The sequence below is a fragment of the Microtus oregoni genome, unplaced genomic scaffold (assembly GCF_018167655.1).
Source record: "Microtus oregoni isolate MIOR12 unplaced genomic scaffold, Mior012 000007F_ref0000211, whole genome shotgun sequence".
NCBI classification, from domain to species: Eukaryota; Metazoa; Chordata; class Mammalia; order Rodentia; family Cricetidae; genus Microtus; species Microtus oregoni.
In genome coordinates this window covers 42954093-43084085 of record NW_024543066.1, presented here as the reverse complement: position 1 = coordinate 43084085, position 129993 = coordinate 42954093, and the positions used below count along the sequence as shown (strand labels likewise).

The 129993-nt window shown below is 47.7% G+C and overlaps 4 protein-coding genes across 11 annotated transcripts; 2 read left to right on the top strand and 2 right to left on the bottom strand.

The window, feature by feature from the left end:
• Window positions 1-9940: 9940 nt before the first annotated feature.
• On the top strand, window positions 9941-52717 carry Ttbk1 (tau tubulin kinase 1). 5 transcript variants are annotated; one of them, XM_041656472.1, is made up of 16 exons: window positions 9941-10193; window positions 13491-13652; window positions 17842-17989; window positions 18466-18539; window positions 18746-18886; window positions 19601-19705; window positions 19936-20001; window positions 20414-20506; window positions 20591-20716; window positions 23014-23168; window positions 25610-25841; window positions 26016-26194; window positions 28747-29308; window positions 34473-34751; window positions 46695-48247; window positions 48842-52717. In XM_041656472.1, the coding sequence occupies exons 2-16, from the start codon at window positions 13545-13547 to the stop codon at window positions 49221-49223; spliced, it is 4203 nt and encodes a 1400-aa protein (XP_041512406.1). In that variant the 5' UTR covers window positions 9941-10193; window positions 13491-13544; the 3' UTR covers window positions 49224-52717. The 5 variants fall into 5 exon arrangements, with proteins under 5 accessions (XP_041512406.1, XP_041512405.1, XP_041512403.1 ...); XM_041656471.1 differs by having other exon boundaries at window positions 13495-13652; window positions 48839-52716; XM_041656469.1 differs by having other exon boundaries at window positions 48839-52716.
• A 16678-nt stretch (window positions 52718-69395) lies between these two features.
• On the top strand, window positions 69396-75072 carry Slc22a7 (solute carrier family 22 member 7). The gene is made up of 10 exons (XM_041656429.1): window positions 69396-69788; window positions 70389-70492; window positions 70577-70731; window positions 70854-71022; window positions 72576-72699; window positions 72989-73098; window positions 73427-73641; window positions 73789-73897; window positions 74370-74576; window positions 74907-75072. Exons 1-10 carry the CDS (start codon window positions 69396-69398, stop codon window positions 74938-74940), a joined length of 1620 nt encoding a protein of 539 aa, XP_041512363.1. The 3' UTR covers window positions 74941-75072.
• A 730-nt stretch (window positions 75073-75802) lies between these two features.
• Window positions 75803-78261, bottom strand: Crip3 (cysteine rich protein 3). 2 transcript variants are annotated; one of them, XM_041656416.1, is made up of 8 exons: window positions 78219-78261; window positions 77816-77910; window positions 77376-77433; window positions 77150-77281; window positions 76365-76436; window positions 76151-76245; window positions 76006-76063; window positions 75803-75864 (listed from the first exon to the last, which is right to left on the bottom strand). In XM_041656416.1, exons 1-8 carry the CDS (start codon window positions 78259-78261, stop codon window positions 75803-75805), a joined length of 615 nt encoding a protein of 204 aa, XP_041512350.1. The 2 variants fall into 2 exon arrangements, with proteins under 2 accessions (XP_041512350.1, XP_041512351.1); XM_041656417.1 differs by lacking the exon at window positions 77150-77281.
• Window positions 78262-87151: 8890 nt separating this feature from the next.
• Znf318 (zinc finger protein 318) lies at window positions 87152-127274 on the bottom strand. 3 transcript variants are annotated; one of them, XM_041655570.1, is made up of 10 exons: window positions 126494-127274; window positions 124070-124221; window positions 113980-114619; window positions 110838-112319; window positions 107427-107526; window positions 104756-105060; window positions 98787-98987; window positions 98244-98343; window positions 97646-97764; window positions 93269-97374 (listed from the first exon to the last, which is right to left on the bottom strand). In XM_041655570.1, exons 1-10 carry the CDS (start codon window positions 126980-126982, stop codon window positions 94228-94230), a joined length of 6735 nt encoding a protein of 2244 aa, XP_041511504.1. In that variant the 5' UTR covers window positions 126983-127274; the 3' UTR covers window positions 93269-94227. The 3 variants fall into 3 exon arrangements, with proteins under 3 accessions (XP_041511506.1, XP_041511504.1, XP_041511505.1); XM_041655571.1 differs by lacking the exon at window positions 126494-127274 and adding an exon at window positions 126245-126391; XM_041655572.1 differs by lacking the exons at window positions 93269-97374; window positions 97646-97764; window positions 98244-98343 and adding an exon at window positions 87152-87625.
• Between the last annotated feature and the right edge of the window lie 2719 nt (window positions 127275-129993).

Here is a 129993-nt window from a genome sequence, read left to right as displayed (position 1 = left end):
TAATTTCTTAAAACATTTTATTGTTAGCCAGGCAGTGATGGCACACATCTTTAATCCTAGCACTCTGGAGTGAGGGAAGAGGATCTTTGTGAGTTCGAGGCCAGCCTGGTCTACAGAGTGTGTTCCAAGGCAGCCAAAGCTACACAGAGAAACCCTGTTGAAAAACAAAAACAAAACAAAATTCACCATGTATGTACTGTGATTTAATCAAATCCACCCCCAGTCTCTCCCCTCCAATCCCTTCCTCTATCCCGTATACCAACTTCATGTACTCTTTTATTATTATTGTTATTATTATTATTATATTTTATGTGTGCAAGTGTTTTGTCTCTGTGTGTGTCTGTGCACTGTGGTGCATGCCTGGTGCCCCCAAGAGGCCAAAAGAGCACAATGGCCATCCCGGAACTGGAGTTACAGATGGTGTGAGCCACCACGCAGGTGCTGAGAATCAAACCAGGGTCCTCTGGGAAAGCAGACATGCGTGCTATTGAGCACGGAGCCTCCTCCCCAGACCCCCTTAGTTTACTACTCACTGAATCCATCGGGTGTTGCCTCTGTGTGCAGGGGTACGGAGCTGTCTACTGGAGGAAGGACAGGCCGTCTCTCAGGGCCTGCATCCCTGAAGAAAAAACGTCTCTGTCTGCCCCAGCAGCCCTTCATTGTCAGCAACTCCTAGCTACTGTCATGGCTCCCCTTCTCCACACAAACTGGGACTTGGGCCAGCTTGATCTTGGGCAGGCAGTCACGTGACCCCATGTCGCGTCCAGGAATCCTGTTTCATGACAGTCTGTCCCCTCTGTCCAGTACAATCTTCCCACCCACTCTTCCCGAATGATCCCTGAAGCTTGGAGGGAGGGGCGATGGCCCGTGGAGATGGTGCCCTCACATCATACTCTCTGTATTAATCTGTATTAATCACTCTGTACCGACAGGGTGTATTAAAGCACTCTGCACAGTGCCAGTTGTGGGACTCCCCTGTTAGCGTGGATCTGCTACAAAAGAAGCATCTGATGAGGGACGAGGAATGCGCTAATCTGTGGGTGCCTCTAGGGATGAGAAACTGGACAGACTCCCCACCACTTGCATGGCGACCGCCTTGGCCCTAGCCCTCTCCAGATCTGCTCCCACCTCTTCCTGCCACGGTCGGCTAGTCACTTTGTGGCTGTGCAGAGAACATTGAAGAGATGAGAAACCCTCAGTGACCCCATCTTAGTTGGGATAAAACCAAAAGGGAAAACAAAATACAATCCAGTGGCCCACAGGTTAGAGAAGAGCTGTGGCTACCAGGCTCTGGTAACTCACAGCCATGACCGTCACCAGCCTGGCCTGCAGAGGAATGCCGAGGCTATCAACAGCCTGGATGAACCGATGGACGAATGGAAGGACGGACGGACGGACGGATGGATGGACGGATGGAGGGCCCCACCTTCACTGCCAAACTAACAGCTGAGGGAAAAGAGGAGTCACCGCTGTCAGCCGTGTAGCAACTGGTGGCCCACCAGGCCCCACTTAGGAGTCCTAATTCAATGGCCTTAGCTAAATTAAATGGTCACAAAACCAAACCAAAAGTCATGAGTTTAGAAAAAGCCATTGGTGTGTGGGGGAGAGAGAGGTGGGAAGGAGATTAGAGAGAATAAGGGCTGGGTGATGCAGGAGCATGACCTTAATCCCAGCACTCACAGGCAGAGGCAGGCGGGTCTCTGTGGAGTTTGAGGCCAGCCTGGTCTACAAAACGAGTTTCAGGAGAGCCAGGGCAACACAGAGAAACTCTGTCTGGAGAAACCAAGAGCCAGGGGGAAAAGTAATCCAAATGCATTCTATACAGGTATGAGATTGTCAAAGAACAATTTCAAAGGGAAGTACATGACAGGAAATTCCGAAGGAAAATCCACACGTGTCTCAAAGGTCCTCCAGGGATGACTGACTTCAGTGAGTTAGAATGTTATGGATTGGCAGCCATATTCCTTGGGCTATTTTAAGTTTCCTTAATGGCCTTGCAAGGTCCACTTCTGTGTCTGCTCTATTATCTTGGTGACTGCTAGCAAATCTTTTAGAATGTGCTGGCAGGCGCTAAGGGGAGCATCAAGGCTTCGTGCTTCTAGACAAGCACACTACCAACTTGACTAGAACCCCAGTCCCAGATCCTGGATCCCTTCTCAATTACCTCATAGTACGAACGTGCTCCTTGCCCCTGCGTGGGTCGAGAGGTGCAAAAATTAAAGTCATCTACCACCCAGCTGAAAAGGTATTTTTATTTATTTTAAAAATTTTATGTGTATGGACGATAGGCCTGGATGTAGATCTGTGAATCATGTGGGCACCTGGTACCCAAGAAGACCAGCAGAGAATTCTGGATCCTCTGGTATTCAAATTAAAGGCAGTTGCAAGCCACCATGCGGGTGCTAGGAACAAGCCTGGGTCTTCTGCAACAGCAGTCAATGCTCCTAACTACTGAACCATCTCTAGTCCCATCTCTAGTCCCATCATCTTTCTTCCTCCTTCCCTCCCTCCCTCCCTCCTTCCCTCCCTCCCTTCCTTCCTCTCCCCCGGTTGAAGATTTATTTTCTTGCGAGACATGATGGTCACACACCTTTAACGCCAGCAATTCAGGAGATGCAGGCAGACAGATCTCTATGAGTTTCAGACCAGTCATTGCTATAGAGTGAGACCTGTCTTGTTTTTGTTTTAAGATTCATTTTCTTTTTATGTTTGTGAGCATTGTGCTTGCATGTATGTATGTGTGCCACATATGTACAGTGCCTGAACAGACGGGAAATGGGTAGTTTGTCCCTGGAACTGGAATGACAGGCAGCTCAAAACAGCCTGAGGTGAGTGCTGGAAACCGAGCCTCAGTCCTCTAAAGAACAGCAATGCTCTTTATCACTGAGGCATCTCTCCAGTCCTTACTAGTGTGTGTATGTATGTGTGTGTGTGTGGTATGTGGTGTGTGAGTGGTGTATGCGCAGTGTGTCTATGGTGTGCAGTATGTGTGATGTGTGTGCATTGTGTGGTGTGTATGTGCAGTGTGTGGTGTGTGTGCAGTGTGTGCAGTATGCGTGGTGTGTGTGCAGTATGTATGTGGTGTGCAGTGTGTGTGGTGTATGTGTGTTGTGTGTGCAGTGTGCACAGTGTGTGGTGTGTGCAGTGTGTGTGGTGTCTGTGCAGTGTGTTTGGGTGTGCAGTATGTGTGATGTGTGTGGTGTGTGTGTAGTGTGTGTGGTGTGCAGTGTGTGTTGTGTATGTGGTGTGTGTGGCGTGTGTGCAGCGTGCAGTGTGTGGTGTGTGCAGTGTGTATGTGTGTGCTGTGTGTATGTGGTGTGTGTGCAGTATGCAGTGTCTATGTGGTATGCAGTGTATGTGCAGTGTGTGTGTGGTGTGTGTGCAGTGTGTGTGCTGTGTGTGGTGTGTGTGCAGTGTGTGTACAGTGTGTGTGTGCGTGTGTGTGTGCATGTGTTTGTGTGTGTAGATTAGAGGACAACATGTGGGGATAGGTTTTCTCCTACTTCAGTGTGAGTCTCAGGTTCCAGTTCAGGTTGTTAGGCTCACAGCAGGGATCTCACCTGGGGCCCCATATTATAAGAGTCTTTTAAGTCTCCTTTAATATACAAATCAGGGCACCTTTTTAAAGTGTTTGTTTTGTGTGAGACACCCTTGGACAGTGAAGAAATGTGGAGAAGGAGCACTGAGGACACCATGGGCAGTGAGGGGAGCACTGAGGGGAACTCACATGGGCAGTGAGGAACTGTGGAGGAGAGCACTGAGGGAGGACTCCATGGGCAGTGAGGAACTGTGGAGGAGAGCACTGAGAGAGGACTCCATGGGCAGTGAGGAACTGTGGAGGAGGAGCACTGAGGACTCCATGGGCAGTGAGGAACTGTGGAGGAGAGCACTGAGGGAGGACACCATGGGCAGTGAGGAACTGTGGAGGAGGAGCACTGAGGACTCCATGGGCAGTGAGGAACTATGGAGGAGGAGCACTGAGGGAGGACTCCATGGGCAGTGAGGAACTGTGGAGGAGAGCACTGAGGGAGGACACCATGGGCAGTGAGGAACTGTGGAGGAGAGCACTGAGGGGAACTCACATGGGCAGTGAGGAACTGTGGAGGAGAGCACTGAGGGAGGACTCCATGGGCAGTGAGGGACTGTGGAGGAGAGCACTGAGGGGAACTCACATGGGCAGTGAGGAACTGTGGAGGAGAGCACTGAGGGAGGACTCCATGGGCAGTGAGGAACTGTGGAGGAGGAGCACTGAGGGAGGACTCCATGGGCAGTGAGGAACTGTGGAGGAGGAGCACTGAGGGAGGACTCCATGGGCAGTGAGGAACTGTGGAGGAGGAGCACTGAGGGAGGACTCCATGGGCAGTGAGGAACTGTGGAGGAGGAGCACTGAGGGAGGACTCCATGGGCAGTGAGGAACTGTGGAGGAGGAGCACTGAGGGAGGACTCCATGGGCAGTGAGGAACTGTGGAGGAGAGCACTGAGGACACCATGGGCAGTGAGGAACTGTGGAGGAGAGCACTGAGGGAGGACACCATGGGCAGTGAGGGACTGTGGAGGAGGAGCACTGAGGGAGGACTCCATGGGCAGTGAGGAATGAGCCTTCACGCTCTTCTTGGCTTTGGGAAGACTGAGCCCCAGCTCAAGAACAGGAAGAACTGGAATGATGTACGCAGTGCTCATGGCTGTGCAGTGAAGTGACCACGTGCTCACACAGAAACAACACACGCAGAAGGTTCCTTCCAGTTTCTCTTTACATCTTTGCCATTTGACAGCCATACTAGATGTGGAAGAAGCAGCCAGATATAAAATCCAAAAAGCTAGAATGAATATGGTCAACCAGCTGGTGTCAGGTGTGAGCAGAAGACCAAGCAAGCAGTGGGCTTGACATCGGCCCAGCTTGCCCCTTGTTGGGGTCCAGACCACAGCGGAGCACGTCAGGCTGAGCCTGGCTGTGTCCTGGGGCTGAGAGGGCAGAGTCAGAACTCCAGAATGCTGGTTCAGTGTTTGACACACAATAAAAGGCTGCTCCTGCACAGGACATGAGTCTGGTTCCCTGGGAACCCAACGCCTGCTTTTGGCCTCTGCCAGCACCAGGCAGGCATGTGGTGCTCAGACATCATACATACATAGAGATGAAACAGCCATACACATGCGTATGGTGCTCAGACATCATACATACAGATGAAACAGTCATACACAAATAAATAAACAAGAAAAATAAGTGAAAACCAAAACATCAGCTCGTCTGTTAGAATAGATTTTATTAAAAAAAAAAATTGTGAACCAGGTGTGGTGGCATATGCCTATAATCTCAGACTTCAGAGATGGAGGCAGGAAGATCAGGAGTTCAAGGCCAGACTCAGCTACATAGAAAATCTGAGGTCAGCCTGGACTCAGGAGGCCATGCCTCAAACAATAACGATAACAAAGCAACAACTAAAAATCAACCCAAAATGATAGATAAGTGTTGGCTGGGTCACCAGGGGCCGGATCCTCCGGGCACGTTGAGCGGGAATGTATGATTTAGGAGCTATCTAGAAAGAGTGAGGTTTCTCAGAGGATTAGAAAGAGTTCCACATGGGCCAAGGATCAAGGCTATGGGTGTGAACTAAGGAATTTAAATCAAGAGGCTGGAGAGATGGCTCAGCAGTAAAGCACGCTCACTGCTCTTCCAGAGGACCAGAGTTCATATCCCAGAACCCAGACGGTGGCTCAAAACCACCTGTGACTCCAGTTCCAGGGGTTTAGATCTGGTTTCAACCGCACACCAGGAGTCTGCATAGACTTACATGCAGACAAAATAACCTTCCACATAAAATAAATAAGCAAAATCTTTTTTATGTGAAATCTTTTTACCGTGTGTGTTTTGAAACAGGGGTTCTCTGTGTAATCGTGGCTGTCCTGGAACTCGCTCGGTAGACCGGGCAGGCCTTGAATTCACAGAGATCCACCTGCTTCTGCGTCCCAAGTGCTGGGATTAAAGGAGTGTGCCACCACTGCCTGGCACAAAATAACGGTTAGGCAGCATGTGCATTTCATGCGCTCTGCGGTGCCAGGCGCAGCGGATTAGCACCAGTGAGTGATGTGCGGTTGGGAAAGTGTTCAGAGAAAGACAAATGGTAACAACAACAAAAGAAAAACCAGAAAACTAAGCCCAAAACCCCAAACAGCAATAACACAAACAAGAGCAACGCTTGCGGCCCACCCCTCCAGCCGCAAGACCCTGACATTTGTTTTATTTCTATTTTTTAAACAAATTTAAATGCTAAGTATGGAAATAAATAGAAAAATATATGACTGATTGTCAGAAGATAAGTTAAAATTGAATTACCCAGAATTTACTCAGACAATGAAGTTAGTAGATAAGTACATTAAAACAGTAATGACCACTTCAGTTTTTGGAAGTTACAAGAAAAATTGGATGTATTAAGAAATGTAGATGATCTGGGAGGGAGGATCAGGGATTTCACCCAGAGCCTTGAGCACACAAAGTAGGTATCCTACTACCTGAGCTACATTCCACAGCCCATGAGACGTAGAAGACTTTTTCTAAAGACAGGGTCTTGTTCTGCAGTCCTTGCTGGTCTGGAACTCACTGTGTAGACCAAGCTGTCTCAAATACACAGATATCTGCCCACATCTGCCTCCCCAGTGCTGGGATTAAAAGTGTGTACCACACGTGGGCACAGGAGACCACTTCCTATGTATAACCCCAGCAGCACAGACTTTAAGGGCCTCATTGAATAAATGGGACCTCCTGAGACTGAGAAGCTTCTGTAAAGCAAAGGACACTGTCACTAAGACAGAAAGGCAATCCACTGACTGGGAGAAGATCTTCACCAACCCCACAACTGACAAAGGTCTGATCTCCAAAATACATAAAGAATTCAAGAAACTAGACCGTAAAAGGCTAATCAACCCAATTATAAAATGGGGCACTGAGCTGAACAGAGAATTCTCAACAGAAGAAGTTCAAATGGCCAAAAGACACTTAAGGTCATGCTCAACTTCCTTAGCGATCAGGGAAATGCAAATCAAGACAACTTTAAGATACCATCTTACACCTGTCAGAATGGCTAAAATAAAAAATACCAATGATAGCCTTTGCTGGAGAGGTTGTGGAGAAAGGGGTACACTCATCCATTGCTGGTGGGAATGCAAACTTGTGCAACCACTTTGGAAAGCAGTGTGGCGGTTTCTCAGGAAATTCGGGATCAACCTACCCCTGGACCCAGCAATACCACTCTTGGGAATATACCCAAGAGAGGCCCTATCATACAACAAAAGTATATGCTCAACTATGTTCATAGCAGCATTGTTTGTAATAGCCAGAACCTGGAAACAACCTAGATGCCCTTCAACGGAGGAATGGATGAAGAAAGTATGGAATGTATACATATTAGAGTACTACTCAGCAGTAAAAAACAATGACTTCTTGAATTTTGCATACAAATGGATGGAAATAGAAAACACTATCCTGAGTGAGGTAAGCCAGACCCAAAAAGAGGAACATGGGATGTACTCACTCATATTTGGTTTCTAGCCATAAATAAAGGACATTGAGCCTATAATTCATGATCCTAGAGAAGCTAAATAAGAAGGTGAACCCAAAGAAAAACATATAGGCATCCTCCTGAATATTAACCTTCATCTGGCGATGAAAGGAGACAGAGACAGAGACCCACATTGGAGCACCCGACAGAAATCTCAAGGTCCAAATGAAGAGCAGAAGGAGAGAGAGCACGAGCAAGGAACTCAGGACCGCGAGGGGTGCACCCACACACTGAGAGAATGGGGATGTTCTATCGGGAACTCACCAAGGCCAGCTGGCCTGGGTCTGAAAAAGCCTAGGATAAAACCGGACTTGCTGAACATAGCGGACAATGAGGACTACTGAGAACTCAAGAATTATGGCAATGGGTTTTTGATCCTACTGCACGTACTGGCTTTGTGGGAGCCTAGGCAGTTTGGATGCTCACCTGCTAGACCTGGATGGAGGTGGGCGGTCCTTGGACTTCCCACAGGGCAGGGACCCTGATTGATCTTTGGGCTGATGAGGGAGGGGGACTTGATTGGGGGAGGGGGAGGGAAATGGGAGGCGGTGGCGGGGAAGAGACAGAAATCTTTAATAAAAATAAATAAATAAAATAAAAGTGTGTACCAGCTCACTGGCCCTGACTTTTTCCCTCCGTTCTCATTCTCTTTCTGTCTCTTTGTCTCTCTGTCCTTCGTGTGTGTGTGTGTGTGTGTGTGTATCTGTGAGTGTGTATCTGTGAGTGTGTAGTGTGGATGTATCTATATCTTTGTGTGTGTATCCCTGTTGAGTGTGAGTCTGTGTGTATCTGTGGGTGTATCTCTGTGTGAGTGTGTATCTGTGTGTGTGAGTGTGTATGTGTGTGTAACCATGTGTACCTGCATGCCACGGAACATATACAAGGTCAGAGGACAACCTTTGGTACTTGTTTCTCTTCTTCCACCATGTGGATTCTGGGGAGTGAATTCAAGCCGTCGGGTTTGGTCACAGGCTCCTTTTCACACTGCCAACCAAGGTCCTGCATTTGACAGAAAATATGAAGAATTTGTCTTTTTGAGTCTGCTTGTTCACTAACATGGTAATTTCCAGTGGCATCCACGTTCCTGAAAATGTCATGATTTTATCTTTCTTTTTAAATGTATTGTTATTGTTATATTACTAATTATATACTAATGTGTGTGTATGATGTATACACACGAGTGTGGGAGTGTGTGTGCCAGGTTGCACAATGCTTTGTGCATACGTGGGGGCTGGAAGACAACTTTTGGGAGTTGTTCCTCTCCTTCCACCATGTGCTCTAGGGTTAGAACTTAGGTTTTCAGGCCTTGGAGGCGAACATTTTACCCGTTAAGCCATCTTACCAGCTGTGTGTGTGCCTGTGCACAGGTGTCTGCACAGATGTGGAGGCCAGAGGATCTCCTCTTTAATAGCTCTGTGATAGGCTGTCTTCTTTCACGGAACCTGGAGCCAGATTGGCCAATGAGCTTCGAGGCCTCGCCTGTCTGCTTTCCCTGGGCTATGTCTGAAATGCACAGCTCCTGGCGTTTTACACGGGTGCTAAGATCCAAACTCGGGTCACTACGCTAAGTGCTCTTACTCCAAAGAGTGCTTACAAGAGATTAAATGAGCGAGTGTATCTGGCAGGTGTAGCTGCTGCTATTATTGCTGTTTTTGAAGATGCTCCCTCTGCGTTTGCTGAAGATATAAGCGATGGAAGAAGGAACCGAGAGATGCAGGGCGTAGAGTATATTCAGAGAATACTGAGTAATCCCATCTGTCAGAACAGTAATAGCCTTATGGGTGCATGTTGAGAAGTTTTAATGTCACAATAAAGAGTGTGTATCTTGTTTGGTAAGCAATAAGAAACAATGACAGAATTTGTCAGTAGTTGGAAGAAAGGGCCAAAGAAAGAGAAGGTAAACCAGGAGAGAAGGCACGTGCAAGATGAGGAGAGGGTTACAGGTGGCGTTTCCGAATGTGTGTGTGTGGGGGGGGGGTGTCAGAAGAGACCATGACAGAGACATATGGGAAGGAGGGTACAGGGAGAAGAAGGGCTTAAGAAGGAAGTACCATGGCTATGTAGAGGATGGAATCTGGGGTCAGGTGAGGGTAAAGGAGTAATGGGGATATTCTGGGAATCGGGGGAGATAAAAGGTGATGGAGACAAGTGAGGTTTCTGGGGACAGGTAAGGAGCCTGTGGGCAAGTGAACTGCATAGATGAGTTAAGAAGCCCCTGTAGCTCTTACAGGATCATCTGAGAGTGCTCAGGCAGGACACGGGGGGTGGGGTGGGGGGACAGAGTGGAACGTGATGTCAGAAAAATGGCAGTGATGTAAGGGCTGGGCGGTGGGGCGGTGATGTCAGGGCTGGTGCTGATGCTGGCGGCGCAGTGCATTGTGGGCAGCTCCCCACTCCGCTGCTACTGCTGCTGCTGCTGCTGCTACTGCCGCTGCCGCCCGCCGCCACCGTCGCCCGAGAAGGATCGGGGTCGGGCCGGGCCGGGATGGTTGGGGTCGGGAGGCCGCCGCCGCCGCGGGAGAGAGTGGGCCGCCCAGCGCCGCACTGAGCCGCCCCCGCCCCGCCCCGGCCCCGGGGGATGCGCCGCCCCGTGCCGCTGTCTTCACCGCCGCAGCCGCAGCCGCAGCGGACACCGAGCAGGTGAGGCGGGGCGGGGCCGGGCAGGCGGGCTGGGGTCCCTTCTGGGGTTCAGCGGGCCTCCCGCCGGGCTCACCTCCATGGCTCGGCTACCATCCAGCAGCGGTCTTCGCCACCGCCGCCAGGAGATGGGACGCTGGCCTACACTGCCTGGGCCGCAGCCTGAGGCCTGGAGCCGCTCCCTGCCCCCCCCCCCCCCGCAAAGACCCACCCTCCCCAGCCCATCCTTCTTGCCTCCCCCACAGCCCCTCCCCCAGCCCTCATCCCTATGATTTCCCTCCTCACTCTCCTGTCAGCTCTGACAGGTCACCCAGCTGTCTCTAGACCCTCACTCCCATCCCCAGTTCCTCTCTTCCACCCACCAGCCTCCCTTTTCTTTCTCCAACTGTGCCCAGAAGCCCGTCCCATGGTCCTGTCGCTCCATCACTCCCTGCCACCATGATCTCCTGTCTCTTGTCTACCTACCCCCTCCCCTCATCCTGTCACTCCACTCCGACAGGCCCTGTTCCCTGCACTCTCCTTTTTTCTCCTGTTCCCATCGCTCCTCATGGCTTTGCCTCTCCTGTCCTGGCCCCTAAGATTCCTTAAACCTTGCATAGCCACACATCAACTCTTCTGTTTCCACACCACGATATGCTTCTAAACACTTACCTCTCTCTGTCTCTCTGTCTCTTTCTCTCTCAGTCTCTACTTACCCCACATTCTCATGCATACACACAGGCATGCCTACACACACACACACACACACACACACACACACACACACACGGGCCTCATAGGACAGTAACCAAGCAGCCAAGCTTGTCAACCCAGTCTGGGATAACTTGGGTCCACGGGGGCATCCTCTGGGAAGGGTGGTGGATAGAGTGGCCAGGTCTTTCCCCCTCCACCAATTCCAATTTTCCCAAGTATCAAGTGTGAGCCGCAGACAGATTGTCCTCATCCACCTGCAGAGACTACCAGACAGGACTGAGGTCCCTCCAACTCTTTGACTTTTTAAAATTATTATTATTTTTTTCAGTACTGGGAACTGAATGTAGGACCTTGTGCTGATTGAGCTATATGGAGATATCTCAAATGCTGACTGAGATACAGCAAGATCTCTCAATCCCCCTTTGGAGTCCTTTTATTCACTTTGTGTGTGGAAGGTGTATGCATGCCACTGTGCACACTTGGCGGTCAGAGGACAAGTTGCAGGGGTCTGGTTCCCTCTTTTCAACACACAGCTATCAGGAATCAAGCTCAGGCTATCAGATTAGATAGTGAGGGTCTTTTCCCACAGGACTGCCTTTGCAGGTCCCAGCCCCTTTTTATTGAAAGTACATTTTTGGTGGTGTTGGGAGTTGAAGCTGGTGCCTTGACCATGTTGGACATGTACTCAAACACTGAGTTTCCTCCCCAGCCTGAATTTAACTTTTTCCCTTTCCCCTGTGCTGGGGCTGAGGCTGGGACCCATAGCCTCCTCCACACAAGGATTAAGCTGCAGCCCAGTTCCAGGGGAGGCCCCCTCCACACAAGTTTGATTGCTTCTCCAGTCTTTTTTGCTTAGTTGTGGTTCTGTTTTGTTTTCTTGTTTTCAGCCAGGGTATCTTGTAGTCCAGGTTGGCCTTGAACTTGCTGTGTAGACAAGATTAGTCTTGAATCCCTCATCCTCCTGCCCCCCCCCCAGAGTACTGGGGTCACAGGTACGTGGTACCATGCACAGCTGCCCCAGTCTGGTCTCGACCTATATTCCAGAACCCCATTCTGGTTCCTCTTGCCTTGTCATTGTCCTTCCTGCCTTGCAAACTCTTGGTAGCCCATAGCCCTGGCGTTGTGTGGATTGGGGGAAACAATTCAGCTCAGATGTTTCAAAGAAAGATAAAAGGGAGTGGCAATGTCTTTCCCCATGGAGATTCTTTCTCTTCATGTCCCTGGTGGAGAACTGTGACCTGAAGATGTCTCAGGTCCTTTCCAGCCTACCCTGCTCTTGTCAGGGTGTCTAGACGCAGGACCTGAGAAGGACCATCTCAAGAAGTTTTGGGTCCATGAGATAATTAATTATAATGTCATTTCCCCCCATTTACAAAGAAGTTAGCTACAATTAGTAACTGTGGTGTTCTACCCCATTTACAAAGAACTTATCCCCTTCCAGCCTCTCCCGTGCCCAGTCCCCAGCCTGAATGATTTCCTTCACTCCTGTGTGTGGCTCTCCAGCGTCATGGTTAGAGTGTGGCACAGAACACATAGAGTATCTGTAGATGAAAGATGAGAAGATGCTGGTTCCCAGTCCTGGGCTGGCTTGGCAGAAATACCAGAAAGTCACCTTTGCTGGTCCCTTCTCTACACATGTGCACACAAAGCAAGAATCCATTCATACAGAGGGGTCCACGAACACAGCACACACATCTTTGGATAACTTGTGTCTTAGTCCTCTGTCGCTTGGGATACTAGTCGTCTCCCATGTCAGCTTTTATCCACTTAAGCACAGCAGAAGCTGCCTTCCTCCTGGCTGCCTCCACATAGATGTGGAAATGGACTTGCTCACCCCTGCCTTCCCAGACCTGTGGTTCTTTGTCACTCTGCCTCCCCCCAGACAGCATCCACTACTCTGCTCTCCCCAGTTCAGTCTGCCTTGGCCCCTGTGGAGTGGACACTGGGATACCATTCTCTGAAGTCCACAGCTTGAGTCTATGGTCTTGTGGTCACTGTTGGCACATATCCTGGCATACAGACCGGGAAGTCTTGTGGCTGCCAGCGGGGTCAGCCTCCACTCGCTACAATCCATCTGCCTTCATGCCACCCTCAAGGGGCTGTTGTGCATGTCCTTATTTTTCTTGATGGTCACACCTCTCTGGTTAGCTGGCCGGCCACTCTGATGAGGGTATCTCATGGCTTACCCATAGGTCTTTCCCTTCAGCCAACCAGCAAAGCACAGCTCCCCAGGACTTTTGTGACACTGTCTAGGTGTGGATGCTTGGGACCACAGGTAGAATGACTCAGGCTTGTCATTCTTGGGTCTCAGTCTAGGATGCCCACTGGCTAGCACATCTTCCCCTCATTAGTTTGGAATGTCTCTATGGTAAACCCATGGCTTGGTCACACATCACTGCCCTCTCCTGTTTTCATCGTGTGTGTCCTGTTACTGATTTTCACACCTCCCTTCCCCTGACCTCCATCATATCTCCCCCAGCATCAGCTCTCCCCCACCCCAGTCCGCTTAGGAAGGATGCCTGCCAGCAGGATGGGGGTTCTTTCCATAGCTGTCAGGTGGTCTAGGGGGTCCGCCAGGCTGTTTACTGCCCTTCCTCACTCTCCCAGGTAGATGGACCCCCAAGGGCAGGCCCTGCGGACACCCCTCCCTCCAGCTGGCAGATGCAGTGCCTAGCGGCTGCTCTTAAGGACGAAACCAACATGAGTGGGGGAGGGGAGCAGGCCGACATCCTGCCGGCCAACTACGTGGTCAAAGATCGCTGGAAGGTGGTGAGTGAGTGACCTAGCTGGGCAGAGGGAGGGGTCTGGGAAAGGAGAAGCAGAGATCTGGAGACTTCCCAAGACTGGTGCCCTTGGAGCCCTTACCCTAAATGGGAGGTGTCCTCGATCTCCTTTGCATACTGATCAAATGTTATTTTTTGTCCACACATTCTCCCAGTACCCTCTCTCCAACCCGGCTCCCTTTCACCCCTTCCTCGTGTTGGTCCAGCCTAGCCTGAACAACTCCTGGTTGGATGCCTAGGTGTGAGCTGCAGAGCCCATGGTGCGGAGGAGGGTGGTGGGGGAGGGGGCTCCTTCTCTGCCGCACCTTGGGGAAGGACATTGAGTGAGCATGTGTTCCTCCGCTTCCACAGAGGACGGAAAGGCTTGGGTCTGAGGAAAGAGGCCCTTTAGGCTGCTCCCACCGCATCCGCACTCCCTCTTCTCCATCCACCCTCCTCCCTTGCCGGGTTCCTGCGGCAGGTGCAACACGCCGAGACTCCATCTCCCAGCGTGCCCTGTTCCTCCAACCCAGGACTTCAGGCTCCTGGGCCTGCTGGGAGTTGTAGTCCGAGTTTCTTTGTCGGGGGAGAATGATATCCTGGGTGGGAGGGGGCTATGTAAGGGTTGGAGCAGTGGTTGTGTCTAGGGAACCAGACCTACTGCCAGTCAGCCTCGATCAAATCCTTTTTTCTCCATCTCTGTAAAGCACCCTGGTGTCCTCTTTATTGTAGGGCGGGGTGATGTAGGTTGGTATAGTGTGGGAAAAGTGTGTGCGGGGACGTGGGGTCTGCGCGGGGACGTGGGGTCTGCGCGGAAATGGGGATCCAGAGGGGAAGAAAGAACCATAGAGGTCAGATTTGTTTCACTGTATAGAGTTGTGTTCGTGTGTGCGCTTCCCTGGGCTCTGGTGTGGTGAGGCTCAGCTCGCTCACTAGGGCTGCTGGGTTGGAGAGGAGGGTGGGGTCTGGGTGCCGGTGGATCTCCATGGCAACAATCACCCGGCCGCGCAGGTCCTCAAAGGTCCAAGGAGAGCATTTTCAGGAATTGGGAGTTGGGATGTTAGGGAGGAGATTCTTAGGGCCCCCGAAGGGGGATTCCTGAGAGGGAGAGTAACTGGAGGAGCCAGGGCAGCCATAAAAGGAAGGGGTGTTTGGCAAAGTGAGGAGCACCCCTTCAAGACCCCCGGGTCCCTGGCACATGGACTTGGTGTCTGGCAGATGGCAGACTGAATAACATTGTACTGAAAAGGCGAGAAAAGACTGTTCACACACAGAGTTTAGACTAAAGACCTTGTTGTGCTCCATGAAGGATGGAAGTGTACGGGGAGAGAGGAGACAGAGGGAGGGGGAGGGGCCGTGGAGGGGCAAGTACACCAGACCTGGACTGTCCTTCTGTTCCTTCCCAGGAGAGCTAGAGAGACCGGGGAGGGGTGGGGCTGATGTGGGAATGAGGGAATCGGGAATCATGGATCAGAGATGGACTGCAACCAGGAGAAATGGGGGGGGGGGGGGGGTGTCAGTGATTAGGATCACTGTAAATTGTAAATAAATTTCTTTGCCCTAAAAAAACAAAAGATAAAATGAGCAAATTGTTCTCTAGGGGTGATCCTTGCAAGCCACATAACAAACAGCAGAAATAAAAGTCTTATTTTATGTGCATTGGTGTTTTGCCTGCATGTGTGTCTGTGTGAGGGTGTCAGATCTTGGAGCTACAGACAGTTGTGAGCTGTCATGTGGGTGCTGAGTATTTAACCCAGGTCCTCTGGAAGGACAGCCAGTCCCCTTATCCCTGAGCCATCTCTCCAGCCTCTCTGAACACTTCTCATCCTCAGAGGCTGTGAAGGTGTCCTCTGTAGGTTATCTCGGGCACTGATGGAGTAGATACAGCAATTACCAGCACGCCTGTTTCATAGATGTGATTAGCTAACTTGCCAAGTTCTGCGATCAGAAGGCAGGCTGAGGTCTGTCTGCTGCCGCAACACAGTCAGCAAAACTCAGCCCATGCAAGAATTGGAGTCTAGGGGCTGAAAAGGTCTTTGTGGCTTGTTTCAATTCGACTCTCTCTTATTGAGGAGGAAAAGAGGTCCAAATAGTTTTTGAAACTGAGATGACTTTAGGTTGCCCAGAGTGGAGGCAAGAAAAGGGTGTCCATCCCAAATAAACCGAGGCTCCATTGGACTGGGCTTCTTCTCTGCTTTAGGGGGGTCCTTTGATGGGGGTGGGATCATTAGAACATACAGAAGGGGAGAAATGGCCTGAAAGGGTCTGAAGGGGATTCTCTCAAGGGTCTGCCTCGTGGAGTTCATCAGCCTAAGTGCTTTCGGCTCATGACACCTTCTTACTACCTTAGGGTAGTAAGCATTGCATCTTATGGCTTCATTGTTATAGAAAGTAATACATTCATATTCTAGACTGAGTTTTTCTCTGTGGTCCTAAAGTAAATGTATGTTTTGATTGTGAGCCTAGCCGTTAATGGCTAAGCCATCTCTCCAGCCCCACTGTATCTTTTGATGGATAAGCATGCCGTCATTAGGAGCAGGAGGAAAGGATACTGGATGGATGAGTGCCACAACTAGACCCCTGCCTAGGGATGGGTGGCAAATCGGGAAAGAAATGGGCTCAGTTTGAGGAAAAGGCCAATAAAGAAGCCGGGGCCCTGTGAAACTGGGGAGTAGGTGTTAGGTATGTTCCCACCATCAGGGATTTTGGGGGCTTCAGCATCAGCTCCCACACTTGGCAGTGCCAAGTGGACCATGTTCTGGAACCTTAAAGGTTCTACACTCACAGGTTCTGTCTCCAGTTGATGGAGTTTAGAGAAAATGCAGGCCCGTTATTTACAGCCAAGGCATTACAGGCCCTGGGCCCTGTGGCTTTCCCGTGTGCACCGTGGGGAGTCAGATGGTCCTCACATGTGTTATGGAGCCTGGGAAACTGTGCCTGTGAGCCCTGTCTCACCTACCCTGCCGTCTGTGCTTACACACAGCGTGCTGTGAAAGGGTGTGGACAGGTTACTGACTCCCAAGGTTAGCGCTCCCCTGGGCCATTCCCACTGGGTTGTTAGGCTTCTGTTGTCCGGTAGTGTCCATCAGAGTAGGACAGCGTTTGCTTCTCTCTCCTCCTTTCCCTTCCTCTTTCCTTGTTTCCTACCCTGGCTCAAGAAACTTCTCCCTTCCTCATAGCTTTGGCTCCTCTTCTGTCCTTTACTGTTATTTATATTTTTATGTTTATTTTATATTTATTGATGTGTGGTGTGGCTCTGTGCACCATGATGTGTGTGTAGAAGGCAGAGGACAGCTTGAGGCCATTGGCTCGCTCCTTTTATGTGGGTCTTGGGGATCAAACTCAGGATGTCAGACTTGGCAGGAAGCACCTTTACTTGCTAAGCTCCTACCCATGTGTCTCTCCCTCTCTCTTTTCCTCCCTCCCCTTCTTTGGAGACAGGACCTCAAATATCCCAGGCTAGCCCTACTATGTGCCACAGGCTGGTACTGAGCCTTTACTTCCTTTCTCAGTGTGAACCACCAGGCCTGGTGGATGTGGTACTGGGGATCTAGCCTGGGGCTTCATGCATGCTAAGCAGGCACTGTCCTAACTGAGCTACACCCCTGGCCCTGCTCTCCTTTTAGAGAAGAGATGTGGGATGACCCACAATCTCTAAAACTCTGTATCATCAGGGCTGTTTCATGTCTGCCTGAAGCCACATGCCTCTTCTCTTCTGCTCCTATTCAGATACCTGTCTGGTCCTGTGTGTGTGTGAGTGTGTGTGTGAGAGAGTATGTATATATGAATGAGTGTGTATGAGTGTGTGTATGTGAGTGTGTGTATGTGTGTGAGTGAGTGTGTGTATGTGAGTGTGTGTATGTGAAATGTGAGTTTATGTGTGTGTGTATGTGTGTGTGTGAATGTGTGTGTGTGAGTGTGTGAATGTGTGTATGTGTGTGTGAGTGAGTGTGTGTATGTGAATGTGTGTGAATGTGTGTATGTGTGTGTGAGAGAGTGTGTGTTGGAAGAGATCTATACTCATGGGCTGAGCTGTCTGTCTCAGAGGAGAGGAGGTGTGGGCACTGACTGGGTGGGGCAGGTGGTTCTCCCCTTCAAGAATACATCTGCCCATCAGTGGAGAATATGATCAGCAGAAGTGGGTTAAGGAACTGTCCAGCTTGATCCCTGAGCACAGTTCTTTCCCTCATCCACAGCTGAAAAAGATCGGGGGTGGGGGCTTTGGTGAGATCTACGAGGCCATGGATCTGCTGACAAGGGAGAATGTGGCCCTCAAGGTGGAATCAGCCCAGCAGCCTAAGCAGGTTCTCAAGATGGAGGTGGCTGTGCTCAAAAAGCTTCAAGGTACCACCCTGGGGCTGGGGCATGGGAAGGAAGAGGTGATGGAGCCAGGATCTAAGAAAATGGGGCCAGAGCTTAGGAGAGGGATGGAGAGCAATGAGGGAGTCTGTGGGGCCAACTGAGGCGGGTCATGGCTTACAGACAACAGTGGGGCCAGAGAAGGCAGAACTAGGGTGGGGGTTGTAGGCCCTTAAAGAGGCGTTCCTGGAACCAGGGCTGGGGAAGGATTCGAGAGTGTTCCAGAGGGATGGCTAAGTGGCTCCAAGGTTAAAACGCTTCAGATTCTTGTAACCCTCATAAGAGCTAGGTGGGCACGACATAGTGTGTGTGTGTGTGTGTGTGTGTGTGTGTGTGTGTGTGTGCCAACCTGCAAGGTAGCGTGTGTGTGTGTGTGTGTGTGTGTGTGTGTGTGTGTGTGTGTGGTGGGGCACGAGGAGGAAGGAATGGGACTTGGGAGGCCCTGTTTCTGTGCCCTGCAGGGAAGGACCACGTGTGCAGGTTCATTGGCTGTGGCCGGAACGAGAAGTTTAACTACGTGGTGATGCAGCTGCAGGTATGTCCCTGGGACCTGTCCTCCTACCTCTTTCCCCAGAGCTAGCGTGTGACTTGGGCGGAGCATGGGGAGGGGAGGTTTCTGTTTCTGATGCGATGGGTAGAGGTAGGCATAACCCTTTGGGGGCAAGGCTTGGTGGCCGTCACGGTGGCAGCTGGAAAGTTCCCCACCTATCCCATCTTGTCCATCTCGCCCACCCCACCCAGGGTCGGAACCTGGCTGACCTGCGCCGCAGCCAGCCGAGGGGTACTTTCACGCTAAGCACTACACTGCGGCTGGGCAAGCAGATCCTGGAGTCCATCGAAGCCATTCACTCCGTGGGCTTCCTGCACCGGGACATCAAGCCGGTGAGCGATGAGCCTGAGCCCTCCAGTGCCGGAGTCTGGCTGCTCCACTCTTGTTGCCGGAGCGTAGCTGCTCCGCTCCAGTGCCGGAGCCTCTTGTACTTGAGCATTTCTAGATCCACACTGAACCCCATCTCCTCTTTCTCACCTCTCGGCCATGCCAGGCCAAGTGCCTGGCTCTCATCTCTGCCCTCCATTCTGCATCTCTCGCCCATGACCCCATGTAGTCCCTCAGTCTAGAGGTGAGGAGGTCAGGAGAGGCCACCTGACTTTCTGTGGCATCTTGGATCTTGGTGCTAGAAAAATAAAGTACAGTCCTCTAACCTAAAGGGGTAAAGCTGGGTGAACGGCCTAAGAGCACACGGCAAGAAAAGGCACAGGGCAGCTGATTTTGAGCCAGGCAGCCATACCAATCCCCTCTGCCACTGTAGGGAGCTGAGGGTTTGGAGCAGGGTGGACAGGCACTCAAAGCCTGTTTTCACCAGTTCTGTGATTGAGGGGGCATCTCACCCCCTCAGCCTTTGACCCTCCCTTCCTGTGTCTCTATACTGAGGATAGCCATACCTGCTCTATTGCTGAGATGCGACAGCCGTCCTCCTATGAATGTGGGTGGATGTAAGATCCATGGGTGGGGGCGGCCCGTCAATGCTGGCACAGCAGTGTCTTAGTGGGTCTGGGGGTGCTGGACCCCAGTTCACAGCTGCTGTCTTCCCACAGTCCAACTTTGCCATGGGCCGGCTGCCTTCCACCTACAGAAAGTGCTACATGTTGGACTTTGGGCTGGCCCGGCAGTATACTAACACTACAGGGGACGTCCGGCCCGTGAGTACCACTAGGCATGAGGATGGTGGGGGCTCTAAGGATTCTCTGGTCTGGGAACACTTCACTGTTTTCCTTGTGGCTGCCTAAGCAGGCTTGGGTTCTTTTCAGTTATCAGTACATCCCACCCTGGGATGACAGTCTGGGCTCCTGGGTATCAGGATGAGGTGGGCAGTTAGTCTTGGTGGTGGGAGGGTTGACAGTGTGGCTGAGCTGTTGTCTCTTTTGCACAGCCTCGGAATGTGGCCGGGTTCCGGGGGACTGTTCGCTATGCCTCGGTCAATGCCCACAAGAACCGGGTGAGTGAGCGGCCTAGCCTGAGTTAAGGACTAAGGGCTGCAGGACAAAGTTGGGTATGAAGTGGGCCATGGATGTCGAGGTGGGGAGAAAAGAAAGGGGTGTGGGCTGCAGCCAGTCAGCCCCTGAAACTTGGAGTGGGAGGAAAGTGTCACCGCTGGCTTCCCGTGATGTCCTTCTCTTCTGGGCTCTCGTCATCTCTCTTCCCACTGAAAATCCCTGGTAAAGGGACAAAACATTCACAGAACCATTTACTGTGGTGTCTGCGTGCTGAGGTATAGGACGAGCCACAGTCAGAGAGATCCCAGCTTTGTCTGTCTGGGTCCGGGTGTCAGACGTCCCCAGAAAAGGGTCCACCACCCCTTCTCAGAGGAGGGTGTGAGAACTGCAGGTAACGCTCTTCGTACCTCTCAGGAGATGGGCCGCCACGATGACCTGTGGTCCCTCTTCTACATGTTGGTGGAGTTTGCAGTGGGCCAGCTACCTTGGAGGAAGATCAAGGACAAGGTGAGGCTCCCGCCGCTGGGTGGAAGAGACAGAGGGTAAAACAGCTGGGCCTCACCTGCTGTGTCTGTGTCCGCACCCCTCCAGGAGCAGGTGGGGATGATCAAGGAGAAGTACGAACACCGGATGCTGCTGAAGCACATGCCCTCGGAGTTCCATCTCTTTCTGGACCACATCGCCAGCCTTGACTACTTCACCAAGCCTGATTACCAGGTACCCCCAGCCTGGGGCACAACTGAGAAGCTTCAGGCTCCCAGCAGTGATGCACCCTTGTAGCCTGGCATACTTCAAGATTGCCCCTGTGTCTGTCCCCTTGATCTTCTACCTGTACCAAACTGTTTAAAGCAGTCTCTGCTCAGACTTTTCAAGAGTCGACCCTCCCCAGTATACGCAGTGTTCTTGTGTTATCACAGTCAAGCGTTTGAGGCAGGGGCATGGTCATACACACCTTTAATTCTAGCACTTGGGGCAGGGGGCAGATGTCTTTGTGAGTTTGAGGACAGACCAGCTGGGTGACATAATGAGACCCTGGGAGGGGAGTGACCATCATGTGTTTGAAAGCAGAACTCTGCGGGAAGTTAACTGGGATGTTTGTTCGTAGATGGGAAACTGAGGGTAGATAGACCTCGTGGTTAAGAGAAGGGCTGGGCTCAGAGACAGTGATGCATCCCTTGTTGACAGACCATCCTTAAAATGTCCCTGAATGCCATGTAAGAGTTCACTTCCCAAACCTGGACAGGACCTCCCCTTCATACCCCTGGTCCTACAGCATGGCAAACAAGATGAGATTAAGTAAAACTCAAGAGAAAAATGACCCAAGTAAGAGACCAGTAAACACAAGCCTCCCAAGCTGTAGCAGATTACAATGCTGGTGTTTTTGAGACAAGGTCTCTTGTAGACCAGCTGTCCTCAAACTCACTGTGTAGCTGAAGATGACCTTGAACTTCAGACCCTCCTGCCTCCACCTCCCAAATGCTGGGATTTAGGACACATGCCACCGTGCCCAGGGCCGTGCTGTGCCTGAGACTGAACCCAGGGCTTCCTGCATGGCAGACAAGCAGACATTCTACCAACATAGCCTCATAACCAACCTCAGTCAACTTTTTTTTTTTTTTTTAAGTAGAGGGTGTATGTTCTAAAATAGTGATTTAAAAACTAGTGTTGCCAGGTGTGGTGATACTCAGCTGTAGTCCCAGAGCCCATGAGGCAGAAGCAGTAAAATCATGAATTTGAGGTCAGCCTGGGCTGCACAGGGAGACCCTGTCTCAGTAACAACAACAACAAAGATCAGGGCTAGGAAAATGCTGCACTGGTCAACAGCGCATGCTGATCCTGCAGAGGACCCGAGTTCAGTGCCCAGCACCATGTCAGGAGTTTCACAACTACATACAAGCCCAGCTCCAGGGAACCTGACAGCATCTTCTGGCCCATGGCACCTGCATTCATATGTATACCCTCCACTCACATATACACATAATTAAAGAAAATAAACACACAACCCAAAGTCAAGCACATAGTGTTATGTACTACACATAATTGTGTGTCACATTGTGTATGTGACTGAGGGTGCCAGCATCACCGCACCCTGGAGGATGCTGTACAACAGTCACACCCTCATCAACATCACTGTGGGGAGGAATGCTTGCCTGACTCCAGGTCTAACCCTCCCCACAGCTCCGTCGCTACACTTCACGACACCTGTCGTTCTGTTTGGAGACTGTAGACACACATCATCAGTGTTTACCCAGAAACCGCTGTGCATGAGGCACAGTGGTGGCCACTGCAGGGACTCGGTGTCCGTCACGCAGTAGACACCAAAGCAAGTCTGGCTCTGAAGAGAGCCAGCCCAACCTTGAATGCCCTGGGCTGCTCAGAGGTTTTGTAGCCACTTGCTACCTCTTGAACCCAGCATCCCAGTTGCTGGTGAGCTGACACCCCACTTCTTGCCCTGGCTCAGCCTCATTGAGTCCCTTGGTCCACACAGTTACACACACCTACATACTAAAGCCCCGTGATGACTGCCAGAGGTGAAGAATGGGCAGAGGAGCATGGGGATAATGCAGAAGGAAGGCTCTGTGCCCAGTGATGAGGGGGAGCTGTATGGGAGGGTGAGGCAGGTGTCAGGGAGGACGGTGGGAAAGGCACCCCAACAGAGGCAGCAGCCTGCAGAGAGGCCTAAGACCATGAGGGAACCCAGTGGTTCAGGGCCACTGATGTGCCTGTTAAGATGACAGGAATGGCGGAAGAGTCTGGAGACTGTCCTCAGGGGACAGGTCTCAGGGGACTAGTGTCCATCTGGTGGGCTTAATCCAAGATGATCATTTGCATAGGGCTTTGTGCTATGTTTTCCTTTGAAACCCATGTGCCCTTCTCCTTCCAGTGCCCCCTCGAGGCCCGTCTCTGAGCCGGAAGTCCCCATCTTCCCCCCACTGCTATCCCAGCCATTGCCCCTTTCACTTGGCTAGCCCCGGGGTCACCTCTCTGTCCTCCTGCCACTCCCACCCCTGCAGTTGATCATGTCGGTGTTTGAGAACAGCATGAAGGAACGGGGCATTGCTGAGAATGAGGCCTTTGACTGGGAGAAGGCAGGCACTGATACCCTCCTGTCCACAAGCACCTCCACCCCACCCCAGCAGAACACCCGGCAGACAGCAGCCATGTTCGGGTGAGTCTGACGCCAGGAGACCAGCTCCTCTCATCCTCCTTGGACCCTGGTTGTGTCTTCATGCTGGGTCCTTGAGCTATCCCGTCACGGTCTGTGCTGAATCTGAGCTGGAGTGGGTATCTTCTTGGAGCTTTTTTGTTGTTTAATTTCAAGACAGGGTTTCTCTGCAGCCTTGGCTAGCCTGGGACTCGACCTGTAGACCAGGCTGACCTCAAACTCACAGAGATCCGCTTATGTCTGCCTCCCGAGTGCTGGGATTAAAGGTGTGCGCCACCACCACCCGGCTCATTTAGATCTTTTGACTAAGGAAGCGACTTGAGCTGCAGCCTCCCTTCCTCATTGTAGACAAACTTGTATATCTCACATCCAGATGCCATGGGGCTCAGAGGGACATTGACCCCTGCCTTCACAGGGCGTCGGCCAATGCTGGGAGGTGGCCAGTGATTTCAGAACAGTGTGAGGCACATGGAAGGGTGTCTGGGGGAGAATCCTGACTAAAGGGTCCCACCTCTACCAGTCAGGGTTCCCTAGGGAAACAAGACTTATAGAATGAATATATTTATTAAGATGGCTTATAGGCTGTGATCCAGCTAGTCCAACAACGGCTGTGTATCAATGGAAGGTCCAAGAATTCAGTCCACGAGGCTGGATGTCTCTGCTGGTCTTCAGTATACACTGAAGTAGGCTCTAAGGCTAGTGAAAGAATGAACTTGTCAGTGACAGCAAGAACAAGCAGGCAAAGGAGAGCAAGCTTCTGTCCTCCGTGTCCTTTATAAGGCTAAAGGCAGAAGGCATGGCTCAAATTAAAGGTGGATTTCTGACTTCGAAAGGTCTGGATTCAAGGTGGATCTTCTCACCTTAAAGATAGAGCCAGGTTAGAAGTGGGTCTTCCCACTTCACACGATTTAAGAACACCCCTCACAGGTGTGCCTGGCTGTTTAGGTTTTAGTTAAATGCAGACGTGGTCAAGTCGACAGCCAAGACTGGCCGTTGCACCACCTAATCCAGGGCCGCCTTTGGGAGGAAGATGTCACAGAAATTGCTGGCACACCACAGTGGCCCAGTTCTGTACTAAGGTTACTCGGAGAAGTGGGGCATGAGGGTACATATCTAATTGCAGGATGAGGCAGGAGGATTATAAGTTTGAGACTACCTTGGGCTACACAGGGAGACTTTGTTTTAAAAACAGAAAGAAGAGACTGGGGATGTGGCTCAGTGGATAAATCACCTGCAGGCCAAGTGTGAGGACCTGAGGCAGGGTCCACAGCGCCCACAGAAAGGAGACACAGTAGTGCACCCCTGGAATCTATGTGTCCCTGTGGCGAGACAGAAACCCCTGAACTTGCAGCTCAGCTAACCTGATGCACATGAGAACCTTACCTCAGTGGACCTGAGGGCCAGCTGGCCAGTCAGTCCAGCTGAAATGATGAGTTCCAGGTCCATTAAGAGACCCTGTCTCAAAACACAGGGTGAGGGCTAGGTGGAGTGGCACACACCTTTGATCCCAGTACTCAGGTGGCAGAGTCAGGCAGATCTCCGGGAATTTGAGACCAGCCTGGTTTACATAGCAAGTTCCAGACCAGGCAAGATGACATAGTAAGACACTCTCTCAAAAAAACAAAACAAAGAAATGAACAAAAACAAAAAACAAGGTGAAGAACCTTAGAGGAAGATATTCCCACACCAACCCTTGGCTCCACATGCATGCACACAGGTGAACACACACACACACACACACACACACACACACACACACGCCACAGCTGCGTCTCAAGGTGGAAGGAGAGCCAGCCACTAAGGTTGTCATCCAACCGCCACATGCATATGGTATCATGTACTCTTGTGTACACACAGAGATAAAAATAAACAACAAAAATAGAAAGAAAATGAAATGTCTTAAGGAGCTGACACATGGAACTTAAGAGAGGGCTCGGCAGTTAAGAACACTGGCTGCTCTTGCAGAGGACCTGGGTTAGATTCCCAGCATACACATGGTGGTTCACAGTTGTCTGTAACTCCAGACCAGGGGATCCAGCTCCCTCTTATGACTTTCTCAGGCACTGCACACACATGGTGTACAGACATACATGCAGGCAAAACACTCATACACAAAAAAGTAAATACATCTTTTTAAAAAGGTTTCTGGATAAGGAGTATATAGGGTCTTTTCAGACTTCTCTGGGGTCTGGAAGGAGCGAGGCACTGCCAGTGGACTGCAGCAAGGGCTGGGAAACCCACAAGTCCCCTAAAAAGGAGGGGCTCAGTGGGGATGTGCCAGTCCCTGCCAGTGTGACGATGGTCTGGTCTCAGAGGCCTGTGGGTCAAGGATGGCAATGGAGTGTCCACTCTGGAGATTTCCCCAGGGCCTGTGCTGGCAGGAAGTTAAGGAGACAAGAGGACGTCCCTTCCAGTCTGACCCATGACTCTCCTGCTCTCCCCAGAGTGGTCAATGTGACACCAGTACCAGGGGACCTGCTTCGCGAGAACACTGAGGACGTGCTCCAGGGCGAGCACCTGAGTGACCAGGAGAATGCACCCCCGATCCTGCCTGGGAGGCCTCCAGAGGGCTTGGGCCCTGGTCCCCACCTTGTCCCCCACACTGGGGGTCCTGAGGCTGAAGTGTGGGAGGAGACAGATGTCAACCGCAACAAACTGCGCATCAACATCGGCAAAGTAATTGCATCCAGGCAGAAGGGTGTGGGTAGCCATCCCCATCTGGGTTCCCAGCCCTTGGCCCTGTCCTTCCAACCTGCCACCAACCTGCCTCGTGTCTCTTTTAAACGTGAGAAAGCCTCCGACCCATAACCAGCTTGTGAACCCCAACTCACAGTATCCTCTCTTCTACAGACCCCTTGTGTGGAGGAAGAGCAGAGTCGAGGAGTAGGGGTTCCCAGTTCCCCAGTGCGTGCCCCCCCAGACTCCCCAACAACCCCAGTACGGTCTCTACGCTACCGGAGGGTCAACAGCCCAGAGTCAGAGAGACTATCTACAGCAGCTGATGGGCGGGCAGACCTGCATGAGAGGAGGTGAGTTTGTAGACAGGGCTCGGGTGACAGAGGCCTTCTGGTCCCGTCTGCCCTCATCAGTGTGGCTGGTTTGTGGAAGGTCATCTATGAAGCAGTAGTTGGGTAACTCTAGAAAGCATGGTGAAGGCTGCGCTTGACCTGGGGTCAGTTGGTGGCCTCTGGTAGGACATCCATGGAGGAAAGAATGGGACAGGCCAGTGTCTGGACCCAGGTCGTGGTTCTGCATGACGTTTTCCTAGACAACAATTCACAGGTGCCCGAAGAGCAGTAGAGGCGGGCTTCCTTTGACCTGCAGGCAGAGAGCCTGAGAGAAGTTTAAGGGACTGCTGGTGGTAGGGTGAGACAGATTTGGGGGCCTAAGAGGTATGAATTGAGAGTAGAGGGACCCAGCAGGAACCTGGTTGGTGAGAGGAAGGGTTGCAGGGGGTGCTGAGGGAATTGGCTTTTGGAAGGTGGGAGGAGGTAAATTGGCTGTGGGTGGGTGTAGCTGGCAAGGGTTAGCCAGGCCACCACCTGAGTGGATGGGACACCAGGTGAGGGGCTCCTGGAAGATGGAAGTCACTGATTTTCCTTAGCTTCTGAGGACCTTTGCTCCAAAGTAGACCAGGGCCTTCTCTGCACTGGAAAGAGAAAAGAAGCTCTTGGCCCTGAAGGAAGAGGGCATCCTTTCTGATACCCACTCAGTATCTTTCCTGATGACCCACACCAGCCATGGCCCCTCCCCTGGACCTTGCCCTAAACTGTCCCAATCTTCCAGATCGGACACAGTGCCAGTTTGGGGGCTAGACAAACCCAAGACAGGTCTGGGTCCCTCCGTGTGTGACAGCATACACTCGCTTACCTGGGCAGTCCTGCCAGGCACCACCAGAGACCTCATCTTCACCCGTGGCAGCATGGAGCCCTATGGACACGGAGAAGTAAGGAAAGGACATGAGTGGAGACCAGAGGGCAAGTGTCCTGAGTTTGGAAGAGCTACTGGCTCGGGAGCAGTCGGGGAAACACTGGCAGTTTCCCCCGAGACTGGCAGGAAGGGGTGGGTGAAGAGAGTTTCTGCTACAGAAGGTTCAGGATGCCGCCATAGGGAAGGAGTAGGATGGCTTGGTGGCACTTGGGGCACGAGAGCAGATAAGGCTGGGGTGTCCCAGTTCTCACCCTTGTCTTCTAGACACACAGGAACACACACGTGCAGAGCTCACCTCCTGTTTTGTTACCTCTGTCCTTCCTTTCCCTCAGAACAAACTGTGCTCTCAGGGAATGTGAGCATCCATGTACAGGGAGTCCCAGGGCGGCCTCTGTCAATGATGTTTTATTTTAAGCCTTACTAACAAATCGATACAAATACGGTGTAGAATGGGTTAGGCGGTGGCCATGCAGGCAGGGCGTGGTCTTTTAGAAAGGCTAATGGGAGTTCTGCTCCACGCATCTTCCCTCTGCAGAGGAGTCACTGACCCCACATGAGTTAGGCCTGGTGCTTTTCTTGGTGTTCTGGGGCCAACACTTCCTCCTTATGTATCATCTTCCTTTACCGCACACAACCACACGGTATAAGAGACACCTCCCTTTGGGGCTGCTGCCACACCGAACAGAGACCTTCTGAGTGCTGATGGAGAGTCAGAGGCACAGTTCAGGATGATGACACAAGTCCCAGCAGGATCTGTGCCCTGAGTTTAGACATTAGAGGAACCCAGGCCCTGCCAGGTGAAGGCCACAGTCTATCTGTAAGGAAGACAGATATACCAGCCGGTCTGAGGTCCATGGTGTGGTGGGGGCTCAGGGTGCCTTGTGGGGACAAGTAACTGTCCGTGTAGGGAGGAGGGGCTCACCACAGGAAGTTCTTCAGAGTAAGGTCAGAGAAGAGGATGGAGGCACAGGCCTTTGGGGTGAGGGTGGACTGATAAAGAAAAGTGAGTGAGGCCGGGCGGTGACACACGCCTTTAATCCCAGCACTTGGGAGGCAGAGGCAGGTGGATCTCTGTGAGTTCGAGGCCAGCCTGGTCTACAAGAGTTAGTTCCAGGACAGGCTCCAAAGCTAGAAAAGCGAGTGAATCTGACAGGCCTGGCTAGGGAAAGAGCAAAACGGTTAGGTTGAAAGGCTCTGGGTACAGGCTAAGGAATGCAGACTCAGGCTTGTTGCTAGGGACTTCAAGGCCCAGCCTGCTGGGGTTATAAAGTGCCAGCTGGGCAGGACCGGAGGGTGTCAGAAGTGGAGCTCGGAGCCATCTGTAAACTCAGGTGTCAGGGTACATTTGCCCTGGGTGCAGCAGGAGAGAACCACAGATGGAGCGTAAGTACCTGCTGAGTGTTGGAAAGGCTGGATTCCCCAGAGTAGCCCAGAGGAGATGGATGGGTTCGTTTTCTGCACGCTCATCTTCCTGGAAGATGGTAAGCATTAAGGAATATTTATTTGTTAATGAATGACAGGTGGATAGGTAAGTGAAGTGTTTCTAGAAAGTGATGTTGATGGAGTCACACTCTTGATGTGACTGCCACTGGCTTGATGTCCTCGGGGCTTCAGAGGCCAGCACTGAGCTCCCTTCGGGTGACTCTTGCAGGTCACGGATGGATTTGCCTGGGTCACCCTCACGACAGGCCTGCTCCTCACAGCCAGCTCAGATGTTGTCAGTGGACACAGGCCATGCGGACAGGCAGGCCAGCGGCCGCATGGACGTGTCAGCCTCCGTGGAGCAGGAGGCCCTGAGCAACGCCTTCCGCTCGGTGCCGCTGGCTGAGGAGGAAGACTTTGACAGCAAGGAATGGGTTATTATTGACAAAGAGACAGAGCTCAAGGACTTCCCTCCTGGGGCCGAGCCGAGCACGTCAGGTACCACGGATGAGGAGCCCGAGGAGCTGCGGCCTTTGCCTGAGGAGGGTGAGGAAAGGAGACGCCTAGGGACAGAGCCCACTGTCAGGCCCCGAGGACGTGGCATGCAGACGCTGGCAGAGGAGGACCTGCGGCAGGTGCTGCCTCAGCCTGCACCACCTCAGCTGAGCCAGGCTGATGGCCGTTCAGAGACATCCCAGCCACCCACGCCTGGCAGCCTTTCCCACTCTCCCCTGCACTCGGGACCCCGCCCTCGACGGAGAGAGTCGGACCCCACGGGCCCTCAGAGACAGGTAAGACTTGTGTATGACTCTCCTATCCTGAGACCCCCTAGAGCTGTGCAGGCAGGCCTAGTGTGTTCCACTGTAGCCCCTCTGGCCTAGGAACCCAGCAGTGACAGGGCCATGGTGGAGACAGACAGGTGTATGTGGGGACAGACAGGGCTTAAGTTGTGGGCTAAGTCTTATGAGTCCAGCTAGGTGACAAAGCAGGCGAAAGGCCTCCGGGGCCCCAAGGAGAGCATACACAGATCTTGTGGTGGCAGTCTTCGCACAGTACTGACGAGGGTGGGAAGCAGGGCCTAGGGTAACTCATCGAAGGCTTTTAAATAGGAGTATGACACTGTGGTGGCTTTGAGACTTTTGAGATCCCTTGGGCGACTTTGTAGTAAGTGAATTGAAAGGGTAAAGATTTAGAAGCAGGAAGGCCAATGTCTTTAGTAGCCAGAGTACCCTGGTGGCCTGGGCCAGGAAGTAGACTGTGACATGGGGCAAGGCCGATGGAAGGAAGGGCTATGGTGAAGGGCAGGTTGCGGGGTGGAAATACCTCACCAGATGCCTGGGACTCTGAGGGCATGTGTGTGGGTTCAGACTGGACGCAGTCATCTCTCGCTAGCTGAAGGATGGCCATGTTGTGTAATCCATTGCTCAGGAAAGAGATGTCACCTGGTCTCATAGGAACCATGGGAGTGGGTGCCGGTACCCAAGAGAACCATGCAGGAGAGGGAGGTCCAAGAGTTGGGGCAGAAACTAAGAAATGCTCTTAGATGCACACAGAGGGACGAGAGAGAGAGGAGTCCTTAATCCTGACCAGGAGGGACCAGAGCAGGGAGAAGAAATAGGGAGAGAGTTGAGCAAAACCAGGGTGGGAGAGCACTGACGGCAGCCCATCGTTCCCAGCCAGGGGATGCTCCAGGGAGGGAAGTGTGATCAAAGCCCTGGGTTCAGTTCCCAGGGCCATATAAAACTAGGGTGTCAGTGTATACTTCTGTAATTCCAGGACTTGGGCAGGTAGAGCAGGAAGACTGGAAGGTTAGGGTCATCCTAAGCGAGCTCACAAGAATAGGCATGCTGGGAGCCCTGTCTGGCTGCAGTGGCGCCTCCTCCTCTAGGTGTTTTGAGGCGGGGTCCCACCGTGTAGGCCAGGCTGGTTTCCAGTCCTTTGCACGGTCTTCAGCATGTGTATGAGCTTACGGGCCTGCACAATTGTACCTAGTGTAGATGAACAGATTGAAGAAGTATGGAGAGAGAAAGGATTTGGAAATGCTGATCTGGGGATCGGAAGCATGCCTCACTGTGGTAATGGTGGGGCGTGAGTGTGTGTGTGTGTGTGTCCTCCTAAGGACACCCTGTCAGAACAGGATTGTGAAGCCACTGTCCTGGCCAAGCTCCTCTATGTGGGATGCCCGCTGACCTCTGACTGAGAAGTGACTGTCAGCTCTTGCACTGCCTCAGAGCCTGCAGCTTGTTCCACTTGTGATCTAATGATGGGGCTGTGTGTGGTGCCTGGGTGTAGCCCAGGAGCCGGCTTTGACACTCACTCAGGTTGGGATGGCTGGGCGGACAGGGCAGCTCTGGTCATGCCAGGAGGACTTTTCTATAAGTGATTCTTTGATCCCCAATCCCAGAGAATATCTATCTGGTCTTGCCTTGTACCCGTATATAGTAATGCGAAACTGGGGACCATGAGTCTCCACCCACAGAGGCCCTAGCTCCCTGATGTGGAGGCTTCACCCTGGCAGTACGCGGGCTGCTAGGACTCAGCCACGACCACTGTTCCCACAAATGGCTCTGGGGAAAGTGGGGGCAAACAAGATGTTCTCAGAACGTCTCACGCCCTGTTCTCCCTCATCAGCACCCCAAACCGAAGGGACTGGCACAATGGGTGGGGTCCCCAGGAAATGTCAACTTGGGAAAAGGTCATAGACAGTGGTCCTGGAGTGGAAGGAAACACAGATAAAAGTCGGCTTTCTGTTCTGTTGTTCCTTCCTGGTCACTGTGAGCCAGCCACTGATTCCTTCCGGTCTCAGAACAAGAGGACCAGGAATCCTTGCAGGTTGCTTTCTCCTGCAGATATTGTGCGCATCCTAGGTATCGTGCTAATGCTGGGGACTCTTTCAGAACCAGCGACAGGCCTGCTGTGCAGTCATGGTGTATGACATGGACAGGAAGTGAACTGTTTCTGTGGGGAAGAGAGGTGTTTGCCAGTCTCGGTTTCCCCATACTATGCAGAATTGAGGTGCCTTAACATTCTACGACTACGTGTGTCTTTTTCTGAGCCCCCTGATCTTGAGTGTGCTTTGACGTGTGGATGTGGACATATGTGCACACATCACTGTCTCTGGAACCAGAGCAGGGAAGATGACAGAAACGGTGATGATGGCAGCCAGCACGGCACACTGCAAGATGCACATGCAGATTTATGTGACTGGTCCAGTATACATGGTGACCTTGACTTATCAGGTGGGGAAACAGCCTCAAAGCAGTAACCTACAATAAACAAGCAAGCTTTCTGGCCTTCCAATGGTAGAGCCGGGACACAACACCAGGCAGTTGGGTCAGCGTTTCTGTTGGGAACCTGATCTAAGGCATGTGTGTCGAACATGCAGAGTAGCAATGCAGGTCAGAGAAGCAGACGGTCTGCACAGGGTCAGAATGCCTGGAGCAGTCCAGTGTGTGTGTGTGCGCGTGCACACGGCTGGCACTCCAGCTGGCTAGGCTCATTGGCAGATGTGCCCGCAGGCATGCAGTGTCTTTGGTTGCCTATGGGTGAAACAGATGGGACAGGACATGTTCTGTGTGTATTTCAGGACACCAGGGTGAGGTAAAACCTTTGTTCTCTGAGGCAGAGGGAACAAACCGGACTGGCGTGTGTTCACTTCGTTGTTGTTGGGGGGCATGCTTTGGGCTAGGCTGGGGATGTATGCTTTGTTACACATTGTGGTAAACCTGTGGGAGTCTTCCCTATTCCTGGATTCTCCGAGGAATCCCTCCGAGACCTGGTGTCGCACATTCAGAGTCGGATGTGTGAACTGTCCCTGTAGAAGTCATATTACCGCACACACACAGTAACCTGTCACCAACAGCCGTGGGAGCAGATGGGGAGCTAGGCACTGAGTTGTCCCTTGGTGCGCATAGTGTGGCTATGTGAACACCTGGCTCCCTTCTCAGGGGGTGGTTCAGGTGCAAATTGGCAGGAGCCAAGGAGACAGCTCAGCTTGGGCAAAGTTTGTGTCTTGGCTAGATGTCTGAGGTCAACAGCACAGCACATTAACACTCCTTACACATATAGACATGTGCTGGAAAGCCACCAAACACTACTGTGTTACAAGCTGGACAGCGTACTGGGCCTGGGGGACAAGGATTAGCAAGGCCTCATTCTCAGCCCTCGGGTCAGAGCTTGCAGTCAAGAGGAGTGGGCTGGGAGGACAGGCGGGAAGATAGGCACTTACAATCAGGGCCATCAGGAGGATGAAGAACTTTTGTCTGCTCTAGGGCCTTGTGGGGGGAAGCTAGGATGTGCTCACAAAGGTGACTTCATAGGGGTATTGAGGACAAATGGGTGGTCACAGTGAGCCTACAGCAGAGAGCATGCTGGGATCCAGCTCCAGCTTCTAAGACCTCTTTGATGGAGAACAAACTCTGATATTGTACTCAAGGCCCCTCATGTGCTCTGAGAGCGGCTGTGGGCGCCTTAGCTCTCTCTCACTGCAAACTAGAAAATAAGGAGCCCAAACTTGGCCCCCAGAGAAGCTGACAGAGGGAGCAGACTGGTGTGGGGTGGAGCAGATGATGAAGTTAGAATGTTAACCTTGCCTCCTCGCTGACGGAGGTCTCTTGTGACCGCCTCCCGGCTGACATCAGCAAGGCATACCGGAGCAGGGTAGCTACAGCCCCTTTCCCTGGGGTCTCCTCCATCACTCAGTCCTCAGAGCCACCAAGAGTGCCAGGGGTAAGGAGAGGCAAAGTCTGTGGACACCAGGCCACCATGCCCATTCCTGTGTGCCTGGAACATGTTCCCTGTCCCCCTGGAGACAGGAGGCACAGAGATAGGGTTCCTATGGCCACCACCAACTTTGTAGCTGCCCTATCCCAGCTCAGCAAACTCGGGGGCTGCCATTCTGAGGACTGTCTTCTATGGGCTCCTGAACACGCAGTCTCTCACTGCTGTAAGTGCCCTGCATATCTGGTCCTCAAAGCCTCGGAGGTGGCAGCCACTTTGACTCCATCTTACAGGGGAAGAGCTTGAGGCACAGAGAACTGAGGTCAAGGGTCACCCAGCTGTAAGTGACAGAATTGGGGTTAAGACATCTTTGGGTTGATGCCTCGTGTATGTCATGCTGCTTCCTGGAAGGCAGACCCAGGAGGAGTACTAAGAGTTAGAGGCCAGCCTGGGCTAAATAGTGCGTTTTAGGCTAGTGTGGGCTACAGAATGAGACCCTATCTCAAAAACAAAACAAAAAACCAAAAAGCTTTCCTGGTAGAGATTTTGCCTAGCAAGTACAGGGCCCTGGGTTCGGTCCCCAGAACTGCAAAACAAACTAAACACTCTCTTGACTTCTTGCAAATAAGACGTTGAGTATTTGGACTCCAGAGTCCACCCACACTGTCCCTGAGAACCCGACACCTCCCATAAGGAGGCTGAGAGTAACAAGGAGGGAGTAGCAGCTGTTTTAAATCTCCTGAGGAGGGCTGGGGGTCATAGCTCATTGACAAAGCACTTGCTTAGCAAGCAGGAGACCCCGACTGAAGCTCCAGCACTGCAAATATGTTAAAAATGATCTGGAGGAATGTGGAGTGTGGTTAGGTTAGCGGCCTGGCCCTTTGGTGGGGGCTTGACTAAAAGACGCAACAAAAGGGCCTTCCTGACAGGAAGGTTCGAGCCCAGTGGGAGCCCAGTGCTAGATGGGACTAAGCCCAGAAGGCTTCCGGAAGGAGGTGAGAGACCGAGGTTTCTCACCCAGAGACCGCGCTGTGAGAGGAGGAGGTGGGCAGGGCGCTGGCAGTTCCGAGGCTGGACCTTGGGTGGGCAGCCTGCAGCCCCCTCCTCCAGCGCCATCCGCCCCCTGCCAGGGACGCCGGTGCCGCAGGGGCTGTGAGCGGTGGGTGGCCCCCCGAGAAGAGCTGTCCAGTCTGTGCCTGATGCCTCTTTTTCCTCCACTCTCTTGGTCTCTTTCAGTTGGAGGAGGACAGACTCTCGGGGCACTCCCTCCCGCGGTACAGCCCCCTGCGACGACTGGCGTCCTCCGTGTTCTCCTCCTCCACGCTGGAGACGGAGCACTACCCTCACCCCGGCGGCGGCGGCTCCTCGGGCTCCTCCGGTTCCCTCATTCAGCGCAGCCGCTCGGCCGAGAGCAGCCCCGTGCGTGCTCCCCATCGGCGCCACGCGCCCCTGGCCGCCGGCAACCACAGACTCGTGCCCTCGGTGCTCCGCATCTCGCGGTCCCAGCTGCAGCAGGTGTGGGCACGGTTCACCCACAAGACCTAGGCTGGGCCCCCCCCCTCCTGGAGGGGGCAGGTGGGGGGGGGGCTGGGGAGCAGACAGAGACCATGGTTCCTTCCCAGGACGCAATAATCACAGGCCACACAGCCCATCCCACCCACGTGCAATACGCTCCCTAGAAGGTCGGCCCGAGATACTGTAAAACTCCCGCCCCACCAGAGGCTCTGTCCCCAGAGTCTCGGTCCCGGGTGGGCTCCTTTGCTAGGGGCCAGACAAAATGGTGCAGGGAGGGGTGGTGTGCTGGCGCAGCTGGACAGGACGGGGGCTCTGAGATGGAGCAACCAGCGGCTCCAGAGTCCAGGGGAAACCAAGATGTGGGGGAGCTGAGGGGCAATCTGGCTGTGGGGTCAGGTTCTGTTTACTCTGTGTCTTGGCCGGTCTGGGTCGGATCCACCCCTAAGGGGTTGGCTGGAGTCGAACCTTAGCAGAGGTGCGCCTGCGTCTGTTTAGTTGACCTGGAATAGGAATGTGATGGAGGCTGGTCAAACCCAGCTTGGGGTGTGGTGGGGAAATGTCTGTACTCAGTGATGGAGAGTGGACAGCCCTGCGACCTAGTGAACATTTCCCATGGCAACACCACCAAGTCAGAGTCCCTCCCTTTTCTTCCACATCTTACCCCACAGGCGCAGGCTGGGTTCATGGTCACCACGGCATCCCCAAGACCCCATGTGTCGCTCCCCGAGAGACTTGACTGCCCTGTCCTCACTGGGCATGGATAGAGGGGTTCCCAGCGACCTGCAGGCAATATGGAGAATGGGGTAAAGGAGATTGTAGGCACTGGGACATCTCTCAGAACAGATCCCAGACAGACAGCTCAGGTCTGCCACTCTCAGAGGTGTGGTGCAGACTGGACACAAGGTAGGCAGCCAGAAGGGGACCTAGACACTCCTGGGCAAGTACCCTACTGTCCCCTTTGTATACTCCTCAGTTCCCCAGCCTGTCACTGCAGGGACCCCACCTTTTCCCATCTTCATTCCTGCCCACGGCAGCCAGCGAGGCTTAGGGAATGGCAGTGAGGAGGCTGCCAGAAAGGGTAATGCCTGGCTGGGGAGGAGAGGAGGCTAAGGAGTTTGCAGACCATGTTTGCAGGGATACATGTACCCATGTGAGTGTGCTAATCCATGCGTGTGCACACAGCAGGGCTGTCGGGTGAATGCTCAGGCTGTGTCGTGCACAATTCCAGAGAATGCTATTTACATAGATCCTGGTATGACCAGCACCTACTGAAGTTACACGGTGCTGCAGCTGTGCGTGCGTGCGTGTGTGCGCGCGTGTGTGCCTGTGTGTGTAGTGTGTGCGCATGTGCATGTGTGCCTGCGTGTGTGTGGACGCACGTGTGTGCCTGTGTGTGTAGTGTGTGTGTGCCTGCGTGTGTGTAGGTGTGTGTAGTGTGTATATGTGTGTGTGCGTGTGTGTAGGTGTGTGTAGTGTGTATATGTGTGTGTGCGTGTGTGTGTCCTTGGTAGCTTCCTAGGTCTTGCTTCTGCTCTGCTCTTCTCTTTATGTATTTTCTTTCTGACCGTTTTTTCCCAACTGTGTGGCCCATCAATTTCCTTAAATACCCCTGATTTTAGTAGCGGTCTTAGGGCCCCTGAACCAATATGGGGACACTTCAATCTAGTGGGCGGTGGCCAGGAGTCGAACTCTCCATGTATGCACATGGCCAGCATTGTGCTGTGGCTCAGCAGCCTGAGAGTGGTTCCTACAGTTTTAAACACTAATGCCTGTGCCAAGAGCATCTTTTCCATGTAGCAACCAAACCAGACCCTAGTTCTAATTATATGTCTTCCTCAAGCCAGGCTGCTCACTTTTCAATGTCCGCAATCCCAGGGCTCTCTTGTCCTCTTGGCTCTTCTGGATGGCTTTGCCTTCTGCCCAGGCAGGAGTTGGGGGAGGGAGTCCAGGGAGACTCCTAGAGAAAGAACTGAAACACAAAGCACAAGGGAGGGGGCGGGGCTACACAGCAGCCCCTCTCTGCTTCCAGCACTGCTTCCCCCTCCCCTTAACCTTTGCGCTCCACACCACCCTCCCCCACCCCCGTGATGGCAGGGGTTCTCTTCGTTAGCACTGGGATTTCATGGCACCAAGTACTTTGCTATCTGGCATTCCTTTCCAGAGGGCTCCACCACCAGACCTGAACAGTTTCACCTCAGTGACTGGAATTGTCCCTGAGGTGTTTCAAGATCCCCAAGTGCCTTAAGGCTTATCAAAGATAATGGCTTGACTTGAGTCTCAGTTTTAGCATTATATAACATATAACTGTTTCCCAAGCTTCTAGGGATGGGGATCTGTCCCCGTCTCTCAGTCACAAAGGACAACATTTGTAGGAAGGCAGGTGTCCTTGAAAGCCAGGCCACCATTCAAAATGTCTGGCCCTCCAGAAGGCATCCTTGTGAACTGGCCTCTGTGGTGGAGGACTTTGTAAGCTCGCTAGCGGTGATCTTGATAGAGCTGTGTTTGGGGCGGGGCTGCTCTGACCTGTGTTAGTTAGAACAGGGTCGTGTGGAACGGGGTGGAGGGCTGCACGGTCTGGGGCCAAGTCTCTGGGTCCCATGCATGGAGGGACGAGCTGAGAGCCTATAGCGGTGTCAGACCCTTTCCTTCTGTAGAATTTCCCGGAGTGTTGGAAAAGTGAGTGTCCGCTGGGGGTCGGACACAGCTTCTCCAACGCCAGCTTTGCCAGTGGGCAGCACCCTGGGCACGCTCAGAGCGTCGTGTTTTCGCACTCACACCCTGCACACAGTGTGTCTGCGGGCATTTTGTAGTTGATCTCGTCGTCACACAGCGCTTCCCACGTGCCAGGCCATGATCTGAGCACTTGACAAAATTAACTCACTTGAACCCCATACTTAACCTAGGAGATAGATCCCAGTGTTACCGCCTTTAATGGATTAATCATATATTCCCTTTACAGGAACATAAATTAATAGAAAAGCCACCTGATGCTGAGTAACTGAGCTCTCGTTCCCTGGGAAGCTTTAGCTATTTTAGTCTGGATGTCGTTTTCCTGCTGATCCCCTCGGCATCTTTCCTTCCTTCCCAGTCACACCTGTTATGGAACCGCATTCAGCTCTGAAGCAGCCCAGAGCAGCAGGCTCCATTGGCTAGACTCTGTCTTCATCCCACGACCACCATTGATCTCACATTGCCCAAGAGCTGGATAGCAGCACTGAGGATTAGGTGGGCAGACTAAGATACCGTAAGAACCCCGACTTTAGTCCCGCTGGAGGGGCGCTAGGGGTCAGGCATCACTCGCTGAGTACAGACAGGGGACTCACACAGGAGGCCAAACAGTGGCAGTAAATTTACCATAAATCAAACTCCCACCCTCCGCAGCTCAACCAGCTGTTGTCACTGTCTTCCAATCTTTGTGACCTCTCCAGCTATTGCGCGCGCGCACACACACACACACACACACACACACACACACACACACACGGCAGTTTCTGGGAAGAGAGAGCGGGTGACCTAACTCTGAGAACTCCCCACTGCAACCTCTGTCCAGGATCGCAGCTCTCAAAGCAACTCAAGCCAGGCAGCTGCTTAGAAAGGTAGCTGCTAGTGGGGCGTGGTGGTGGTGGTGGTGGTGTGTGCATGCGTGCTTGCGTGTGTGTGTGTGTGTGTGTGTGTGTGCTAGTGTGCATGTTGCCGTGGTGAACTCTGTGTGTGGAGCCATTGGATTTTTTCATTGTGAGTGAAGTAGATAGGGCCAGTATTTTCTAAATGGGAGAGGGTGTGTCCTGAGGACTGTAGGTCAGTGAAAAATACTATATTAAATTCTTCGTAATTAATATTTACCCCATACACTCAAGGCAGCTTGGGTCACAGCAATAACCACTCAGCATCCAGCCCAACACTAACCCTGAGCCTAATAATCTCTCTCCTCATTTCTAGTTAGAGGGAAAACAGACCCAGTTCTTCTCAGTGGGTTGTAGGGTGGCACCTCTGAGCCAGCCTGGGCCCAGCACCCTCCTTCCTACCTCTGTCCTCTGCCCTGTCTTGGTCTCTTTCTGGGGCAGGGCGGTGCTGTCTGTTCAGGCAGGGGTGGGGGAGCCTGGGCCTTTGAGGATAGAAGAAGCTGTCAGTTGTTAATGGGTGGTTTGGGGAGAAACCATGCTTGGGGAAGATGCGGCTCCCATTGGAGGTTGGGGAGCTCTGTTGAGGCTGGGGACACAGAGGATTGTTCTCTGTTGTCCTTAGTTGATATGGCAATTGGGGTGCAAATGTAGACATCTAAGGGTAATTTCTGCTGTACCTCAAACTCCACTTAGATACGACACAGTCCTAACTGCAGGGCAGGAGCCATGCCCACCCCATACCATCTGACATTTAAGGTATCCTTCTCCCTAAGGGAGAGGCCCCAAGGCTGAGGACCAGCTCCCTCAGATAACCCCACACATACTCAGTGGACTTCCCAACCTGGGAGGCCCCTGAGCCCACCTAAGAAGAGGTGGGGGAAGGAATTGGGGTACCTTCCTTAGCCCTCTCCTTTCCCTGGGTTTTCCTTCACTCCACCACTTGCCCTCGGATCCTGCACAGGCTGTCGGTGGGGAAAATGACCACCCACGCACACGCACACGCACGCTCACACTCCGCAGCCTCGCGTACACTTCACCCACTCTCCGGACAGCAAACTTAGCAGCCCCGACCCGGAGCACACCCGAACCCCTGTTGCGGATTTCTAACTGTAAGGGACGTCTGTTGCCCGCTCCAGCACTGTCCCCGCCCCGGGGCCCGTCTTCCCACCCACCCCACCCCAACCCCTGCAGCCGCGCCGCACCTCGAATGTACGTTCGGTCTTTTTAACCAGCTGCTACTTGGCGTGCCCCAGGTACCTCCGGCCTCGGAGTCCCCACCCCGCCCCGCGCCCCGCCTGGCCGGGACCCCAGCTGGTCTCCGCCCCGCCAAGCTGCCTGCTAAAATTCTTCTCTTGGGTTAGCACCCCCGCCGTCCGCCTTCGCTCACAGTTTTGTTTGCTTTTCAATGAAAATTTCTGCCGGCTCGCGGCCGCTGGATCCCTGGCCTGGACGGCAAGGTGGGGACGAGTGGGGGACTCGCCCCTGAGTGCTTCCAGGGTTAGGGTGCAGACCAGGGGCGGGGGGAGGGGATGTGGGAAAAGCTGGCTCCAAGAGCCACTATCCCCATTATCCCACTATCCCCATTCCGGTCACCTCACCGCCCATAGGGCTGTCCCCACCCTTGGCCTTGCAAATGGATGCCAAAGAGCCCAGAGTTGAGGGGGGAGCCAAACTTTGAGCCTAGGTCTCTCAGAGCCACCCAACCCCACTTCCTTTTGCCCATGTCCAGTCCGTGTCCCTTGTCCCATCCCACCCCATATGCTACTAAGGGCCCTGGGGGGCTCCCCAAACATGCCCCCATTTCCAACTCTCCCCTCCACTCCCATCCCCGAAAATAAAACTCAGGGACCAACATCTGCTTCCTTTGCACTTGCTCCGTCGACCCCCCCTCCCCCAGGTGGAGGGGCTTCCGTGGGGGAAGGGGCGGGTTCCAGGGCCCCTAGAGTTGACAGTATTGACAGAGAGGGGCTGGCCCCTGCCCCGTGAAAGGCGGAACTGGTGGTTTGGGGAAACTCAGCCCCAGGACCTCACTGAGCTCCCTCCCTACAAACACCCCTTATTCCCCTCCCGGGGATGGGGTGAAGCGAGGGATGGGAGGGTGGTTGACAAGAAGACCCTCCCGGAGGTCTCCAGTCCCAGCCGGTTTAATCCTGAGCACCCCTCCCTCTCATCCCGTCTTTCCTCAACTCCCTTTTGTATTGCAATAATACTGTATTATACGCTTGCACTATTCCCTTACCCCGGCCAGCCTAAGCATGCACGAGAAACTCAAAACCACACACACGAAGATGGGACGCTTTTTCTTTTCTTTCTTTTCTTCGTTTTCTTTTTCTTTTCTCTTTTTTTCCCTCTTTCTCTCCGGGGTGCGTCCTCCTTAGTGTATATAGCAGCGTCAGGGGCCCCGGACCCGGGTAGAAAAGCATGCACTGAGCCCCCCACCCCCACCCCAGACTGCGAGTACTGTACAAATCCAACACTTGAAACCGACACGCACACGCGCGACGCCGCCACGGGGGTGGGACACGGACACGCACCCACGCGCACACGGCTGGGCACGGGCGGGGGTGGGGGCGCCCCGCCGTCAGGCGTCGCTGTGCGAGGGATCTTGTGCCTTTTAAAGTCCCTGTGTGTTCATGCAGACAATCCGGAGAGCTTGTGTACTACCAAATCCTAATTAAAGACGCCTTCCAGGAACCTTTGCCTTGGTCTGCTTTCTTTCACCGCCCCACTCAGGTCCATGAGGACCTCAGTTCCGGGGGCAGAGTGGAGGGCAAGGGTTGGGCTGGTTGTCAAAGGACTGGGTATGCCGATCAGCTGGGCTCAGTTGCCCCTCCCCCCTCCCCGCGCCTCCTTTCGGGGGAGAAAGTGATGAATGGCCTCTGGTCTCTGGGACCCACCTCTGTTGCTAATTGGTCAGAAAGGAATGCGATTAGAAGTAGGTTAGGTCCCACTTGCGGGAATGCCTGAGAGCCCCGTGCCGAAGGAGCAGGAGCGTCGCTACAAGTCCTTGCTCCCCTTCTGCCCGAGGGAGGGAGTGGTCGGTGGCGAAGGGGCAGCACCCGTGCAGATTTAGCTCAGGGTGTGGAGGCAGTGAAAGGGCCTGGACCCTAAGAAGGCCAGAACCACAGAAGTAGGCTGACTCTCCTCGCTGTCCTCCCTCTTTTGTCCCTCACCTTGGCTGGGCAGAAGACAGGAGCTAGTATATTGACGCCCCGGGGCTGACTGGGACAGGTTCTGCTAGAGTGTGAGTTCCTCCGGACAACCGAAGTTCCTACTTCCCAGGGGCTTCAGAAGCCCCTCCCCCACATACTTGTTGGCTCTGGATCCTAGAGCAGATGAGGGGAGCATGTGGAGGAAGACATTGAGATCTAGTCATGTGTGTGAGGTCTGAGTAGACCTGGTAGCCTTGTTTCCATCTACCTCCTCCCTGGCCTGAGTAGCCATCTTGGGGGCAGGGTTTCTTTCTTGGGGGGGGGAGGGGTGGAGTGATGGGAGGGCTCTTTGCATTCAGAAACACTCAGGGGGGAGAGCAGGTAGACTGAGGCAGGCCAGTGAGGCAGCAGATGTAGTGGAAGAGCTGCCAGTGACTAGGTGGTCTTCATGGCCTTTCCTCTCAGGCCTGGCATTGCTGCCATGGCTGGGGGCCAGGGTGGAGGAGCATGTTCCACCTTCCGGAACAGAGGCAGCCCTAAAAGGCACACATCCCTCCCCTGGTCAGTGTGTGTGTGTGTGGGGGGGGGGGGGGTGCCAGCTAACCCTTTGGCTTTTGTCTCTCAGTCTGTTTCACACCCCACAACATTGAGACTTTGAGCTGGAGTGTATTTCCAGGTATGGCTTGGCCAGGATCCAGGCAAGAGAGACCAGCTCGATCAGTAGGAAAGGGAGACCAGCTCTAGCCATTTCCCCTTCTTTGCAGGTGGCCCTGAGGGAGTGGACATTGACTTCAAAGGGGAGAGCTTCAGGCCTCAGGGAACAGTGGAGAGAGCAGAAACCTGGGGCTTTTGCTTGCTCTGAGGATCTAGGCTTGAATGGCCTGCTTCCCCACGGGTCATAAAGCAGCCCACACCACCTTCTGATGAACTCTGGATCACCCAGAGCTGGGGTTTTTGTTTTGTTGCCTTTGAAACAGTCTCACTCTCACTATGGGGTCTTGTTTGGTCTGGAACTTACTATGTAGACCAGGCTGACCTTGTACTCACAGAAACCCCTGGCCTCTGCCTCCCCAGTACTGGGATTAAAGCTGTGTGCCACCATGCCTGGCAACCAGGGAGCTTCAAATCAGCAGGATGAGTAGTGCCAGGGCAGGGCCTGGGCGCCTACACAAACGAGGGAGAATCATAAAGGTCACTGCCCTGGTGAAAGATGTGCTCTCCTGAAGCCAGCTGCCACTCGCCGGCACACCTCAGAGCTGGGCTGCAGCCTCCTCACCGTACTGCCTCTCCCACAGTTTCCTCAGGCTCCCATGGCCAAGCACAGTGTCCTGGACACAAGCAGACTGGTAGCTAAGAGGGCAAATAGCTCACTAGCCATCCCGGGAGAGGCAGGAAGAGTGCTCTGGTCTTGTCTGAGGCAGGAACTCCTTCCTAACAGGATAGTAGGCGGGAGAGGGGCCAGGAGGATGTAAACAGAAAACCCAGTGTACCCAGGCTAGTGTGGGTGGCCCTGATCATGTTGACATAGCTCTAAGATCTGCAGCTCCTTCCCTGACCTCCAAATGCAGAAGGTCCTCCATTCTCCTGTGTGTGAGACAGGCACTAGGGAAGGGTCTTGGTAGCCCTTGTCAACACATTTTCCAGTTTGACCCAATGCTTGGTCAGTGCCTCTTGCTGCTTCGCTGGCCTGGTTGGCCCTCAGTTCTCCTCCTTCCCAGACAACTAGGGTAAAGGGGCCCAGATGGAAGGCAAGGACTTTTCCTGCGTTATCCAGCTGCTGGGAGGGGTGGGTGTCACCAGCATGGGACCAGGTGTAGGAGAAAGGTGGTCCTAACAGAATCATTCAAGACCTCAGAAATGGGATAAGAAGTCAGCAGCTCAGTAGGGAGGTGCTGAGGGGTCGGGCGAGTCTGGCACTAGGTGGGAAGGCCTGCGTGAAGCTCCCAAGTATCTTCCTGTCCTTGGCTGTCAGTACATTTGCCTGGCCGTGATCCCCATCGCCCCTGGAGCAGCTCTGCCCACTTGCCCAGCTCCATAGCTCTAACATTGGCAAGGCATGTCATGGGGGCACAGCACAGTCAGTACCTTGGTGTGTTTGCTAGGTGAGTGGATGACATGAAGAATGGAAAGATAGTGTGGACAAAAAGAAAACAGCTACTGGGGACTTCAGCAGGGTGTAAAGAGGACAGTGACCAAGGCACAGGTGTTTACACAACAGTGCACACATGAACGTGGAGGTCAGAGGTCAAAGTCAGGCATTTTCCTCTATCACTTTCCAACTTACTTTAAGAACAAAACCCCGATTTATTTATTCTATGTGCATGAGTGTTTGCCTGCATGTATGTATGTGCACCGTGTGTGCCTGAGGCCCACAGAGGTCAGAAGAGGGCACCAGATTCCCTGGAACTGGAGCTATGGATGGTTGCGAGCCACCACACGAGTGCTGGGAACCAGCCTGGGTTCTCCGCAAGAGCAGCAAGTGCTCCCAACTGCTGAGCCATCTCTCCAGACCCTCCACCTAATTTTTCAAGGCAGGGTTTCTCTCTGAATCTAGAGCTCATCTATTGGTTAGACTGATTGGTCAGCCAGCTAGGGAAGTTTCCCTGTCTCCACCCCTACCCCAGGCTGTCTCCATCCACCCTCGAGGCAGGTGCCACTACATGCTGGGTTTTTGCTTGGGCACTAGTGATCAGTCAGGTCCCCATGTCTATGCAAGCATGTTACCACTGAGCCCTCTCCCCATCCCCTCTTTTGGTGTTCTTAAGACAGTCCCACCATCTAGCCTTGGCTGTCCTTGATTTCACTAAGTAGCCCAGGTTGCCTGCAGACTCCCAGCAATCTTCCAGCCTCGGTGTCCCCAGTGTTAGGGTTACAGGTGTGTGCCAGCACACCCGCCCTAGGCTATCTTCCTACTATTACTCCCACACTGAGTCCTCAAAGGCAGTAGATTATGCAGCAGATGGTGGGAGCTGAGGAGGGGAAGCCACCAGTTGGGCGGATGCTCAGCCTTGAAGACCCCAGTCTCATTCTCCGCCAGCCTCAGAGCCAAATGCACCAATGCTACCTCCTGGGCATTTCCTTTGCCTACACTCCAAAAGTCATGGTGAGGTTGGGAGGGGTCGTGGTCCATAAACCAGGGTGAGCAGAGCAAAGGGGAGTGGGCAGATACTCTGAGCTGTCTGCAAGCCTGACCCCCTTTATGCTCAGAACCTTTGTGGGGGTGTGCATTATGCCCGGTTCTTTTCCTTGTGTGGCGATCCCTTGCTCCACTCAAATAAATGCATTATTCACGACCTGACCCAGAGATTTCTAACGTAAAACCAGGACACTTTGTGTATGTGTGCAAGCTGGAGATCAACCTTAGTCATCATTCCTGAGCAATCCAGTGTGGGTTTGGGGACAGGGTCTCTCACTGGGTCTGGGACTTGCAGGCTAGGCTGGGCAGGCTGGCCAGTGAGATCCAGAAACCCACCTGTCTCTCTCTCCCCAGCACTGGGATTACAAGCGCACACCACGCACCTGGCTCAAGCTTAGGTGTCAAACACTTTACCAACTGAGTCATCTGCCCCCAGTCCCCACTCTTTTTTTTTTTAAATTGAAATATAATGACATCATTTCCCCTTCTCTTTCCTCCCTCCAATTCCTCTTGTATCCCATCTTACTCTTTTAAATTGATGGCCTAGTTTCTTTGACCTTTTTTCTTATACATACATGCGCACACACACATGAATATAGAAATTTCATTTAGCATTGCCTGTCTGTTCAGGGCAATCTGAGCTGATCCCTGGGGAAGAGCAATTCTGCCTCTCAGCTGTCTTTAGTTGTCTACAGTTCTCTGTTTAGGGGTGGATCCCCAGTCGGGGATAGCTCAGGCTGACCTCAAGGTCACTCTGCTGCCAAGTCTAGCCTTGAACTCCTGCTCTGCTTCCTGAGAGCTGGGGTTATGAGTGTGCACCACTACAGGCGGTTAAGGACTAGTGAATGAATGAACAACAAGAAAACCCCCCAGGGACTTCATTTACAAGAGAGGGAGGGAGGGAGAGAGAGAGAGAGAGAGAGAGAGAGAGAGAGAGCGCCAGAGAAACACGTAAAAGGATCTGCAAACAGGGAGAAAGGGAAGCTGATGAACAGGAGGCTTTGGAGAGCTGTTGAAAGACAACGGTGATTTGTCATGAGGACCCAAGCGTGAGACACATGACCCACCCAGGGAGATGCTGATAACATCCAATGGCTAGAGCTTAAATGGGGGCAGGGGCGGGGTAGTAAGGAGAAGGTAGGATGCAAGGTGGGGGTGGGAGGTGGCAGAGATCAATGGGATCTGAGTTTCAGGAAGTTCACTCAGGCAGTTGTAAGGAAGATGGCTGGCCAGGCCAGGACTGAGACAACAGGTTGGTGGCTGTGGAATACTAGACTGGCAGGGAAAAGGTCCATGGGCACTCTGTGGGGGCAGACACTGAGATGGTTATATAGTTCTGTGATGTGGGAGGGGGCACATCCTCATCTGAGGATGCTGTTGAATGGCCTGGGGGCACAGACAGAGGGGACCAAGTGTGTAGGAGAGTCAGTTCTGCCAAGGAGGCCAGGCCTTTCCAGAAGAGAGGAAATAGAGAGGATATGGGGGAAGTCTAACAGCCGGAAGAGGTTCAGCCATGCTGGGGTTGCCAAAGGATCCATCCACAGAGAGGAAAATTTACTGAGTTCCTGGGAGATAGGGCTGAACATAGTTCTTGCTGACAGGCCAGAGGAGGACAGGAGGAAGAGGGTAGTGCTCCCGTGACCCTGCTCACACCGCAGTGTGGGAGGGTGGCGGCTACAGAGGCCCCGCCCTGGACATCTGTGAGCATAGAGAAGTCCCAGAAAATGACACAGCCCCCCCCCCAGTTTCTCAGATGCTCCCTCTTTTTGGCTATTTTCTGCTATTTTCATACCCTAAAGTTGACTTTGTCTGATGAGGGGAGGAGAGGGTAGGGAGAGAGAAGAGTCACTGGGATCTGTCCCTCGGACCGGGATTCCCTGAGCCAGGATCATTCTAGGGCCTGAGGACCCATTGTCTACCTTCTGGCAGGTATCCCTGGTGGGGGAGTCTCCTGATGTAGGGTACAGGTGAGGCTTCCTGGGGCCCAGGAGGGTGGGTGACCTCAGTGGGTCCCTGTGTGTGCCCCTTACAGGTGTTCTCTGTGGCGCCCCCACTTGAGGTGAATGGACTCCCCCGAGCTGCGCCTCTGGGCTTGCCATACCAGGACTTCAAGAGAGACCTCTCTGATTATCGAGAACGGGCCCGGCTGCTGAACAGGGTCCGGAGGGTGGGCTTCTCGCACATGCTGCTTACTGCCCCACAAGTCCCCTTGGCTCCCTTTCAGCCTCAGGCCAATGGAAAGGAGGGAGAAGAGGAGGAGGAGGAAGAAGAAGAGGAGGAGGAAGAAAACGAAGAAGAGGAGGAAGAGGAGGAAGAGGAGGAGGAAGATGAAGAGGAGGAGGAGGAGGCAGGGGCCCTGGGGGAGGTGCTGGGGCCTCGGAGTGGTTCTAGCAGTGAGGCCAGCGAGCGGAGCACTGAACGGAGCCAGGAGGGGGCCCCATCCACACTGCTGGCTGATGATCAGAAAGAGGCCAGGGGCCGGTCTGTGGCTGATGGGGACCTGGAGCCCGAGGAGGGCTCCAAAACGCTGGTGCTCGTCTCCCCTGGCGACATGAAGAAGTCGCCAGTCACTGCCGAACTGGCCCCTGACCCTGATCTGGGCACCTTGGCCGCGCTCACCCCTCAGCAGGAGCAGCCCCAGCCTACTGGAAGTCAGCTGGATGTATCGGAGCCGGGCACCCTGTCCTCTATCCTCAAGTCTGAACCCAAGCCCTCAGGACCTGGAGCAGGGCTTGGGGTTGGGCCAGTGGCCACTGGTGGGGCGGTGGCAGTCACCTCCTCACCCTTCACCAAAGTCGAGAGGACCTTTGTTCACATTGCGGAGAAATCCCACCTCAATGTCATGTCTTCCGGAGGACAGGCCTCCAGGCCAGACGAGTTCAGCACTGGGGGTGAGCTGGGCCTGGAGATACTCTCTGAGGGGGCCACTGCAGAGGAGGGGGCCCCAGTGCCTCTGGAGAATGGCCTGGCTTTGTCAGGGCTGGATGGAACTGAGACAGAGAGTTGTGTCCTGTCTGGCTTTCCGGGGGAAACACCCTCAGAAGTAGTCACAGACTCGTTGCCCAATGGCGCAGCCCTTGCTGAGGGGCCAGCTCCAGCATCCCCACTGGAGCCACTCACCAAGAAAGGGACCACTGTCTCCCCCAGCCGCCATGCTATGCCAGGTTCTCGCCCCAGGAGCCGCATTCCTGTCTTGTTGTCTGAAGAGGACACAGGCTCGGAGCCTTCGGGCTCCCTGTCGGCCAAAGAGCGGTGGAGCAAGAGGGCCAGGCCCCAGCAGGACCTGGCACGGCTGGTGATGGAGAAGAGGCAGGGTCGCCTGTTGCTGAGGCTGGCCTCAGGAGCCTCGTCCTCCTCTAGCGAGGAGCAGCGCCGTGCCTCTGAGACACTCTCTGGCACCGGCTCTGAGGAGGATACACCTGCCTCAGAGCCCACGGCAGCCTTGCCTAGGAAGGCTGGGCGGGCAGTGACCACCCGGAGCCGGATTCCACGCCCCATCGGTGTGCCCACGCCTGTGGAAGGGCAGCAGCTTCCTGGCAGACCCCATGGTGCGGCCTCAGCGGCTGACGTGGCCATTACCAGCAGGTGAGAAACGGTGCCAGGACTGGTTGTGGGTAGAGTGGCCACAGAAGGCTTCCAGGAACTTCTCCGAACCAACGTTAGGGGCTATAACACTCTCAGATACCTCTCCCATCTGGGCACTGTAACTTGTGACTTAAGTGTCAGCTCTGTCACTGGGCTCAAGGGAACAGGAACAGCGTGATTAGTGGGGATACTGTGAGGTGGGACCAGGGAAGGCTGCAGGAGACCAGCGAGCCCACATACAGTTCCTGGTATGCCATGGGACATTGGAAACCAAAGGGTAAAAGTCTTGGGCCTCCAGTAACTGGCATGAAATAGTATTTTGTATTGATATTAACATAAGCACATTCTAGATTAGAATGCAAAACCCATGGGAATTTTAAAGATGACGCATGACTCTTAAGGAAAACCTCCAGTCATAGCCCAAAAGGTCCCGCACTGCAGGGTGGAACACCGGCCAGTTTATTCATCTGTGCCTGGCCTCTTCCATCCCTCCCAGCTTTGACGATGCAGGGCTCAGTGCTCAAAGACATTCTGAAAATGTCCCTCCTTGTCCCTCACCCCGGTCCTTTTCTCTTGCCTTCTGCCCCTCAGCAGGCTCCAGCTACAGAAGCCCTCAGGGTCGGCCACTGCTGCTGACCTCCGTCCCAAATACTCCGCGAGCCGGGGTCCCGGTCCAGTTCGCACCCAAGTCTCCAAGCCTGCAGCGCCCCGCAGTCCCGGCCTCCCCGCCTCCACCTCGCGCAACCCCAGCGGGTCCCCGCGGAGCCAGTCCCTGCCCCGCAAAGAGAGCTCCTCTCCGTCGCATCAAGCTCGGCCCAGCGCCCCTCCCTCTCGGGGGGTCCTCCAGTCCAGATCTCAGCCCGAGGCCTCCCCAGGGGCCCCCAAGAAAGGACCCAGAGGGAAACAACTGCAGACTCAGCGCGCAGCAACCAAAGGCCGGGCGGCAGTCTCGGAGGGTAGGCCCGGGAACAGATAATGACACGGGCCTGCGGCTCTCTGCGGCGCCCCCTACCCTCACCCCGGTCCCCACCCGCAGCTGGCCACACTGGAGCAGCTTCCAGCACAGCCTTACGCGCCCGCGCGCCACCGCGGCCCCAGCTTCCCGCCTGCACTCGCCAGGACGCACGTGAGCACGCGTGGCGCCCTGCAGCCCAGCCAGCCCACTGACCCCGGAGGGTGCGTGTCTCGGTTCGTCTCTCTGCGTCCTCCCTCCCTCCTACCGCCCCACTGCAGGGACAGGCTCACAGCAGATCCTCTGCCCCGGGAAGGCTCAGCACTTATCGCCTGAAGACTCAGCTTTTAGGGCCTGTCCCCTTCTCCCACCAGGTCTTGGCTGATCTCTATGCCCCCCACCCAAGGGGCTTACATCTGCTTACACCTCTTGTGGCCCACCTTTCCTCATCCCCGTCTTCTTCAGCCTCCAACCCTACCCAACAGGAGCAACAGCCTCAAATTCCAGAAGTGTGAGGTCTCTGGACCGCCTACGGTCTCCTAGGAGCCATGGTGGCCATGAAAGGCCAAGCTGGGATTGGGAAAGTGGAAGTCAGAGGTCGTTGGCTTATTTAGGTTTAAGGGGACACCTCTAGTCGGGCTAAAGTCAGCTCTATGAGAGGCACAGGTCGTATGATTCTCGAGAGGGGCTGCTGCCTGGGTCTCTCGACCTTTGCTGAATAGGAATGAATGGGACCTCTGGAAGTTTGCCTCCCTGTGAGTGTTTCCCAGTGGGAGTTTGGAACGGGGCTTTACGGTTACATGCTCTCGGGTCCTCTGGTTCTCAGGACCCCTTGCCATCAGGAATTCCTTCCTCTGTCTAACCTCAGCTTCACTGAGCTCTCCTCTCAGAATCCCACGCAGGTGGGGTGGCTGCTTATCACCTTCTGTGTGTTGATCATCTGAAGATTCAGGGACTCTGTCTGGTCACCCTGCCATCTCTGCTGTGGGCAGTGGGCTGGCTCAGGCATCCTCCCCCTACACAGCAGAGGAAGCAGGATGAGGCAGACTGGCTCCCGGAGGCAGAAGGCCCTTCTCACTTTAGATTGTGTGTGATGCTAACTGGTGCCCACCCCCACCCCACCCCAGTTCACCCTGGGCCCCTCTTGCTCTGAGCCAGCCCACACAGCTGAGCTGCTCTGAGCCTGACATGGGGCCTCCTTCTGCATGTTGGCTTCTGCACAGCTCGCCCGCCCACCTCATCAGGAGCCTGCTAACATCTGGGGCAAGCAGTACCCTTACTGCAGAAGGGACAGGCAGCCCCTCCTGTCTGGGACAGGGACTGCCTGCAGGCCTCCTGTAAAGCACCCACAGCCTCTATCCCCTGTTCTGGTCCTCCTGTCCTTCCCTGAGCCACAGAGAGCAAACCAAGGCATTCAGGAGAAAGAGAGGCCTCAGAGGACCAGCGGTCTGGCCACGTCTACACCCAAGATGACCTCATGGAGTTCTGAGGGTCTGGGCAGTTGCTTCTGTGCCAAGAAGGCTGCTCTGCAGACCAGTCTGGGGAGGACACCAGGGTGGATAGTCTTTGTGGTCTATCCCACACTGATGTAGAAGCTCCCAGAACACTCAGGAAACCTCTCTGGATTCAGTTATCTTTGTCACCCCGAGGCCCCCTCTAGTCGTCCTCTAGCCCAGCAGAGGAGTAGAGGGTTCACTTCCTCCTACCCAGGGCTTCTATGAATGACAATCAGCTCATGCCAGGTGGGGACCAGGGCATGACCCTTGGTGCCCAGGTCCTGGGCCTGCTCCTTGCCACCAACCGAACCGTGAATGTAGGGCTCCCCACAGTCTCACTTCTGCTGGAGGGCCGACAACACCCTGGCTTGGAGATGGGAGGAAAGGGAGGCCTGAGAAAGCCCCAGGCTCACCCCACCCCCAGCTTCACCCAGCGATCAAGCTGGTGCAGAGGCAAAATCCAGTCTACCCTTGGGATTCCAGACCCCCACAAGGCTCCACTCAACCTCAGGCCTCCAGTCTACCCTTGGGATTCCAGACCCCTACAGGACTCCACCCAACCTCAGGCCTCTGAGTCAATAGTATCATCAGGAGGAATGAGGGACAGAGGACCAGCAGAGGTGGGTGGTGAGGGGACTAAGTGCTTCTCCCAGGAAGGAACCAGGGCAGAGGAAGCCAATGTCCCGCCCCCAGCTGAAGCCTGTTCTTTGAGAATCATCCACCCTGCAGTAGGCCCTTCAGGCTCCTACCCATCCTCTCTGATAGTGTCAAGCGACCACCACCATCCCTTATGTCCCCATCCTGACTGCTTAAGTCACTGGCTCAGATGTGGGGTGTATTCACCTTAATGCGCCTTCCCTCCCCAGCCGTACCATGTGCAGAGGGGTACAGGAGAAGGGCCCTGCCCCAGGCACATGGCTCTCTGGCTTTCCAGCTCCTCCTGAGGGGCCTGGCTTGCTCAGTCTCCTGAGCCCCTTGGGCATATGTTGGGGCACAGGGAGTTGCCCTCCCCCTCCCTGGGAAGCAACAGAAGAATGTTTACATGCCAAACAGAATGTACCAGTCCTTGGCCACCCCTCCCAGTCATTGCATGGCCTCCGCCCACCCTGTGCCCGCCCACTCCCCTGACATCAACGCCTTGGAAGTCGCTGTCATAACTAGGTGGGGGTCTCGAAAGGGAAGTAGCCATTACACCATTAAAAAGCCTGTGGACCTTTTTGTTGGTCTGGACTCTTTTTCGCTTTAGGAAGGGCAGGGCAAAGCCCAGCCCCTGAGGGCGGGGGTGGGCAGGAGAGAAACTGTCGGATGGTGCCAAGTGGGCAGAGATGTCATCTCCACAGAGAAGGAAACAGAAGTGTAGGTCTGGTATACATAATGTGTTCAGAGTCTCACAGAAGGAAGAGCTATCCTGGCAAAGCTTGCACTCGGCTCCTTGGCTGTCTTTGCTGAAGGCTGTAGACTCCATTTGGGCTGGCACAGAGAGAAGAGAGAAGCAAAGCTATCATTGCCCTAGAAGAAGCAGATTGAAGTGAGCTTCTGGAGAGGCAGAAGGTGTAGCGGCTCACAGGCAACAAACACCATAGCAAAACCCGCCCTGACCAATGCCTGTGACTCGGCCTCTGCCCGTCTGCAAGTTTATCCTACAGGTACACTCGCAAAACGACACACGTCCAAAGTCACCCACCATGTCTGCAGAGCCTTGTCTACGCATCTGAAACCCAAGAAGAGAAAACAGTGGGTTGGGTGGTACATGCTCGCTTGGTATCAACGCCCAACGGAGAAGCCAGGCTCGGTGGCCTTCGCCTTAGGTGTCAAGGCCCAACAGAGAATCCAGGCATGGTGGCCTCAGACCTGTAATCCCAGTAGCCACAGGACCCAAAAGCAGGGGGATTTTTTGAAAGTTCAAGGTCAGCCTTGACCACACAGTAAGTTCCAAGCCAGCCTAGGGTAAATGCAAGACTGTCTCAAGAAAAAAAAAAAAGAAAAAAAAAAGAAACCAAAAGCCATGGCAAGCTGTTTACATTTATTAATTTCACTTATACATGTTTTCAGTGAAAAAAAAATTTGAGACAAAGTCTTGCCAGGTAGCCCAGGCTGGCCTCAATGTGCCATCCTCCTGCTTCAACCTCCCAAGTGCTGGGATCCCAGGTGAGTACCACTATGCTTAATTAGGTGGTGTTATTAATGTCTTTGATTATGAGACACTGCTCTTGACCCTATTTATAATATATGGACTATGCATGGAACTGCTTTTCTTCCTTTAAAAAAGTATTTCATCTATCCTTCTTCTGTGATGGCAATGGTTTTGGTAAGAGATTGTGGACCAGAAAAAGAAATGACTCGAGCAATCTTAATGGCTGTTGGTTGGGACTGTGGTACATGTGACAGGGACTCCACTGTGGGGTGTCAAGGGATTCAAACTGAAGGAAGCAGCTCATGTTCTTACGGGCCAGTCCCACAGCTCAGAAATGTGTGAGGTCATGAGGCTCTTGGGACAGCAAGGCAGTTGGATGCTGAATGTGTCGATCCCAACAGGAGATGGGCTGGATGAGGGAGGTTTACATGGGGAGAGACAGGAAGTACCCTTTGTATTCTGAATCCTAAGTTCACCATAAGTCTGTTTGCTTAGTGGACAAAAACGGTTTCTCGCCAGGCCTGGCTCTGGGCCACACGGCTGGGAAGTGAGACCATCCAGGTTAGAAAGCCCACTCTCCCTGGGGTGCTGCTCTTGGCTATCCAGAACCTCAGCCTCCTGGGACCCCTTTCCTCTAACTTGAATGCCAGTGGACTTTGGGGCCTTTGGCAGGGCCCGATGTACTTTCTCTTTCCTTCTTTGTTTAACATGTCCGGAGCAGGACATACTCGTAGTAAATGCTAAAAGCATATCAAATACAGACAACCTTGTGCATGACCCTGACCAGCCAGAGCCCTGTGAGCAAGCTTGGTGTGGACCGTCACGGACCTTTTTTTATGATTGTAACAATACCTATCTCTTTCTGTCCATATATATTTCTTATAAATAAAAGAGGAGCATATTATATCTGCTGTCCAGAAACATGACTTTATCTCCAGCAGTATGCACTGAAGTACACTTCCTCCCCGACCTGCGACCCTGGGATCGAATTCAGAGTCTTATGCAGGCTAGGCACGTGCTCTCCTGCTGAGCAGTCTCCAGCTTCACTCCATTTCAAAGCTGTTATTGTTAATTTATAAAACAGGCCAGAGAGCGGTGGCACATGCCTTTAATCCCAGCACTCAGGAGGGAGAGACAGGCAGATCCCTGTGAGTTTGAGGCCAGCCTGGTCTACAGAGCGAGTTCCAGAACAAGTTCCAAAGCTACACAGAGAAACCTTGTCTCAAAAAATCAAAAATAAATAAATAAATAAAATAAAGAGAAACTAAACAAAAATATGTAAATATACATATTTGTATATATTAAAATATATAATATATAAATGTGTGTGTGTGTGCACATGTGTGCCAAAGTGTGCATGTACAACTTACAGGGATCAGCTCTCTCCTACCACGTGGGTCCCCAGAATTTAAACTCAGGTGGTCATTGCAGCAAGTACCTTTACCATCTGAGCCATCTTTCCCACCCTCCTCTATCTTTTTTTTTTTTTTTTTTTTTTTGGTTTTTCGAGACAGGGTTTCTCTGTGGTTTTGGAGCCTGTCCTGGAACTAGCTCTATAGACCAGGCTGGTCTCGAACTCACAGAGATCTGCCTGCCTCTGCCTCCCGAGTGCTGGGATTAAAGGCGTGCGCCACCACCGCCCGGCTACACCCTCCTCTATCTTTTAAAATTATTTTGGGCTGAACAGTGGTGGTGCACATCTTTAATCCCAGCACTTGGGAGGCAGAGGCAGGCAGATCTCTGAGTTCAAGGCCAGCCTGGTCTACAGAGCAAGTTCCGGGACAGGCTCCAAAGCTACACAGAGAAACCCTGTCTCTGAAAAAAAAGGTATTTTGTTGTTATATAACTTACATATAGCTTTCCAACTTAAGTCACACAACTCAATGTGTTCCCATTTCCACAGTCAATTGTAGAACATTCCCTGCCCATCACTCACTGTTTCTACTGCACGCACAGCCTCAGGCTACCACCAATCTACTTTCTGTCTATATATCCACCTCCTGGGGGCTTGGGATATAGCTCATTTTGGTAGAGTGCTTGCCTATCATACACAAGACATTGGGTTTGAATCCTGGCACTGCGTATACTGGGTGTGTTGACGTACACTCAGAGGGCAGAGGCAGGAGGATTAGAATTTCAAGGTCATCTTCAGACTGTTAGCCAGTTCCAGGCCAGTCTGGGCACAGGAAACTTTATCTTGAAACAGTAACAACAACAAAACTCCAACTGCTGATTTTAGACATTTTATAGACATAAAATCTATAGGATCGTCTTGTGATCTTTCAGTTAGCATAGTTTGTCTTTATAATTAATAAATAATGTCCTACACAACACAATTTACTTTTCCACTCATAAACTGATGAACTCTTTACTATCACAAATAATGCTACTAAGTGAAGTTTTTGAGTGTGTTTCATGACTGCGTGCGTGTGTGTATCTCTGTGTGTGTTGAATTGCTAGGTCATGTGATAATGCCACTTTTACATTTTAAGGAATCACTAATTTTCCACTTGTACCAACAATGGCAATGACCCCCGTGTTCTTTATAATGACTATATAATGTCACACCACACAAACATGTTGTTTCTAACTTACCCGCTTCCCCATGGGCTTCTCATCATACTGTGTCCCACTCATACATCAGGGTTCTGAAGTCCCCTTATTCCCAGAATAAGCAAACAGATGGAAAGCTGTATTTTCTTCTACTTTCAAATTGCTTGTTATTGATTGATTGATTGAATGAATGCCACAGTTTGCGTGTTAATTATATTGATATCCATAAATAATTCCCTCAGCTCATATCTTTTCTGAGATAGGGTTTTGTGCAGCCCAGAGTGGCCTCAAACTCTCTATGTAGCTAAGGGCAACTTTTGCATGTCTGTTCCTCCTGCCTCCATCCTTGGAGTGCTGGGGTGTAGGTGTGCTCCATCACACTGGTTCCCTCATCCCATTTATCCAGCAAACTCTCTGGGCCATTGCTGAGCTGCACCTTCCCAGAGGTGTATCAGCAGCACGCAGTCTCCTGTGCAGGACAAAGGAGGACAGGGGCTGGGAACAAGCTTCCGTTTCCCATGTGGTATGTGCCCTGGCACAGGAAGCTCAGCCTGGGAACACGAAGAACGACTCTTTGTTGGATGTGCCTCTTTAAAAAAAAAAAAAAAGATTATTTTTTATGTTTGAAAGTTTTCAAGGAAGCTGAACTGTGCCTTTAATCCCAGCACTTGGGAGGCAGAGGCAGGTGGGTCTCTGTGAGTTCAAGGCCAATGTGGTCTACGGGTCTGTAGCAAGTTCCAGGACCGCCAGGGTTATAAAGAGATACCCTGTCTCCAAAAGAAAATAAAAGGTGTTCAAGGGACTGGAGAGATGGTTCAGCAGCTGAGAGTATTGGCTGTTCTTCCAGAGGACCTAGTTTCAATTCCCAGAAACCACGTGACAGTTTACAATTGTGCTACCAACTGTAGAGGGAGCCGAGGCCCCTTTCTGGCCTCTGCAGGCTCTAGGTGTGCACAAGATGCAAAGACACAGGCAGGCACAACACCTGTACACATAAAAGAGTTTTATAACTGAAAAGTTGGGTGGAGTGGTGGCCACTAAAGCGTGAAGATCTAGTCAGGTCCTCAGATGCACACAAAGCCAGACACTCATTGAGCATCTGCAGTCTCAGCGGCACTGAGATGGGACCAGCTGGCATGGCATGCCCTGTGGTGAACAAGAGACGGAAAGTGAGGACTAATGTCCCGGGTTGTCCTCTGACTTCCACATAGGTGCCTTCATCCTACACACACACATGCGTGGGCACAAGCATGCATGCACGTGCGCGTGCAGACACACACACACCATACACAGACACACATGCAAAGATTTAAACTTACCTTTCAAAATACATATGTACAAGATAAAACAAACTAGTCAGGATTTCAGGAGGCATAGATAGGCAGATCTTTGTGAGTTCAAAGCTAGCCTGGTCTTCATAGTGAGTTCCAGCCCAGCTAGGGCAATATAGTGAGCCTCTGTCTCAAAAAACAAGCAAATGAATGAATGAATAAACTATATTTTAGGGATTAACTGTGCAGCAAAATATATTTATACAATGAATTTTATAGGATACAAAAATTATCAAATCCAAAGAGAAAAAGAAAGAAAAGCAAACAGTTGAGACTGCTGTGTCAAAGAACCATGGATGAAATGAGGCTGGAGGACCCCGAGGCGGATGTGGCTGTACTTCCATCTTCAGCAGCCGCTGTTTCTGTCTGGCGTGCATCTCTGTCCACTGTCCGGCATTCATGAGGAAGACTGGCTTATCATATTTGAACAGTGAGGTCACCATCCGTGGGTCACCAGGGCAGGTCTGACAGGAGCAGCTGAACGGAGCTGCGTATGACCTCAGGGTGGGGACAGTCTCCACATGGAGGTCAGTAAGACCCTGGGGTGGGGGACGGTCTTCATGTACCTCTTGTTGGTGGGATGAGATCATTTAGATAAATCCTTCTGCCAGAACCAGTTGTTGGAGGATTGGAATCAGAAATCAGATCTGTGGAGGTTCAAATGAATGCCTCTTGGGGATGGGAGCTGCCAGCTGGAGCACACCTTTCTCTCCTGAGGTCTTCCTATGAGCTCACAGATTACCAGCTTGCTCCTTATCCTGCCAGCATGCGGTGCCCAGGTGTCTGTCTTCTGCTGTGCTGCTCTGAGCATACCTGAAGCAGAAGGAATTGCGGTTTCAGGTTTCTCAGAAAGAGTCAGCTGGGCTTCCCTGCACATCCTCGCCCTAGCTTCCCTGAGCACCCTCGCCTAGCCGCAGCACCACCTGCATCCAAATGTGTCTCTCAAAACAAATCCTGGACAGATAAAAGTGGGCAGCTGAAGAGGAGGGGGCATTCCCAGCTGAGGCAGCAGCATGAGCAATGTGCACAGGTGTGTGTTACAAGGAGAGGGCCCCTTGTTTATCCCAGCCACCTGGCTAGCTTACACCCAAAATAACCACACAGAAACTGTATTAATTAAAACACTGCTTGGCCATTAGCTCTAACTTCTTATTGGCTAACTCTTACATATTTAACCATTAATCTGTGTATCCCCATGTGGCAGTGGCTTACTGGAGATTCTAAACCGCATCCATCTCAGGCAGAAGATCCATAGCTTCTCTCTGACTCTGCCCTTCTTCCTTCCAGCATTCAGTTCTGTTTTCTCCGCCTATCAACTAGGCCAAGGCAGTTTCTTTATTCATTAACCAATGAAAGCAGCACACAAACAGAAGGACCTCCCACACCTGGTGTGAGAGTGTAGCTTATTGGTCACAGGCAAAAACCATAGAGCACAAGACGGGAGCAGAGGCAGAACAGGCCCAGGCCCTGGAAGGGTGGGCTACACCACCTAAGACAGCTAAGGGGACTCTGCTCTGCTCAGCCCTTTCCCTAGGATCCCAGGACATGCCAAAGTCACTTGCCAAAGTCTAGCTCAGTTGTAGGAACTCCCTGATGTCCACAGATAAGAATTTGTTCATCATGGGGGGCAGTGGAGGCACTGGCCTTTAATCCCAATAGTCCGGAGGCAGAGGCAGTTGTATGTCTGAGTTTGAGGCCAGCCTGATCTACAGAGTGAGTTTCAGGACAGCCAGAACTACACAGTGAAACCCTGTCTTGGGGGTCGAGGGCAGAGTGCAAAATCCCTGGTATATCTCCTAACTCTCCCTAAGAAAGATTTCTCTTTTCTGTTTCATGGCCAAAGACAAGACTGGGTGAGACAGGGACCCAGAGAGGAAATTGGCTTCGACAAGGTCATCTCGGCAGGGTCTAGATGGAGACAAAGAACAGTGGGAGGGGCTTTTTTAATAGATTTATTTTTGCCAGGTGGTGGTGGCACACATCTTTAATCCCAGTACTCAGGAGGGAGAGGCTAGAGAATCTCTGAGTTCTAGGTCATCTTGGTCTACAGAGGGAGTTCCAGAACAGTTAGTACTACATAGAGAAATCCTGTCTCAAAAAAACCAAATAATAGAAACTATTAATTTTTATTTTATATGTGTGAATATCAATACCTGTATCTATATGTGCATGCAGTGCCGGTGGGGACCAGATGAGGGCATTGGACCCTCTAGAATTGGAGTTACAGATGGTTGTGAGCTACCATGTGGAGGCCAAGAACTGAACCCATGTCCTCTGCAAGAGCAGCAAATGCTCTTAGCCACTGACTGACTGGTCTCTCCAACCCCAGGAGACACTCCTGTCAAGCAGAGGGGACATCAGAGGGAAACTGAGACGTCCCTGACCACAGGGTGCAGGTTCTGCTGAGATTTCTCCACTGGCTTCTCATGGTCAAGGCCAGAACAAGGACTATGACTGAAGCCAGCATTGTTTGCACCTGCAACCCCAGTATTCCCTCTGCAGCTAAGGGAGGAGAATTACCCTGGGTTCACGGACAGCCTGGGCTACAGCGTGAGATGCTATCTCAAAATAAGGGAGAGAAGGAGGGGAGGAGATGAAGGGAGGAAGGGGAGGAAGAGGAGGAAGAGAGGTAAGAAAAAAACGCTGAGGGCAACCAGGCCATGGCTAAAGGAGGTCAGCCTATCCCTTTTCAGTTCTCAGCAGTGTTGGGCACTGCACGAGGTGATGGGAAGGGCACACAAGGCTCTGAGATTCATCCATGGGTGAGAGGGAACTAGGAGACAAGCCCAGTCTCAGCAGCTCAACACACACACACACACACACACACACACACACACACACACACCTATACACACTTACATACACTCAATACACACATAACCCCACACACCTATACACACTTACACACACTCAATAAAACCCCCACACACTTACACACACTCAATACACACATAACCCCTTACACACTTACACACACTCAATTCACACATAACCCCACACACCAATGCACACTTACACACATACACACTCAATAAGACATAAACCCACACACACTCATTATACACATAACCCCACACACCTATGCACACTTACACACATACACACGCAATAGACATACCCCCCCCACACACAACTGTTGGGGACCAGCCTTGACAAAGATACCACTTGCCAGGGAAGAATGTAGGGATTTAGAAATATTGGTAAAGACCAGTTGAAGGTCACAGGCTATATCCATAGTTCAACATTCTGTTGTGAGGACAAGTCATGCTTACACCCTAGACCAAAACATTCTGTAGGTAAACCACTCCCTAGGTGGAATCCAGTATTACCTCCATAAGAGAACTGGAACTTATTTGGATCCTTAGACTTTTGTTTGAGGTAGGAACTTCTCTATTCCTGAAATACAAGCTCTGGATATTAGCCACACCTGTTGACAATAATCTTGAGAGAGCAGAGCTCTGATCTAAATCTTGGTGGGACCTTTGTCTGAGGAAGAAACACAATAACCTTGAAGAATAGAAGTATGTTCCAACTCTGACCTTTGGTCAAGGTGAAAATAGGCTCACATTTTTGGACCTCCACAATTTCTCCTTTTTTAAAAATTAATTTTAATAAAGCCAGTGCTTCTACAACAGGACGGATTACCGTGTCTGCCTTAGGTGAACATTTTCTGTTTCTCAAACTCACCCATCATTGGAACATGCATTCCAATCACATATGCCCACATCTTAAGTGCCTGGGAGGGAAAAAGGATCAAATCTATCTCTGCTGACCTCTGCAATCAAAGGGTTAATGGAGAAAGTACCTTTGGCCTCTGTGTCTCTGATCTAAGTTTCTTTTTTTTAATATTTTTTTAATAATTTATTTATTTATTATGTATACATTATTCTGTCTGTATGCCTGAAGGCCAGAAGAGGGCGCCAGACCTCTTTACAGATGGTTGTGAGCCACCATGTGGTTGCTGGGAATTGTTTTTTTTTTTTTTTTTTTTTTTTAATTTTTCGAGACAGGGTTTCTCCGTAGCTTTTGGTTCCTGTCCTGGAACTAGCTCTTGTAGACCAGGCTGGCCTCGAACTCACAGAGATCCGCCTGCCTCTGCCTCCAGTTGCTGGGAATTGAACTCAGGACCTTTGGAAGAGCAGGCAATGCTCTTAACTACTGAGCCATCTCTCCAGCCCCCCCCCTTTTTTAAATATTTTTATGGTTTATTTAACTTTATTTTATGTGCATTGGTGTGAAGTGTCAGATCCCCTGGAACTGATCTTCAGACAGTTGTGAGCTGCCATGTGGGTGCTGGGAATTGAACCCGGGTCCTCTGGAAGAGCAGTCAGTGCTCTTAACCACTGAGCCATCTCTCCAGCACCTCTGATCTAAGTTTCTGTCAAGACATTTCATCAGCAATTAGCTAATGGTAAGCAAGCCGATAATACTTGGTGCTATGCATAGTTCTGTGGCTATAGTATTTCCCAATTAAAGGAGTGGAGGAGCACCAGGGCTGGGAATAGTATTCAGCTGTATCAAAATCTAAATTTGTCTTATCAAACATGTCCAATTCAAGAATTCATTGGTAATGTCAAACTTTTCTTAGACAAGTTCTGATCTTTTTCTAGTCATTAACATACATCATATAGTGAACTAAAGCATTAGCAGGTCAATACCATAACACAATTTGTCAAATCACAATTCTCTTCAGTCCATTCTAACCAAAAGTCAGGAAAAGGTTTTTGTAATGGGTGAGAGTCTAGTTGCAATGCTGTTTTTAAGCAATTGTCCCAGTCTCTGAGCAGCAGCAAAACCCTTAGGCTACCCTTCTCATATCTGAAGAGGGGCTTCAGTCACTCCTTGTAACGAATCCTTTTTCCTCTGAGGGGAAAATTGAGGTCTCAGTTCTCAGGTCCTTTCAACAGCAGACTGAGTACCTCATTGACAATCTGAGTTCTGTGTCTGAAAGTATAAAATAGTTAAATGTTCAGTCTGCATTTCTGGTCTGGCTCCAAGGTAAACAGGACTCAGTAGGTCTGGAAGTGTGCGCATCACCACAATCTTCTTTCCCTTCCCAGACTTCAGCATGACGTTGTGAATCAGGAGCATTGGTTCAGGTACCCCTTTCCTCAGCCTGCAGCATGGATCACAGGCTCTCACTCCAACTCTCTGTGGGGGGGGCATTAGCAGCTACAACGTGATCAGTGTAGTGATCTGTTCTGTCTCTTTAAGAGACAACCCACACCCACCTGTCTGCTGAGGCAGGCAGATCCTTCCTGCTTGCAGCCTAAGTCTTTTCCTTTTTCTGCCTCCTGCTCGAAGAGGTAGCTTCCATCTCTCCCTCCTCTCTCTCTCTCTCTCTCTCTCTCTCTCTCTCTCTCTCTCTGCTCTCTGTTCTTCTCCTTCTCCCCCTTCCCCTCCATACTTCCATAACCCACTAAATAAATATCCAACCTCATTCTGCATGGTGTGCCTATCCGTCTATTTCTCCTCCACCATTGCATGGTTCCCTGCGGTGTGGTCTCATGGCGTGCCTATCTGTCTGTCTCTCCTCGTGGCCTGCTGCACTTTATCTAAACCATTACAGCTGATTCTCTGACAAAATATCTCCTAGATTCCATCCTGCTCTTATTTTGAAGCTAATGCTGCTTCAAAATAAGGGTTTAATACCTCAATTGGTGACACATGAAGGTATAGCCATAAAAGTAAACCATTTGCCATAAAACTGCTGTAGGAGTAAGTTTTGTAGGTAATAAACATGCTTGCCAAGGCTGATCATAATTAATATAATGTACTTGCTGGTTTTGTATAGCATACTCTACCTGTGTGAGTACCTGTTTGGAGCTTCTGCAAGCTGTCTAGTGGAATTTGATTCACCGTTCCCTTTAAGGATTTTACTTAGTGGCTCAAAATCTCCCATAGGAAATTTTAAATAAGTTCAGCCATTGGTTTCTTAAAAGTTCGTTTTCTTAAAAGTTTGTAAACTATTTTTTAATCCAAATTGCAAGTCTGCCTAGCTGACATACCTAACTTGCTCATTTACATATTCACAGACACCCATCTGGGCCCAGAGCTACAGTTCCTTCAAGGCTACTTTTTTTGCAGCTTGACTGTCAGGCTTGAAACTGGGATCTGGGCTTGAAGCTGGGCAGTGCATGGGGTGCAAGCCATCCTCCCTCTGCCTCTTGGCCATCCTGCCTGGGTACTTAGGACCAAGGGGCCAGTCCCTCATTGCCTCCTCTGCCTGAGCAGGACACAGGCTATGTTCAGCGGTCCCAAGGTCCCACTACAGATTATGACCGGCTGGCAAATTTAGCTCAGGTTCCCAGGTGCTTGCCATTGTAGTGGCTTTGAAACTGTCTTGTGAGACCATAAGCTTAGACAGGTATAGCCATGTCATGTTTTTTTTTAATGATAAACTGATTGGACCATTAGCTCAGGCTTCTTATTAGCTCTTATAATTTATATTAACCAATTATTCTTATCTATGTTAGCCACATGGCTCAGTACCTTTTTCAGCGGGGTAGGTCACATCTTCCTTTTTCTGTGTCTGGGCAGAACTGGGGAGGAATGGGCTTCCTCATTCCCAGAATTCTCCTGTTCTCATTGACCTGCCTCTACTTCCTATCTGGCTGTCCCGCCTCTGCTTCCTACCTGGCTAATGGCCAATTAGCATTTATTTAAAACATAATTGACAGAATATAGGCAATTGTCCCGCACCACTTCCTCTTCTTCTTCTTCTTTTTTTTAAAAACAAAAACAAAAACATCCATAGTCCATTTGGGGGAATGTGGGCATAGTTTTCCAGGCTACTTCCTGCTGGTTGGGGGTGCTGATAATCTTATAGGGGCCTAAAGAACATTTAGAATTATGATAAAGTCCTGACTGGAGTACCCTGTGAGGCTTGATCATCTCAAGCAGCATCTTGAACCTGTTCTGGATGTAGAACTCAGACATCCAGGCCATCTGTTCCTACCAGAGATTTCTCAGGCGGTCTTCCTTGATGAAGCCTGATTTTTCTTAATGCAGAATGAATCCACAGCCTCTCATTTCCTGTGGAAACAAAAGCAAAATCTCTTCTCCAAAGTAACTTACCCTTTGACTTCAATTTTGAAGTCAAGATATTTTCAAAATACCTTTCTTGGATTAATTCAGCAGCATTTATAAGCAAATATCTTTTAGCAGCTGTTGCTCCTTCCTCAGCATTCAAACAATTCAAAGAGAGCATAATAATATACAGTATCAAAATTCTCTGTGCATTTTTCATCTTTACGTGGCTTTATTTTAACCTCTATTTCTTTTATTTTTACTTTTAATTTTTGAGACAGGTTCTCTGTATATCTTTGGCTGTCCTGGAAATCCCTCTGTAGACCAGGCTGTCTTTGAACTCACAGAGATCCACCTGCTTCTGCCTCCCAAGTACTGGGATTAAAGGTGTGTACCACCATACCTTGAATTCACAAAGGTCTCTCTGCCTCTGCCACTCAAGCATTGGGATTAAAGGCTTGTGCCACCACACCTTGAACTCACAGAGGACTGCCTGCCTCTGTCTCCCAAGTGTTGGGATTAAAGGTGTGTGCCACCACACCCAACTACTCTCATTCTCTTCTATTTTAAGGACTTTAACCTTTTTCTTCATTCTCTCAAGCTTGCAAATATTTTTAACACACTGTAAACCACTTAGAAATTTTCTTCATCTTTGAATCTCTCTTTACTGTATATCTCTCTTTTTCTGACCACATGACTCTTTATTTGCTAAGCAATATGAAGAGGATTAAAGCCATGGCTTTAATGGCTGGATCCAGCCCATTCCTTAGCTTTCTGAGATTCCAGCCTCATGGCAGAGGTACTGGCTATAGCCATATTTTTTTTTAAATATTTATTTATTATGTATACAATATTCTGTCTGTGTGTATGCCTGCAGGCCAGAAGAGGGCACCAGACCCCCTTACAGATGGTTGTGAGCCACCATGTGGTTGCTGGGAATTGAACTCAGGACCTTTGGAAGAGCAGGCAATGCTCTTAACCTCTGAGCCATCTCTCCAGCCTATAGCCATATTTATTGCCACAACTCTATGGCGTTTCAAGGTCCCTGCCAGCAAGCGAGCTGCAGCAGTCTGATCACAAACCACACTCAAATGTAGCTGTACCTCCTTCCTTTTTTTTTTTTTTTTCGAGACAGGGTTTCTCTGTGGTTTTGGAGCCTGTCCTGGAACTAGCTCTTATAGACCAGGCTGGTCTCGAACTCACAGAGATCCGCCTGCCTCTGCCTCCTGAGTGCTGGGATTAAAGGTGTGCGCCACCACCGCCCGGCTGTGTACCTCCTTCCTGAAAGAGTCAGAGTTTGTGCTGACAGGACAGCCTAGAAAGCCAGCATTTTAAAACAGCGTAGCTTTTTTCCTTCTACGGTTGAAAACCAAAAAGCATGTGGTCAGCTTTTCATCAACACCATTTAAGTGTTTCGTGTCAGGACCTCTTAAAGAGCTGCAGGGTTTTGCAGCTAAAGCTGAGTCAGGAAGCCTCTCTTAAATGGAGAGAACAGACAATTATAACATCTAACAGTAAACATAGGTGTATTTAAGTTTTATGTATGTACACACAGTGAAAAGGAATTGGGCAAAGTGGATACTCTTGGTGGGTCCTACCAAAGACATGCCACTGCACAAAACACACATGTAACAGAGTCAGCACTGTGAACCAGGCAGGGAATACCTCAGAAAAGATGGCAGGACTTGGTCACCTGACCTGGCTCTCAGTTAAGATGGCGGTAAAGTCACCTAACCTCAGTCAAAATTGTGGCAGCCACATGTTGTATGGAGAAGCCACTTTTTTTGAGCTGTGGGAGTTTTATCTAGAGGTGTGATTTGCTCTGTTGCCAAGCCACCATGCCACAAGCCACGGTGGGGAGCAAAGGCTGGAATTGAAAACAGCTGCCTCGTGGATTCAACCAATCTTGTTTGTAGCAGTGGTAGGGACAGTTTGAGAAAAAGCAGAACTGGTGGGACACCAGCGAAGCATAGTTTGAAGGTTTATACCATAGCTGAAAACGCGAAAATCACTGCAGGGCCTGTAGAAGAGCGTCCTCTCTCTATAGGCGGGGTGTTAAAGCCTGACTGGCTCCAGCCTGGGAGACTTGGAAGCCAGAGAGGCTTAGAGGCTGCTCTGCGCCCTCTCTCTCTCTCTCTCTCTCTCTCTCTCTCTCTCTCTCTCTCTCTCGGCAGGAACAACTTACAGGTGGTCCAAAAGAAAAGAAAAAAAGCAAGGAGAAAGAAAAATGAATGCACCACACAGCCTGTGCAGTGCTAGCACGGGAGGACAACCCTGGGTCATCTGGTCATACTTTTAGCTATGGGAAGCAACCAGAGATGAATGTTAGCGAAGGGCTCAACCATAGCCATGAAGGTTGTGGTTGGGAGTTGGAAGGGGAAAACTCACCACCAAAGCCACTGGTGTACATGGAGGTTGGCATTTAGGCAGATAGAACGCAGAGCTGCTGTGAAGAAACCTGGTTCCCAAGCCCAGGGTTCCACTTGTCCTCAGCTGACCCTCCCATGGGCAGGAGGGAATGTGGAGAGCCTGGCCGAGTCACAAGCACCAGTATTATGATCATCGTGGCTGTCATTCTCAATGACATTAGAGAAGAATGCTGCCATGCTGAGTGGGGTCAGGAACGATGAAACCAGGACAAATCAGTACTAAATTTCTCCCTGAAAAAGGCTTGCGTGTTTAGATTTACCAAGAGCCAAGGTAAAGAGGGAGAGGTGACCACTGTGCTATTATTTATTCAATATTATTATTATTATTATTATAGTATAACAGTAAATCACCCAAATAAAACATCTGAACTAGGCATTGCAGTTCTTGCCTTGAATCCCAACTTGGGATGTAGACAAGAGGATCATGAATTCAAGGTCATCTTAAGCAACACAGTGAGTATAAGGTTAACCTGGACTACACACCATGTCTGCCTGCACACTGCCATGCTTCCCACCATGATAATGATGGACTAAACCTCGAAACTGTAAGCGAGCCCTTCAATTAAATGTTTTCCTAATAAGAGTTGCCGTGGTCATGGTGTCTCTTCACAGTCATAGAAACCCTAAGACAGGCAGAAAGTCCAGGTCTTTAGCTGAGCCTCTTTTTGCCTCCCAAGACCCACTTGTGACCCCTTTTCAACACATGCACATACACACACACACACACACACACACACACACACACACACGTTCCTCCAGGTTTGTACGACCTGTTTGAACTTTCTTATTGATTCTGATTCCGAAAGGGCAGAACTGTCTGTAGTGCCTCTGTGTCCCGCCGGGATGCCTGAGTTGCACAAAACTAAGCAAACATCTGTGCTTTTATCACCCTGCCCCGCCCGTCTTTCCTGCCTCCCAGGTCAGGGAATGACCCGACCCTCACTGTGATGAGTCTGTCAATCAGCACCCATCAAACACTGCAGATCGAGTCTTTCCTCTGAGCTTTCTCTGTGTGTGTCTAGGGGTGCCTGGAGCTGACTGGGACATAACCAGAGGGCAGCTTGGACCTGGGTGTGTGTGTCTGGGTTCCTGGTCCTTTCTTGACTCTGTGGCTTTGTCACTGTACAACCCCAGTGTCCCCACCCTGTCTTTGGTTTCTTTATCTGTTCAAAGTGGGAGATAGTTTAAGTCAGTGCTTTGCAACTTTTGTCTTGTTTTGTTTGAGACAGGGTTTGTCTGAGTAGCCTTGGCTGTCCTAGAACTAACTCTGTAGTCCAGGCTGGCCTCGAACTCAGAGATCTGCCTGCCTCTGCTTTCCAAGTGCTGGGATTAAAGGCATGTGCCACCACCGCCCAGTGCTTTGCAACTTAAAAAAAAAAATAGTGGCCTTTTCTCAAAGGACACCTAAAGGAGCTTTGGCATTTGGGGAATCAACTTAGGATATGTGTGACATTGTTGGCTTCTACCCTGCTTTTGCTACAGGGTAGGTGACTTAGTTGTCTATTATTCCACTGAAACATCATAACCAAAAGCAACTTGGGGAGGAAAGGGCATATTTCATTTATACTTCTACATTGCTGTTCATCACTGAAGGAAGTCAGGACAGGAACTCAAACAGGGCAGGATCCCGGAGGCAGGAGCTGATGCAGAGGCCATGGAGGGGTGCTGCTTACTGCTTGCTCCCCATGGCTTGCTCAGCCTGCTTTCTTATAGAACCCAGGACCATCAGCCCAGGGTTGGCACCACGAGGGATGGCACCTTTAACACCCGATTCTGTGTTACCCTCTCGGTACAGTTCGCGCACCACTGTACTGTGCGCTAGTCGGGTAAGGGCCTGGAGATTGAAAGAACACACAAGAGACCTGGGTCATTTGAAAGGAGATCAGCCAAATGCCATTTATTCAACCTTGGGGAAATCCTTATATACCTAGCTGCTGCACATGGATTTCCGCCCAGGTAGGTGGGAAATTACCACACCAAAGATGGAGTCAACAATGCCCTACAGCTAATCACCAGGCAGGGCAGAGGGAGCACAGGAACAAACAGAATGTTTTAGTTAGCTGACCAGAAACTGTCCTCAAGATGAACCCCAGGAGCAGAGGTAGACCTGGGCCCTACGGGCACCACCCACAATGGACTGGGCCCTCCCGAAATGATCAGCAATTATGAAAATGTTCTATAGACTTTCCAGTCTACTGCTGGTAGATATTATGAGTCATTTTCTCAGTACAGGTTATGACAAATTAACAGAAAACTAACTGGCCCAGTAAATGAGAACACGAGTGTCAGCAGGAACAAACCCTTCTGCTGGTACTACCTGAACTCTTGGAGACACTGAGGAGACCACCGCTCCAATGGCTTCTCTAGGACGCTTTTTTTTTCTTTTTAATATTTATTTATTTATTATGCATACAATATTCTGTCTGTGTGCATGCCTGCAGGCCAGAAGAGGGCACCAGACCTCATTACAGATGGTTGTCAGCCACCATGTGGTTGCTGGGAATTGAACTCAGGACCTCTGGAAGAGCTGGCAATGCTCCTAACCTCTGAGCCATCTCTCCAGCCCTCTAGGACGCTCTTGAAAAGAGGCAGACTGGGGGGCTGGAGAGTGTTCCTGAGACCCCAAGAGGGGCTAGCACAGTCCCTGGGCTGACTTAAGTCAGAACATCCTCTCCATCCATGTGTGGGAGGTATAAGGAAAACTTAGGGTTCAGTGGATGACTCCCTTACATAAGGAAGTCCAGCCCTCATCCTGAATCCTGGGCTGTGGGCCAAGCTCTGCTTTGGCTGCAAATAGTCAAGGTTAACCAAAAAGTCACAGTACAAAGGCCATCCAGGACACCAGGCATAGTGTCCAGGGGACTTCTCTTAGACAGCAAGTAGCTAAGGTCTCCGTGTCTCCTCTATACCCAGCTGCCCTGCTATGCTGGTCCTTGGCTCTCCTGCCTGGTTTCTGAGGCTCAGTGTATACAGGCCAGCTCCATAGACACTATGATCTCTGGTGGATGGTAGCCCTTCCCTGTAGGCACAACTAGCAAGGTAGGATCTGTAGTATGGATGATGGGGGAGGGCCCAGGCCTGGGCCAGCCCTGGGGGCTGGACTCTGGCTACAGACTCTCCCCTTGTCAGTATAACCATTTCCACCTCCAGAGTCCAAGGGTCCATGTCTCAAGCAGTCTGAGCCGTGCTAGGCACGACAGAGGGACACTTGGTGGGTGGGCAGCATGGGCTTTGAGGAGCTCCTGGACAAAGTGGGTGGCTTTGGCCCCTTCCAGCTGCGGAATCTGGTGCTAATGGCCCTGCCCCGGGTGCTGCTGCCCATGCATTTCCTCCTGCCCGTCTTCATAGCCGCTGTGCCTGTCCACCACTGTGCCTTGCCTGGTGCCCCTGCCAACCTCACTCACCAGGACTTGTGGCTGGAGGCCCATCTGCCCCGGGAAACTGATGGCAGCTTTAGCTCCTGCCTCCGCTTTGCCCATCCCAAGGCTCTCCCCAATACCACCTTGGCAACAGGGGCACACAGCTCTGGGGAGCCTGAGGGTGAACCCACCACGGTACCCTGCTCTCAGGGCTGGGAGTACGACCACTCAGAATTCTCCTCCACCATTGCAACTGAGGTACTTGAGCCCAGAGGGTGTGGGATGTGTTAGTGCCTGTCACTACCTTGGAGGTTGTTGTGTGGGTGTGAGATAACCTTCCTCTGCTCTGAGAGTTTTTGCTTGCCTGTGTGTAGAGTCTATGGATGGAAAGCCCTGAGTTGAGGTCTGGGTTTGGACTGAGAAATTCATCTGTTATATTCACTGGGAGCTGATGAAGGCAGGGGAGGGCTAAGGTGGCTCCAGAGTGTTGGAACAGAAAGCCGAGGAGGACGTCCTTGCAGTAAGAGATGGATAAACTACAGAGGCCTCCATTTCTCCCCTCTCCCTCATTTCCAGGACCAGGTCTGAGATTTACATGATTCATCCAGAAAGGAAGGGTGGGTGGAGTAGAGTCTCCCGGGGTTGGGGGTGGGGAGAGGGAGAGGACAGCAGGATTCCTGGGCGGTGGTGATGGTCCAGGGAGAGGCAAAGCCTTCCCTTTCTGATGCTGAGGTTGCTAGCCAGGGATGGGGTATCTTCCGGAATGTCAGAGTTGCCCTGGAGTCTGGAGAGGAGAGACTGGTGCTGGCTGGAGAGGGACTCACCCACATGAATCGCCCCTTCCTCGCTTGTCTGCAGTGGGACCTGGTGTGCGAGCAGAGAGGGCTAAACAAGATTACCTCCACCTGCTTCTTCGTTGGGGTGCTGCTGGGGGCTGTGGTGTACGGAAACTTGGCTGACAGGTTAGACAGGCACAAGATAAATAAGGGACCAGGCGGAGGGGGCTCCCTCCCAATGGGATCTGACTTTGCAACGGCCCTTTGCAGGTTTGGCCGGCGCCAGCTTTTGCTGGTGGCTTATGTGAGCTCCCTGGTGCTGGCCCTGGCATCTGCCGCCTCAGTCAACTACATCATGTTTGTCATCACCCGAACCCTCACTGGCTCAGCCCTGGCTGGTTTCACCATCATTGTGTTGCCACTGGGTGAGGCGGATAAACATGGGAAGGCTTGCAGGGCCGGTGGGAGGCTGATAGAATTAGATGGGCCCATCTGGCCCTTGCTAACTGTCTTCCTGTCTCCGATGGCTCCATGGCTCCGGGTATAGAGTTGGAATGGCTGGATGTGGAACACCGCACTGTGGCTGGTGTCATCAGCACCATCTTCTGGACAGGAGGAGTGCTGCTGCTAGCACTGGTTGGGTACCTGATACGGAGCTGGCGGTGGCTTCTGCTAGCTGCCACCCTGCCATGCGTCCCAGGCGTCATCAGCATCTGGTGAGAGCTGCAAGCAGCTGGGAGTGACGGATACGTACAACCAAGACAAAATTAACTAGACTAAGGTTCTAAAACAGGCTGAGGAGATGGCTTACCTGGTAACAGCACACACTGGAGGACCCAAGTTCAATTCCCAGGACATACATCAGGCAGCATGCAAGCCCAGCTCTAGGGGATCAAACACCTCTGGCCTGTGTGTACATATGTGCACACATACAAACATGTACACATGCATATACCACACACACACACACACACACACACACAAAGAAACTAAGAGATGCAGAAACAGAGTCGGGGACCAAGAGACAAAACAATATCAAGAGAAGCCAGAAAAACAGAAATCAATAGAAAGAAGATGGCACAAGACACAGGCATGGTGAGACCGAGACTGAGCCAGAGAGAGGTAGTGATAACAGACCGGAACTGAAAGGCAAATGCCAAGGGTCCGATGAAGACACACAGGCACAGGTAGTAAGAAACAGACAGGAAAGACAGTGGTCAGAGTCAGACACTGCCAAGTGGAGGCTGGGGTTTGCCTTCAAGGGACAAGGATGGGACGCGGCCTGCATGGTGGTGGAAACTAAGGCAGGAGAATGGAGGGCCTGGCAAAGTGGGTGCTTTATTGCCTCCTAATGGGGAACTGTGTATCAGTATGTTTCTCCAGCCCTCATCCTGCATCTTCCTGCCAGAAGTGTTGGCTGTGTTGGGGGCTAAGGTTTTGAGGGTAAGATAAATTCAGTTGAGGGGGCTGGAGAGACAGCTCAGTGGTTAAGAACATTGCCTGCTCTACCAAAGGTCCTGAGTTCAATTCCCAGCAACCACATGGTGGCTCACAACCATCTGTAATGAGGTCTGGTGCCCTCTTCTAGCCTGCAGACATACACACAGACAGAATATTGTATACATAACAAATAAATAAATTTTTTTTTTTTTTTTTGGTTTTTCGAGACAGGGTTTCTCTGTGGCTTTGGAGCCTGTCCTGGAACTAGCTCTGTAGACCAGGCTGGTCTCGAACTCACAGAGATCCGCCTGCCTCTGCCTCCCGAGTGCTGGGATTAAAGGCGTGCGCCACCATCGCCCGGCCAATATTTTTTTTAAAAAAAAAAAGATAAATTCAGTTGAGTAAGCAAAGGACACCTTGGAAGACTGGGGAGTGGGTTCTAGGCCTGAATAATGAATCAGGGAAGAGGTGGCTTTGTTTTTCAAGACCAGGGTTTCTCTGTGTTGCCCTGACTGTCTTGCAACTCACTTTGTAGACCAGGCTAGCCTCAAACTCGTAGATCCACCTGCCTCTGCCTCTGAGTGGTGGGCTATTAAAAGCATGTGCCACCACCACCCGGCTGCAAGGTAGCTTTTAAATTGGGCCCAGACAGGAGTTCATGGGACTGAACAGTAGGAGACCAGGGGCAGGGATTGGGGGTGGCCATGTCTTTTCAGGCAGAAGGGGCTGCATGAGTGAGAACCTGGAGTCTATAGTCTGGAAGCTCAGGAGGTAGAGGTAGCTTGCAAGGCTGGTTTCTAGCTGAAGGGTTCTTTGGCTTCTCCCCTAGGTGGGTACCTGAGTCTGCACGATGGCTTCTAACCCAGGGCCGTTTGGAGGAGGCCCGGACATACTTGTTCCGCTGTGCCAAGCTCAATGGGCAGCCTGTGAGCGAGGACAGCCTGAGCCAGGAGGTAAGGGTGACAATGGATATAAGAGAGTGCCCAGGGGTGGGTGTCTAAGTGCCCCTTTTCCTGGGCCCACCATATATGACCAGAAAAGCCTTTGTCTTCCAGTGGAGAGCACCTAGTGGTCTTCCAGTGGAGAGTAGCCTGCCTGGCTCTGGTGGGCCATCTCCTTTACTCCAGGTCCTCCACGTGTACTCCCCATCCCCAGTACTGCTGGGGAGAGAGAGAGATGCAGAGAGCGCACAGGCTTCTGAGACAAGCTCTGATGGCACAGCCTTGCTCCCACCCTCACCAGGTTCTGAACAAAGTGGTCACTGTGGAACGGGTGCTGCGAAGACCCTCATACCTAGACCTGTTCCGAACCCCGCAGCTCCTACGCATCTCACTGTGCTGCATGATGGTGTGGTAAGAGGGGCTGAGCTGGGGCTGGGTGTGAAAAAGGTGAGGGCCAAGAGTGACTGGGGAGGGGAGACAGGGAGGGGACTCTGACGGAGGCAGGCCCAGTGGAGTAGGCAGCTCTGTGACTTGACATCTATTTTTGTGAAATGAACTGGTTGCGGTCAGTTCCTGTGCCACAGGGTTGCTACTAAGATTGGGGTAAAGGCATTTTGGCCACTGGTAACCTACTTGGGGATTATGGGTGACTAGGAGTGAAGGGGGACCTCTAGGCTGCCAAGAGGCAGGAGGGGCGAGGCAGAAAAGGGCTCTGAAGGAGCTTTGTGATTCTGTTCAGGTTTGGAGTAAACTTTGCCTACTATGGCTTGATTCTGGACGTGTCTGAGCTGGGGCTGAACGTGTACCAGACGCAGCTGCTGTTGGGGGCTATGGAACTGCCCTCCAAAATCGTGGTCTACTTCCTCGTGCGTCATGTGGGACGCCGCCTCACAGAGGCTGGAACACTGCTTGGTGCCACTCTGACCTTTGGCATCAGCCTGCTGGTGTCTCCAGGTGAGCTGAGGTCTTGAGGCCTGGCAGTTTGTCTTTGCTCTGGGCAGACAGTCTGGCTTGCACCCAGGGAGTTCCTAGAATCATTAAATCTAGGAACTAATGATTAGTTAGTTTCTAGAATCACTGCGAGAATCCCTTTCCCTCCAGGGACCAAGTACTGGGTCACAGCTCTGTTGTTGTTGGGAAAAGGGTTTTCTGAAGCTGCCTTCACTACAGCATACCTGTTCACATCTGAGTTGTACCCTACTGTGCTCAGGTGAGTTGTGGTCCCAGGTGACTGACTTGCCTTAACAAAGGCATCTGCAGTCACACTGCCCTATCTGTTCTTTAGCTACAGCCAGGTACATCGTGGTTGTTTGCCCAAGTCTTGGAGAGCACAGGGAATTTTTTATCTTTTGTACTGTGTGACCTTGGGCCACATTAACCTTATGGGGCTCCTTTGAAGAAAACAGTTCCAAAAATACCCATCCTACTCATGGTGTTGCAGAGCCCTTGGGGATGGTCTCTGGGTACAAGGCAGGGGCCTCCCCTCGGTGTAAGCTACAGATCTCCCTTCCACATTACCGGCTTATAGCTCCTCGTAGCGGTCCCTGAGCAGCACTCTGGCAGAATGGGAGTTCCATCTTCTGGTGGGTACTGGGTAGGGAGTGAGAAGGCACTATCAGGGGCTGCCAGCCTAGGAGGGGAGCCTTGTGATGCATGTCCCCCTCATCCTCTCTTGGACACAGACAGACAGGATTGGGACTCACTGCACTCATCGGCCGGCTAGGGGCCTCTTTAGCCCCACTGGCAGCCTTGCTAGACGGAGTATGGCTGATGCTGCCCAAACTTGCTTATGGGGGAATTGCCCTGCTGGCTGCCTGCGCTGCACTCCTGTTGCCCGAGACAAAGGTGGCACAGCTGCCAGAAACCATCCAGGATGTAGAAAGAAAGAGGTATATGTGCATGTGTGTGGTATTCATGAGTTCAAGTGCCTAAGCCCAACACTTGAGTGCCAAGGGGAAGACAGTTACACAGCTACATTTGACATCTGTACATGTGTACACAGGTGTTTTGAGGTGTATGCCCTGTGTGTGTAAATTGTATACATAAAATCATACATAAGTCCATACCTTTATGTATATACTGACATCCATGAAGAGATACACCAGAATATGTCCAGACGCATATGGGAATGTGTGTGCTTGTTTGCAAGGAGCCCTTGAAGGCTCCAGGACTAAACCCCACCATGTTCCTGACCCCTCCTTCCTCCTTGTCCTGTCCAGTATTCAGGAAGAAGATATGCAGGTCCGGAACTGAGGGAGACTAGAGATAGCCCTCCAAAGGAGCTCTGCGGGACCAGAAACAGAAGGCAGGCTCCTGAGACTGGGACATCACAGCCCTGTGCCTAAAAATGAAGTTGCCACTGGCACCTTCTGTATTCTTTCAGTCTCCAGCAAAAGGACAGCCTCCCAGAATGCACTGGGCACCCCTCATGCCTCGGGGATTCTGTAAATTAAGATGCCTCCTGGGTTGGGGCAGTTTTGAGGTTTGGAGAGATTCCTCCATTGACTTGATCCTCAGCTCTGATTCTGGCTTTGTCACTGTTCATCTCCCAAGTGGAAAATGAAACTTCCTAGCAGACAAGATACATTGTCACACTCAGACTGAACAAGGGGATTCTAGGAATGTTGCTGAAGGACAGTTCTCTGCTCTTCTCTAGTACACGAGACTGATGGGTGTGCTGTCTCTGGTGCAGGGATAGGATCTGCCCAAGGACGGGACCAACAGATGGAGCTGCTTGTGCCCCTGCTCCCCCATCACAGTCTAGGCTTCATACCTACAGAGTTAGTTATGAGAGTCAACATTTTATTAGAGAAACCAGGGAGCTGAGACTCAATAAATGACCTCGATGAGTATACGTGGAAACTCCAGCATTGCTGGGAGAAGGAACTGGGAAGCCAGGAGATCACCATTCTAAGTGGGGTAGCCTATCCAGATAGGAATTGGGAAGCAAAGAATTGGCAGAGCAAGTCCAGATTTAGGTCTACCACCGGGCCTAGGCCCAGACCCCTGGGATTTCACTGTTTTCCTCCCAAAAGGACTAGGGAATTCCAGAGCTTCCAGTGGACCGAAGAGAGGGTGGGAGGCCTGAGTTAGGATGATCAGTCCCGTGAATGGCTCATTTGGATCTTATCTCCACTGGGTCATAGATATAGCAGCCCACATTGCCAATGTTCACACCTGAAGGAGAAAGTCCTGTCACCAAGGGCTTTGGTGGAACGAGTGTTGAGGGCTAAAGGGAGAGGGGAGGAGCTTGGGATGTCTGACTACAAAAGAAGTTCTTCACACATTAGCCCCAGTGTCTGGGGTCTGGCTGCCCACCTTTGGGGCCAAACAGGTATCCATAACAGGGGATGTGGCAGTAGGGTATGCCATCATGCTGGAAGACAGAAAAAGAATCTCCTTAGTCTGTCTCTTCCTACTGGACTCCTTCCTTCAGCATAACTTGCATTTCTGCCTTGCTCACCTCCGCGTGACTCCCAGCAGTCAAGGTCTTCCTACAACGTTGGCACCTCAGGCAGGGTCGGTGCCAGTTTCTGCCCAAAGACATCACCTTCTCCGCTGGTGGTGGAGAGAAGTGGTAGCTCTTCCCATCCTAGGGACAGGGCAAGGCCAACTCCCTGCCTCAAGTCACCACCCTCCCCCTCTGCTGCCTAAGCAAGGTTTCTGTTGTCACTTACCAAAATAGACAGGTTCTCCACATCCAGGGCACAGTGAGGTCTCCCCAGTAAATGTCTTCATGTAGGGAGGGCCTTTAATGGGAAGAGGCCCCAGATAGGGCTGTGGTGGGGACCAGGCACTAAGCAGAGCCCTCCAACCCCTGCCAGTGTATGGCACTGTCCACTTTCCAAACCCATTCTTCCCCACCACACCATACCCCAGGCAGCCATGAATGCGCTTCCCTTGAGCTCAAGACTCATCCTACCCTATTGGTCATCTTCACTGGGGACTACCTGCTGCCTTGTCACCCTCCCAGGGCCTCAGGAGCCCACTAGTTCAACGTTTCAGTGCTGGCAGTAACTCAATCATCAGGAAACCTGAGCTGATACAGGAGTTGCCCAGGGCAGTGGTGTCAGGTGTTGGGGAGCATGGTGTCACTGCCCACTGTGGGGAGTATAAGGAACAGGGATAGAGAAGAATCTGAGGAACTGGCCCTTTCCTTCTACTGCTCTGGCTGGGGAAGGGGCCCAGACTCCAGGTCAGTTTTCCTTCTCATTAAGCCGTCACCTGTCTTCTCTGGGTGTTTCTTGAAAAATAAGAGTGATCATGCTATCTGCCCAGTTTTCCTTTTAAAGTCAACTCACATGAGAGAACAGAAAAAAAAAAAAAAACAACAAAAACCAGGGCCACTGACAGGACTGCCAAGAGCAGTCACAGGCCTGTGGCACAGAGGGCAGGAGACCCAGTGTCTACTGCAGTTTGAAAGGTCCAGGGAGCAGGACAGGTGAAGCCCACCTTCACTTACTTTTCTTGGCCTGGGGGAGGCCAGCCTTTGGCCTTGGGGGTCTAAAGTTGCTGGGGCTGAGGAAAATGCTGCTGGTAGGGGAGGGAGCGTGGGGACTGTTGGGATAGAAACCCACACCACCAATGTTGACCCCTGCAGAGAGAAGACCCAATAAGGGAAATCAGGCTCTAATTGCTAGCCACAGGGAGAGTTCTGAGGCCCCGGCCCCTTCTAGACTGGAACTTACCTCTAGGTCCAAAGAGAGCCCCATAGCAAGGCTTGTGGCAGTATGGCCTCCCGTTGTGCTGGGCACAAGCACAGGCAGAGGAAGGGGTCATTCAGGGCCAGGGGACATGCTCACCGGCCTTTTCATTACTGGCCTCAGGTGCAAATGTGCACTGTGACTATTCTGATAGTGATGGGTGAGAGCTAGTATGTCAGATTGCCACTGTGGGCTAGGGATTGAGGGTATGGGTGGGAGACAAGAGCAGTCGCTTACCCCTCCCTCAAAGCCATGGGCCAACAGCATCACTGAGACTCCCAAATTTTGGCTGGTATGAGGCCCATCAGGTGAATAGCCCCTGATGTTGTCTGCTGAGGTTGCCTTTGGCAGGTTTCCAAGGCTGAAATTGTGGTCTATCAGGGTTGGGGGTGTGATAGAGGGCTGTCACCCTGATCAGGCCTCACCTCTGCATGCCCACCAGGGGACAAGATGCTGTGGCAGCGCTCACATTTCAGGCAGAAACGGTGCCAGTTCTTGCCTAAGGAGCTCACTTTCTCGGCTGTGGGGAACAAGGTGGATCTGGGCTGTCAGGAGTCCAGCTCAGCTCCAGGTGCCCTCCTTTTGTCCTTTCAGCTTTCTGGGGGAACCAGCCCAGCCGGTCTCGCCCTCTGGAGACAATGAATATTATCTCCAGGAGAAAGTTTCAGCCCACCCTGGTGCCTCTTGCCTTAGGCTCTTGGTGGCAGACAAACACACACACACACACACACACACACACACACACACACACACACTCATTCACTCACTCAAATGATACAGGGACCCCGGGGGCTCACACTTATCTTTACTCCTTGGTTCTAGCCTCACCGAAGTAAACTGGTTGCTGGCAACGTGGACAAGTCCAGCTCATGGTTCTTCATAGGACAGCCTAGTCCAAACAGCAATTCTAGGCACCGGCAGCTAAGTCCCGCCCCTCTGCCAGCCCCACCCACTGTCCAGCTTTGGTCTCATCGAGTTGGGGCCGCCCATTGGACACCAAAAACTTTGAGCTGAGGGACTGAGGCGATTTATCAATTTATTTTAAAGAACTTCAAAGAATGGGTGGAACCCAGACTTGGGAGAGAAGGAGCCCTGAGTTCAATGGCTCGTTTTCTAGGTCAGTGAAAAGAAACAAGCAAGCATCAGGCAGGCATTCTTCTAAGTGGTTTAATTCCTCCTTAGTGGAGCAGGGCTGAGAGCAAGGTAATGTGAAGTCCACCTTTCAAGTAAATCTCACACACACCTTCATTTTCTTGTTTGTACAAAGAGTAGGAACATGGTAGCAGTCTCCATGGCACAGGGTTGTAATAGATAAATTAATCTCAACAGTGCCTGGCACATGACTGCTATGAAAACAGTATGAAGAGTCCCTCAGATGAACTCATAACCCAGTCTGTAAATTCCAAAATGTGGTCCTGCTCATAATCTATGACTTATGCATAAGATTATCAGACTTGTTAAATTTAGAAGTTTAAGTTAAACACCAGCCATATATTTCTAACTCCAAGACTTAAAAATGTTGTGTAGTCACTGATCACCATACGGGGGTGCAATGGCTAGCTACAACCCAATGGTCACACAGCTGGCCCTAGTTAAACTAAATGGGTCACAAACAAAACCCAAACCTGAAAACCATGAACCTGGGAAGGAACCGGGGTGGTGGAGGTGGTGAGAGAAGAGACGATAAGAAGGTGTGTGGGATGGCATTAATCAGAATATGTTACACATGTGTATGAAATATCAGGTAACTAAATTAATTTAAAAACGAAAAACCCCTTAGCAATTACTTCCCCAAAAGCCTGATAGAATATATTTAAGTTGTAGAACACATCTTAACTTTGTTTAGTTTTGGTTTTTTGGTTTTTTGAGGCAGGGTTTCTCTGTGTAACAGCCCTAGCTGCCCTGGAACTAGCTCCTGTAGACCAGGTTGGCCTTGAACTTACAGAGAGCGCCTGCCTTTGCTGGGATGGATTTTAAAGGCATGTGCCACGACTGCCCGGCTCTACATCTTAACTTTTAAACCAGACTTTATTATAAATATTAAATTTGTTATCAGTTATACAGCTACTCAGAAGAGTCTTTTTTAGATTTTTACTTTAGGTGTTTAGGTGTTTTGCCTGTGTGTACACTGATGTGCATGCAGAACCCACAGAGATCAAGAGAGAGTAGGACCCCCTGGAACTGGAATTACAGGTGGCTGTGTTCTGCCGTGTGGACTCCGAGAAGTCGAGTATTCTTAACTGCTGAGCCATCTCTCTAGCCCCATTCAGATGGGATTTTTTAAAATGACATTTAACAAAGTAAATAGAAACACAGATATAAAAAGATTTTAAAATGTGGCAAAAATAGCCCAAGGCTGGGGAGTGGTCTCGCTCAGTGAAGTGCCTACTATTCAATCCTGAGAATCTGAATGTGGGTCTCCAGAACCCAGGCTCTATGGCATATGCCTATAATCCCCACATAGAGGCAGAAACATGGGGATCTCTGAGGCTTGCTGGCTAGCCAATCGACACAACCAGTGAGCGCTGGGTTCAGTGAGTGATCTTTATTTCTCCCCCCATACCCCTTATTTTGTTTTTGTTTTGCTTTTTTTTTTTTTTTTAAAGCAGGGTTTCTCTGTGTAGCCCTAGTTGTCTGGAACTAGTTCTATAGACCAGGCTGGTCTTGAGCTCAGAGATCCGCCTGCCTCTGCCCCCCCCCCCGAGTGCTGGGATCAAAGGGTGTGCCACCACCGCCCGACTATTTGCAACTTTTAAAGACTTATTTATTCATGTATTTTATGTATATGAGTGCTCTGTCTTCATTAATCCACACCAGAAGAAGGAATCTGATCCCATTATAGATAGTTATGAACCACCATGTTGTTGCTGGAAATTGAACTCAGGTCCTCTGGAAGAGCAGTCAAGTGCTCTTAACCTCTGAGCCATCTCTCCAGCCCCTATTTGCAACTTTTAAAATTAGAAAATTTAAAACATTTAAAAAGAAATATGTTTACATAAAAACTTGCATTTGAATGTTCATACCACAACTGGTAGCAAAAGGGGAAGGTGGAAAAAAAAAATCTAAAGTTCATCATCTGATAAGTGGATGAGCAGCACTGGAGCACAATTAAGAAAAACCCAGAGACTGATATTGGCATTCAACCTGAAGGTCAGAAAAGCAAAACAGCCACTGGCTCTTACCAGAGGCTGAAGACTAGAGAGTTATAGTTTTCCTTGTTTATCAGGCACAGAAAGAAAGTTATGATAAATAGATAGGTACAAGACTTCGGACTCATCAAGTTAGGATAGATACGGAATACTTTCTCTGAATTTGTCAAATGCAAATGGACTAGACATTGTTGCTATATTTATTGCCTGTATATATTGTATATAATTATTGTAATTATTGTATATAGTTTTTCTATATTAGTTATAGCTGTTTTTTTTATTTTAGACAAAAAGGAGAAATGTAGTGATATTTCATTTGTATTTTAATAAATAAAGCTTGACTGAAGATCAGAGAGGAAACAGCCGCACTGGTCAGCCTTACAGATCAGGCAGTGATGACACACACCTTTCATCCCAGTAGCCACACTAGTTTGCATAGAAACCAGGCAGTAGTGGCACAAGCCTTTAATCCCAGCCCTAGAGAGGGTTATAAGACAGGATTCCTGGAGGCAGGATCGCCATTTCAGACGGAGGTAGAGGTAAGAGCCACTGTCTAGCTGTTTTGTTTTTTGACCTTCAGGTTGAACTCAGTATCAGTCTCTGGGTTTTTAATTAATCGTGCTATATTTGAATCAGATAGTAAAATGTCGTCCATGTGATGGTAAACTATAGACTCAGGAAACTGCTTACATATCACAGCATGTGGTATTACATGTGCTGGTTAGTTTTCTGTGTCAACTTGGGGAGTTGAAACCTCAACTGAAGAGCTGCCTCTATCAGACTAGCTTGGCAGGCATGCTAGTGGGACCTTTCCTTCGCTACTGACTGAGGTGGGAGGGCCTGACCCACTCTGAGTGGTGCTACCCGTGGGTAGGTGGTCCTGGTGGTAAGAAATCAGGTTGAGCAAACCCTGCCTCGAATCCCTGCCCTGACTTCCTCTCATGAAGGACTATAAGTTATAGAATGGAATTGACCCTTTCCTCCTCGTGTTGCTTTTGGTCATGGTGTTTATCACAGCGACAGAAAACAAACTAGATTAGTAAGCGTATTATATAACATTATCCAGTGGTAAGAAGGCAGGCAGTACTGATGCGTGCTACAGCAGGGGCGAACCATGAAAACATTAACGAAGAAGTGTGATTCTATTTCTAGACCACCTTATTAATTCCTGCCTAATCGGCTCCTCTCCATGTATCCAGTACCAGGCTATGGAGCACAGTGACTCCTACAGCACCACCCCTGCTGAAGGGTAGATAGAGCCAACCCAGAACAGCCGAACCTGATTAAAAATTAAAAAGGCAAATACAGTCTAGAAGTAAAATTGGCCTGCCAACTTCCAGTTTTTACCCCTCCACACAGTCAACTATGAGCTGTCTGCTCCCTTAGTGAGTGAACACCGTCAAGCACTGTATCTCCAGTGCCTCGCTCAATCTCTCGCACACAATGTGCAATAAGCCATGTCTGTTGGTGAGAAAATGGAAACTACTCACAAAAGTCCCGGTTGTGAACACTGTTGCTAATGGAAGGGATGTGGAGAAAAGGGTCCAGGAGGACTCAAGATTTGATAATGAGGAAGGCCTGGATCTAGGGAAGCTCAGTTGCCTAGGTACAAGGTCTCTTTCTTTTCTTGTTCCTTTTTTCCTCAGAATTTGGGATTGAATTTAGGGATTGGTCAAGCTAGGCAAGTGCTCTACCACTGAGTTATATTCCCGACCATGTAGTTCCTTTCTTTTTTTTCTCTTTTAAATCAATACTTTATTTATTTATTTATTTATTTATTTATTTATTTATTTATTATGTATACAATATTCTGTCTGCGTGTATGTCTGCAGGCCAGAAGAGGGCACCAGACCTCATTACAGACGGTTGTGAGCCACAATGTGGTTGCTGGGAATTGAACTCAGAACCTTTGGAAGAGCAGGCAATGCTTTTAACCACTGAGCCATCTCTCCAGCCCCTGCAGTTCATTTCTTAAAACACGTAACTATTAACATGTATGATACAAAACAATATGATTAGACTAAGCCCAATTATAAGTATCAGGTAACTAAGCTGGGCATGGTGGCACATGCCTTTTATCCCAACATTCATGAGGCAGAGACAGGCAGATCTCTGAATTCCAGGACAGCCAGGACTACACAGAAAAACCTCATCTCAAAAAAAAAAAAAAACCAAAAACCAAATCAAAACAAAACAAAAAACCAACCAAACAAATAAAAAATATCAGGTATCTAATTAAAAAAACGTGAAAATTTGCTTTGGCAGCAAACCATCCCTACTATTTATAGACATTCACAAGACCTACTAATTAAGCTCAATTAGCTGAAGCACAAATGATATGTATCATTGACTGTGTGGCAAATGAGGGAATGTGGGAAAGTGTGATGTAAACTATAAGCTCCATATGTGTATCACTGTTGTTAAGTGTTTGGTTCACTTTGCAGTGAGTTTGATTACAAATATAAACTCTACTAATTGTATATTTCTCTAGACTGGCTCATATATATAATCACGTGCTTGTGACATGTAAGGCAATACCAAGAACTATGAGCTAGACATGTGGCAAATGCCTGCCATCCCCTCAGGCAAAAGGATGGCAGACTGAGGCCAGCTGGGCTATACCAAGAGACCTGTCCCAACAACATGTCATCCTAATGAAAAAAACCAACCCCACAAAAAAACCAAAACCCCTTTGTTCTAGATAACTGTTTAAAACTTGAATTGACTAGAGGGCTGGAGCAGTGACTCAAGGCTAAGAAAACTTGGTTTTGAAGAGGACTGAGGGACATGGCAGCTCACTACCATTCCTACCTTTGGTTCCAGAGTACCCAGTGCCCTCTTTTGGTCTCTGCAAAAACACAGACATGTACACAGAGATATATGCAAACAAAACATCCATATCCATGAATATTAAATAAATATAAAAAACATTAATGGACTAGAAAACTTCTGAAAGGAAAATAGCTCAGGTCTGTAAGTTAATGAAAAATTAGCTAACTAGAAAGCTTTACCTTTTGTAGTTTGTATTCCTTAATTTTTTTTTTTAAAAAAGAGGAGTAGAGAAAGTCACTTAGTAATAGGGTTCATGCCTAACATGCACAAGGTGCTGGGCTCAATCCCCAGCATCCGGCATCTCTCTCTCTCTCTCTCTCTCTCTCTCTCTCTCACACACACACACACACACACACACACACACACACACACAAAGCAGGGAAGTGAGAGAGAAAGACAGAGAGACAGACTGAGAAAGACTGAGAGACTTGAGAGCCTGACTCTGAATTTGCTTTCTTAAAAACATAGCAATGCCTAACTTAAGAGAGAACCCGTGTGTATGGCTGATCACATATCATCCCTCTCCTGTTTTTGAGCACCATCTTATCCTTACAAGCTTTTGTTTTTTTCTTTTTGGAGAAGGGTTTCTCTGTGTAGCTCTGGTGGTCCTAGAATTCACTCTGTAGACCAGGCTGGCCTCAAACTAAGATATCTGCCTGCCTTTGCCTCCCAAGTGCTGGAATTAAATGCATGTGCCATCACATTCGCGACCCCCCCCCCCCCCCCCCCCCTTAAAAGCTTTGAGATAACTTTGTATAAGGTTACGAACATTAAATGTTTGGAGCTATTGAGTGGGCTACACTTTGTGACTTTGTAGACTCAAATGGAATAATTCAGAATCAAGGCTTTAAGAAAGGCCTCTAATCCTCCCATGGCTTCAACCTGTGCTTGGGAAGCAGTCAGCACAGCTTTAAACAATGACTTTCCAAAGAAAAATGGATTGGTTTTGGAGTAGTGAGGTTGAGATGGATTCCCTCTGTAGTCTAGGCTAACCTAGAATTCATTGTGCAGTCAAAGATGAACTTAAACTCACAGCAATCTCTTTCCCTCACTTTCTTGAATACATGAATAACAGGGATAAGTTGCCATACCCAGCTAGGAAGGAAAGAATGGCTTCTTAAGTGTCACATGTATTTTATATACTAATATACAAAAATAACTGTATGTCATTAGGTTTGGTCTGCTATTATTTCATTGAAGAGTTTTATATCTATATTCATAAGAAGTAATTGTGAACTAATGTAAACTTCATTATGAATGAAAGAAAAATCATTCATGATCAATTCAATTTATACAAGTACTAAATAAAATGTAATACTATCATAATAAAAATTCTCAGAATATTAGGAATACAAGGGAATTCCAATATGGTAAAAGGCATTTGTGAAAAATCCACAGCTAACATAATATTGAATGTCAAATGCAGAAACAAGGGGCTAGAGAGGCAACTCAGAGGTTAAGAGCACTGGCACTCTTCCAGAGGATCCAGAACTGAATGCTGGGAGAAAAGAAGGTAGAGTAGGAGAGACGCCATGGAGCCGCCAGAGACAGACATGCTGAATCTTTCCCAGTAAGGCAATGCCATGTGGCAATATACAATTAATAAAAATGGGTTAAATCAAGATGTAAAAGTTAGCCAATAAGAGGTCAAGCAGTGATTTAATTAATATAATTTCTGTGTGGTTATTTTGGGGCTAAGCTTGCCGGGAAAAACAATTGGGCCCTCTCCCTACAACTTTAGTTTTTGTTTTTTATTTTTCTTTTTTGAGCTAGGGTTTCTCTGTGTAGTCCCTTGCTGTCCTGAACTCACTCTATAGACCAGGCTGACTTCTGGCTGCCTCTGCATCTCGAGTGCTGAGATTTAAGGCATGTACTAATACTGCTCAGCTAACAGTTTATTATCTTAATATCTGTGGATTCCAGTATGATGATGATGATGATGATAATAATAAAATGACCTAATAAAAAAGCAGCATTTAGCCGGGCGGTGGTGGCGCACGCCTTTAATCCCAGCACTCGGGAGGCAGAGGCAGGCAGATCTCTGTGAGTTCGAGACCAGCCTGGTCTACAGAGCTAGTTCCAGGACAGGCTCCAAAGCCACAGAGAAACCCTGTCTCGAACAACCAAAAAAAAAAAAAAAAAAAAAAAGCAGCGTTTAGAAATGTCCTCTTTCCCAGTATATCGCAGCCACAGGCTCTGGATGACACTGGAGAAATGAGGTGTGAGTAGTCAAGGAATTGGCAGGTAACAAGAAAATTTGAGATGAGAGCTCAGGACCAAAACCTCTGCCTGCCCCTGCGAAGAGGAATGTGACAGGCAATGAGAACTGACTTGGAGCTAGAGAAAGTGGTGACAAAAGTCTTGGCACCAAGTCATTTTCTACTGGGTCCTGAGAGATTCTATGGAGCCACTGCATCTGGTTTGAATTCCCCAGTGATAGCACCTAGGCTCTGAAGTTTTGTTTAAACTAGTTGATTATTATTTGAGTTGCTTTTTTGAAGGAATTAAGAGTCTTTGCATAACTTAGTCTTGAGAATACCTGGCAAAGTAGGAGGTCTCATGGCTGAGAATTGCTTAGGCAAATGGTTCCTTCAAAGGACTCCAGGTAAGAGGCTTTGGAAATTTGGAAATTGAATTACTAAGAGGCGAAGTCTGTGTAACAATAAAGCCAAGAGCAGTCAGTTTATAAGAAACTGGATCCCTTGCTGTTGTTGCTGCTGCTGCTAAGCCTGAATTATATTTTGGGGGTGGCTCTCTTTCTTCCACCCCACCTCCACCACAATACAAAACAGACAGGTTTGCCTGCAGGGTCCTGCTTTAGAAACCTCTCTGTAGCAAGAGGCCCCGAGACACTTCTCATTGGCTTCAGTCATATATTGTTTTTTAGATTAGTATTTATAGTATTATGAGTATTCTTGAAAGCTACCAAAACCATAGTTTTGGACAGTAAACTACATATCCATGACTGTAAAAGTGCCTGAATTTACAAATCAGGAGAAAAATTAAGCTAAGAGTTTTCTGCTAGATCTGTAACTGTGGTAGATGACACAGACTAAATGATCACAGGCTAAGTTAGGCTAAGTCTTGTTGGGTCCTGGTTCTTCTTTCTACTATGGTACTGAGCCCACAATATCTCAGTCACAGAGGTTCGTAAGTATACCACCTTACCAGAATTTTAGATGAGCAGAATAAGGAATTTCCTTGGTAATTGTAAGGATTTTGTTTGCCCCTGTATGCCAACCACATGTTTCACGGTGTAAAGAGGCAGTAAGACTGGAAAAGCTGCTTTTCCACAGGACTTGGGTTCAGTATCCAGCACCTACATAGTGGCCCACAATTGTCTGTAACTCCAGTTGCAGGGGATCTTCTACCTTCTTCTGGTTGCCATAGGCCTTTCTTGTTTAAGACAGGGTCTCACCATGTCTGGCCTAGAACTCTATGTAGACCAGGCTGACACTGAACTCCAAGAGATCTGCCTGCCTCTCCTCGCGCACGCTGGGACTAAAGGCGTGTGTACTACCACACCCAACCTAGTCCTTCTTAAGCATCCTCTTTGTGACAGTCCCTCCTTCCTGACCCTTCTCTGCACATTTGTATCTTGTTCCTCTAAAACCATATCCAATTTTACCTTTATTCTTACATGAACTAGAAAGTAAGGATAGAACAAGACAGAATCCACCTGCTGAAGACACTGGGATGCACAGCTCAGAAAGAATAGCAAAGCTTAAAGTCCAGTTTTCTCAAAACAACATTTTATTTGTTTGTTTATTTATGCGTGTGTCATGCATGTCTGTGGAGGTAGGAGTTGGTTCTGTCCTTCCACTGTGAGTCCCAGGGATTAAAGTCAGGTCGCCAGGCTTGGGAGCAAACACTTTTACTGACTGAAACATCTTACCAGTTCCTAGTTTTAACATGAGAGGTGGAGTTTAGTAAATTATTCAATGCTAGATAAGGTGTACAGTGGTAAAAGTCTAAAACACACACCCATTATGTCTGTTCCTCTAGATATAGACACAAATGCACATATTTACTCACCAACTCTTTTCTGGTAGCTAAAATGAAAAGGCTTTCTCCATATATCTGCAAACAGCCATACTCACCTTCTGCAAGTTGGGTCTAAGGGTGAGTGTCTACTGGCCACAAGGATGCTCACTATTTCCATGACCTCTGTGTTTCCTATCCCCTGCATTCCTGGAGCAGAGATGTCCACTTCAGTCCCTCCTCTTGAAAATCTGGAAACTTCTGGGACTTCCCCTTGAAAGAAAAAGAGATAGATGGTTAAGCGTCAATAACAACGTGATCCTAATTACTGAAATACCGGAAGGTACAGAAAAGCCAAATGACACCCTAGAAGAGCATCAGAGGGAAGATGCAATAATGCTTCTATATGGTTGACTCTCATGTCTTTGCTGTCTCCACATTTTTTAAAAAAGTCTTTTAAACATTCCTAATTATTTTGAGCTTGCGGTGGTGGTGGTGGTAGTGGTGGATGCACATTTGTGAAGGTGCTCACAGAAGCCAGAAGAGAGTGCTAGCTCTCCTGAAGTTGGAATTACAGGCAGTTGTGAGCTATCTGATGTGAGTTCTAGGAAGACAACTTGAGTCCTTTGTTTGAGGGTTAATCTTTTTTTTTTTTTCAAAGTTTTTTCCCCCCCTTAGACTTATTTATACAGTGTTCTGTCTGCATGCCAGAAGAGGGCACCAAATTTCATTATAGATGGTTGTGAGCCACCATGTTTTCTGGGAATTGAACTCAGGACCTCCAAAAGAGCAGGCAGTGCTCTTAACCTCTGAGCTATCTCTCCAGCCCCCAGCTTGAGTCCTTAGTAAGCAGTATGTGTTCTTATCCTAAGAACTCTTTCATTCTTTCATAATATAATTGTTTTTATTTTTTCCTACTTGTTCATTTATCTTAAACATACTTATTTTCTGCAAAATTTCTTAATTTTGTTTGTGTGTGTATGTGTAGGCACGGGCATGTGGAAGTCAGAGGACAACTTACAGGGGTCAGTACTTTTCTTCTACCCAATGGGTGGGATTGAACTCAGGTCACCAGGCTTGGCAGCCAGTACCTTTACCTGCTGAGCATCTCACCAAACAGAAACCTACATTTATTTATTTATTGATCTGGATCATTTACGAATGGAAGTAACACAAGCCTGTAAAGCTTTGTTATACATCTAGATGTATATTATCTTCCAATCTATTGTCTGTAGTAATTACTTTGACATGTGTTGTGGACCTGCATTAAAGTTAGCTTTGTGAAGACAAATGTCTTGATAATATTTAATGTCCAAGTGTTTGTACATTAATAGAATAAAAAGTGATTGGAGATTCTTGAAGAAGGTATGTTTCCCTAGTAGCAATGGAAGTAATTTACTAAGTCTTGAGGGGGGAAAAAAACAGGACCTATTTGTACTGATGGGAAGAAAACAAATGGCAGAAGCTAAGTCAAGGTGTACTGAACAGAAAGATACAGCCTGGAAAAAAAATCGGTTTTTTAGCATACAGATGTATACAGAAAAAAAAAACCCTGACCTATAGATTTTTAGTACAACTCTAACATAAATCTTGTCTTGTGTATGTGAATACATACATGTGTATAAAATATTTTATATAAAATGCATTTCATTATCTGAAAGTTGAAGCACAACAGATAATACAAGATAATCTTGTATGTTTTTGTGTGTTTGTTTCTATTCAGAAATATTTTTAGTTTTGATGAAATACCAAAAAAATGCTAGAACATAAAACAATAAATTATTACTTTAGCCAAATCATAGAAATTCTGGAGTTTGACTGGCTGACATCAACATACTTGTTTGGCTGGAAGGAAAAAAGAGGCCAACTGAAAATCAGAGTTCTCAAAATGCCTCCAGCCCTTCTTGCTAAGCTTAGCTTAGTCGTTTGTCTCCTTCCCATCTCAGCTTCTTTTCTAGGAGCTGTAAGGGCAGTGTTCCCCTCCTAACCGGGTACCACTACTCCAGAATGAGCTTGAGAAAAGGGGACCACCTGCAGCCTTGATACACATTAACTGCCACAGAGCTCTGTATGCAAAGAACCAGAAGAACAAAAGGACAGTTGGCTTCTAGAATGCTAAGCACTCAGCAAACACAGGCAGCAACTGAGACTTTCAAATCCATGTACGAACTATTAAGTACTAACAATCAGTTAAAGAAAACGGCTATTGCCACACTGATTTTTCCAACAACATTTTTATTGAGTATTCTCTATGTACTAGGCAATTGTTCACTATGAATACAATGGGGTAAAAGCACAGTAAGCAAAAATGACTTCTCTTATATTGCAGTTGGTGGGCATATATTAGTCAAAGGGACACATAAGAATAAAATTATAACCATGTTAAATGCTTCAACATAAACACACACTTTTATGCATGTTTTCTTCCAAGTGTATATGGGTAAGAATATTTGGATACTGGTGTTTTTTTAAGATTATAAACTAAAAATTTCACCATCAGTGAAAGTATTACTTGTATACATAATTAAAATTATATAGGCAAGCCAGATATGTTGGCACATGCCTGTAATCCTGGCCCTTGGGAGGCTAGGATAAGAAAACTGCTCCAAATTTAGGTCTAGCCTACAGTTAATTCTAGGCCAGCCTGGGCTAGTGTGAGAAACTCTCTTAAAGAAAATAACTCACAATACCCAAATGAAATTAAATAAACATAACTGCAAAACTAAACTCTACCCAGTCCCAATGGGTACATCTACACAATACTCCTGCACCTAAGGCTTAGGGAACACATGGGAGGGGAGTAGAAAGTATTCTAAGAGCCAGAGGAGCAGGGAGCTTGCTGCGAGACTGTGTCCCCCAGTAATGTCAAAAGCCATAAAGTCCCACCAACATGACTGCCTAACATGAGCGAACCAAGGATGACACCAATAGACAAGCCCACAAGACCTCAACCTACACCTACAGGACACAGTCTTCTCCAGGGAAGAGCACAACAGTTGATTATCCAATACAAACTGTCAGCCCTGAAAACATACATACATGTAAAAACATTATACAGACTGAAGAGGTTATATTTAGGCATATATATGTACATATATATGCATGTAATAACAAATAATAAAAAAAAGAGGCCATGAATTGCAAAGAGAGTAAGGAGGGTTTATGGGAGGCTTGGAGGGAGAAAAGAGAAGGAAAAACGTTGAAAACGAAGAAAGAAATTCTGTGAAAGGACTAACGAAGTGTTTTGCTGCACTGGACTAAACAGCAATTAATAATACTGTTAACAAATACAAATGTATAAAAACTTAAACTATAAATAAAGACAAATGTGTTTATAATCCCAAACTCCACATTTCTATTGTTTTCAAATAAATTATCAATGAATGAAGACTCAGGTAAACTTTAGTGAAGAGATACAATTATTTGAAGTACATGAAAACAAAACCATCTCACTTAATTCTGCTACAGGCTCTCTCTTCTTTGAGGCCTCCTCCACTTACCCCCAACACACACACATAGACACACAGACACACACACACACTGTTCTTCTATGTCCACTCTTTTTTTCTTCAGTCCTAGAAGCTGGGAATCTGATAAGACATATATTTTTGCAAGCTTTATACCAAAACACTTTTTTCATTTTTCAGAGACGAAGCAGAATGGTTAGGTCTGAGTATTTTATTGTGTTGCTCAGCAGTGTTAGCAGAAAGATCTCTTGAGTATTGCATGCTCTGTGAGACCAGTTATGAATAGTAAGGTGGGGTATAAGGCAGAAAAAGGCATTCACAAAGCAAAAGGGCTTCCAGGGAGTAATGTAAACAAACTGAGTAGAAGTAGGCATTTGTCTATATTTATACATTAGTGTTAATTTCTCACTGATTAAGTCACCCAGTTAAAACTATTCCTGGCAGGCTGGAGAGATGGCTCAGCAGTTAAATCACTGGCTGCTCTTCCATAGGACCCGGGTTCGACTGGCAGTTTCAGAACTTACATGCAGGCAAAATACCAATGAACATAAAGTAAAATTAAATTTATAAATTGTTTTTGACTTATAATTCTATTACAACCCAAGCTCATGTCAAAGCTCTGAGCCCATTCCTCATCTTCAAGATCAAACCTTTAGTGCTGTGATAACAAGTGTTACAGAGTCTAAGAGCCAGCTACTGGGCTAGAGTTCTGTACTCACTGCACTCACTGGCTTCTCAGGATGGGCTCCAAAGCTAGATGTCACCCACTGATCACAGGGTGAAGCCAGCAGCACTGCCTGCGAATTACAGTATTCTCAAAGCTCTGTTCCCTCTGCTGGTTTAGGGCGGGCGGTGGTGGCGCACGCCTTTAATCTCAGCACTTGGGAGGCAGAGGCAGGCAGATCTCTGTGAGTTCGAGACCAGCCTGGTCTACAAGAGCTAGTTCCAGGACAGGCTCCAAAGCTACAGAGAAACCCTGTCTTGAAAAACCAAAGGAAAAAAAAAAAAGAATGTCATTCCTTCAACTCTTAGAAGGGAATATTCTAGAAGAAACCCTAGGTGTACAGACAACACTGGAATAGAGCGTGAAGCAGTTCTGAAATGTTTTAAAGTTAAGGCTCAAAATTCTTTATGTAGTTTAAGGTAGCTTGGGCAGCCTAAACCAGGTCTGCCCTTACATACTGCCTCTTCCTTCCTAGCCCTCTCTGGCCCCTACTAGAGGGCAAGATTCTTACTCTGAAAGGGAGAGAAGTTCAATCTAGGTATGATTAATGATCTGAGGTCTCAAAGTCAACACAAACTGGATTTTAATTTATCTTTCCCTAAACTCCTGTACTACTTCCTCTAGCAGGAGAGAAAATGGATCTCTTCTGAAACCCTCTGAAACTTTACAAGTGTCAGCTTTTCTAAAGAGCCCTTTTTGGAGTCACTCCACAGTTTCCAGGCCAAGAGTATATTCAACTCAAGTTTAGAAAGACCTGGAGGACCACTGTGTAAATGTGCTCGCCACATAAGCCTGATGCCCCAAGTTCCAGCCCGGCAGGCAACTCCAGAAAGCCCTCCTCTGACGCCCACGCACGAGCCTTCTCACACCACACTCCAGAAAGTCGTCTTCTGACACCCAGGCACGTGCCTTCTCACACACCACACACACACACACACACACACACACACTCACACTTTACTCTGAAAAAGTAGATTAAAGGTTATCTGTTCTGAGATGAGGCAATAACCCTCATCTTTAAAGGAACAAAAACAACGTGCCAACTCTAGAGATGTACAGCAACTTATCCAAAACCACGGTAAAGCAAATGGCTGAGCATAGTCAAGGACCTAGGTCTCTCACATCCATGCCTTTTCACAAAAGAAGCCATGACCTGTAAATTGGAATTAACTTAGGCTCTGGAAAAACTAAGTATTCTCATTAGACACAATCTAGGGAGCATATAAATAAGGAAATAGGGAAGGAATCCCTAAGAAAGAAACTGGTAAGGCTGATTCTCTCAAGTCTCTGTTGAGCCAGGTTATAAACTGCTGACAAAGGAATGGCAGATGGAAACTGGAACAGAGTGTAGAAAACCCAAGGCCTGAGCCCCCTGATTCCCAAGGGTATCCTGGTCAAGCATCTGTATGTCCTGCTGGAACTCCATTTCCAGAAGTACCCAAGGAAAGCCAAGGAGACCCCAATCCCAGACTAGTGCTGTCTTTTCTTCACACTCAGGTGGCACAGGGTGCAGACCGCACACCTCCTATTCTGACAAGGAAGTGGCTCTGGAGGACAGTGCAGTCTGGGGTGGACAGCAGGGTAGCAGTTCACTATTCTAGTTTCTTTTGAAGCTCAAATGTGTATGGTGCCAAGACAAACATCCAGAAAGAAGCATGAGATGAATACATTTATTCCAAAAAATTAACACATTAAAAATAGTTAAACTTGTCCAAGCCAACTTCATAAATTCTTTAACCTTTTATTAAACAAAATGTACAACCCAAAACATCACACTACAGCGGTAATAACATGGGTAAGGGAAAGGGTTACATCTATGACATCTATGCTTGTAAAACAGAAAACACATCCAATCCCGATTTCAGATTTTCTAGAGTTTACAACAGAAATGGTTGATAATTTAACATAAAATGTTACTGGACCACAGTATAATGAGCAAAGGTCATTTCAAAACTAAAAGTGACCTCAGAAACACAAACACTCCTGGTATTGAGCCAGGAATAAGTCTTACCGGTGCGTCGTCTTCCGAATCTGAGCCTCCCAGTTTTTCTTTTGTTTACTGAGGCCATTTCCAAACAAGTCTGTAAGTGACCAGGACCATTTGAAATTGAAGCAAAGGCAACAAAGTATGGAAGGATGGAGCTAACATGCCAATAAGGGAAGTTAAACAGCAAGCAAAGAGGCTACTCACGTTGCACTTCTAACAGTGTTAAGGCAGTCTCATCCAAATGAATGTAGACCTAGGGGAGGAACAATTCTTTCTTCAGTACTTTCCCATTTCAGCAAGCTTTTTGGTGTTTCTCCCAGAGAGCCATCAATTGCGCAGAAAGGTAGGTAGGAATACAACACAGTAACTGAAGTCAGCTGTTCCTTCCCCCCCTCACATTCCAGAAATGGCGGCCTCAAAGCCAAAATCAAAGCACACTTTGTGGTGAGCCAGAAAGACATTTGACTTTAATGACAAAGAAATAATTTGGCCAAAAATCTTAAAAAATTAACAAAATATTTTTAACAGATATGTAGAGAAGTTGTTAAGACCGATTTATCTAACATTTTAAAGGACAAGGAGTGGGGGAAATAAGCAAATTTTTTAGCTCCCATGAACGTTTACTGTGAAGGTTCCAGATGAGATTGCCAACTAGTCCTGGATCAGCTGAGGTCCAGTTTTTAACACCCGATATGATTCATCCATTCAGGTAGTCCTGGCTGTTGTGGTCATGAACATTGGATCTTGTGTGATCTGGGATAACATCAACTGCAGCTTCTTGTTCAGGCATTTCCTGAGGGCCCATATTGCCTCCAACTACCTGATCCCTAGAAGGGGACCCTGAGGTTGGAGGTTTCACCAAATTCAAAGCACTGTCATTGTCTTCACTTACTTGAGAAACTACGTCTGAGACAGATACATTCAGAATTTCTAGTGGTGGTGATCCCATCTCCAAGGAATTGCACTTAAAGTCATCTGGCTCAGACAGCGGAGAACACAGTTTCTCTCTTGGAACTCCAGATGTCCGTGTGACAAAGTCAACAAGGTCTGGAAGGCAAGGAGATGGTCCAAGGCCTGAAGGACTTACTGTTGTGGATTCCATTCTGAGTAAATCTTTCGGCAATTGTGCAGTTTCTTTTACCTCCTCAGACAACATTCCTCCAGCCAACAGGTCAAGGGCCTGGTGTGTTCTCTCACCTCCCATGCCATGGTCAACATTCTCTACAATGTGTCCTGTTTCTGGGCAGCTAGAGTTGATTCTCCCATTTCTGGAATTAGATGAACTATGTTCACCCTCTATTTCAAAATTAAGCACCATAGTCTTGGGAGATTCTAATGGAAACCCAGAAAAAGATGGTACTGGTTCAAAGTCACTGGGACTGGAGGGATCACATACTACAGTTAATACAGAATTTTCTTCAGACATTCTCTGTGACAAGGCAGCTGGTGATCTACATGCTTGCTCTGTCTGAGTACTGCAGATTTCAGCATGCACATCCCCCAGATTCCTCAGGGCAGCAAGCCCCTCTACTTTTGAGTGCATAGCTTCAAGGTTTTCCAAGGCTTTGCTTTCTACTGTCACTGTTAGTTCTGGACAGGTATCTTGTAGCTCTACAGCTTCCACCCCTAATTTCTCTGGACTCCTTTCTGGTTTCTTTGGGCTCTCCCAAGTCTCTGGTTTCTTTAAACACATATTTGATCTAGGCGGGGACAACAGAAGTAATTCAGGGACACCTTTTGGATTCTGGAGTAACGATGGAAATGAGTCTATTTTTGCCCTTTTGGAAGAGAGAGACTGACTCAATTCAATTACCACTTTACTTGGACTTTCATGTCCTGTCATCAATTTCCTAGACTGTTCCACCTCTTTGTCAATTGTTGATAATTTGGGTTGTCCTATTTCTTCTTCCCATGTGTTTCTATTGCTGTGGTTCAAACTGGAATCTTCTATGCTGTGGAGTCCAATGCTGGTCCCTGCTTCTTCTTCAACTGCTACCTTTCCTTTTAATTCAGTATTTCTCTTCACTTCTTTTTCTCTACAATTCTCTAACTGGTCCAACTCTTGGTTCTTGTTTTGATTATCCATGAAGTTAATTTCTACCAACTTCTGAGATCCCTTGGTATGACAGTGTGTATCTGATAGATGAGATGCCAAAGGTGAGTCTGTATCAGGTGGCTTTGGTTCTCCCAGATCAAATTTGATTTTACCCTCTGGAAGTCTATCCTTATCACTGTCGCAATGGAAGGAAGCAGAAGTCCACGTGGTCAAAGTGTCTGTCTTTGGGGTAACCATTTCATAAGGCCTGCTTTGGCACAACCTTGTCAGAGGCTGTAGGAAGCTATAGCTGCTGTCTCTATTTTTGGGGTCTATATGTTCTATAACTGACCATTTCTCTATAGACACCAGACCTTTTGAAATGGGATCTTCAAGTTTGCTGATTACAGGAGCAGTGACCAAACCATTATCTTGAGGCAGGTCCTCTGAGGATACACTACTGTTCAAAGCAGAAGTGGAAGAGATATCTGAAATTTCAGTTCTAGGAAGGCTGCCATTTTCCAGTGAACCACTACTCAGCTTAGTCTCATGGGCCCCCTTCCCACCACTGCTGTAGAATATGTCATACAGGTCCTTAGCATTGGCTGTTGCTAAGCACAAATTTCGCTTTTCTAATTTTTTGGCCTGCTCACTGAATACACTTGAGAGGGGTGGTGGAGGTCGCACTAACATAGAGATTAGGGTCTGATCCCGGTCACTCTCACTCACCCCAGGAGCTGTCTCATCAGAAGGAATGGCAGCTGATTGTTCTGAGGCCGTGAAGGCTACAGGCAACCCTTGGTTCAAAATCTTAGGACCTTGGAAGCCAAGCCCGAGAGTCTGAGATACAACTGAATTAGATTTCACAGAAGTTAAGACAGCATCTGTTTGAGCAGGAGATGGGGCAGACAGATGAGGTATAGCCAGGGGTGGTGGTGGTGGAGGTGGAGGTGGAGGTGGTGGTGGCGGCGGCGGCAAAGCCAACATTTGCTCAGGTACTTGGGGTGGCTCATTCTTTGCAGCCAGTTCCACTTTTTCCTCTGCAGAGCCTTTTAGAATCACCTCTTCCCCTCCAAAAGCTTTGGAGATGATATCTGGAGGCAAGAGTAGATCAGATGAAGACTCTTTAACCACTGGCAGAGGTCTGGCAGAGGTCCCAGAGGACTTGATAGACAGAAAGGTGTTTAGAGGGGCAGGCTTGCTCACTGTGGCTGAACCTGATTTGCGGAGTACTGTGGATGGGATAGGCAGGTTAGGTCGGATCTTTGTCTGTGTTGAAGTTGTAACAACAGGTGTCCAGGGGCTAGTATGTGCAACAACAGTTTTGCCAGAAAGCTTTATTTTGATGGGCTTTGCCTTCCCGGTTTCAGCTTTTCCATCGTCTTTGTCCTTACTGTTTTCCACAATGTCTTCCTTAGGGGCACTTGGGGCCATCACTGAACTTTTTTCTTCGTCTTTCTCTGGTTTCTTCCAACTGAACTTTCCAAAAGAAGATGCTACTGCTGATTCCTTTTTTACCTCTTCTCTTACTGGGAGTTTGAGGCTAGCATTCCTTTTAACTTCACCCTTTTCAGGGGAATTTCCACCCTCAGAGGGCTGGTCCTCTAATTCTACTGAGGCTTTCTCATCTTCCTTTGCTTCTTTCACAACTTTTGCCTTTTTTTCTATCTTCTCCTCCTTTGGTTTCTCACTAAGTTTGCGCTTTAGCTCACTTTGCCGTCGTCGCTCTGTTTCTAGGACCACAGCCAAGCCAGCTTGGCGGTCCAGATTTCTTCGTTCTTCATACAATGGATTTTCTTCCACATATTGCTGGAAAAAGAAAAGATAAAGATTCAATAAATTATCAAATTGCTCTAAAGAGAGTCTTGGCCCTTGCCACTGCTACAACTCATTTAAGAATAAATCACTGGAAAAATCTTTTCAAAAACTACAGATAATTCAATTAGCCTCTCTTACCAGGACTGAAAACTTCCTAGTGAGAAGGGATGTGAAATCAGTGACTTTCTAACTCTGATATTTGACAAAGTCAAAGGAATTAGTACAAAGAAGTGGAGAATTCCACAAGTACACAAAGACCAACCTTGTATTTCTCATTGTGCTGGTGACCCTTCACATGCTGCTCTCCAGAAATTGGATCCCCCAAAAATTCCTCACAAAGTTGGCAGTAGAATCCAGTGGTGGGAATCAGAAACTCAGAGCCTGAAAGAAATAGAAAATAAGAAGCAAGCCTTTTCCATCAAGGATGAATAGGCAAATCCCATCACTCTACTACAGTAAGATGACTGTGCCCACTTTGGAGTCAGAAGTGGCATTTAGATGAATCTCAAGGGCATGCTCTGTGGGCCTAAGGCTTAACTCTCTTTCTAGTCTTTCTACCTCTTGGGTACATTCCTAGCCTGGTTAGATCTGTAGTATCCTATGCCAGATCCATTCCTTAAGCTCTAACATGCATCAAGCATCTTAGAGGATATTTAAAAGCCATGTTCCCAAATAGTTAATTCACTCATTTGCATGAGGGGCTCTCATGAAGTACTAAGTCTTCAGGGGTCATCTCTAAACATACTGATTGTAAAGGCAAGAAACAAAACTTTAAAGACTTTTGACTTCTCAAACTTCTTAATAAAAACACTTCAAAATATTTTATAGATTTTAGTTGAAAAGGCATGAAGGAAACTTACCTTTTGCAGGAACAGTTATCTTGTCAGTTCGCTTTACAGTGTCTTGCTTAGCCTCACTCTGAGTCTTTGAAGCCCAAGGTCTGTTGTAGGGATCCAGTGTCTATTTGCAAGAGGCAGAGGTGCTCACACAACAGCACTAAAATCTCAATGACCCTTTTCTTCCCCTAAATATCAGACCAGGGAACCAGCAGTCCTTAGCTACCCACCCCCACCCACCAACTCTGCCAACTGTTTAAACGGAATCACCTGTGGAAAAGGTAAAAACATGTTAGCTCAAGTACTAGAAACAGAGAAATAAAAATTCAGGTACTGAAGGAATCAAGAGACAGAAGCCTCACTTACACTTGTGTGGTGTTTAGTTATGGTAGTCCCTGAGCTGAGCCCTGGGGATGGTATCCTTTGTTCTTATCTCTTGACTCTTCAGACTGGGGCTCCTGCCCATCTGAGAATGTTTCATCTTCCAGCTTTGCAATGCAGATGGGCGCACAGAAAATGAAGGGGAATGAGGGTGATAGTAGAAAGAACCATGGTCAGGATACCTACCTGTGTGTGCTTCTTAGTGTGCATATGGGTGAAGAAGTCAAACATGGTCCCACATATGGTGTTACAGTCTTTGCACCAGTGATTGCCAGCATCATAATACTCATAAGCAGCAACAGGCTGGTCAGATTGCTTAGAGTTTGGCTGGAGGTTTTCAGCAGAATTAGGACTCTTGATACAGGAGTTTTCATTTACTGTTGATTCCTAGAGAGAAAAACTTACACTTATAAAGAATTTAAGGCAGAGTAGATTTATATACTCTCAAAAAAACAGATGGTAAAAAAAAACAGATGGTAATCATAGGAAGTATGACCATATGTCTAGTGTCAAAAATAAAAAGCTATATAAGATGGGGAGAATCTTAATAGAACCTGTATTCAAAGCTCAAGAACCAGGCAGTAGTGGCACACACCTTTAATCCCAGCACAGGCTCCAAAGCTACAGAGCTTTGTCTTGAAAAACCAAAAAAATAAAAATAAAAATAAAAAAATAAAAATAAAAAAATAAAAATGAAAAAATTAGGCCCTATAGTTCTTTCATATCAAGAACAAAAACTACTGGGGCTGGAGAGACGGCTTTTAAGTACCCACATGATGACTCACAACTGTCTGTAACTCCAGTTCCAGGGGATCTAACACCCTCTTCTTGCTTCTGAGGGCACTACATGCATGTGATACACATACATACATACATGCAGGAAAATTACTCACATACATAAAAATAATAGAATCTTTAAAAAAACCACATATACTTATAAATCCTAAAGTTTTTCTAAAAGAATACCAAGATCTTTGGGTAGTAGAGATGCATGCCTTTAATCCCAGCACTCAGAAGGCAGAGGCAGGCACATCTCTGTGAGTTCGAGGCCAGCCTGGTCTATAGAGCGAGTTCCAGGAAAGCCAGGGCTACACAGAGAAATCCTGTCTTGAAAAACCAGAACCAAAACCAAATAATGATGATGATGATAATAAAGAATACCAAGATCCAAGATCCTATGGGACAAGTGAGATGGTTCAGCACGTAAAAACCTGATGATCTGAGTTTGATTTCCAGAATTCATGTAAAACACTAGATCTGGTGTTATACATTTGTGATACTAGCCCTCCTAGGGAGAGACAGGAGGTAGAGACAGGAGGTAGAGACAGGAGAAACCCGCTGGCCTGCAATTTGAAGCACAGCAGAGACATCAAAAAACAAAGTGGAAGGAGAGAAGTAACTCCTGAAAGTTGTCCTCTTACCTCCTCACATGTACTATCTCACTCTCTCTCTTTCTCTCACACATACACAACCTAAATAAAATGTAATTATATATACATATATATACACACACGTGTGTATATAAATAAAATGTAATTTTATATGTATGTGTGTGTATATATATACACATATATGTGTGTGTGTGTATATATATTTTTTTTAAAGAGACTATCCAAGATTGTGAAAAGATTTTTTTAAAAAATATTTATTTATTTTTGGTTGTGAGCCTAGCCTTTAACAGCTGAGCCATCTCTCCAGCCCTTAAAATATTTATTTATTTATTATGTATACAATATTCTGTCGGTGTGCAGGCATGAAGAGGGCACCAGACCTCATTACAGATGGTTGTCAGCCACCTTGTGGTTGCTGGGAATTGAACTCGGGACCTTTGAAAGAGCAGGCAATGCTCTTAACCGCTGAGCCATCTCTCCAGCCCCTGTGAAAAGATTTGACTGCATCTGATGAAGGGAACTAGAGAACACCAGTGGAGTCAGGTGGTGGTGGCGCACGCCTTTAATCCTAGTACTTGGGAGGCACAGGCAGGTGGATCTCTGTGAGTTTGAGGCCAGTCTGGTGTACACAAACCCTGACTCGAAAAACAGGGAAAAAGAGAGAGAGAACGAGAGAGAGAGAGAGAGAGAGAGAGAGAGAGAGAGAGAGAACAAGAGTGGAAAGGAGTCATTTCATTTCACTATACCCTTCAGTCGACACTGCAAGTATTACCTATGGAAACAGATATGCTGAATTAAAATCAAAGTAACTAGAAAGAAAAGGGTGGCTAACAAGTTAAGAATATGACAAGACTAAGTAAGTAACAAGTAAAAATCACTGTTCTTATGTGTTCTGGTACATATGGAAAGCCAATGCTGCACACAAATAAAACAGCAGTACTTTCCATGGATGACCTAAAGGAATCAGATCAAATATTCCTAAATTGCCTAAAAGCCACCAATAGAAGTTAATGATACCTTTGAGTTAACAATTAATTGTATTCATTTTGTGTGTGTACATGCAGGTTCATATGTGCCATGGCATGTGTTTGGAGATCAGAGAACAACTTTTGGAGTCAGTTCTTGCCTTCTGCCTTATTGAGGAAAGGTATCTTTCATTTCTGCTGCTATGATGTATACTTCTAAGCTAAGTGGCTGTGGTAGTTTGAATAAAAATGGCACCCATAGGACCACAGGGAGTGACACTATTAGGAGATATGGCCTTGTTGAATGAGGTATGGCTTTGTTGGAGGAGGTGTGTCACTAGGGGGTGGGCTTTGAGGTCTCAGAAGCTCCTAGGTAAACTGGGGGCAAAGGGAGGTGGTAAAGGGGAGGAGATGGGAGATGAGAACATGAGGGAATGGGATGGTCGAGGTGGAGAGGGATGGAGTGGGAGAGCAATGAGAGAGAGCTCTTGATAGAAAGAGCCACTATGGGGTAAGGAGAAACCTGGTGCTAGGGAAGTTCACAATATTCATCAAGGAACACCCCAGCTAAGATTCCTACCAATAGTAAAGAGGGTGGCGTGAACTGGCCTTCCCCTGTAATCAGACTGGTGAATACCTCAACTATCACCATAGAGCCTTCATCTAACAACTGATGGAACCAGATGCAGAGATCCGCAACCAAGTACCAGGCCAAGCTCCAGGAATCCAATCAAAGAGGGGGAGGAGGAAATACATGAGCAAGGGAGGTCAAGATCATGATGGAAAAATCTACAGAGATAATTGAACCATGCTCATGGAAACTTATGAACTCTAGACAGACAGCTGTGGAGCCTCCATGGGACCTAACTAGGCCCTCTATCTGTGGAATACAGTGTAGAAGCTTGGACTATCTGAGAAGCCCCTGGCAATAGGACCAGGATCTATCCCTGGTGCATGACCTAGCTTGTTGGAGCCCGTTCCCTATGGTGGGGTGTCATGCTAACCTTTAATGCACGGGGGAGGGGCTTGCTCCTGCGTAAACTTTATGTGCTAGACTTTGTTGACTCCCTATAGGAGGCCTTACCCATTGGGAGGAGTAGGGGGTGTTGGGGATGAGAGGAGGCTGGAGAAGGGGTAGGGGTAGGGGAGAACTGTGTTTGGAATGTAAAAGGAAATTAAAAAAAAAAAAAGAGTTGCTGTGGTCATGATATCTCTTCACAGCAACAGAAACCCTAAGACAGAAGTTGGTGCTAGGGACTTTTATTATGATGATAGGCCAAACCATGCTTTTATTTGGAAGAATGTGGACTTTGGGTTAGGAAAACAGTGAAATGCTTTAAGCTAAGCTTACTGAGCCATACTAGTAGGAACATGGAAGTGGTGTTAAGGGTAATTTAAACTGTGCGGGCCTGCCTCAAGAGGTTTCTGAAGAGACTATTAATATGTGACCTAGAGATCGTCCTTATAATATTTTGGCAAAGAATGTAGCTACTTTTTGCCCTTATCTGAAAAGTCTGCCTGAGGTTAGATTGAAGAGTTTTATATTAATGCAGAGGAAATTTCAAAACAGCCTAGTATTGACTGTTGTGTGGTTATTAGTAGTCACTCTTATGAAGATCTATAATGAAAAGGAGCAAGCCGGGCAGTGGTTGCGCATGCCTTTAATCCCAGCACTCAGGAGGCAGAGGCAGGCAGATCTCTGTGAGTTCGAGGCCAGCCTGGTCGACAAGAGCTAGTTCTAGGACAGGCTCCAAAGCTATAGAGAAACCCTGTCTCAAAAAACAAAATAATAAAAAAGAAGAAAGAAAAAAAAAGAAAGAAAGAAAGAGAAAAGGAGCAAGCTAAGCAAAGAAAAATATAAAATATACAGTTCAAGGAGAAGGGGATACACAGGAACTAAACCCCGTGTTCAAGGAGATGAAAATAGATGAAAGAAAAGCCTGATGTTAGATAGAATAAAGGGAGTGATAACCTCAGGGCAAGATCCCATCCAGCTAAGCTTCCAACTTGTGTAAAGGAATTAAAGGAAAGTTTAGGGTCAGATGTGGTAGGGCATACCTTTAATGCCAGCACTCCAAAGGCAGAGGCAAGTGGACCTATGAGTTTGAGGCCAGCCTGGCCTACAGAGCAAGTTCCAGAACAACCTAGTTCAGGCAGTGAAGGAAACCATCAAAAACAGAAAGCTGGTGAAGATGTAATATTCTAATCCCAGCAAACAGCAGAACTTGTGACTTTGGCCACATGGTTCTGGCTTTAAAGAATAAAAAAGAGCTATGGAAATTACCTTCATGACTAAGGAAAACTGCTAAGGCTAGGTATATGGTAGGGGTTTCCCTGCACGGAGGTCTAAAGAGGCCATTGTGTGAAGCTATGAAGGTGAAGCCTAGATTGCTTGCTTTGGAGACCCAAGATGTTAGGGATGCTAGAGCCATGGGATACTAGTCAAAAAGAGCTGCTAACATGAATGGAACCAGTCTAAGAGAGAGAAGTGTGCTGCATCGACAAAGCTGAAAAGAGTTGGAGATATGAAGAGTTCTTTGACATCATACATGGAACTGCAGAGTTTAGAGTTTGCCCAGCTGGTTTTTGGCCTTGCTTTGGCCCAGTATTTTTTTTTTTTACCATGCACCTTTCTGTAATGATAATGTATATCCTGTGCTATTATATGCTGAAAGTATGTGATCTGCTTTTTCATTTTGATTTTTTTTGCAAGTGATTACAGTTAAGAGATTGCATAAATCTCAGATGAGACTTCCAACTTTTAAACAAGTTTGAGACTGTTACAGATTATGAGGACTAAATGTATTTTGCATTATGATATGGCTACAAGTCTATGAGAGCCAGGGAGTAGAAAGTGGTGGTTTGAATAAAAGTGGCCCCTACAGGACCACATAGGGAGTGGCACTATTAAGAGGTGTGGCCCTGTTGGAGTAACTTTGTTGGAGGAGGTGTGTTACTAGGGGTGGGTTTTGAGGTCTCAAAAGCTCAAGCTAGGTGAGTGTGACATTCACTTCCAGCTGCCTGTTGATCAGATAGATGTAGAACCCTCAGATACCTCTCCACGACATCTGCCTGCATGCCACCATGTTTCCTGTTATGACTATAATGGACTAAACCTCTGAAACTGTAAGTCAGCCCCCAATTAAGTGTTTTCCTTTCTAAGAGTTTCTGTGGTCATGGTGTCTCTTCACAGCAATAGAAACCCTAAGACAGTGTGGCCCTTGAGTTTCTGGCCCATTCTTCTCCTTCTACTGGCCATCTCATCTTAGAACAAGTGGATTTATAGACATAAATGACACTGAATCCCACTTTTTACAGGTTCTGAGAATTGAACTCAAGTTATCCAGTTTGTCTAGTAAGTGCTTCTACCTGCTGAGCCTGAATTCTCTTTTAAAATGTAACTCTCCAATCCTATCAATAATAAATGTTTTATGCATATGAATTGGTCACTAGGTTAGGAAAAGGCACTTAGGAAATGAGACTCTTGGGTAGATGAATAATGGTAAGGAAGAGAGAAGAGAGGCATGCAGTGGGGCTGAGAGGTAGGAAGGGAGTGTCACAACCACTAGCTGTGTGTGAGACGACTGAGAATGCAGCAGCCCTGACTGTTGTGGCGCAGGCCTTTAATCCCAGCACTGTAGAGCCAAGGGGGTATCTGTGAGTTCAGGGCTAACATGGTCTACACAGTGAGTTTCAGGCCAGCCAAGACTATATAGTAAGACCCTGTTACAAAAACATATTTGCAAGCTTCTATAGGAGTCCCTAGGGGAAAAAAGTAACAGCAAAGTTATATCATTACCTTGTTGTTAGAGGAAGAGTTTGAGGGTGACAACTCTTTTTCTGGGCTCTTAGATTTTTCTCCTTTTTCAGGCTTCTCTGTAGACTCTTTACTGTCATTTGAGGATTTTAGGGATTTATCAAAGATGTCAATTCCCAAGATCTGTGCTACTTTGTCCAGTTCAGATTGCTTCTTTTCTGCTTCTTCTGTCTCTTTATGTAGCTCTGTGATGTCCTTCATAATGCTATCCTGAAGTCGACTCACCTCCATCAGAAGTGGGTCTTTGTGACCATCTTTCTCCCTTCGCTTCTTGCGCAGCATCTCCCCTGAATGGTCAGATGTTTATCAGAAGAAATCCACGGAAGGTAAACTAAGAGAATTCATTTCCTAGGTTTCTAAGTACATATAGCTTTGTAAACTATATGATTACAAAATCATTTTCCACCAAAAAATAAAGCAAGTAAGATTCTGTTTCCATAGAGGGTTGAAGGGCAAGTGATCACATTCTCTTTTGGTAAGGGTAAATTAAAGTTCTACAGATAGGGCTTCAGGAGCTCCATCAATTCTCTAAGTGATATATGCAGATTTGTATTTATGTACCTCCTAAAAGGATTATGTGACTTTATCTGATTTAAGAACACTGCCAATTTCTATAATGGTTTATGCCTAATGTCATTTCTTGTTCATAACTGTAGGTCAGTCCTTACAAGACAAAGTAAGTTATTTAATCTTAAACATTATGAATTCAGACAGAAACAATTATCTTTTTCTGTTCTCTTCTCTTTCATACTAATATCCAGTTGCAGTATTTAGAAGCATTGTTATTTTTCCCTCATGCAAATGAATTCTTAAAAGCACAGATGAAGAAATGGAAGGTAATGCATATCTGGAATCCCATCACTTTGAAGGTAGAGAGACAGGAGGATCAGGAGTTCAAAATCCTCTTGAGCTACACAGTGAATCTGAGACTTACAGGCTACAAAAAATACAAAATGCAAAACAAAACGAAAAACAGAAAATAAGAGGAAAGGGAAATAGAATAAAAAAAATCACAGAATATTTTGGGCTAAAAAGAGATCTTAAAGTGATGAGCGGATATCAAAAGGACACTACCAACAACTCAAAGTGGTCCCCATTAGCTAAATATGGAAAAATTTTAGCATGGAAATAAATAATGACAATGATAGATGATAACCTAATTATCACTGAATAAATATATACTCATACAATGACTAAACTAATTGGGGTAGGGGTTAGAAGTCCCTTCTTAAAACAGAAACCACACTACATAGGAGGAATAACAAAATTAGAAAAATCACTACTTAACAACCATCAAAACAAGTTTCTCAGGGTAGAAACATTAATTAAAACTGGTGGAAAGAAGCTTCAAGAATAATTTTTACTATAGTTACAAAGATTTCCCCTGAAAGACACTATCAATGTAAACGTGACATTGTTTTTGCCAGTCTTGCCAAAATGTATAATCCAAACTTAATCATAAAGAAACAGCAGACAAATTAAGGATAAATTAATAAACATTCTGTAAAATAAATGACTTTTCTAAAATATCAAATTATGAATAGAAAGGCTCAGGAACTATTATTAAATGGTAAAAGACTAAAGACTGACAACTGAATGTGATAAATCTTTGTAATAAAACAAATGGTAAAATATAAATAACATTGGAGATTAGCTATTACAATTAATTTCCTAATTTTAAAAATCTTTTTGCGCCGGGCGGTGGTGGCGCACGCCTTTAATCCCAGCACTCGGGAGGCAGAGGCAGGCGGATCTCTGTGAGTTCGAGGCCAGCCTGGTCTACAAGAGCTAGTTCCAGGACAGGAACCAAAAGCTACGGAGAAACCCTGTCTCGAAAAATCAAAAAAAAAAAATCTTTTTGCATGCGTGTGTGTATGACTCTGTGTGTGTGCACAAGTTCACATATATCCTTATAGAAGTCAAAGGGCAAGCTTGGGTATCTGTCCTCACCTTCTATCTTGCTTGAAAAGAATTTCATCTGCTGCTGCATACACCAGGCTTGTGGGGATTCTCTTGTTTTTGCGTCCCATCTTGCCAGAGAAATGCTGGGATTATAGACGCATGCTATTGTATCTGACCTTCTGTGAGTTCTGAGAATCTAAACTCAGGTCCTCATGCTTGTACAGCAAGCCATCAGCCTATTTCTAATTCTCTAACTTTGATTAGTGTATTGTATACTTGAATTCCTGTTAGGAAATACATAATGAAGTTCTAAAGGGTATCATAACTACAACTTATTCTAAAAGAGTTCAGGAAAAATTACACATTAAATGCCAGGCATGGTGGCACACACCTTTAACCCCAACACTCAAAAGGCAGAGGCAGTGAATGTCTGAGTTGAGGCCAGCCTGGTCTACAAAATGAGTAGACCCTGTCTCAAAACAAAACAAAACAAAAAACCAACAAACTGCATACTCAAATACAAAGAGAGGAAGAGAGAGTAGGTAGAAAGAGAAAGAACAGGAGAACAGAAGTATTAATAATTTGAGAGATGAGGACTACCTGAAGACTCTGTATGGCTATACAACTTTCCTCTAGGCTTATGCCCACACCGCTCTTGCTGACCCACATCTGAGCACCAGCACCTCTGTACTGGGGTCTCCTACAGTTACTATCTACACGACAAGGAGGTCAGACAGGGGTTGCCTGATACCTTGTTGTTTATGAAGCCGCTCCAGCTCAGTCCTGAGATAAAACATTTTCTTCTGTCGGGCTTCCTGGTCAGTCTTCAGTTTTTCTCTCTCTTCAATAACCTACAGAGTACAAAACAGAGTAAGAGAGTGTATCTGAAGTTCCCAGAAAAGATCAAGAGGGCATGTAGAGAAGGCAGAGTCACACCTGTGTTAATGATTCTATACGGTGATGTGACTGTGGAGAGTTAAATTGTTGAAGACCAGAGCCAAACTATTTTGACTCCCTTTAAAATCACCCACAGCACACTCCTGTGGACTGTCTGACCTAACATCCTGTGACTACCAAAACCAAAACCAGACAATTTTTTTTAACAGGGTTTCTGTGTAGCTTTGGAGCCTAACCTGGAACTCGCTCTGTAGACCAGGCTAGCCTTGAACTCATGAAGATCTTGCCTGCTTCTGCCACCTGAGTGCTGAGATTAAAGGCATGTGCTACCACTGCCCAACATATTCTGTAAACACTTTTATAACTTATTTTGTTCTGTAACTAATAAAAATCTCACATAACTTAGCCAGGTGGTAGTGGCACACACCTTTAATCTCAGCACTCAGAAGGCAGAGGCAGGCGGATCTCTGTGAGTTCCAGACCAGTCTGGTCTACAGAGCTAGTTCCAAGACAGTCAGGACTAGAGAGGAAAACCTGTTTTAAAAACAAAAACCCTCCAGAGTGAAACATGTTATTTGTATTCACAGGTCATGGTCACTCCCTTTTTCTGTTTTTTTTTTTTTTGGTGTTTCAAGACGTAATTTCTCTGTGTAGCCCTGGCTGTCTAGAACTCACTCTGTAAGCCAGGCTGGTATGGAACTCAGAGATCTGCCTGCCTCTAACTCCTGAGTCCTGGGATTAAAGGCATGCGCGGGCTACCACTGCCCAGCCAGAATGAATTTATACCCTTTATAAACTGTTTTAGGAGTCCCTATTTCCAATATCCTTCTTTTCTATTTAGCTCTTACACTAGTATCTTAAACTTAAAGTCTAGTGCAGTGGCACTTACCTCTAAATCTTAGCACTCACATGCTTTTGCAAAAGGATTGCTGTAAATTCAAGGTCAGCCTGGTCTTACATAGTAAGCTCCAGGATAGCCAGGGTCACAGAGCAAGACCCAGTCTCAAAACAACCTTTCAGCCAGAGTTCAAATGCCTGGACATAGAAGCTTTGTTTGTAGTCAAAGTAACGTTTTATTTAGATGCAAGTTCAAAACCAGGATTTTATCCTTTTATTCAGAACTATACTACCTAGAAAGTTTTCAAGCAGGAAGTAAAGCCATTGACAACACCACTGCATAGTGACTCTGAACCCAGGGGTAAAGATGAAGAAAAGGAGTGAAATGTGGTTATGATTCATTATATCAGCTGTATTATGTATTTAATATTATTTAAGCTTCACATTTTCTCCATTTTACATTAGGAAAAGTAAGGTCATATAGGATTAAGTATCTCGGGGCTAGAATGCTCAGCAGTTAAGAGCATGTACTGATCTTGTAGAGGACTTGAATTCAGTTCCCAATACCCACATCAGGTGGCTTACAACTGCCTGTAACTCTAGTTCCAGGGCATCCTATATCCTCTTCTGAACTTCCTGAATACCTACACTCACATGTGCACAAATGTGTGTGTGTGTATCTACAATATTAAAAGTAGATCTTGGAGCTGGAGAGGTAGCTCAGTGATTATGAACATTGATTGCTCTTCTAGAAAACCTAGGCCCTATATATCCCCTGCACTTCCACAGTGAAACAAAACTGCCTGTAATTCTGTAGTCTCAGGAGATCCGAAGCCCTCTTCTGGTCTCCAAAACACCAGCCACATATATAGTGCACAGACATACATGTAGACATAACACATACAAAACACTCATACGTATAAACTAAGTAAATTCTTAATTTTAAAATAAAAAGAGGGGGCTGGAGAGACGGCTCAGAGGTTAAGAGCACTGTCTGCTCTTCCAGAGGTCCTGAGTTCAATTCCCAGCAACCGCATGGTGGCTCCAAGCCATCTGAAAGGAGATCTGGCACCCTCATCTGGCATGTGGGTATGAGGCAGAAAGTTGTATACATAATAAATAAATCTTTAAAAAAAAAATAAAAAAAAATTAAAAAAAAGAATCTTAAAAAAGAAAAAGAAAGAAAAACAACTCACCAGGTGGAATAAAAGGCAGCACACACCTTTTATTCCAGCACTCAGGAGGCAGAGACCGAGGCAAGTGGATCTCTGAGTTCCAGGCCAGCCTGGTCTACAAAGCTAGTTACAAGGCAGCCTGGGCTACACTGAGAAACAATCTATAAAAAAATAAATAAAATAAAAAACTAGCAACAACAAAAAATCAACGACAACAAAAAACCCCAAATCAAAACAAACAACAAAAAAGAAGCTCACCCAAGGTCACACAAGTCAAACTAAATTTAAAATTCAGATACAGATTGGGCATGGTGGCATATGCATTTAATCCCAACACTCAGAAGGCAGAGGCAGGTGGATCCTTTGAGTTTGAGGCTAGTCTGGTCTACAGAGTAAGTTCTAGGCCAGTAAGGGCTACATAGCAAGACCATGGTTTCAAAACAAACAAACAGACAAACAGATATAGCTGTCCTGAATTTATTATCTCTTAACCAGTTACTACCAGTTAACAGAAAAAAAAGAAATGACTTGTCTTTAATAGACAAATGAGGAAAACCATTGTCAGTCTTTAGTGTTAGGGTATTAAAGAGAAGAGCTCCATCTCCAAAACACTTTTTGTTGTGTTTTGTTTTGTTGAGACAAGGTTTCTCTGTGTAACAGTTCTGGCTGTCCTGGAACTCACTCTGTAAACCAGACTGGCCTGAACTTGCAGAGATCAGCCTGCCTCTGCCTCCTGAGTGCTGGGATTACTGACATGCACCACCACCAACTGGCTTTTTTTTTCCTTCCAAACATTTTCTTGAAGTTTACATTTTTTTCTTTACTGAAACTTAAGACTATCAATGAAACTTATGGCTAAAGTTCAAAGCATTTGAATACTACAGAAAATTAAATTTTTATCTTCCAGGGATTAAATTCTTTAAATGAAAAAAAGATAAAGACTTTCTGATACTTCAAGGTTCCTAGCTTCTACCCTTAGTATCTTCAGACTATTCATATGTCAGAGAAATAAACTTAAAAAGGCTAGCCATCACAGTGGAACCTATAAAAACAAAATATTAGAACCTCAAAGGGGCTATTATGTACATTACTTGGGTAATGATGTAAACCTCCAAGAAGCTTAAAGTACAAAAGGTCTTACAAATTTTCACCCCCTCTAAAAAAAACATGTACAAACTAAAAACTATGTTTTTTGCTAAATAGAAATAGAAAATAAAAAACTCAGGCATGAGATGCCCAAAGCTAATATTCACCTTCTGCTTCTGAGAGGCACGGTTCTTTTCATCAGAGATCTTCTCTGGATTATATCTTATGAGTGATGGAATGGACACCTGAACAGGAACCTGCTTAACAGAAATTGAGCCTAGCGCTGATACCTCTTGTTTAGACTTTTCAGGAGTCACAGTGGGGATCACACGGAGATTGGGACGACTACTATGAGTAGCTTGTTTGGTTGTTGGTATTAGCCTGTGTGGTTCAGGTAAAGGGTGGCTAGATGGTTGAGAGGCAGGATACATGGGCCACCTTGAGGCTGTGTATGCCATGTAGTGCCTGTAAGCATCAAAAGAGGCAGAAGGAATGACAGATCCCTGGTAGTTTGGAGGTATCCGAGGTGCTGCAAACTGAGAGGCTCTTGGTATATAGAACTGGGATAAAGAAGCAGAGTGTGGAAGCCTAATTGGGGTAGATGGGGCTGATGGCAACATGCACCTAACGGCAACAGGTGACTGAAACCCACTGCCAACTACCTCTGGTCCTGTCACGTGACCCATAGGATGGTCAGACTTTAGGAAAGGAGAGCCATTTTTTGTGAGCAGGTAAGGATCTACTGGGGAGGTTGGGTGTGGGTGGGATACTTCTGGGGACTGAGTGTTGCTGTGATGTGCCTCCCTGCTCTCCAGTCTGTGATGATCTGATGAGCGCCAATCAGTTGTGAAACTGTGGTCAACTGAGGAACAGCGGTCAGCTGCAAAGTGCCGGTCAGCAGACGAACGTCGGTCAGCAGATAATCGTCGGTCAGCAGACAAACGTCTGTCAGTTAAGGAGCGTGATGATGGCTTTTTGCCATGAAGTCGTTCCTGGGTTCGTGCAGCCAACTTACTAATTTCTGCTACTCCAATATCCAGTCCTATGGTCTTAAGCAAGTCATGAATCTTGGCATATTCTGGATTGCTCTCTTCTAGTGATTCTAGCTTTATGGCTGGAGTTGAGGGCAGAGAGCTTGCTTTCTTTTTCAAACCTTTACTCTCAGAGTCCCCAAGGGACTTAGGTGGAGATTCTGCTTTTATATCCTCCTCTTCATCCCCATAGAGAAATTTCTCCTCATCCTCAATATCAGGGAAACTACGTCTTCTTTTTTCCTGTGTACTGGTAGGATCAGCCAACATGCCCAGAATTCGGGAAAAGCCACTGCCATCCTGGCTAGCTCTCTCATGGGGCAGTAAGAAATCTGTATGTCGTTCAAGTCCCTCAGCTTTCAAATTCAATTTTTCCTTATAGCACAGAACACTGTCAAATTTTTCACTGAGAGGATTATTGTCTTTAGATATCTCATGGAGGGGACCCCACTGGAATATGTTACTCTGAGGTTCCTTTAGGTCAGCCGCCACTGTAGTCCCCTTATTTTCCATCTCTGAAGCAAAAGTAGCAACCGCACCACTTAGTGGAAGAGGTGAATGTTCAGAATAGAGAGGACGATCCTGACTGGAGCTGGTACTGCTGGAAAAGCTCTCAAGCTGCAAACACAAACACAAGACACTGGTTGAACAGCTATGAGGAATCACAGAACACTAGTACCTGAGATGTTTCTTGAATAGGAGACGTTTAACTATAAAAGGAAAGTCATCTAAGTTCAAGAAACAAGTTCCCCATCTCTTCAACTGTCTCCATCACAGCAAGGAGAAAAAGAGAAAAGGAACTGAAGTAGACAGAGTGGTTGTGAGCTTTACCTGTGTGTTCTACTCTTTATCAAGGAATCTGAATTCAAAAATATTTTAGATATTTTCTTTAGCTTGTTTTCCTATTTTGTTTTAAGAACTGTATTATTGTTGTTGGGGTAGGTGGTGTGTAACTATGTGGGCATACTGAGTACAGTGTGTATGTAAGAGGGGAAGGGGGAGGTGTATGAATCAATGAGCACACATAAGCAAAGTGTGTGTTGTGTGTGTATGTGTAGAAGTGTGACTATATGGGCAAACATGAGCACAGTGTGTGGATGTATGCATGTGTGAGAGAGCAGGTAAGAGGTGTGTGAATATACAGGCACACATGAGCAGTGTGTTGTGTGACAGAGGAGAGGAGGGAGGTGTGTGAATATACAAGCACACATGAGCACAGTGTGTTGTGTGACAGAGGGGAGGAGGGGAGGTGTGTGAATATACAGGCACACATGAGCAGTGTGCTGTGTGAGAGAGGAGAGGAGGGAGGTGTGTGAATATACAAGCACACATGAGCACAGTGTGTTGTGTGACAGAGGGGAGGAGGGGAGGTGTGTGAATATATGGGCACACATGTGCACAGTGTGTTGTGTGACAGAGGAGAGGAGGGAGGTGTGTGAATATATGGGCACACATGAGCACTGTATATGTATGGATTTTCAGGAGTTAGAATCTGGGAATCAAACTGAGCCATCAGGCTTGTCTCCAGCCATGTCTAACTTTGTAGCTCAGGCTGGCCTTATCTAGCAATGTGCCATAATAGACTTGAACTTGGAATCCTCTTGCACTGGTCTCTCAGATGCTGGGATTATGGGTGTGTACCATTTCACCCAACTTATTTTCGTATCTATTGATGACCAAAAGAAAAACACACAAGTAGGATTATTCTGGAAACAGGAAACTCTAGAACTCTAACCTATCAACCTCCCCTTGCTTCTCTAAGTACTTTAGTACTGGCTCAGAAGCCTCTAGTCACACTAGTAGTCTTGCCTAACTATCTTTTCATAGAAAGAAAAAGCAATGTTAAGGCCAGAAAAATTGTGATTTATCTCAAATTTACACAGGAAGTTGGTAGTTCCTAAACCAGAATCACTTAATTTCTAGTCTTATGTTCTACAACTCATACACTGTCTTCTTCTAAAAAGATGAAGAAATCTGGATTATCTTCTCCTTTTGTCCTTAAGCTTCATTTCCAAGAATCCATATTCAAAGATTCCCATAGGGCTATTCAATTTAAGGAGGGAAAAACCCAAGGCAGATACTCTTCTAAATCAGAGCCCTTGTCGGTGCATTATGAGCCTATAGTTTAATCTGGAGAGTCATAGAAGGGGTTGATCACAGTTAGGCATAAGATGTCAGCACAGCACAAGTTACTCAGACACCATTAAGGAACACAGTCCCAGGAAAGTATCAGGATTTAGGATATTAGAGGGACTATCAAGAAAAATACAACAGAGACCTGCACAGATGGTTTCACATCCACTTCAGTTCGCTTCTTCAGAATGGACTTCTTGGGCATCACAGGAACTTCCTCAGGCCGATGCAAAGAATATTCTGGCTCTGATGTTGTTAGGACACTTGACAACCCAGGGATGGAACAGCTAGTTCCATCATCAACTCTCACAAGCTCCTGACTCAAGCTCCTATTTTGTTCCTCCTCTTCCTCTCGCTTTCGCCTGGCAAGGTCCAGTTCTCGAAACTCAGGGTCTAGAAACCTTGGGCTTGGGCTTCTTCTTCGCTGTCGATAGTTGCGAGTCCCAGATGTAAAACTTGAGTGATCCCCTCCTATGCCATGTACCTTTTCCACGTCATCATAACGGGGCCTTTTGGTCTCCCGGCTTCTTTCCTCAGATCGTACGGAGTAAGAGGAGCTTTTGAGTTTGTCTCTACTCCGTTCTGCTCCCCTCAACAGTTCATCATGACAACTGATATGGGAACTATACTCAGCTCTATGCAAAAAAGGTTCTCTTGCTTGGTAGTCCTCATCAAGTTGTCCCAAGAAGGGACTAAGTTGCCCCTCTTCCCGAGAAATGTATCGTTCAAGGCCCCGAGAGCACTGGGAGCTTCGTGTGAAGACAGAATCATCAGTCAGATCATCCCTGAGAAAAGAGACAAGCATCACTGAATATGCTGGACTTGGAGAGAGAATGGCCAGACAATGCTAAAATAATATTATTTGGGAAGGGGACAAAAGAAGACTTAAAGCAAAAGTAAAATGTGTCTGAAATCCAAAGACACATTACACATGGAACATATTTGCTCCCTTTCCCAGGGTCACCAGCATCAGCTTTAGATTCTAATCAAGAGGTGTTATCACTAATATATCAATAGATATATTACATTAAGTATTAGTCTAAGGATGCAGTGTATCACGCTGGTACCCAGGAGATACAAAATACCACAAAGAGACCAAAGAACTAGAGAAATGATTCAGCAATTAAGACTGCATACTGTCTTCTAGAGGACCCAAGTTCAGTTCCCAGTACCCATGTTCAATGGCTTACTCCAATTTCAGGGGATTAGACACTCTCTTCTGGATTATAAAGACACTTGCATTCACATGTATATACTCACAAAGAAGCACACAGATACACATAATTGAAAAATAAAAATAAATCTTAAAAAAAATCAGAGTCCTAACTGATTCAACTGGACTAGCTAGATCAGATATAGCCTTTAATCCCAGCACCTGGGAGGTAGGCAACTCTGAGTTCCAAGGCTACATACTAAAACACTTCCTTGGAAAAACAAAAAACATAACAGGGACTGAAGAGATGACTCTTCTGTTAAAAGCACCACATGTTCTTCTAGAGGACATGGGTTTGATTCCCAGCACTGACATGATGGGCTCACAACTATTTATCTATTACTCCAATTCCAGGGAATCCAATGCCTTCTTCAGATGTCTTCCTCAGGTACATGAACACAGTGCGGAGACATACATCCAGGAAAAACACCCAAACTTATAAAAATAAATAAATCTTAAAAACAAAATAGTAACAACAATAAAAACTTGCCTAGCTAAATTTAAGCTCTTTATCAGGACTGGCATCCCTAGCATTAACTGAGAATTTATTTAGAAAAATGATTCTAGGGGCTGGAGAGATGGCTCAGTGGTTAAGAGCATTGCCTGCTCTTCCAAAGGTCCTGAGTTCAATTCCCGGCAACCATATGGTGGCTCACAACCATCTGTAATGAGGTCTGGTGCCCTCCTCTGGCGTGCGGGCATACACACAGACAGAATATTGTATACATAACAAATAAATATTTTTAAAAAATGATTCTAAGCAAACATGATGGTTCATAACTGTAATAGCAGTGAGGATACTGAGTTCATTAACTTTGAAGACAGAATGGCTGTAGGACCTTATCTCAAAAACAAAACAGAAAAACAACAAACAAGAAATACACAGTCATTCTGTCCTCAAAGTTAATGAACTCAGTATCCTCACTGCTATTACAGTTATGAACCATCATGTTTGCTTAGAATCATTTTTTAAAAATATTTATTTGTTATGTATACAATATTCTGTCTGTGTGTATGTCTGCAGGCCAGAAGAGGGCACCAGACCTCATTACAGATGGTTGTGAGCCACCATGTGGTTGCGGGAAATTGAACTCAGGACCTTTGGAAGAGCAGGCAATGCTCTTAACCACTGAGCCATCTCTCCAGCCCCTAGAATTCAAACTCTACTACAGAGCTACAGTACTGAAAACAGTCTGATATTGGCATAAGAAAAGACAAGAGGACAAATGGAACCAAATAGAAGACCCGGATATCAATCCACACATCTTTGAACACCTGATTTTGACAAAAAGCAAAAAATATCAAATGGGAAAAAAAGAAAGCATATTTAACAAGTGGTGCTGGCATAACTGGATATCAACATGTAGAAGAATGAAAATAGACCCATATCTATCACCATGCACAAAGCTCAGGTCCAAATGGATCAAAGACCTCAACATAAAGCTAGCCACACTGAACCTTATAGAACAGAAAGTGGGAAGTTCACTTGATCGCATTGGCACAGGGAACCACTTCCTAAATATAACCCCAGCAGCACAGACACTGAGAGAAACAATTAATAAATGGGACCTCCTAAAACTGAAAAGCTTATGAAAAGCAAAGGACACGGTCAACAAGACAAAACAACAGCCTACAGAATGGGAAAAGATCTTCACCAATCCCACATCAGACAGAGGTCTGATCTCCAAAATATACAAAGAACTCAAGACATTGGTCATTTCAAGAACAAATAATCCAATTCACAAAATGGAGTACAGACCTACACAGAGAACTCTCAACAGAGGAATCTAAAATGGCTGAAAGACACTTAAGGAAATGCTCAACATCTTTAGTCATCAGAGAAATGCAAATCAAAACAACTCTGAGATTCTATCTTACACCTGTAAGAATGGCCAAGATCAAAAACACTGATGACAACTTATGCTGGAGAGGTTGTGGGGTAAAGGGAACACTCCTGCAGTGCTGGTGGGAATACAAGCTGGTACAGCCCCTTTGGATGTCAGTGTGGTGATTTCTCAGAAAATTAGGAAACAACCTTCCTCAAGACCCACTAATACCATTTTTGGATATATCCAAAGGATGCTCAATCATGCCACAAGGACATGTACTCAACTATGTTCATAGCAGTTTTGTTTGTCATAGCCAAAACCTGGAAATAACCTAAATGTCCCTCGACTGAAGAATGGATAAGAAAAATGTGGTACATTTACACAATGGCATACTACACAGCAAAAAAAAAAAAAACAAAAAAAAAAAACAAAAACGACAGCTTGAACTTTGCAGGAAAATGGATGGAGCTAGAAAACATTATTTTGAGTGAGGTAACCCAGACACAGAAAGACAATTATCATATGTACTCACTCATAGGTGGTTTTTAAACATAAAGCAAAGAAAGCCAGCCTACAAACCACAATCCCAGAGAACTTAGACAACAATGAGGACACTAAGAGAGACTTACATAGATATAATCTACATGGGAAGTAGAAAGTAGAAAAATACAAGTTCTCCTGAGTAAATTGGGAGTATGGGGATCTTGGGGGAGGATTGAAAAGGGGAGAGGAGAGGAAGGGGGAGCAGAGAAAAATGTAGAGCTCAATAAATACCAATAAAAAATTTTTTGGTCATGCTCTTTCCTGCTTTGCCTGGATATCCACAAGAAGTCTATTACCATGGGACCCAAAAATAAATGTTTTGGTTCACTGTGTATCTTTATTTTTCAGAAATACCAAGGTCTCAGATCTTTGTAGCATACAAGTAAAAATTCAGGATAAGATGGTTCTTTTTTTAGTTTAGAAGTAGATAATAAACCTAGCTATTTCAGGACACTATGGCCACAGAGCTTCTATGACTCAAAAGACAAGGGTTTTAATTTAAATCACAGATGGAAATAAAGATCCTCTAGGATTTTTTAAAACTACATGTAAAATTTTTTTGTGTGTACATGTCTATATGTATGTGGGCACATGTGATTCATGGCCCATATATAGATATCAGAAGAGAACTTGTGGGACTTGGTTCTCTCCTGCTATATGTGTGCTAGGTATCAAACTCAGGTCTTCAGTCAAGTGCTTTTACTTGCTGAGACACATTGCTGGCCCAGACATCCTCTATGCCAGGAGATCCTTTAGAATTTTAAAATCCAATTTCATCTAAATTAAAAAAAACAATAATGAAACAAGTAATCTTAGGACTTAGGAGGTTGAGGCAGGATAATCACCATGAGCTTGGGACCAGATGTTTGTGAGGGGTTATGTGGGTGCTGGAAATCAAACGGGGGTTCTCTGGAAGAGCAGCCAGTGCTCTTAACCAATGAGCTATCTCTGCAGCCCCATAGACATAACCTTTAAAAAAAATCTGGATAATTTTGAGGTCTTAATGTATTATGAAATAGGACTAGGAATAAACTAAGAATGGCCTCTGAAATCTCACTGAAACACAAAAAGTTTGCTCTGTCCATCAACCATAAATACACCTATTTAAGGGGGAATACTCAAGTTGATTCACTATCACCAAACCACCAACTATATATCAACAAGTTTCATATTAGTGTAGGAAAAACCCTCCTAAACTATATTTATAGTAGCAAGGTTACCTATCTTCCTTTCCTCACTTGAACTAGGATATGTCACCACCAAATGAAACACTACCTCAATATCTAATATGACAGTATCAAGAAACTACAAATAAGGTGGCTCTCAGAAAGCCTCAGCAGACTAAGAATTGCCAGCAAAAGGGGGATGCAATAGAAGGAGGCACAGAACAGTTAGAAACAAACAAAACAAAACCAGAAGCTATCATATAAATATAGTCCACAGTCAGGCCGCTTATTATAAATTTAATCCTTCTTTCTTTTTCCTAGGGGTTAAAAGAAAACTGGCTGTCATAAGAGACAGTCCTGGAGAAACAAGATAGCTCAGTGATAAAGAGCACTTGCTATTTTTCCAGAGGACCTGGGTTCAGTACCCAGCTCACCACCATCTATAGCTCCATTTCTAGGGCATTCAAACTGGTCATACAAGTCAGACACACACATACAAACACGTAAACACTCAAGACACACAAAACTTTAAATTAAAAAAATGTGAGTACTAAAAAGAATCACCATTGTCTGTAGCCTAAAGTAGTACAGTGACAGACACTCTAAAAGTCTTGGCCACGCTGGTACATGCCTTTAATACCAGACCCTGTTTCAAAACAACAGCAACAGCAGCTTTCACTAAGAGCAATTGTTTGGATGCTTGGTTGGTTTTTCACAAACAGGGTTTCTCTGTGTAGCCCTATCCTAGGACAAGAGTGGCCTCGAACTCAGAGGTGCTCCTACTTCTGCCTCCAGGGTGCTGAGATTACAGGATAAGCCACCACCACCTACTGACAAATCGTTTAAAACTAGATCTCTAAAAAAGAAAAAAGGAACATGAAGGCTCACTGTACTGTATTTTCTATTTTTAAAAATTATTCTTAGGGGCTAGAGAGCTGGCTGCTCTCCCCCAACAACCTGGGCTCAATTGTATGCACCCACATAGCAGCTCACAACTGTCTGTGTCTCCAGTTCTAGGGGATCTGACACCCTCACACCAATGCACATAAAATGAGTTTAAATAAATTTTCTAAAAAATTGTTTTATTAGCATACATGGCACTCCTGCCCAGACCACAGAAGCAGGATGTGACCTGCCCCGCCGAAAAAGGTACTGACCCATATGGCTAACATAGATAAGAATAATGGGTTAATATAAATTCTAAGAGTTAATAAAAGCCTGAGCTAATGGGCCAATCAGTTTTATAACTTATGGAGATCTCTGTGTGATTTTCTCTGGGACTAAACAGCTGGGGAACAGGGCGGGACAGAAACCCCAAAAAGCCCAGCCCCTCATGTTACAACACATTATGAAATTTTCCTATATGCATAACGTACTTTGATTATATCTGCCCAACTGCCCCCCCCTTTTTTATCCTTTTCACCCTCCCTGCTGATACTTTTCTAGTACCAAATAGTATCCATTCTTTTGGGGAGAGGGGCTCAAGGCAGGGTTTCACTGTGTTGTTCTGGCTGTCCTAGAAGTTGCTCTGTAGACCAGATGGGACTGGAACTCACAGAGATCCACCTGCTTCTGCCTCCTGAGTGCTGGGATTAAAGGTGTGCACCATTACTGGTCAGCTTTATTCTATTTATATGTGTTTACAAATGTCCATTAAACAAATTAAAACATGAACCTGGAGAATAGCTCAATGACAGGTTGTTTGCCTAGCATACACAGGCCTTGGGGTTAGTCCCTGATTTCACAAAAGTAATCTGAACAATAAAATATCTGTCTATAGCAGTGGTTCTCAACCTATGGGTCGTGACCCATTGGGGGGTTGAACAACCCTTCCACAGGGGTCGAATATCAGATATTTACATTACATTGAATAACAGTAGCAAAATTATAGTTATGAAGTAGCAAAGAAAATAATTTTATTGTTAGGCATCACCACAACATGAGGAACTGTATTAAAGGTTCACAGCATTAGGAATGTTGAGAAACATTGGTCTATAGATATATAAATCCACAAAGGCCCGGCAGTGGTGGTATACAGCTTTAAACCCAGCACTCGGGAGGCAAAGGCAGGAGGATCTCTATGAGTTAGAGGCTAGCCTGGTCTACAAGAGCTAGTTCCAGGACATGCTCCAAGGCTACAGAGAGACTCTGTCTTAAAAAATCAAATAAATAAATAAATAAATAAATAAATAAATAAATTCACAAAGCAGCTGTACAACAACATTCATAACAGAATTATTTACAACAGCTAAAATAAGACAACCCAATGGTATTCATCCATTTATTAATAATGAAAAACAGTAGTTGGCATATTCATATAATGAAATATTATTGGCAATAAAAAGAAACACTATAGGGGCTGGAGAGATGGCTCAGAGGTTAAGAGCACTGACTGCTCTTCCAGAGGTCCTGAGTTCAATTTCCAGCAACCACATGGTGGCTCACAGCCATCTGTAATGAGATCTGGTGCCCTCTTCTGACCAGCAAGCATACAGACAGAACACTGTATATATAATAAATAAATCTTTAAAAAAAAAAAGAAACACTATAAACATAGATGAACCTTAATATATGTGAAAGCTAGTCGCAAAGAATCAAACAATGCATGAATAGGCAAGTTCATAAAAGTAGAAAGTACAGCTGAGCGGTGGTGACACACACCTTTAATCCCAGCACTAGGGAAGCAGAGGTAGATCTCTGTGTGTTCAAAGCCAGCCTGGTGAGTTCAAAACAGCTAGGGCTACACAGAGAAACTCTGTCTCAAGAAAAAAAAGTTATAAAAGTTTATTGCAGTGGTGGATACACACCTCGGTGTATCTTAGTGTCCAAGCATCTTAGAATTTTTCACTCAGCTTGCTCACACTTCCATTTTAGAATAAGTTATAGTCCAGTATAGGGCTCCTAAGGTAAGACCATACATAATCTTGATAATTTGGTGTCCTGGCTAGTTTTATGCCATTTGACACAAGCTATGGTCATCTGAGAGGAGGGAACCGCAATTAAGAAAATTCCTCCATAAAATCGGGTTGTAGTGAAGCTTCTGGAACATTTTCTTAATTAGTGATTAGTGATTAGCTACCACCCTAGAGTGGTGGTTCTGGGTTCTGTAAGAAGGCAGGCTGAACAAGCCATAAAAAGCACTCCTCCATGGCCTCTGCATCAGCTCCTGTCTTCATGTTCCTACCTTACTTGAATTCCTGTCCTGACTTCCTTCAGTGATGAACTATGACGTGGAAATGTAAGCCAAATAAAGCCTTTCCTCCCCAACTTTCCTTTGGTCATGGTGTTCCATCATAGCAATAGAAACCCTAACTAAGACACTTGGCTGTTACCCAAAACCCTAAAAAAAAAAAAAAAGACTTTACAGAATCAATAAAAGGGAAAAGTATTGGGGGCAGTTGTCTCAAGAAAAAGAAAAAAAAAGAATTAACATGGCCTTTTGGAAACATCCTTAAGACTTTATTTTTAAAAAGTATGTTTGTGAGCCAGGCAGTGGCGGTGCACACCTTTAATCCCAGCACTCAGAAGGCAGAGACAGGTGGATCTCTGTGAGTTTGATGCCAGCCTGGTCTACAAAGCTAGTTCCAGGACAGCTAGGACTGTTAAACAGAGACCCTGTCTCAAAAAAATAAAATAAAATAAAATCACACACACACGTATATAAACCAGACCCACAGCTCCCATTTAGATCCTTATCCTCACTTTCTCTAAAGCATATTTCTCTAAAACACATGATTCTGGAATATTACAGTTCTAGACACCTAACGAAGGAAATTAAATTTTTATAACTTAAAGAGATAGTTTGTTATCAGGAGCATATGTGCATAACAAAGAGGAAATGTCAGCTTAGACCTCACAGAAGGAAATGTTGAGGTTACTTAAAACCCAGCAAGGAAGGAAGAGAATCACACCCTGTACCACCACCACTGTAGTCCACCTACTCAATCACCTCCCAAAATAGATGCAGACTGAAGGGCAAGAGCTGTTGACTCAATTAGCACCCCAGTCACATACCTTGAAGCCCTATCTTCAGAAGCCTCAATGTTATATAAGACTGTACTGCCTTGCTTCACTGCATCCATAGCCATTGGAGCTTTGAAGTAAATAGCACCAGTAGTACCTCTGTCCTCAGACTTCCTGCCCAGCTGCCTTCATCTGCCTGCCTATACTCTATACAATACTCATTATCTGTAATAAACAATTATTTCCTTGATTAATCACTAATTTATTAAACCCCAATGTGCTAGAGAATATAAAAGATAAGCTCTAAGATGAATAAAATGCTATCCTATATGCCTATCCTTACCTTTTTACTATTGTGAGGTAATAAAATTATTTAATCCCTATATATAACTTTTAGTAACTAAGGTCTAGATTCAGCACAGTGTAGTTTATTTGTCCTTCCTTAGCACTCAACAATTTTGTTTTATTTTTCGAAACAGAGTTTCTCTGTGTAGCCCTGACTCACTCTGTAGACCAAGACAAGAGTTGAAGATAGATAGTTACAGTTATAGTCTTCCTTGTTTACCAGACTCAGAGAAGAAACTCATTAAAGAGGTGTAAAGTGTATAAGGTTGAGAGATCAAAAGATAGTTTTGGATGGTAATGCAAGTTAAGATAGAAAGTGAACTAGGTACAAGACTTTGGACTCACCAAGATAGGATAGATAATGGAATATTTTCTTCAAATTTGTCAAATACTAGTAGACAAGACATTGTTAATGTAATCATTGCCTGTATATATTTGTCTATACTTACTGTACTTAATTGTATATAGTTTTTCTTATATTAGTTAAAATACTTTATTTTAGACAAAAAGGGGGAAATGGAGTGATATTTTGTTTGTGCAAAATATACAAATATTTTGTACAAATAAAGCGGACATCTGAGTTTGAGGCCAGTTTCATCCACAAAGTGAGTTCCAAGACAGCAAAGGCTACAGAGAAAAAAACCTGTCCTGGAAAAAAAAAAAGCAAGCAAGCAAACAAACAAAAAAGACTTCCCATTTTGTTCAAAACCTTTATTGGTCGGGCAGTGGTGGCGCATGCCTTTAATCCCAGCACTTGGGGAGACAGAGGCAGGAGGATCTCTGTGAGTTCAAGGCCAGCCTGGTCTATAAGAGCTAGTTCCAGGACATGCCCCGAAGCTACACTAAGAAACCCTGTCTCGAAAAACCAAAAAAACCTTCATTGTATAAAGGACTCTTCCTAGATTTTTATTTTGGTTTAGTATTTGATTACGTTCCCTCAGCGTTCTCTTTCTAGTTGTACCAAATGTTCTTTTCCTGGTACACATTTCATCAGAAACAGAAGTCCATGTCAATACACTCTTCCTATTCAGTCTTTCCCAGTGTTTATCTTCTATTAGACACAGACATAGGGGATAACTTTGTGCTGGCACCACACTTCAAACACATCACTCAGAAAACAACAATATTCTGCCTTTCAGAATTAGTATGGTGCACCCTGCCATATTTGAAGCCTACCTGTCCATATCCTCCAGATTATCAACTGGTGATCCCAACCGGTCACTAAGTCGATGCCATTCTGGTGTGTTAACACAGAAGTGGTCATTGCCAACAGTGACTCTTAAACTCTGCTCCAGAGAAGAATCAGAACACAGACCAGGAGAACGTCTCTACAAAAGTTAAAAAAAAAGAAAAAAGAATAACCATATGGTAGTCAACATGAAGACATCTTTATGCCATAAAATGTATTCCCCACTCATAAAATTGTTGTCTCTCATGGTAAGGAACCATTCCGCAACAGAAAAAGGAATTTTAGAAATATCCATAGTTTTGATAAAAGCTTATATTCTTCACTCCTCCGAAAATATGACCGCCTGTTCTTATGGAACATGGGAATAGCCAAGTAAATAAAATCCCTGCTCTCAGGACCTATATATATCTAGCTAAGCGAGGAAAGCCAAAACCAATTTTAAGCACTTCTGAAGGTAGCAATAAGTAGCATTGTCACTAAAACATGAACCATAAAAGACTAAGAAAAAGGAGGAATCACTTCAGGTAGGGTGGCTAAAGGCAGCATTGCTGAGATGTTGTCATTCAACTTAAGTAAATGGGAAGCTTATAGGTCTTTCAAAGAAAACAGATGTTTCAGGCCGAGCAACATCTCAACATCTCAAGAATGAACTGAACTGGAATTCTTTGGGTAACAGAGAAGAGGCCAGTACTGCTGGAGCAATGTGACAGATAGAAGGGAAACAAAATTAATTAGGAAATTTGGATTTGATTCTTGATAAGAGCGTAGGAGGGTTTTAAGAATCAAAGTCATGTAACCCAACTATACTCTTCCTCAAGGTGCTTGCACTACTCTAAGGTGCTCACTCAAAGCTCACTTCTCAGGAGGCTCTTTCCCTTGAAGTCCTATCAAACACTATAACTCACTGTTGAATTTCACATTTAACACACTACACACCACTGCCAAGACCACAGATGCCCATTAAATGCTTATTAAATGTATAAAGTGAAGGTTTAAAATCAGTTTGGGGGCTCCAGTTGAGAGTGATTATTGTACTTGCAAAGGACCAGACTTTGGTTCACAACACCCACATCAGGCAGCTAACTAGCTCCAAGGGATCCAAAGTCTCCACCAGCACCTGCACTCCTAAGTACATACCCACACACAGGGACATATGAATACAATTAATTAAAAAGACTTTAAAAATCAGTTTGATTGCTGAACACAGAAAAAAAAAACTGGTGAGTAGCAAGGCTAAATTGTAAAGAAGGTAAATGTATGAATCCAAGGAAGAGGTAAGAGGATCGTCAGAGTGCTAGAAGGTGACAGGACATCCTGGTAATTTACCCTAAAGGTACACCTAACAGGTTAGATGAGGTAAATATTCAGATTAGAGGAGAAGAGAAAGGAGATAACAATTTCCTATAGGACAGAGAACTGGAGCAAATACAGTATCCTGAAGAGGAGGGAAGCAATGGTACAGTGTTCTACTTTTGATTCCTCTGTATTGAGGGCTTTGAAAAATCTCCACAATGTGACTAATCAGTTTATCTGTGAGCAGAGTCGTAGCATACATGATTTATATAGCGCTCTCCAAAAGAAAATCTTCATTAACAAAGATGTATAAACTGAGAACAAACAAAACCCTCCACTACATCAGGTCACAGGCAGGAACTCTGCTACAACTCTAGTGCTACCTGAGGCCCCAAGTCGGGTTTCAGAGTTCTGCAAGCCCTCCACTTCGGACCTACACCCACCACCACCACCACCACCACCAACTCATCTCACGCAGCACATTTTAACACTTAACATCGCAAGCTGAGAGAGCCGAGCAGGAGAACTGAACCACAGTCCCCTCACTTGTAGCTCTGTCACCTCCATCAAGTGACTTGGACCTTTCAGAGCTGAATCCTCTCAGCTGTGCGACAAGGAGTAACAACAGTCATTGCTTTACCTGACGGGGCTGTGAGCACTAAAGAACGCTGGTAGCTGCTGTCACATCGCTAGTTGGCGGGCAGCAATCACAATAATTGATTATGCACACCTCGCTTCTGACAACAGCTCCAAGTGAGACCCCCATGACAGCTAAGGCATCCAGCTTGCTTAGGTTCAAGCTGTCCTGACTGGCCATCAGGCGTTCGCATGCGTCTCTAAACCCGGGCCTTAAGGGGAATGAATCTCACCAAACCCCTGGGAAACCTCAAGGCGCCAATAAGTAAGGAAGAAATTCTCCTCGCGTTGATTAACTTTTCCACTTAGCGAGAGCGAAAGCCTCTTCCCAAGAAACCGGGCATTTGGGTCCCGGGTCCGTTATTGTGACAACGAGGAGCCCAGGGCTGTCAGGGAGCGGGGCGGACTTGAACATTTGGACTCCAGCGTGGAGGCCCCGGCGCTCGGGATCGAGGGGCGACCTAGGCGAAGGGTGGGATTACCAGACTGCCGCCGTCGCCTGGATGGTCTCCGCGGCCGTCCCGAGCGAAGTCGGCGCGGGACTCGCCTCGAAAGCTGCCTCGGAAGCCAGCCAGGCCCGGCGGGTAGAGTCGCCGGCTCCGCGGTGGCGATGGGGAGCCGCGACGGGCGCGCGGCGGGGACGGGGAGCCACGACGACCCCGAGGAGGGGACGGCGAGGCCCGGCGGCCACGGGGCGGAGACGGTGAGGCCCGGCGGCCACGGGGTGGGGACGGGGAGCCGCGGCGACCCCGAGACGGGGACGGCGAGGCCCGGCGGCCGCGGTGGCCTGAGGGCGAGCGGTGCCGGCGGGAGGAGAGCCGCAGCGACGACGAGCTAGAGGGCGGCGGCGAGGAGGGGCGGCGCGCCGGGCCTGAGGAGGAGCCCCCTGAGCGGCCGGGTCGCGAGCCGCTCACGCCGCCGTCCTTCGTCCGGTGCGAAGAGACCGAGGAGCGGGAGCCGCTGCGGTACATGGCTACCGGGAGCGCCGCGGCCACCGGCCCCGAGCGCGCCGCCACAGCTGCAGTCGCCGCCGCCGCCGAGCCCGCAGCGCGCCGCCCTCGCGGCCGGAGCAGCCCCCTCCCCGCCTCCGAGGCCAAGCCGAGCGCGCCCCGGAGGCCCAGCGGTTGGAGGGCGCGGGCACGCGCAGACACACCCCCGCCCTCCCAGGCTCCCCGCGGCCGGACGCGGGCGGCGGCCGCGGGAGCTGAGGAAAGAGTGGGGAGGAGCGCGGAAGCCGCTCGGGCCCCGAGGACGCGCGCCCTCAGCTCCACAGGCCCCGCCTCTCGGCTCGCAAGATGGCGGCCGCCGAGCCGCCCACTTCCCCTCCCCCGAGGGCCACGTGACTCGGAGCGGGCTGGCGCGGTGGGCGGGGCACTCTGTGCCCGGGCGCTGTGTGCCCATGAGTGGGGTCTCAGGCTGCTGGAGCGTGTCAGTGCTTTTCCTGCCCACTGCCAGCCCTTCTAATTTACAGTAAATGATTATCGTGAGAATAGCAGTGACAGCCTCACCTAAGCCCCCCGGAGGCTATGAACCTCAACAAGAGCACCCACGGACATCCTCCCGCCGGCAGAGGAAGCCTGTCATTGTCGACTTTCCAGTCCGATAATTTATAGCGGTTTAAATTGAGGATGAGAAAGTTCAGGGAGGCGAAACTCAAAGTTGAACAGGTATCAGTAAAATTTCCGAAGTTTTGACCAAGCACGAGGGTGAAATGTTGACGCTCAGCGTCAGAGCAATCCATACTTTGACAGGCAGGAAGAAGCCCGCCAAGTGTTTCAGACATTCAGAATTTCGTCCCCAGACTAGAAGCAAAATTTCCCCACATGTCAGTCTCAGGAATTTGCATCCTAAAAAAAGAAAAGAAAAGAAAAGAAAGGAAAGGAAAAGAAAAGAAAAGAAAAGAAAAGAAAAAGGCGCCTCGCAACCATTCATAACTTCCCACCCTCCTCTGGCCTAGGAGGGGTGCAAAGACATACGTGGAGACATACTCAAACACTGAAAATATAAATAAATCTTTAAAAACTGGAAAGGAGAACAAATAGGGGGTCGGTCAAAACGGGAAAATAGGGACTGGATAGATAGCTCAGGGATTCTTTTCCCAGCACCCACATGGGGGCTCCGAACCATCCAGGACCCCAGTTCAGGGGATCTCACACTCTTCTCTGGACACTAGGCACCCCGTGATGTACAAACAATCATGCAAGTAAAACATTCATATACATAGAATGGAAAAATAAGAAAATAAGTTGACACTAAACAACAGCCTCTTCATATTTTTCACCAGCTAAATACAAATTTGAAACTTGTATAAATTTGTATAAAAATTAGATTTCTGTTTTCAAAGCAAAGTCAAAACAAAGAAAACATAAATTATAAAATATTTCTAATTACTAATTTATGGTTTTGGTTTTTGTTTTTCGAGACAGGGTTTATCTGTGTAGCCTCTGCTATCCTGGAACTCACTCTGTAGTCCAGGCTGGCCTTGAACTCACAGAGCAGGGTCTCACTATGTAACCTTGGCTGGTCTGGAATTTGTTTTATAGACCAGAATGACCTTGTACTCACAGAGATCTGTCTACCTCTGCCTCTCACCTGGCCCCAGTATAAAAATTTTACCAGCTGGATTTCCTTACATACAGCTCACTTTATCCTATATAATTGATATGATTTTTTAAAATAAAATTTATTTTAATGAAAAAGTTAATCCAACAGAGAGGTATGTGCCCCATCTTCATCATACTATCTAGGTATTTAGCTATCTACACTACCATAGAATTTAAGTAAAGGTGAGAAAAGATAAATTACGATGTGTAGTTACTTGAAGTCAATGCTTATTGTGTGTACTAGGGTCTCAGTTACTGGAGGTGTAGTGATATTGTTCATGTTTTAACAAATAAAGCTTAGCTAGAGCAATAAGACAACAAAAGGAGATCAAGATACAAATTGGAAAAGAAGTCAAACTCTCACTATTTGCTGATAATCTGGTAGTTTACATAAGTGACCCCAAAAATTCAACCAAGGAGTTTCTACAATTCATAAACACCTTCAGTAATGTAGCAGGATACAAGATTAGCCCTCATTTACACAGATGATAAATGGGCTGAGAAAGAAATAAGAGAAACATCACCCTTCACAATAGCCACAAATAGCATAAAATATCTCAGAGTAACTCTAATCAAACAAGTGGAAGACCTGTATGACAAGAACTTTAAATCTTTGAAGAAAGAAATTGAAGAAGACACCAGAAAATGGAAAGATCTCCCATGCTCTTTGGTAGGTAGAATTAACATAGTATAAATGACAATCTTACCAAAAGCAATCGACAGATTCAATGCAATACCCAGCAAAATCCCAGCAAAATTCTTCACAGACCTCGAAAGAACAATATTCAATTTCATATGAAAAAGCAAAAAAAAAAAAAACAGGATAGCCAAAACAATTCTGTACAATAAAAGAACTTCTGGAGGCATCACAATCCCTGACTTCAAACTCTACTACAGAGCTACAGTACTGAAAACAGCCTGGTAGTGGCATAAAAATAGACAGGAGGACCAATCAATCCACATACCCGCAAACACCTGATTTTTGACAAAGAAGCAAAAAAATATAAGATGAAAAAAGGAAAGCATATTCAACAAATGGTGATGGCATAACTGGATATCAACATGTAGAAGAATGAAAATAGACCCATATCTATAACCATGCACAAAACTCAAGTCCAAATGGATCAAAGACCTCAACATAAAGCCAACCACACTAAATCTCATAGAAGAAAAAGTGGGAAATACACTTAAACGCATTGGCACAGGAGACCACTTCCTAAATATAACCCCAGTAGTACAGACACTGAGAGAAATAATAACTAGGACCTCCTGAAATGGAGAAGCTTCTGTAAAGCAAAGACATAGTCAACAAGACAAAAATGGTAGCCTACAGAATGGAAAAAGATCTTCACTAACCCCTCGGATAGAGGTCTGATCTC

Excerpts from the sequence above, each read along its gene's own strand:
- Slc22a7 (XM_041656429.1), top strand. The coding sequence starts at position 69,396 with ATGGGCTTTGAGGAGCTCCTGGACAAAGTGGGTGGCTTTGGCCCCTTC. Across the intron at positions 71,023-72,575 it reads CCAGGCGTCATCAGCATCTG|GTGGGTACCTGAGTCTGCAC; the intron begins GTGAGAGCTGCA and ends CTTCTCCCCTAG. Across the intron at positions 74,577-74,906 it reads CAGGATGTAGAAAGAAAGAG|TATTCAGGAAGAAGATATGC; the intron begins GTATATGTGCAT and ends TGTCCTGTCCAG.
- Znf318 (XM_041655570.1), bottom strand. The coding sequence starts at position 126,982 with ATGTACCGCAGCGGCTCCCGCTCCTCGGTCTCTTCGCACCGGACGAAG. Across the intron at positions 112,320-113,979 it reads ATGTGAAACCATCTGTGCAG|CTTGAGAGCTTTTCCAGCAG; the intron begins GTCTCTGTTGTA and ends TTGTGTTTGCAG. Across the intron at positions 98,988-104,755 it reads ACTCTTCCTCTAACAACAAG|GAATCAACAGTAAATGAAAA; the intron begins GTAATGATATAA and ends TTTTCTCTCTAG.
- Crip3 (XM_041656416.1), bottom strand. The coding sequence starts at position 78,261 with ATGAGCTGGACTTGTCCACGTTGCCAGCAACCAGTTTACTTCG. Across the intron at positions 76,064-76,150 it reads CTGCTGGGAGTCACGCGGAG|CATGATGGCATACCCTACTG; the intron begins GTGAGCAAGGCA and ends TCTGTCTTCCAG. Across the intron at positions 75,865-76,005 it reads ATACCTGTTTGGCCCCAAAG|GTGTGAACATTGGCAATGTG; the intron begins GTGGGCAGCCAG and ends TTTCTCCTTCAG.
- Ttbk1 (XM_041656471.1), top strand. The coding sequence starts at position 13,545 with ATGCAGTGCCTAGCGGCTGCTCTTAAGGACGAAACCAACATGAGTGGG. Across the intron at positions 18,887-19,600 it reads TGCACCGGGACATCAAGCCG|TCCAACTTTGCCATGGGCCG; the intron begins GTGAGCGATGAG and ends GTCTTCCCACAG. Across the intron at positions 34,752-46,694 it reads CGCGGTCCCAGCTGCAGCAG|GTGTTCTCTGTGGCGCCCCC; the intron begins GTGTGGGCACGG and ends TGCCCCTTACAG.